The 144,179-nt window shown below is 44.3% G+C and overlaps 2 protein-coding genes across 5 annotated transcripts; both read right to left on the reverse strand.

The window, feature by feature from the left end:
- Positions 1 to 13,096: 13,096 nt before the first annotated feature.
- LOC135553040 (tsukushi-like) lies at positions 13,097 to 22,947 on the reverse strand. Of its 3 annotated transcripts, none has more exons than XM_064985102.1 (2): positions 22,683 to 22,947; positions 13,097 to 16,092 (listed from the first exon to the last, which is right to left on the reverse strand). In XM_064985102.1, exons 1-2 carry the CDS (start codon positions 22,689 to 22,691, stop codon positions 15,037 to 15,039), a joined length of 1,065 nt encoding a protein of 354 aa, XP_064841174.1. In that variant the 5' UTR covers positions 22,692 to 22,947; the 3' UTR covers positions 13,097 to 15,036. The 3 variants fall into 3 exon arrangements, with proteins under 3 accessions (XP_064841174.1, XP_064841173.1, XP_064841175.1); XM_064985101.1 differs by lacking the exon at positions 22,683 to 22,947 and adding an exon at positions 22,301 to 22,422; XM_064985103.1 differs by lacking the exon at positions 22,683 to 22,947 and adding an exon at positions 17,174 to 18,559.
- Positions 22,948 to 25,147: 2,200 nt separating this feature from the next.
- LOC135553042 (serine/threonine-protein kinase ULK2-like) lies at positions 25,148 to 73,310 on the reverse strand. Of its 2 annotated transcripts, XM_064985104.1 has the most exons (26): positions 72,011 to 73,310; positions 62,987 to 63,079; positions 62,737 to 62,778; positions 51,050 to 51,082; positions 44,959 to 44,995; positions 43,277 to 43,450; positions 42,788 to 42,861; positions 42,557 to 42,658; positions 41,066 to 41,124; positions 40,872 to 40,954; positions 40,706 to 40,756; positions 40,475 to 40,563; positions 39,910 to 40,078; positions 39,564 to 39,618; positions 34,711 to 34,857; positions 32,360 to 32,508; positions 32,155 to 32,238; positions 30,915 to 31,162; positions 30,617 to 30,798; positions 30,422 to 30,531; positions 29,926 to 30,069; positions 29,248 to 29,462; positions 28,974 to 29,152; positions 28,629 to 28,747; positions 28,169 to 28,462; positions 25,148 to 27,747 (listed from the first exon to the last, which is right to left on the reverse strand). In XM_064985104.1, exons 1-26 carry the CDS (start codon positions 72,098 to 72,100, stop codon positions 27,683 to 27,685), a joined length of 3,087 nt encoding a protein of 1,028 aa, XP_064841176.1. In that variant the 5' UTR covers positions 72,101 to 73,310; the 3' UTR covers positions 25,148 to 27,682. The 2 variants fall into 2 exon arrangements, with proteins under 2 accessions (XP_064841176.1, XP_064841177.1); XM_064985105.1 differs by lacking the exon at positions 29,926 to 30,069.
- Positions 73,311 to 144,179: the final 70,869 nt, after the last annotated feature.

Raw genomic sequence — 144,179 nt, forward strand, 5'->3', positions numbered from 1 at the left:
AAATAGATACTGGGATGGGAAGAGATGATACGTTCGGTAAGAGATGTAGGAAAATAGATACAGGGATGGGAAGAGATGATGTGTTTGGTTAGAGATGTAGGAAAATAGGTACAGGGATGGGAAGAGATGATGTGTTTGGTTAGAGATGTAGGAAAATAGGTACAGGGATGGGAAGAGATGATACGTTCGGTAAGAGATGTAGGAAAATAGATACAGGGATGGGAAGAGATGATACGTTCGGTAAGAGATGTAGGAAAATAGATACAGGGATGGGAAGAGATGATACGTTTGGTTAGAGATGTAGGAAAATAGATACAGGGATGGGAAGAGATGATACGTTTGGTTAGAGATGTAGGAAAATAGATACAGGGATAGGAAGAGATGATACGTTTGGTAAGAGATGTAGGAAAATAGATACAGGGATGGGAAGAGATGATACGTTCGGTAAGAGATGTAGGAAAATAGATACAGGGATGGGAAGAGATGATGTATTTGGTTAGAGATGTAGGAAAATAGGTACAGGGATGGGAAGAGATGATACGTTTGGTTAGAGATGTAGGAAAATAGGTACAGGGATAGGAAGAGATGATACGTTTGGTTAGAGATGTAGGAAAATAGGTACAGGGATAGGAAGAGATGATACGTTTAGTAAGAGATGTAGGAAAATAGATACAGGGATGGGAAGAGATGATACGTTCGGTAAGAGATGTAGGAAAATAGATACAGGGATGGGAAGAGATGATGTGTTTGGTTAGAGATGTAGGAAAATAGGTACAGGGATGGGAAGAGATGATGTGTTTGGTTAGAGATGTAGGAAAATAGGTACAGGGATGGGAAGAGATGATACGTTTGGTAAGAGATGTAGGAAAATAGATACAGGGATGGGAAGAGATGATGTGTTTGGTTAGAGATGTAGGAAAATAGGTACAGGGATGGGAAGAGATGATGTGTTTGGTTAGAGATGTAGGAAAATAGATACAGGGATGGGAAGAGATGATGTGTTTGGTTAGAGATGTAGGAAAATAGATACAGGGATGGGAAGAGATGATGCGTTTGGTTAGAGATGTAGGAAAATAGATACAGGGATAGGAAGAGATGATACGTTTGGTAAGAGATGTAGGAAAATAGGTACAGGGATGGGAAGAGATGATGCGTTTGGTTAGAGATGTAGGAAAATAGATACAGGGATGGGAAGAGATGATACGTTCGGTAAGAGATGTAGGAAAATAGATACAGGGATGGGAAGAGATGATACGTTTGGTAAGAGATGTAGGAAAATAGATACAGGGATGGGAAGAGATGATACGTTTGGTTAGAGATGTAGGAAAATAGATACAGGGATGGGAAGAGATGATACGTTTGGTTAGAGATGTAGGAAAATAGATACAGGGATAGGAAGAGATGATACGTTTGGTAAGAGATGTAGGAAAATAGATACAGGGATGGGAAGAGATGATGCGTTTGGTTAGAGATGTAGGAAAATAGATACAGGGATGGGAAGAGATGATGTGTTTGGTTAGAGATGTAGGAAAATAGGTACAGGGATGGGAAGAGATGATGTGTTTGGTTAGAGATGTAGGAAAATAGATACAGGGATGGGAAGAGATGATACGTTTGGTAAGAGATGTAGGAAAATAGATACAGGGATGAGAAGAGATTGGAATTTATGGGACCACATTCTACACTGGGTGCTTTTTTGCAGGCGTTGTCATACTACCACATAGTTTGATCTTGGATCATCTAAGGTTATTGTGGTCAGGAAGTATACAACATAGATAGAGCACACTGCATAAAAGACTGCTTATAAATCACAAGTGCACACAAACCACCTACACAGCACCATGCCACAGTATTGAGTAAGCAGCCACAACTGCCAAAATACTCCCTCTTTGTCATCAATACTGCAACAGGGATGACTAGGCAGCTGAGTTGGCATAGCTCTGCCATTCTGTTGTAGGTATTGACTTTCCCAGCCCTCCCTGCTTGTTTTTACATGGACACATCCTTGTATTGCCATTGGCCAAACAGCAGTTCTAAGTTTACACCACAAGAGGGTGCTACGTCAACACGGTTTCCTGCAAGCTCACTCTGAATCAGAGGAGGCTGGTGGAAGGAGTTATAGGAGCACAGGCTCATTGTAATGGCTGGAATGGAATTAATCCAACACATCAAACACATGGAAACCGCATTCCATTCCAACCATTACAATGAGCTAGTCCTCCTATAACTCCTTCCACCAGCCTCCTCTGATATGAACGGTTGTTTACCATGAGCTCAGTCTGAATGGTGGTTCACTTTGAGCTCAGCCACCCAAACAAAAATGGGATACTCTGAGTAACATGAGTCACTCATTAAATGCTGTGCTTCTTCCAAGAAAAGCTCTACGTGTTAAGATGCAGCCACAGACCCACATACTGTGCATCTTAGCTCAACTATGGGAAAATTAACAACCCTATCAGTGCCAAACTGTAGCAGCTTATGTTGCTCAAATGTTTTAGTTCGTTCTGTCAACCCTTCCAAAAAGTATAAATCAAATCCATTGATAAAATCATGTATGTTAGAGTGAGCAAATAGAGATTAAATCTAGTAGTTATGTTCTTAGTACATGTTCTTGAGCTGAACTGATCAGAATGGTATCTATGATGCATCAGTGAGTCAGCATGAGGCTTCTGAGGTCCAGACAGGCTCCGAGACTCTCCAAGGTGGAGCAGTTGCGATCCAAGACTACCAACAAAAGTAGCGATGAAGCTCGTGAGTTTAAGGAACTTCATCTTTGGGCCGGACCATGTGGATGCAATTACAGAGCAGGTCCCTAGTCTTCTGGTTTCCTCGTTAGCTGCACCACTGATTCCTCTGAGACAAGCTCTGTTGTTGTCCGGTGGTATGTCCCTCTCCCCCGACTATAGCTAAGAAGATATAGGAAAATATCCATAAGGTCTCAAAATTATACAAAACCGGTCATGTTTCATATTGTTACCATCCTGATTCTGACTGATATTGGCCATTTACTGTCTGTCAGCGAACCCAATGCAGTGTGGAAATGTAACATGTAGCATGATATCATAATGAAACACCTAAAGAAAATAACTTAAAATGAAGAAACGAGTTGTGTTAATTAAGAAAACACCTCAGGCAGAGTAAAGACCCACAAATAGTTAACTGCATGGAGGTGCTCTATTGTGTCCTGCTGGAAGTAACTCCAGTCTTGGCACCTCTGATGGAAACCAGATGGGAGGAAAAGAGAGAGAGAGAAAGGCCATACAATCTCAGGATGTGTCCCTTTTCCTTAGGAAAAATCCCATCTCAAACCACCACTACTGAGAGTGATGCAAGCTCTTTAAACTTCACCCCCCTCCCCTCAAACAACACAGTTAGTGGAACTGATTATTTTGACAGTGAGTACGCCTCAGGCCTGCTAGATTAGATAGGGTTTGGAAGGAGGGTATGGCTGAGTGTGAGGAACTCCTAGACAACAAACCAACATCACAACCACATAATAACATAACTCGCTTGTGTCATCAATTTGTCGGAACTATTAAATCACCCCCTCTTAAAATAAAGTACATGTTTTGTTCATGTTTCTGTCGTCTATGTAGTTTAGTGTTTTCTATGTAACAATCTTTCACCACACATCAAGTTCCATATAAGTAATTAAATACCTGGGGTGGCAGGTAGCCTAGTGATTAGAGTGTTGGACCAGTAACCGAAACGTTCCTAGATTGAATCCCTGAGCTGACAAGGTAAAAATCTGTCGTTCTGCCCCTGAACAAGGCAGTTAATCCACTGTTCCTAGGCCATCATTGTAAATAAGAATTTGTTCTTAACTGACTTGCCTAGTTAAATAAATAAAAATATTTTTAAAAAATGATTTGAATAAAGTCTGCCGGATTACAAGTACAAACATTTATGCACTCACTACTTTAAGTCGCTCTGGATCAGCCTCCTGAGGTTGTAGAGGCGCTGTTGCACCTTCAGATCACTGTCTGTGCAGGTGGACCTGTCTGTGATGTGTACACCAAGGATGACTTTTTTTATAGACCAAGTCACTGGTGCTTCCTGCTTTAATTTTTGCTTGTAAGCAGGAATAAGGAAGATAGAATTATGATCCGTTTTGCCAAATGGAGGGCAAGGGAAAGCTTTGTACGTGTCTCTGTGTGTGGAGTAAAGGTTGTCTAGAGGTTTGTACGTGTCTCTGTGTGTGGAGTAAAGGTTGTCTAGAGGTTTGTACGTGTCTCTGTGTGTGGAGTAAAGGTTGTCTAGAGGTTTGTATGTGTTTCTGTGTGTGGAGTAAAGGTTGTCTAGAGGTTTGTACGTGTCTCTGTGTGTGGAGTAAAGGTGGTCTAGAGGTTTGTACGTGTCTCTGTGTGTGGAGTATAGGTGGTCTAGAGGTTTGTACGTGTCTCTGTGTGTGGAGTAAAGGTTGTCTAGAGGTTTGTACGCTTCTCTGTGTGTGGAGTAAAGGTTGTCTAGAGGTTTGTACGTGTCTCTGTGTGTGGAGTAAAGGTGGTCTAGAGGTTTGTACGTGTCTCTGTGTGTGGAGTAAAGGTGGTCTAGAGGTTTGTACGTGTCTCTGTGTGTGGAGTACAGGTGGTCTAGAGGTTTGTACGTGTCTCTGTGTGTGGAGTAAAGGTGGTCTAGAGGTTTGTACGTGTCTCTGTGTGTGGAGTAAAGGTGGTCTAGAGGTTTGTACGTGTCTCTGTGTGTGGAGTAAAGGTGGTCTAGAGGTTTGTACGTGTCTCTGTGTGTGGAGTACAGGTGGTCTAGAGGTTTGTACGTGTCTCTGTGTGTGGAGTAAAGGTGGTCTAGAGGTTTGTACGTGTCTCTGTGTGTGGAGTAAAGGTGATCTAGAGGTTTGTACGTGTCTCTGTGTGTGGAGTAAAGGTTGTCTAGAGGTTTGTATGTGTTTCTGTGTGTGGAGTAAAGGTTGTCTAGAGGTTTGTACGTGTCTCTGTGTGTGGAGTAAAGGTGGTCTAGAGGTTTGTACGTGTCTCTGTGTGTGGGGTAAAGGTTGTCTAGAGGTTTGTACGTGTCTCTGTGTGTGGTGTAAAGGTGGTCTAGAGGTTTGTACGTGTCTCTGTGTGTGGAGTAAAGGTGGTCTAGAGGTTTGTACGTGTCTCTGTGTGTGGAGTACAGGTGGTCTAGAGGTTTGTACGTGTCTCTGTGTGTGGAGTAAAGGTGGTCTAGAGGTTTGTACGTGTCTCTGTGTGTGGAGTAAAGGTGGTCTAGAGGTTTGTACGTGTCTCTGTGTGTGGAGTAAAGGTGGTCTAGAGGTTTGTACGTGTCTCTGTGTGTGGAGCAAAGGTGGTCTAGAGGTTTGTACGTGTCTCTGTGTGTGGAGTAAAGGTGGTCTAGAGGTTTGTACGTGTCTCTGTGTGTGGAGTAAAGGTGGTCTAGAGGTTTGTACGTGTCTCTGTGTGTGGAGTAAAGGTGGTCTAGAGGTTTGTACGTGTCTCTGTGTGTGGGGTAAAGGTGGTCTAGAGGTTTGTACGTGTCTCTGTGTGTGGGGTAAAGGTGGTCTAGAGGTTTGTACGTGTCTCTGTGTGTGGAGTAAAGGTGGTCTAGAGGTTTGTACGTGTCTCTGTGTGTGGAGTAAAGGTGGTCTAGAGGTTTGTACGTGTCTCTGTGTGTGGAGTAAAGGTGGTCTAGAGGTTTGTACGTGTCTCTGTGTGTGGAGTAAAGGTGGTCTAGAGGTTTGAACACATCTCTGTGTGTGGAGTAAAGGTGGTCTAGAATCTTTTTCCTCTAGTTGGACATTTAACATGCTGATAGAAATGAGGTAAAACTGATTTAGGTTTCCCTGCGTTAAAGTCCCCAGCCACAAGGAGTGCCGCCTCTGGATGAGCGTTTCCCTCTTTGCTGATGGTGGTATACAGCTCATTGAGTGCGGTTTTAGTGCCAGCATCGGTCTGTGGTGGTATGTAGACAGCTATGGAAAATAAAGATGAAAAGTCTAGGTCGATAGTGTGGCCTACAGCTTATCGTGAGATACTCTACCTCAGGCGAGCAAAACCCAGAGCCTTCCTTAGATATCGTGCACCAGCTGTTGTTCACATACAGTGGGGCAAAAAAGTATTGTCAGCCACCAATTGTGCAAGTTCTCCTACTTAAAAAGATGAGAGGCCTGTAATTTTCATCATAGGTACACTTCAACTATGACAGACAAAATGAGAAAAAAAATCCAGAAAATTACATTGTAGGATTTTTAATGAAGTTATTTACAAATTATGATGCCTGTTCGGACATCCTTTTCCTGTAGTCCACTGTCGGCTCCTTTGTCTTGATCACATTGAGAGAGAGGTTGTTGTCCTGGCATCACACTGCCAGGTCTTTAGACCTCCTCCCTATAGGCTGTCTCATCATTGTCAGTGATCAGATCACTGTTGTGTTGTCAGCAAACTTAATGATGGTGTTGGAGTCGTGCTTGGCCACGCAGTCATGGGTGAAAAGGGAGTACAGGAGAGGACTAAGCACGCATCCCTGAGGGGCCTAGTGTTAAGGATCAGTTTGGCATATGTGTTGTTCCCTACCCTTACCACCTGGGGGCGGCCCGTCAGGAAGTCCAGGATCCAGTTGCAGAGGGAGGTGTTTAGTTCCAGGGTCCTTAGCTTAGTGATGAGCTTTGTGGGCACTATGGTGTTGATCGCTGAGCTGTAGTCAATGAACAGTTAATTCTAATATGATGCTGACAGAGCCAATAGCTCTCTTTCCCATCAGGCCCAGCCCAGCCAGCTGGACAGGTCATGCTCTCTGGAGGCAGTTGGAAGGAAATTCTAACAGCAATGTTAAATGCTGTCCCTGAATAAGACCCATAGAGAAGAGCCATAAAAGAGACATTGTGAGTTGTACATGACATTTCTTTCCCCAAAATAGGGCTTTGACTTTTGACTTGAATTTAAGAGAGTATTACAGACATCTCATTCAGAGGAAAAGTGCATTATTTTAATACATTTACGTTATCAGTTCTGCTTTATCATGCATAAATACATTATTATTTGATCACAGGCAGTAATGATTCACCTGTGTGACAAACTCAAAGGGTCATGAGGAACATTCTAATTTGCCACTTTGCCCATGTTCAAAGTTGTAACACTACTGCCATCGTCTTGCAAATGGTAACATCCTGCATGAATTTGTTTCTTCAGAAATGCACTTTTTAAAAGTTTTTAGTGAACAGTAGGTCAAAACAGGTTGGTTACCATACCCAAACAGTCTACATACCAGCCTGTTTGTAAGTACCCGTTTGAAGGCTAGAGCTTAGTTTAGGCTGCTGATAGTGACTCTGCTTTCAGGTTTATAAAGAAAACCTTCAGTGAAGGGAGAATCGCTGGCTAAAACCTCTGACACATTCTTTGACGTTCTTTGCATGTTCGCCACAGTCACATCAATCAGAGATTATCGTGAACAGAATGTTAACAAAGTGGCGAGTCTCACTGGCTCACTTACTCAAATCAGAGGGATCTTCATAGGCTAGTGTACAATAGTTATTGTAGTACTTTTACTATAATGGCAAATCAAGTTTTAAATATATAAAGGAAGTGTCTGGCATGGGGATTTGTGGTTGAAATCCCTGTGAACTGCTCTTTAGCCTTTGGCTAAGAATTTGGAAGGCTAATTCTCATCTGCGTACTCTTATGCAAAACTATGTATAAAGGCCATACAAAACAAATAACCAAGATTGGATTGGAGGTATCTAACAATGTGAGCTGCATTCCAACATGCAGCACTGGTCTCCAGCCAATTTGATTTTGGAATAAAATATGATACATAATGTACATGTAGTGGCAGGTAGCCCAGCGGTTAGGAGCGATGGGCCAGTAACCGAAAGGTCGCTGGTTTGAATCCCCAAGCCGACTAGGTGAAAAATATGTTGATGTGCCCTTGAGCAAGGCACTTAATAATGATTGTTCCTGTAAGTTGCTCTGGATAAGTGTGTCTGAAGACTGGATACCATAGCCTACATTATATCTAATGTCACAGAAATTAACACCAGAAAGCAAAACACACAAGCCCAGTAAGTCTGTTGTAGTTGTCTGACACGACAATGGCACGTCCTCACAACCCGTAACATAGTGTGTCAGCTCCCTTTGTTGCCCTGCATAGAAGCCCTAAACATTGTGTTCATTCACCCACTGTTTCCCGCCAGGCAGCAAACAATATCAGGTTGGCCTGTGCTGTCTAAACAAACCCCAGCTTTATGAGGAAAGAAATATCCTTTTCCCTTGAACTGCGGCAATCCTCTAAGGCAAGACAAATCCTGCAGTTTACAGAGAACCATGAAGCAATAAGCTATGTGAGCTAAATGAATTAGCTGCTTCAATAACTCTCTGCTCTAGAGGATCTGTCCGTTTTAAGGTCAGATTGCATCTGTCTGATAGCGGTTCAAGCGAGCGTGGAGAAGTTAATAAAGACACCCTGGTCTTGCATGCCTGAACTAATTACACACCCCAAAAGCTCCTTCCCTTTGTAGTAATTACATCTCAGAGCCAAACCACTGTGGCACAGGAGCCCGTGGAGGACACAATTATTACCTCTCTGGCCTATTTCAATCAACCCAAATAACCAATAAGGATAATAAGAACCTTTACCTTATAAAAGTCTTATGAGCAAGTCAGATGTAGATGGAGATGTGCACACACCTGCTCGAGTGCTGGATCATTCCCACAGTCCATGAGAATAAGGTTTTTGCAGCTTGTTTGCCAATCCTCCTCCCCTCTATTTTACCTCCCCTCCCTTGTTATAGCTGTATTATTGTACAAAAGGTGATAAACAATCCTACATGAAATAGGGCAGTGTAACAATTTCCCCACAGGACCTGCTACAGTGGGTCATTTACTGACTGTTTAGGGTCATGTCTGAAGCCTTGAGCTGGCTGATTGTGTTTCTGATCGTATCGCTTTAGCTCTCTCACTGGAAACAGAAAACAACCCTTCATGGCTTACATGCCCCAATTTTCAACTCCAGCAGAGGTAATCATAAAAGGGCAAATGTATTCTTGTAGTTTCTTCTTCTACTGTACGTGTCATTGTAGTAGGGCTAAGAGATTCAAAAAGTGGGTCATCCATCAATACATGGGCTAAAGCGAAACAAAGAAGGCACTTCATGTGTGATTATTAATAGGCCAGCTCCTTGGATCTGATCTGCCCCTGGGTTTAACATCATCACATTTCCTATTCACATGACATTAGAGACGGAAGAGGAAGCGAGATCTCAATCACTCCTTTTTTCTGGTTCGTATACAGTCAATGAACTAAGCAGACCAGACCCAGCTGCTAATGCATTGGTGCCTATGGGAGAACCATCCCTTAAGCAGACGGGAATTGTGACAATTTTCTTTCAATCATAAACGGCCTGAGTTATCCACCATCTTTGTGGAATGCTTCTCTGTCTCTCTTGCTGAGATTCCCTAAAAACCTGCCACTTCGATACAGCTACCACCAGAAGTCACTTTTTCGCAGCAGGTTAGGAGAATTAGGTTAAGGTTATGAAAGGGTTGGCGAAAATGCTCTTCTAATCTGCGAGGAAAAGTCACTTCCAGTTGTAGCTGTATCGAAGTGGCAAGTTTTTGAGGAGTCCCCTCTCTTGTTGGCAATAGATGTACAGTAGGGCAAAAAAGTATTTAGTCAGCCACGAATTGTGCAAGTTCTCCCACTTAAAAAGATGGTAGGTACATAGGTACACTTCAACTATGACAGACAAAATGAGAAAAATAAATCCAGAAAATCACATTGTATGATTTTTAATGAATTTATTTGCAAATTGTGGTGGAAAATAAGTATTTGGTCACCTACAAACAAGCAAGATTTCTCGCTCTCACAGAACTGTAACTTCTTCTTTAAGAGGCTCCTCTGTCCTCCACTCGCTACCTGTATTAATGGCACCTGTTTGAACTTGTTATCAGTATAAAAGACACCTGTCCACAACCTTAAACAGTCACACTCCAAACTCCACTATGGCCAAGACCAAAGAGCTGTCAAAGGACACCAGGAACACAATTGAAGACCTGCACCAGGCTGGGAAGACTAAATCTGCAATAGGTAAGCAACTTGGTTTGAAAAAATCAACTGTGGGAGCAATTATTAGGAAATGGAAGTCATACAAGACCACTGATAATCTCCCTCGATCTGGGGCTCCACGCAAGATCTCACACCGTGGGGTCAAAATGATCACAAGAACGGTGAGCAAAACTCCCAGAACCACACGGGGGGACCTAGTGAATGACCTGCAGAGAGCTGGGACCAAAGTAACAAAGCCTGCCATCAGTAACACACTACGCCGCCAGGGACTCAAATCCTGCAGTGCCAGACGTGTTCCCATGCTTAAGCCAGTACATGTCCAGGCCCGTCTGAAGTTTGCTAGAGAGCATTTGGATGATCCAGAAGAAGATTGGGAGAATGTCGTATGGTCAGATGAAACCAACTTTTTGGTAAAAACTCAACTCGTCGTGTTTGGAGGACAAAGAATGCTGAGTTGCATCCAAAGTACACCATACCTACTGTGAAGCATGGGGGTGGAAACATCATGCTTTGGGGCTGTTTTTCTGCAAAGGGACCAGGACGACTGATCCGTGTAAAGGAAAGAATGAATGGGGCCATGTATCGTGAGATTTTGAGTGAAAACTCCTTCCATCAGCAAGGGCATTGAAGATGAAACGTGGCTGGGTCTTTCAGCATGACAATGATCCCAAACACACCGCCCGGGCAACGAAGGAGTGGCTTCGTAAGAAGCATTTCAAGGTCCTGGAGTGGTCTAGCAAGTCTCCAGATCTCAACCCCATAGAAAATCTTTGGAGGGAGTTGAGAGTCCGTGTTGCCCAGCAACAGCCCCAAAACATCACTGCTCTAGTGGAGATCTGCATGGAGGAATGGGCCAAAATTCCAGCAACAGTGTGTGAAAACCTTGTGAAGACTTACAGAAAACGTTCAACCTGTCATTGCCAACAAAGGGTATATAACAAAGTATTGAGATAAACTTTTGTTATTGACCAAATACTTATTTTCCACCATAATTTGCAAATAAATTCATTAAAATCCTACAATGTGATTTTCTGGATTTTTTTCTCTCATTTTGTCTGTCATAGTTGAAGTGTACCTATGATGAAAATTACAGGCCTCTCTCATCTTTTTAAGTGGGAGATCTTGCACAATTGGTGGCTGACTAAATACTTTTTTCCCCACGGTATAACTTCCTACTCTCAGGTGACCGGCCAATCAAAATCCTCATCCAGGCTGTATCACATCCGGCTGTGATTGGAAGTCCCAAAGGGCGGCGGACAATTGGCCCAGCGTCGTTCGGGTTAGGCCGTCATTGTAAATAAGAACTTGTTTTTAACTGAATTGCCTAGCTAAATAAAGATGAAATAAAAACCATGTGTTATAATCAGGCCATATCCAGGGGCAAAGAGATTCTGTAGATAACTGGGCTGTTGGTAAGGGTGCTGATGTGGTCTTTAAAAAATATTTTGCCAAAACATGACATTAGTTCAGTGCAATACAAATGCTAATATGATATATTGTATGTATGCAGATTGCTAAGTAGCTATCTGCTACAGTAGCTACTACTCTTAGACATCCAAGTTACAGTATGACCATTTTCTGTGAATTCCACATTATGTTACTCTATTTGTCAGATGAAGACACATTGTCATAAAAAGTGTAATGAAAATCTTCACATTTACTGGGAAGCATTGATTTTTCTCAGCCAGTGAATCCATAATGCATGGAGCAAATGGCCAGCTGTGTGTGTGTTCGTGTGTATCTTATATTTTAGAATCCATTATGAAGTGGCCTGGGGATGTTGAACATGTCTCCAGAGGGTTCAGTAAGCAAATCACTGCTGCATTAAAACACCCCAGCAGAGTTGAGCCTTTGGCTCACTGATCTGTGCTCTATTGGGCTACCCTGATACAGTAGCTCTGAGTGCTACCCTGATACAGTAGCTCTGAGTGTCATGACCCCTCATATACCTGAACCTTTTATATTGCCCTGGAGAGACATGTCGGTGTCTTTATATTTCAAAACCAAAGATAAAGTAACAACCAAGGCACTCAGCAAATTGAGTCACTGGATTACAACAAGTAAATAAATGGTAAAGAAAAGTTCAAGACTCCTTTGTGACTCTTTAATGACTAATTTATGCTAAGCTGATTAGTTGTATTTGGATTGCAATTGTTTTTTTTTGTAATTTAACACCGTTCAGGTTGATCCTGGCAGGCTGACCTGAGGGAGGTAGCTGTGATTGACAGCCCTACAACCACCCCGCCTCCAAATTCCTGCTCTCCAGGAGATGGACAAACGGCCCAGACATCTGGAACAGGTTTACTAAATGGGGCCATCCGCAGAGGGCCAAACTCTCAGAAAATCACATTTGCTCTTCTTCTCTCTCTCTCCCTCCTTGGTTGGCAAAAACATATCTAAAAGAGTATAAACTGAAGCAAAATCATAGCAAGCTTTTCCTACAAAGCCGTACTTTTCCAGAGCAGGGTGTTGTAATACAGGAGATGTAATCTGGAGTAAACCTTCTTTTGTGGAGTCAAACTTCTTTTGGCACTGTCATTGGCACACGGGTCTCTTAGAAATTCAAAAGGACTGTGCTTTGGCAACCACTGCAAGGAGCTGAGGGGATATCTGAATGCTCTCTGTGTCTTTAAGGAGGAGCACACAATGGAACACTCTCAGAGCACAGAGATCTGTGGAGTTACAGCCAGCCGCCATTACACAAAGTCAGGCCGTTCCCCTCCTTTCCCTCTCCCTTTCTCTTTCCCTCTCACAGACTTCATACATCAGTCCACAGGATCATGGTTCCCTGCCTGGAACTAGTGTCTCTGACTGCTTCTGTTTAAGGACCTCTCGAGACCACTCACTAGTGTGGGTGCGTTTACAGGGGGAGTTTCAAGTAAATACAGGAAGGATGTTAGGCAGCATGTGAAAGTAAATATAGTGCTGCGCTAGGCACTGAGGAAGACAGAAGTGCTATTGTTACAGGACACACCCTGTGAGTCAGTACAGCAGACAAAGTGAAATCACATGAATCCAGCTCTATGAAATACAGGGAATTCCGTGAAATTGTGAAACCCTCTTGGAGTGACAACAGTGTGGTGTGCGTTGAAACCCAGACAATTTATATATTTTCAAATACAGACACACCTAGTAATTGTGGAATGCCACAGGCTGTTGGGGACAGGGTAGTAAACAAAGATTAAAAATAATTAAAAGTTAATACATTCATGTAAAGTAAACAGATGTAAAATAGATGGATTATTCTCCACATCTATACAAAGTTATACACCGAATGTACAAAACATTAAGAACACTTGCTCTTTCCATGACAGACTGACCAGGTGAATCCAGGTGAACGCTATGATCCCTTACTGATGTACCTTGTCAAATCCACTTCTAATCAGTGAAGATGAAGGGGAGGAGACGGGATAAAGAAGGATTTTTAAGCCCTGAGACATGGATTGTGTACATGTGCCATTTAGAGGGTGAATGGGCAGAACAAAACATTTAACTGTCAAGAGCTGCACTGCTTCTGGGTTTTTCACGCTCAACAGTTTCCCATGTGTATCAGAATGGTCCACCACCCAAAGGACATTGAGCCAACTTGACATCTGTGGGAAGCATTGGTGTCAACATGGGCCAGCATCCCTGGGGAATGCTTTGGACACTTTGTAGTGTCCATGACCCGACGAATTGAGGCTGTTCTCAGGGGTGAAATTCAATATTAGGAAGGTGTTCTTAATGTTTTGTACACTAAGTGTATACACTATTGATGAAGAAATATAAAACATCTTTAAGCAGATGTTTAACATTCAAAACAGTTCAAGTGCAGTTATGTCTCTTTCCACCCATATTACACCACAGGAATAGCAACCAAGGCAGGTGTTCAAACATGCAGTTGTTGTTGCACAGAATATCTGAAGGATTTTGGCCAATGTAGATCCAAAGTTGATGCTGTAGAATAGCTGTGACATTTATAACATTTCAAAGTAGGGTGAATAATACAATGCATCAAATACATCACATATAGTGTTTCAGTTAAAACACACTTCTGTCAAGAGATAAGAAAATACAGGATGAAACATGTCTGTGTCTAAACTGCCTGAAGCCAATTTTATGTTTCGAAATAAATGGTCACGGTCATGGGAAACGGATTCAATAACAGAGCAGCGAAAATCCCCTAGGTGACGTTCAAGAATTTGTTTCTGCATTGATTTGTTCAGATCACATTTCAACCCGTTGTGTAACAGCTCTTTGAAACAGAACAGGCGATGTTGGCTTCTAGGTCTTAGGCCATGTAAACATGACTGAGGAAGATAGCAGGAGAATTTGTCCACAATAATATCTGATTGAAATGATAACTAGACATCCGAGGAGGGTGGTGGGAGGAGCTATAGGAGGACAGGCTCATTGTAATAGCTGGAATGGAATAAATGGAACATGGTCAAACATGTGCTTTCCATATGTTTGATGTGTTTGATAATATTCCATATTTTCAACGCCAGACATTACAATGAGCCTGTCCTCGCTCTGGATAAGAGCGTCTGCTAAATGACTTAAATGTAAATGTCCTCCTATAGCTCCTCCCACCAGCCTCCTATGCTAGACATACATAACTACATACTCTACATAAGATGTTTACCTTTTGGTCTGACATAAGAGTGGTCCTTGCACAGTAATGTGTATCTTTTTTTAGTTTCAGATCCTAAAATCTCCTTAAAAATTGGAAGAGGAAAAGCTAAATGGTTTGAAGATAACAAGCTAGTAATAGCATTGATGGATATTACTGTAATTGAAATACATGATTTATGCATAGCAAGCATGACATGATAGTGTATCAACAATGGATTGAAATAAATACCTCAGGCCTTTGGAATAAAAGCAAAACACAAATTTAATTTAAACAAAACTGTTCAAATAGTAATTATCATGTTTGGCGGCAATAACAAAAAGTGTTCTTTGCATATAGTGATATAAGGCACAGTTTTAGCACTAATGTGCTAGTTAGATGTCCATACTGAAGGCAATAATCCCAACAAAATCATGACACAATGCCTTTAACGTCACAGGTTAGCACCTCGTCATGTTTCTGTTCCTGTCCAAGCTGCCTGTGAAACTGGCCCTGCTTTTGAGCCCTCCAACAATGGATATTCTGGCCCAGGGTGATACTCTTGATGCTTGGCAAGTGACTTAGCATGTTATTTGGCAATGACGTTACTCCAGAGTTGGACAGATTGAGCTCCTGTAGAGACACAAGTCCACTGAACACAGCTGGGCTCAGTGCCTTTAGCTTGGCGTTGTTGGACAGGTCCAAGACCTGAAGGTTCTGAAGGCCTCTGAAACTGTTCGGCTGGATGTCAAAGAGCTCAGGAAGTGCACTGAGGGATAGGTGAACCAGGTCCTTGAGGTCCTCAAAGGCCCCCTCCTCAACGCGCAAGATAATGTTCCCATCCAGGCTTAGGTCCCTCAACGGGATGCCTTTGAGCTTAGGCACGGCCCTCAGCTGATTGGCTGCTAGAGTCAGGCTCTGGACATGTAGCAAGGGGCTCCTAGAGGAACTCCTGGAGACCACCGTCAGCTGGTTGTGGGACAGATCCACGTTGATTGGCTCTCCGTGACCTTTAGTGATGAACATGTCGAGGTCAAACTCCCGGAAGTGGTTGTGGCTGAGGTCAACCTCAGCCAGAGGGAGGCCAGAGAAGCAGCCCTCATCCAGGCCCTCCAGGGAGTTGTGGCTGAGGTCCAGAGACTCCAGGTAGCGCAGCCTGGACAGGGCCTTGGGGCTGACCATGGATATGCGATTGTTGCTGAGGTCCAGGCTGACCAAGGTGGTATAGCCAGGTCCAGAGAGCATAGTGTCGGTCAGCAGGGACATGGAGTTGGAGGACAAGTCCAGGTGGGCAGTGTCCAGGGGGATGGGGATGGGACTGGTGCCCACTCCCCTGCAATCCACCCTGGTCAGGCTGAAGCTGTCGAACAAGCCAAAGCTCTCCACCTCACAGTGGCAGCTTGGGTGGCAGTTCTTCACAGCTCTAGCCTGGCAGTGAACAGCCAGGAGCATCCACAGACTAACATACAGGGGGAACGCCATCGTGGGCTGTAGGGGACACAAATACAAAACAAAGATGTTACTTCTAATGTATGTTTGGGCTAAAAACAAATTCTATATTGTAGTGACTAGCAGATATCTGAGAAAAGGTCAATGGAGAGATACATGGACTACGTGACTAGTAGTCTAATGTCTTCCATTCTTTCAAATGAAAAGGAACAACTAATTGGATATTATTCTCAGTGACTCAAAATAAACAAATACAGTATATGGGTCATTAACAGCACTCTGCATCATCCAGTGAACAGAGCAACATCCTGATGAACTAGAGGAGATTGGGGCTCCATAGACACTACAGGGAGTAGAAAATATCTGTGAGTCACAATGATATGCACTCCATTACAGGGATACATTAAGGATAGAAATACATACAGCTAGCGTTAAACACATCATGCATAAATATAATCTCTACATACACATTAAATACGACAAATGTGGTAATGGCCATAAGTGACTCATTTATTTTTTATTTAGTACACACGTTAGCAGTATTCCTTCCCTCAAGCCGCTTCTATGAACAACGTAACAAAGATTACTCTCGGAACAGACAGTAAATGTAGTGTTAGAAAACTCAAATTTAGAGATTTTCCCTTTCAAAATGCCACTTGTTACCGGAAACACTTCAAGCTTTCCTTGCAACACACACCAACAGCCCTAATTTCTCTTTTCTTTGGGCTCCCAATGGATTTGACCTCATTTTCTTGATCAAAGAGCTCATTCCCACTTCCTTTTCTTAGTTTACAACACAAACTATTCATGGTTGTGAGGATGCAAAAGGAGACATAATCGCTCATGGTCCTTATAATATCTGTCTCATCTCTAAAGGTGCTTACACTGGGAAGAAGGAAATGTCATCAGGCTCCTCCAAGCAGACAGCTCTGTATTAAGATGTCTGAGACACCAGAAGCTACTCATTAGAAAGTTCACATTTACATTTTAAGTACTGTGTGTCAAATGGCACGCAGTATCAAAAATAACAATGGAATGTCAGACAAAACAGTTAACCTTGAAAACATGTAAATAAGTTTAATAACCAAGCAATAACTGAAACAGAACATGCTCTTCATACCTCTATTTTCTGTTGTCGCTAGTTTCCTGTTCGCTCCTCAGCGCTAGATATCTGACTGAGAAGAAGGCTGGAGGTTCACAGGACTTTTGTTCCCTAACCCACGTCCTTTGTGGAGGTAAATGATCTGCTCTTAAACTATTAGTGCACATGGCAGCAACACTGGCATAATGAGCAAAGCAGAGTACCCACACGCAACAAATGGAAATTGGGCAAAGGTTAAAAGGGGCAATCAGCAGTTTTACTTAGAAATGAATGATATGTACCCATTGAGTATTTAAAAGAACATAACTTGGAAATGCCTCAGGAGCTAAGTTCAACTGTTGTACCCCATCAGAACTCAAAATATAAGCTTGTTTTAATGCAATGTTTGTAAACAAAGTAAATGTAAACAAACACTGCATTGCCTAAAAACATGGGTAAAACTACCATTTTGATATCATGGATGGTCTGTCCTGACATCTATAGCTTAGTCTTTGAATTTGAGAGTGGTAAAAAAAATTCTAGCCCCATCCCAACCGCTTTTTACCGAAGCAGTGGTGGGGAGAATGCTTTGATATTGTTTAAACGGCTCATTGCTGCTTTAACAATTGTAGTTGTATAACAACTGAATAAGTGTTCATTGGTCAGGAGGTGTATACCCAAGCATGACCCAGCAGAAAAGCCATTGAAGGATTGATCATTAATTTGTGCAGTGGGCCAAAGTTAGGTACTGTATAGTCTGTGGAAGGTTATCACATCAAGCTTTCGTGCAGACAAATTACCCGCTAGTGGCCTCATGGGTGGAAGGTTATTACTTAGCCAAGATAATGCATCCACCTGACAGGTGTGGCATATCAAGAATCTGATTAAACAGCATGATCATTACATAGGTGCACCTTGTGCTGGGGACAAAAGTCCACTAAAATGTGCAGTTTAGTCATACAACAATGCCACAGATGTCTCAAGTTGAGGGAGTGTGCAATAGGCATGCTGACCGCAGGAGTTTCCACCAGAACTGTTGACAGATAATTGAATGTTAATTTCTCTACCATAAGCATACTACAATGTGGTTTTAGATAATTTGGCAATACGTCCAACCAGCCTCACAACATTTCCCAGTTATTCCATGGCCTGCATGTTTGGGATGCTCTGGAGCGTCGTGTACGACATCGTGGTCCAGTTCATGCCAATTTCCAATACAGCCATTGAAGAGGAGTGGGACAACATTCCACATGCCACAATCAACAGCATGATCAACTATGTGAAGGAGATGTGTCGTGCTGCATGAGGCAAATGGTGGTCACACCAGATACGGACTGATTTTCTGATCCATGCTCCTACCTTTTTTTAATAAGGTATCTGTGACCAACAGATGCATATCTGTATTCCCATTCATGTGAAATCCATAGATTAGGGCCTAATGAACATATTTCAATTAACTGATTGTTTTTATATGAACTGTAACTAAGTCAAATCTTTGAAAATGTTGCATTTATATTTTTGTTCAGTATATATAGTGTAATATTGGGATGCAAACTCAAAATTGAATACAGTACATACTATATTTGACATGGTACAGGTGTCTTCTTTTTTAAAAGGCTATAACCATGAGTGAGAGGTGTATACTTTTGTTTCAAATTAGATGTTTAAGACTACCAAGAAACACTGTGTGACCCTGATTTAGCCCACAGCAGCAAAATGTTTTAAGAGTTATCTGGTATGTTAATCCTAGATGGCCTGCAAAGGCTACAGAAGGTAATTATGTAACAGGGGATGTTGGATAATCAAAAAGGAAATGTGGAATAGTTTAGAATCAACATGAAGACTGATGTGGTAAGCTACCCAGAAACTCTGATATACTCAACTGGAGCTGCTCATGTTGTGTGGCGGTTGACTCAGTTTATTCTATTAAACTAAAAATAAAAAAAGATCGTACAGAATTTCAGTAACGTAGCAAAATATCATCCCGCATAGATCCATATTGGATTTCCATATATACTAAACCAAAATATTAACGCAACATTCAATAATTTAACCAATTTGACTAAGTTACAGTTCTTATAAGGAAATCAGTCAATTGAAATAAATTAATTAGGCCCTAATCTATGGATTTCACATGACTGGGTAGGGGAGCAGCCAATCAGAATGAGTTTTTCCCCACAAAAGGGCTTTATTACATACAGAAATACTCCTGTTTCATCAGCTGTCTGGGTGGATGGTCTCAGACCATCCCGCAGATGAAGAAGCCGGATGTGGAAGTCCTGGGCTGGTGTGGTTACACGTGGTCTGTGGTTGTGAGGCCGGTTGGACGTACTGCCAAATTCTCTAAAATGACGTTGGGGGCGGCTTATGGTAAGGAAATTAATATTCAAATCTCTGTCAACAGCTCTGGTGGAAATTGCTGCAGTCAGCATGCCAATTGCACGATCCCTCAAAACTTGAGACATCTGTGGCATTGTGTTGTGTGGCAAAACTGCACATTTTAGAGTTGCCTTTTGTTGTCCCCAGCACAGTGTGCATCTGTGTAATGATCATGCTGTTTAATTGAGTCTTTATTTAACTAGGCAAGTCAGTTACGAACAAATTATTCTTTACAATAACGGTCTACCGGGGAACAGTGGGTTAACTGCCTTGTTCAGGGGCAGAACAACATACTTTTACCTTGTCAGCTTGGAGATTCGATCCAGCAACCTTTCGGTTACTGGCCCAACACTAAGCAGCTTCTTGATATGCCACACATGTCAGGTGGATGGATTATTTTGGCAAAGGGGAAATCCTCACTAACAGGGATGTAAACAAATGTGTGCACAACATTTGAGAGAAATAAACTTTTTGTGCATATGGAACATTTCTTGGATATTTTGTTTCAGCTCATGAAACATGAGACCAACACTTTACATGTTGCGCTTACATTTATGTTCAGTATAAATAACTCAGCTTCCCCGTCTTGAGTTGAGCCACTCTGTCCTCAGTGTGTGAAAGAGAGAGAATGTGTTTTCTTTGGATTTGTTGACTCAAAGCTGGAGTCCCCCTACCATACAAGATCGGGCAGATAACCAAAATAAGTAGAAGATATCAAATGACAGTGAGTGAGTATTTCCCCATTAAACAAGATCAATAGATGTATTGTGCTTCTGCTTGCCACAAATCCAAGATAAGGTACGTGTCTTTCATAAGGTTTTGTTTTCACAATACTAGATGAACTTTTACTACTAATGTGTTTCCATTTTAATAAAAACAATTACTTCAACGGAATCATCCTCCCATCCCGCGTTTACAAGCCTGCATACTCCCCAGACACGGACTACACCCTGCCGCTATGACATGGCTTGTCCATATATGTATATATTCTTAATGTCATTCCTTACTTAGATGTGTGTGTATTGGGTATATGTTGTGAAATTGTTAGATATTACTGCACTGTCGGAGCTAGAAGCACAAGCATTTCGCTACACCCGCAATAACATCTGCTAAAATGTGTATGTGACCAATAAAATGTTATTTGAGTGACTTAATTAGAACACAGATGAGGGGGCAGTCTAAAGCCATGCAGTGGGAATCTGTGGCTAAAACTAAGTGCTCATTTAGTTCACAAGTCTAGTCTACTACATTGGTGCTAGCTAGTGTATTTTCCCTCTCTCTTCATTGTCCAAGTATGTTGTCCATGAATACATCTGCTGCTCTTTTACTGGGGATATTGAACTTCTCTACACCAGGTGTTCCTCTCATCCTTTCACCAATAAATTACAGCAAACAGTAAATGGCTGTTAGCCCAGACTTACAATCAGCACACTATAATTACTTGACAACTACGGCTGTCCGCACCTCAACTCTCCTCAGGGGAAATTGTAGGCCACAAACACATCTCACTTTTAGGATCTTGTCTTTCAACATGCTTATATCCTCAAAAGACACCATATACATTTCATCTGACTTCCCGTATTCTTTAACACTCACTGAGGTAATGCTAAGCTATGTGGAAACTGGGAATTAAGTTTTATTGAATTTTCGGGCTATTTTCCAGTGTAATTTGATGTCCTGGCATCTGAGGATGGTTTGAGCCTCGTTAGAATAGGTCAAAGTAGGCCTTTGCAATGTTGCTCATACCTGATCTCTGCAGCTCAGACAGGAGGTCTATCACCGTTCAGAAGCATTATCCATGTGATGGAGAGTACACTCCCAGAGAAAAAGGCTTCCAAAAGGGATATTTGGATGTCCTCATAGGAGAACCCTTTTTGGTTCAGATAGCACCTTTATTTCCCCAAGAGTGCATTTTACCAGCTAAATCCCAAAGTCAAAGCCTACAAACAATTTAATTAGGAGAGATTGTGTGGGCAAGCTAATCCATTTAAGCCAAATTAATGCATGACATTAAGAAGAGCCAGGTTTAATGTGAGCTTGAAGTAGTGCAGAAAACAGTATAGGCTAGTCTCATCAGGACAACAAGTAAGTCCTCAGTTTCCATAATTAATAGGATTGAACTATTGCACTGGCTATATTTCAGTGTTGTCACCGTAGGGTTAAACTTTACAAAGCATTTCAAGACTTAAAAAGTGATCTTCTCAAGATGAGTTCCATACCATCTGTTGTAAAGATCTAGCTAAATGACTCAATCCCAAATAAATGGAAACGATTGGCAAATATTTGATAATCTCAGACACTCATTTCATAATTTTCGATGTGTCTATTTTTTCCATTCATTTGGTATTGAGGAATACACAGTAGGGTGCATGGGTGGCATTGGGTGAGTCCCCCGTGGATGGTGGTCTCTGAGCCCTCAAGCTATGCAACAATGGGACGCCGGAATATCGCGTCCTGGCGTCATTGGACTATGATTTAGTTTAAAACATATTATATAGATACGGCATACGATTATCTCAATATTAAACCTATTTTGAGTCATGAAAACTTAGATTTAGAGTGAATTCTTCAAAAAGTAATAATCGTTAAGCCATGGCAATGTCTTGTTTGCATTCTTTAAATAAAGTCTGACTCAAAGCCCTGCGCATGCATTTCCATAGGCTGCCTAAAAAAACGGTATTTAAGCGCAATATGAACTGGCCTCGGTGAGTAAAACAAGGCTAGCAAATTGACTTCGTTTGCCGCTGGAGATCAACATTTCTGTAGCCGTGGCAAACCTCGCCTTACCTTGCAGCCTGCCGACTTTTCTGAGACCGTCAAACTCATCCGTGTGGTACCTGAGAAATGAATCATATCTCATATGTACCAGACTACTCCCAAGTCCCGCCACCCTCTTCTGTCAATTATCACTCGACTTGTCACATTTCCATGAAGCACATCACTCAACCAAGTTTGGCCTGTGAATAAGTATTCTTCACGGTTAAGTACATGATTACAAGTGTAATTAACTAATAGGCTATTATGTGCAAATTGTACCTATCAGGGGACCGCAGTTTTTCTGAGAAATCAGAAATATGATCTGACCTCCGTCGTTCCAAGGCTTGAAAAAAGTTTAAAATACCGTTGATAACAAGGACTATTCTAACTTGCTCACACATTTCTGACATACCTTTACCATCAAATAGGAATTTAGACCGTTAGCTCTCCTGGACAATCCAGTTTACTTCACCACGCCAAGGAATCTTGCAAGATTCAACCTCCGCTCCCATTTTTGTTAATCCCATATCATTGTGCGGTTCAGGCAAATTAGAGATTTCTTGCGGTTTTATATTAACTGTCAGTGCTGCAACTATCTATCCTGAGTTGAGGTCGAGACGAGACTCCCCAGACTTCTTCGTAGAGCACTGAAGTCCAGATAGGTTTCCGCCAGCATCACTTTGAAGTCGGACACGAAAGAGGCGCACTCTAGCGGCGAGACTGTTGTTACGGCGACCGACATGAAATTATTCTATTGTTACTTACAGATACTCTATGAATAATGTTATACAATAGAGCCCCACAGTGGAGGTGTCATAATACCCATAATACCTAGGGGTCAAAAAAGGAATTGTTCCAAATGTTTTTCTACCATTAATGTTTCCAAATGGGGATTTTAGAAACGCTTCAAATAACGGCTGGGTTTCGTGTATGCTTACCCCGATGTGACGTTTTGATAACCATGCAAGGTGAATTTTCTCAATATTTTTGGCTCCATTTACTCTCAGATCCGAAAAGTAGATGACATGCAAAACTACAAATCCCTGGAAGCTCCTGCACATCATCTCCAGCTGACACATTTTCTAACAGGTATTACTTAAATTAAAAACTTTCACAAGACAGTTCACAGAATTGTCCATTTAAAGAAATGTAGCCAATTTATTGATTACTCCATTTAGCTAACATTAGAGAGTTAAACTAGAGATGATCATCTATGCCTCGAATCGACAGTCTCGTCCAGATCATCTTGTCAAATGTAGTTCTCTATAATAGCCACATTAGCAGCTAATTAGTGTGTGTGTGTGTGTATTGAGAAATGTCACCTTGTCCTAGAGAGAGATTTACACGGTTATCAAAACATCATGCAGGGTAAGCCTACACGAAACACAGCCCTTATTTGAAGTGCTTTAAATCCCCTAGTAAAAAATTGTGGGAAAACGATTGGAACCATTTCCCCGATTGACCGCTAGGTTTTATGGGTATTATGACTCATACTGTGGTACTCTATAGGATGCCTGTTTTTACTCGGACAATGATGGGGTTCTACTTTAGGAAATATAGCCCTTTTGGCTAAAATAAATTGAGAATATTTTTTGGATACTTGCACACCTTAGGGAAAATGTGGCTGGTGATGAAAATGGAAAATAGGAAACCCCAAATAGATAGATACTGTAAGCTATCTAGATTCTAGAAACCCTCTATTATTAAGGGAATGCTCAACAGAATTTCACACTTATGTAGCCTTTAGCCTAAATCATAAAATAGCTTTTAGGAAATCTAAGTAATAAAAGGCTACATGTTTAGTTTGGGCAATGGCAAACGTCCCCAATAATGTAGACTAATGGATTCCATGCTTTTAGTTTTTTATATTTACTGCAGCCTCAATGTGGTGATGAAGGCCATCCATAGCAACTGACAAATGGTTGATGTAGACATAAACAGGGGCTCTGCTCTGGGTGGTAACAAAGCTTTAAGATGAAGCGAGAGGGATGGGAAGGCCAAGTGGGAGAAATTATGATCAACATCTGCTGCAGCATAATACTGGGCTCCCCGCTGTCCACCTGTGGGTTCTGGGCTACATTCATTGTTTTCACAGTATGATGACAGAGAGTGGGCCCCAACACACACACCTACAGACAGATGAAGAGGCAGGTATGAAAAACATTGAAGTTGAGAGAGAAAACATGTTTATTCAACTGTGGGCTTACCTTTTTTTCGCAGAAGTGGTCTTGTCAGCAGAATTTGGGAACCTGGCCACATCTATCCTCTAACTGTACTTGTTCAGGTCTGTAAAAATAAACAGCTGAAGGTGAGATTAGAAGGTTGCCACAAACAGTTTGCTGACTGTGTCCTCAGAAAACATTGGCAGTAACACAGTCCCAAAACAATATCCCTCCCGATCTGTCACTTTCTATTTGGCAGCGAATAGTGAAGTGGCTGGAAGAGTTAGAATAGTTCCATAGAGAACCGTGTGATTTTGGAATCCTGTTAATTTATTAGGCGATGTTCAGTGAATGAGCCCCTTGTGTAGCTAATTATGCTATCTGTGGTGAAAGTTTTGCTATCAGAATCTGTAGGGATGGGGATTGCTTGATTGTTAGACAGATGATAAAAAGTTTCTCCAGCTAAGGTATGGGGCTGGAGAAATGTAACCACACTGTATATAACCACCCTAACTATGGACTGATGGTCCATGAGATTGATATGGTTTGAAACGTACAGTATTTTGAAGCAGGAATTTGGCTCCATCTAGTGAATGTTAGAGTGAAAATGACTGCTCATTGGCTCAAATGGGGGTCCCACGAAGCTCGGCTTTTCTAGTGTTAATAAGGGACCCACAAATATTATTAGTATTTTCCATGAAATACAGACCATGCATGTAGTTCCAACTTTTCTTTTTAATTAACAAAGGCTGCATTTGTAAAGTTCCATAAAGAAAGATGCCCTTTAACTCACATCAAGTAACACATCAACATTTGTCATTGAAAAATAGGTGTTCGGAAATTCAGTTTCATTGTCATGGTTGGTTCAGGGGAGGGGGGCTTAACCATCACAAGGGTTGGTAACTTTGTATGTATTCAGCTAGAGTCTGAGGTGCAAATGACTGGGAGGGTGAATACATTCACTCTACGGGATATAACATGTGCTCAGTACCAATGGTTCGTCTCTGAAACAGTCCATCGTTAGTACTCCATTCTTCATAAACTACTGCTAGTGAGGGAGTGTGGCCTAAATCTACAGCGCTATAAATAGATGCATGGATTTGGTAAGTTCAGACAGTTTCTGACTATTGTTTTTATGTACTTCTCCCTCCATTCAGTGTGCAGAAAAGGCTTTTTGTGGTGCTGAGTGCTCACGAGCAAAGGGAGAGGGCACAAGAGCAAAAACTAAATAAACCACAGAAACTTGGATATGTCTAAAAAAGGAACAGTACATCATAGAAAGAGCTAGTGGCCACCAGTTGCAAGTTTACACATTTACACACTATTCACACTTGTACAATAGGAAATCAAAGGAGTCTGCCCACTTTTCAATTAGGCTTATGAGGCATTTTGTATACCTGACGTGTGCAGACTCACTAACATTACTGCATTGTAAGCACAGCGGCTGCGTGGGGAGAGAGCGGAGCAGACTTGAATGGATGCTAGGCAGTGCCTTTCTTTACTTCCAACACAGTAGATTTGATCTCTCCACACAGAATCCCCATCCGGTTTAGTATATGAACAGTCATAGTAGAAGAAGAGGTTGTGTGGAGATGTTTGGAGCAGCTGCCTTGTGATTGGCACATTCCTCTGTGCCAGGGACCTCTAGTGGGGATAGATTGACTTGAACCCGTGGCAGGCGTGGTTAAAAGTACATACAAATGTTTGTGCTCTTTGATCGAGAGGCTGGGCATCCAATGGCGTCGTCTTGCTCACTGACCCCCTAACGCTCTCACTGTGCTCTCTCACACACATTCACTCAGGAAAACAAAATCCCATGCACAACATACAAATATTTACACTTTTGCAAACATCAATTTACTTGGAAATTAGTTAGTTATTCATGTATGAACATAAAAAAAGCTTGTTTCTGTAATATTTAGCGAAAACTACTCAAGTAATTTGACTGTTTTCTCTTGATTCACCCAGGAGAGGGGCGTTCCCCCTTGGTTAACTGATCAGGAACCCCCCCTCCCCAAATGCCTAGGGGCATGTGCTGGTCAACACTAAAAGTTCCATGGGCAAAGAAAACATACATTTTAGTTTGTCTCTGTCACCCACAGGCTTCTTCTTGCCATACTATTCTAAAAGCCCACCAGTGGTGTGGGATGTGTAGAGACTGGACGTTTCTTACGACCCCTCACCCCATTTCCACGGCAACATTTAACAGTCAGAGTGTGCGAGCAGGTTGCGCAGCAATGAGAGGGAGAGCTGTGGCAGGGCAAGTGGTGTTGTGGGCTGAAGAGGGTGAGAGAACCCCCACCCCCATCCCTTTAACCAACCTGAGCTACAACTAACAGCCTTCACACTTCTCTTTCCTAACCTGTCAGGACAAAGTGTCCACCCCACTTTTCATAATAAAGTGCTTCAGCTAACAAATGAATAAAAAATATATATATATAATTACAAATTCTACATGGTTGTTTGCTCTTCAGGCTTCCTTCCCTGTGTATAAAACTGTGTGTTCTTGTTTGTACATGTTGTAAAATGTGTGTTTTGGCGTTTGAGTGTGTGTATTTGTTACAGGATTGGCTAGACTGACTGCCCTTAAATTGACTAATCTCATATACTCCTTCCTTCCACTTCAATACTAAAGACAATGTCAGACAGGCATCACAACAGCCTCCTCCTATTCCAAAACAATAAATAATCCCAACAGCAATACCAATACAGAGTAAAAACCTTTACATTATAATAACCTCTGTGATTTGCATTAAAAATATGTATTTTTCATGGGTGTATAAGTCTCTGGGCCCATGATAGATTGTCCTTATATCCATCTCTTTCTTCTAGTACAAAATGTAAAAATCCTGCAAGTCGGATACAAAAAGCTGGGTAGAGTTTGTGTGTCCCCGTCCCACTCTATTCGGTTGACAGACAGCACGCAAGAAGATGCCTGCGTCTTGTTCATGTCCTGTGAATGTCTCAGTTCCAGGATCATTTCATCATCTTTGGTAGTGAATGTGTGCATCATCTCTCACGCGCTTCATCGTTCAGTCTGCGATGCCAAAGAAGGTGTTACACTATCTGCCGTGTTGTTTCCTTCAACTCAGAAAAAGATCCAAACGGAAAGGTGCTTGGACTGCTACGTGAGGGAACATTGGGTTTCTGTGCTTGTCCTCAATGTTCTATTGTCAGGGTAGAGAGTGGTCCCTCTGGGCAGAGAAGGGGGACAGAGGTCACACTGCCCCTGATATGTGTGTGTGGTCTGCTACTCGTACAGTGTGACGGTGCAGTAGCAGAGGGCAGAGATTCTCCGGTCCACACTGGCCTTGTCTGTTGAGGAGACACAAACACACAGTCAGATCACAGTGACTGTAGCTGCTGTTCTGTCACAATGACCTGGCTACCATGCCACACACAGAGAAGCACAGTGCACTCTAAACCTCATCTGATTGAAGCCTCATCTGAAATAAGCTCAGAGCTGGACCAAGTGGTTCAAATAAGCCTGTGAGTGCTGATTAAAGATAAGAGGTCAAAGGGATTTTTCACAAGAGACTCTAGTTAACACACTTGACTGTCCATATTCATATCCACTACACCAGAGTCTCTGCTACAATGTGATAAGCTTGTCTGGTCTCTGACAGAGCCTGTTGGGGGAGCCTGGTTGTCAGATGGATTTGTGCTTTGGCCATAACAATGGCGTAGCAGAAACAGACGGGTCTTCAGTCTACAAGGACGGCACGTGGATACTTACACTTGGCCACATTTTGGATGTCTGCAGGGTCCTGGAGGATCTTGGACAGGCCATCTAGCAGCATGGCAGCCTTGTTGTAGCGGTAGGCTATGTCCTCCGTCTGCTGAAACATCTCATCCAGAGCTGCAGACTGCACCGTTTCCACAGCGTGGTTATAGATGAGTTTCTCTGCGGTCACGCTGTTGATCTCGTCCACAAAGCGCTGCTTGTCTGAGAAGAAGTGGTTCAGCTTGTCTGTGAGCCGCCGACACAGGGAGATGCAGCTCTTGTAACGCTCGTTCAGACTCTTCACCACTGAAGAAGGGGGTGAGGGAGGGGGAGAGAAAGTTAGTTATGCTCAAATAAAAATAAATTATATCTAAGTATTATATATGTATATTTTAAGTGTTTTAAGTTCGTATGCAGTTTATAAATACTATAGTGTAATGCCACTGTACCGGTCTGGGGACATTTGTCTTACCCTGCTTGACAGCGCTGGAAGGGTTGAGCTTGGCTGATTTGATCTGGGCCTTGGCCAGGTGGAGGGAGGAGGCTAGGAGCTGGGCGGCCTTCATGTACAGCACCAGCTGCTCCACCTGCCTGTAGAGGGTAGCACAGCACACATTACTAACCTATACGGCTTCCATGGCTTTTCTTTCTTAAAAACGTCATAATTGTCTTTTAAAACAATAATTTAAATTGTGATGAAACTGATGTTTTTGTGCCTCACTATGATGAAATGCTACAGGTCTGGGTCCAAACTAAAACCAGAATACTTTCAGTTAAACTGTGAACCCCATCCCCCCATTTTTAGTCTCTCCCTTACCCCCACTCCTTGCTGAGCTGGCTGATCTGGTCCACTACCACACTCTCCTGAGGGGGGTAGAGGGAGGCAGCCGATACGCCCAGGTCTGCCCCTCCTGCTCGCACCGCTGCGATCTCCAGCACACAGTCGGTGAAGGACAGCATCATCCGTAGGTGCATCAGAGTGTCTGTGTGCTCTCGCTGTAGTCACAAACACATGATACAGGTCAGATATTACATAAAGACATGTGCAAATAGAAATGCCACACAGACACACAAAGGGCCCTCTCTCCCACCTCCATGAGTGTTTCCTCAGGCAGCTCTGGGGCCTCAAAGGTGATGAATCCGTCCAGGCTGGTGGGAGAGGTACCGTAGGGGATATAGCGTAGGCTGCTGGGACCTGCGTCTGCACCCCCTGGGGGAGAGGCCCCGATGGCCATGCCCGGAGGAGAGCCCACGTACACCCGCCCACTGGTGGAGCACAGGGAGCCTGCCGAACTGTTGGAGCCCACTGAGAGAGAGAGAGAGAGAGAGAGAGAGAGAGAGAGAGAGAGAGAGAGAGAGAGAGCGCAAGGATAACTTTGTTGTTGATGTGTGTCAATATGTAGACCTATCACTTTGGCATAATTTGATTGCTCCTTTGATTGGCTGAATTTGAATAGAGAATTTCAGATGAACAAAATTACAACATTTTCCAGAACAAAGTTCAGCCCACTGAGACAGAGCATTATTGATAGTACCCACTAAGATGAACAGCACAAGGAGAGGGAAGGAGACTGCCCACTAAATTGCAGTTATGTATCTCAGGGCATTGGAACCACCACCACGGAGTCACTTCACTCCAGGTAGGAAACATTGAGTGGAGTCGTAGTAATTAGCGTTAGCAGGTTAGCTTGGAGGGTGTAGCTTTGAGAAGTGGGGTTTAGCAAGCGGTTAGCCTAGCAGTTAGCCGCTGATGCAGTGAGTGGTCTCACCTGAGGTGGTGCGCGGCCGGGTGCCCAAGTGGCTGCAGGTAGGGGGGGTGCTGCTGTTGGGGGGCGAGCCCACGGTGAAGAGAACGGTCCGGGGACTCGCCGCCCCACCCCGAGGCTGAGCCAGCCCAAACGGTCCTGCTGGTGCTAGGGAGGGAGGGAGGGGCAGTCATTCACACTAAGCCAATCAAGCTCTCTGTTACACAGGAAGGTCCTGTCAGAGCAGCCAATCCAAGCAGTTCATGCAGGGCGAGAATCCATAAAGCAGAAAGACTGGTGCGTGTTTGTATTTGTGTTGTTCTTTGGGACAACGGGTAAGTATTATCTACTAAACCATTGATGTCCAGGTCAGTTTACTAGCTAGCTTATTTCACAACTAATTTTCAGTCTCCAGCTCTTTTCTTATTAATGGTAAAAACATCTGTACCATTATTTATACCTTGGAGGATGAAACTAAGACAGTGTGTGTGTGTGTGTGTGTGTGTGTGTGTGTATTTACCTGTATCCATGGGCCGCTCTGTGTTGAGGCTGTCTGTGCTTCCCTGGTAGGGCTGTCCCCCTAGAGTGATTCTGACTGGCTGTTCAGACAGACGGCCAGTACTGACAGACCTGGGGAGAGAAACACATTGATGAGAGATATATTACCCACACAGAGAGAATGAGACAGAGAAAAAGACAACAGTGCACCGTTTACCTGCCAAATGTGGTCCTGCTGGCCTCAGGGGCAGACTGGCGTCCACTGGGGTAGGGGGTACAGTGGTGGGCACAGATGTCCCGTGCGTCCGCCAGGGTCTGAGTGGGTGTGGGACTGTCTGCCAGGGCCATCAGGTTACAGGACGCCTGCGTCTTAGGTATCTTAAATGGGGCTGAGATGGGCTGAACAGGGACATAGAGGTTAACAGTTACTGGTTGTGGTAAGTAGGACACACCGTAGCGAAACAGAATTAGGTTAATGATTAAAATATGCTAAAATGGTTATCAACTCAACCGACCTTGGTGGGGGAGCCAATGATTGTGGGCAGAGGTGACTTCGTCAGCCAATCAGAGGAGCGGGGGGAGGTGCCCAGGTTGCCAGGGCGACCCAGGTGAGGGGAGTGGCTGGGGGGGTAGTTGCAGGTGGAGGGCTGGATGGGGTCTGACAGCTGCTTGTGGAGTTTCTGTCTGGTGTGGTAGACCTCAGTCAGGGTGGGGGCACTCTGCAGGCGACCACCCAGTAACTGGGATGACGGCACTGGAGAACCTAAAAGAGACACACAGTCATTCATACAAGTCATTTTTTTATCACTTAATGTAAAAGTTTAAGTTTCACATTAATAATTGGTTTAGTGGCGATCATTAGTTACATTAGTGTTAGTATTAGTTACATTAGTGTTAGTATTAGTTACATTAGTGTTAGTATTAGTTACATTAGTGTTAGTATTAGTTACATTAGTGTTAGTATTAGTTACATTAGTGTTAGTATTAGTTACATTAGTGTTAGTATTAGTTACATTAGTGTTAGTTACATTAGTGTTAGTATTAGTTACATTAGTGTTAGTATTAGTTACATTAGTGTTAGTATAGTGTCAGTGGCGTTAGCACATAATGATCTAGAGAAGATTTAAAATTCACCACTAGATGGCTCTCCAGTCTTGAAATGTGTATTTTCCACTGTAAACCAAGTCAAAAATAGCAGCAGTAAAGGGCCACTAGGTTCCTGTTCTTATGAGCGTCTTGTTCATTCACAGGATTGCTGCTGAGAAGTTCAAAAAGACCCCTGAAAATTCTGTTTTTTTCTTTAGTAGTTCATCAAGTTTTCTAAAAGGAGACTAAGTACTAACTGTATCTGCACTGGTTTGCTCAAGGTAAGTCCCACCTATGTCACTGGATACTGGCCTCTTGACTCAGATAGTGACGTACTTGTGAAAACTGTGTGGATGGGTGGAACTCCCATACACACAACCTCCCTCCCAGAGCGTTAATGGAACACCTGTTACTCAAAAAAATAACCTGACTCATGGCATAAACATCCGCCTCGGGGAGGAGGGGAGAGAGGGAAGAACATGTAAACACTTCTGTAGCTGGCTTTGTCTCCTTAAAAAGTCATCCTGGGCTGTGTTTCCCCAGAGCATAATATTACTAAGATCATATTTAGTTTCAGTGGAATTAAGATGATTTTAGTGCCATGATGCTTTTGGTAAACCCAGCCTTGTTCTGTCTGTGTCTGTCTGTCTGCCGGTCTACTGAACTCACCTCCTGAGGAGCTGCGGCTGCGGGACTCGTGGCCCTGAGGGTGTCCACAGCAACAGTGACCCAGCTGCTCTGGGATGGTGCCCACTTAAAGAGAAACACAGACATATTAATGCAGTTTCAATGAGAAAGTTTCAATGTGAAAATAATTATTATGCCAGGAGTGTTGAATGATAAGAGACGGGGTCATGTTGGGGCATGTTCTTACCCAGAGGTGAGGGGGAGTATGGGCGGGAGCTGCCTATAGAGAGACGTCTGCCTGTCATCTGAGGGCTGCAGTCTGCAGAGCTGGGGGACCCAGAGCCAACCTTAGGGAAACCCATGGGACTGGTGTTGGACCGCCTCACTGTACCAGACCTGCATAGACCACAAGCACACACAATGGAGGTTTAGATATCACAAATATACAGAACATACATACCAAAAATGTTACACATTCATTGTTAGTCCACCAGAACCAACACCACCAAGCTTCATTACTTGTCTAACAGTTCATGAATACCCTTATTTTCAGCTTACAGCGAAGCTCTAGTTTCCAACTACTATCCTTCATGTTTATCATGAAATAACACTTGAATAACCTTTCTGAAACACCTGAAAACATTAACATTTAATAAACCTTTTGGCAATGAGCTTAGCTAGATTCCATTCCCTCAGCTCAGTGTCTAACGGTTGCCTTTTTCACTTGGTTCTAATTTAAACTTCCTGAGTTATTCAGCGACCGACAGTTTGCTGCCAAGACAACCCTGTCACGCTGAAAGCACAGGACTTCAAAACACAGCTGTTCGCCTATCCTCGCGAAAACTGTTGTACTGATAGCGAGTACTCTTCCACTCTTTCTCCTGCACTTCCTCTCTTGAGATGCATGGAGTTTAAAAAAAAGATGGCGAACAGAGAAAGCGTAGGCAGCAGCCGGGCACATATAGAAGCCAGTCTTCCCCTGAGATGTCTGCACACTGTCTTTCTGCTAGTCTGCTGTGCTAGCTGTCTGCACACTGTCTTTCTGCTAGTCTGCTGTGCTAGCTGTCTGCACACTGTCTTTCTGCTAGTCTGCTGTGCTAGCTGTCTGCACACTGTCTTTCTGCTAGTCTGCTGTGCTAGCTGTCTGCACACTGTCTTTCTGCTAGTCTGCTGTGCTAGCTGTCTGCACACTGTCTTTCTGCTAGTCTGCTGTGCTAGCTGTCTGCATTCATCTCTTCTTGTTAGCGCTAACTTGTTAACTAGCCCAGACACGGTCAAGGGACAGGGTAGTCGGTCTGTGACAGAGAGCTTAATCCTCCTTGGTGGACAAGGGCCAGCAGTTGGAGAGGCTGGCTACCCAGTACCCGCTGCCCAGGCTTTGGGGCCCTGTGGTGAGGGTAAGTAGGGGGTGTAGAGTTGAGGGTTCACTGTGGAGCTAGGCTACTCCAGTGCCGCATGTACATTGAGGATTTACCCCAGTAGCTTACCCAAAAGGCTCAGACTTTTCTGTTTCCATCTATGTGGGCCGGTACCCATGTCTCACTGGGACATGGCTCCCGGCGGGCCTGCTCTAACTTGGAGCCAAGGTACTGGGTACTTTTCAGCATTTACATAACACTGAACATTAACACATTCTTGCAAAGCAACAGTCTTGATTCTTCTCACCACCTCTAGTGTCACACTCCTGATGGAAACACAATAACACTCAAGCTCACATTAACATAAAACCCTGGCTGCCCACTGGTGTGGGGGTAAGTCTCAATGGAAAAACACCACAGGAACTTTATACTAATCCCTGTGGCAATGTTCTTATCTCCTCTCACAACAGTCAATAGAAGCACAACAATAAAACTAATTTGCCTCGAAAGGAGATTCGAAACCTTTTCGTATTCCCTCCCTTTCTATATATACCTAGAGGCGGCAGGGTAGCCTAGTGGTTAAGAGCGTTGGACTAGTAACCGAAAGGTTGCAAGTTCAAATCCCGAGCTGACAAGGTACAAATCTGTCATCCTGCCCCTGAACAGGCAGTTAACCCCTGTTCCTAGGCCCTCATTGAAAATAAGAATTTGTCCTTAACTAACTTGCCTAGTTAAATAAAAGGTATTTTCAGTTTAACATACATACATACATACATACATACATACATACATACATACATACATACATACATACATACATACATACATACATACATACATACATACATACATACATACATACATACATACATACATACATACATACATACATACATACATACATACATACATACATACATACATACATACATACATACATACATACATGAAACTGAATAATATATTTTTTTATATATATAGAAAATACCTTTTATTTAACTAGGCAAGTATAGTATATATAAAAAAAAAAAAGCACTTCCCTCCACCACAATACAACACACAAGCAATATCCACTGACTGAACTGATGAAACTTAATTGCCTGATGCAATAACTGACAGAGTTGAAGAGGAATTTTCCAAACCCAAAGGTTAGTCATCAGAGATCAAACAACAAGATAGACTAGTCTCAGGTGTACTTCAGGGAACCCCCCAGGAAAGTGGCACCTCCCCAGTCTCTTACCTGTGTGAGCCATAGAGCGTGGTGGTGGGGCTGTTGGAGAGGTTCTGTTTGATGCGCTGGTAGTTCCGCACCTGGGTGGGCACAGGGATGGGGGTAGTCTCTGCCCGGGGGGACACCATGGGGGTCTGTCCGGTGGTCTGCGGCTGCCTGGAGTGGTGAAGGGGGGAGAGCAGGAACATTAGCCAGTCTGTCTGCTAGTTCTGCACCATCTGTTCAGGAATGATGGCACCCATAGAAATTAATGTTTAAAAAAATACTTCAGTCCTTCTGAGACAGCATTTGTATAAATAGAACATGAAGACTGACTAGGTTTCTAGCTAGGCTATTATTTATTTTTTTACACATATGGCATTTTCAACTGAGGCTGGGGGAGGAACTAAACTTCAGTCCTGCAAGAAGAGGGCTGGCCCAACCCAGAGGGGGCAGGGCCATTGCACACATGCGCGCGCACACACACACACACACACACACACACACACACACACACACACACACACACACACACACACACACACGTCTGCCCAATCAGTGGGGAGCAGTCAGTGCTAAGAGGAGGAGTTATGGAAGAGAATGTGGTTTGAGAGCTCAGCCAATAGCACGTGCTAAACCCACCTCCTTTCTATCAGACAGAGGGACAGGAGGAAAGAAAGCCGGCCTCATTTACATGCCTTTGTTATTCCATTGGTCCAAAATGTTCCCTGAGCTAAAGTCATACACGGGTCAAACATAGGGGGTTGACTTGGGTTTAGAATGAAAAGGGGAAAAAGAGAGGAAGGGGAGGAGGAATATAAATGTTATAGAACAGGGCAGATGTAACAGTAGCAGCATTATGTAATAAGATGGTTAGCGGGGGAGGGTGTAGACCAGAGAAAGGGAATAGACCGAGGGATACACGTGAGGCACACGACCATCCATCTGTCCTGTACAGCAGCAACACACAGAGAGGGTTTTCTTTGTCTGCTTTCCACTCCGAGAAGCAAAGAAACACATTTTAACACAACACACATTGACAAAGCTTTTGGTAAGACATTTCTAGGTCCAACCAAAAGTAAAAAAGGGCCATAAAGGTTCATCAAAGTGGCATTTAAGAAAGTGGCATATCCATGGTTTATTCTATAACCTCAGTGCACTGTATTACCCATGCAGTCATTCAGTTTAACACATTCATTTCTCCCCAGAACAGGTTGTTAAAAGCTGATGTGTTCTAACAAACGAAGCTCATGGGGACACTGGAGCTACACACGATGCTCTCCCTAACAATAGGCAGTTTGTAGGTCAGTCATGACCATCTTCTTTGAGAGGAGAGAGGGAATCTGTTTGTCTTTACTGCATCTACCCAGAGGGGAATGGAAACACAGCACTGTCTTTTCCCTCTCCTCTGTGTGCACTCCCTCTGTCTCTCTAAATACTATTTTCTTTGTCTCTGCTCGTTGCCCTCTCCTCATTCATTTTGGGCAGCTGCTCTCTTTCTTTCTCCTTATCTCCCTTCCTCCCTTCTTTTCTCCATATTCATCCTTAGTAGTGGCTCTGTCTCTCTGCACTTCCCCCCCCTTGCATTCCCTGGCCCAGGGATCGATTAAGGACAGACAGAGCACAGGGGAAAAACAAGTGACTGTGGGAGGTAAGGGGAGCTGAGGTGATGTGAGCCGACTGAGGGGTGGGATCCTCCAGGAATAGAGAATGACTCTATTGGCACTCATACAGACTAGCTCCTCACCTCACAGCAGAAAGACAGGTCACAGAAGGACAGGCTGAGTGTTAACCACCCGGAAGCACAACCAGGGAACAAGGGAAAGAGAATGAAGAGAGGGGAGGCATGGCGGAAAGGGACAGGAAGAGAGAGAATTAAAGACGCAGTCCAGGATCTTAAGTACTTACAAATTCGTAACATATTGTACAAATTTCTATTCTTAACTTTGGAGGATCTCTTTAAGCGTCAGGGTGATAGGGAAAAGAGGGGGAAGAGAGAAACTATCACCCCAAAGATGAATATAGATAGATGGTGAGAAAGGAGGAAAGCAGCTTTATGATTGAGGAGAGAGTGACAGGGGGAAACAAGCAAGGAATAGACCATATGAGTGTGGATACAAGACAGGGAGAGAGAAACAGAGCATTAGAAAACAGTATTACTGGAGGCTATTTACAAAGAGAGAAACAAGGAGAGGAACAGGGGGAGCGAAAAGAAAAAGAGTGATAGATGAGGGTGGAGAGCCTTCTCATGCTGCAGGTTATTTACAGAGAGAGATAGTGTGGGGTCACAGGAGAGGAGGAAGTGACTTTGGGGAGGAGTGGTGTTTGTGTCTCTGCTCTGTGTGTATGAGACAGTCATTTGAGGTGCCGTGACATTTGCCCACAGCTATTTCCTGTGTGTAAGAGCTCTATTCTTATACCACATACCTGCCTAGTCTGAGTTGTTTAGGACACACAGTAGCCATTTATCTGAGACATCTACACAATATAAGCACAAATCAAATCGATTTTGACGTGAATATATTGCTCTCAGACACCAATATCATGTAGTTTATGACTAAGGGGTATAAAATTAACAAAACACAGCTGCTCTGCAGACTGACAGAGATGACACCAGTAGAGTTATACATTGAAATGTCCATGTGGAGTAGACAGAATGCACTTACTCATGCAGAGCCCGTTCACAGCTGACGGACACATGTCACTGCACACACACAAACCTGATATCTGGGGCTGAAATACCAGCATACAGACTGGCTCATATCTCCATCAGCTACTCAGTCTATTTCTAATCTTGGTCCTTGTCAACATCCACCACACATATTTATTATGTTTTGTGACAATCATTGTTAGATCTGTTAACATGCGATACATCGAATTGCACAAATACATTAAAAAAAAAAAAAAAAAAAACTTGCCCATTTCCTGAAATATCCCAGTTTAGGGACACAGGTCAAACAGACTGTTTATTAATCCTTTCTGAGCTTAAGTTACATTTCCATGACGCAACAAGTCAACAGTGAAAACATGATAGATTTCCAATGAGCATGGTGCAACACAGTCAAGCCCAGGGGAGTCAACAGAGAAACTAGGTCAGGTCATCCAGATATTGTGCTCCAAGGATAACCAGAGGAGGTGCAGGGACATGCTGTATGTTCCTTTCTGAAATGGTGGCCGGCCCAAATCAGACAATAGAACACTTCTTACACCCACACACCCACCCACCCACCCACACACACACACACAGTACCAGTCAAAAGTTTGGACACACCTACTCATTCAAGGGTTGATCTTTATTTTTACTATTTTCTACATTGTAGAATAATAGTGAAGACATCAAAACTATGAAATAACACATACGGCATCATGTAGTAACCAAACAACTGCTCAACGAATCAAAATATATTTGATATTTTTCAAAGTAGACACATTTTGCCTTGATTACACCTTTGCAAACACTTGGCATTCTCTCAACCAGCTTAATGAGGTAGTCACCTGGAATGCATTTCAATTAACAGAGGTGTCTTGTTAAAAGACATTTGTGGAATTTCTTTCCTTCATAATGCATTAGGGCCAATCAATTGTGTTGTGACAAGGTAGGGGTGGGTATACAGAAGACAGCCCTATTTGGTAAAAGACCGAGTCCATATTATGGCAAGAAAAGCTCAAATAAGTAAAGAGAAACGACAGTTCATCATTACTTTAAGACATGAAGGTCAGTCAATACAGAACATTTCAAGAACTTTGAATATTTCTTCAAGTGCAGATGCAAAAAACATCAAGCACTATGATGAAACTGGCTCTTATGAGGACTGCCACAGGAAAGGAAGACCCAGAGTTACCTCTTCTGCAGCGAATACGTTCATTTGAGTTACCGGCCTCAGAAACTGCAGCCCAAATAAATGCTTCACAGAGTTCACTAACAGACACATCTCAACATCTGTTCAGAGGAGACTGTGCGAAACAGGACTTCAAGGTCGAATTGCTGCAAAGAAACCAAAAGAAGAAAAAAAGAAGAAGACTTGCTTGGCCCAACAAACACGAGCAAAAGACATGAAACTGGTGGAAATCTGTCCGTTGGTCCAAATTTGAGATTTTTGGTTCCAACCGAAGTGTCTTTGTGAGATGCAGAGTACTGTAGGTGAACAGATGATTCCCGCATGTGTGGTTCCCACCGTGAAGCATGGAGGAGGTCTGATAGTGCTTTGCTGGTGACACTGTCAGTGATTTATTTACAATTCAAGGCATACTTCAAGGCACACTTAACCAGCATGGCTACCACAGCATTCTGCAGCGATACGCCATTCCATCCGGTTTCCGCTTAATGGGACTATCATTTCTTTTTCAACAGGACAATGACCCAACACACCTCCAGACTGTGTAAGGTCTATTTGACCAAGAAGGAGAGTGATGGAGTGCTGCATCAGATGACCTGGACTCCACAATCACCTGACCTCAACCCAATTGTGATGGTTTGGGATGAGTTGGACCGCCGAGTGAAGGAAAAGCAGCCAACAAGTGCTCAGCATATGTGGGAACTCCTTCAAGACTGTTGGAAAAGCATTCCAGGCGAAGCTGGTTAAGAGAATGCCAAGAGTGTGCAAAGCTGTCATCAAGGCAAAGGGTGGTGACATTGAAGATTCTCAAATATAAAATATATTTTGATTAGTTTAATACTTTTGGTTACTACATGATTCCATATGCGTTATATCATAGTTTTGATGTCTTCACTATAATTCGACAATGTAGAAAATAGTCAAAATAAAGAAAAGACCTTGAATGAAAAGGTGGGTCAAAACTTTTGACTGGTACTGTACATAAATACGCACACACACACTGGCTGAATCTATGCTAAGAGCTAAAGTTGATGACGTTACACTCACCCTCCACACCACTCTCCAGACGGCCGATGCCCCACTGCTCCCATTGGCTGGTCATCTGAGGAAGAGGGAAGTGAGCCAACCAGACAAGAGTATAAACCATGGCACATAAGTGAATGAACCTACTACCCATACTGCCACTCAAAATGTGTTTCTATTTGGTCAACTGTGTGTGTCAAGTGTGAGTAGATGTTCAGTGTGCGTTTTATAGCAGGTGCTTAGTCTAAGAGTGTACACGGGTGCACAATGTACATGTAGTGTTGTCAGTAGGCCTAATTAGTGTAATAAGGAGTAGCAAGTGTCCAGTGTGTGTGTGCATGTCTGCATGTGTGTGTTCCTGCAGACTCACAAGACTCTGTGGAGAGGTGTGGCACCAGGACAAAGTCGTCCGTGTCGCTTGAGGAGTTCTTGCTGCTGGTGCTTCCCCCAGACTCCTTAGACAGCTGCAGGTAGTTTGGAGGGCCCAGGGGGGGCGACGACAGACAGTCCTCAGGTAAGGTCTGCATGTCTGGGAGAGACTGAAGACGGGAAGGAGTATATGTGTGTTGTAGTGAGCAAAAGGTGTGTTTATGTTGGTGGGTGTGTGTGTGTGTGTGTGTGTGTGTGTGTGTGTGTGTGTGTGTTAGGAGGATAGGGCAAGAGAAAGAAATTGAGAGAGCGGGCTTGGGCTGTACAATTCAATTAGTGTCAGACTGGGCTATGTAGACTGCCAGAATAATGCAATCACAGTGGACAGAGAGAAAGAGTACATCCCTGGGAAACTCAGTTTGTCCATTTTCCCACTGAGCTACTGTACAAAGTCTAGATTGTTAAGCGCTGAGTACTGAGGTGTGGTGCTATGCCTTGAGGTACGGATAAACCCACTGGGTGTGGAATGCAACTATGAGGTGTCTAGGCAATCAGGATGAACTTACGGCAGGGGAGTTGTAGCGAACAGAGGGTGAGCTACCACATGTGATGTCGGTCACAGCGCTGGGGCAGTTGGGTACTGGAACAGGACATGCTGGAGAAAATAACATACAAATACACGTTTTCACACAAGACCTAAGTGCTCTCAACATCAATGCCACCTCACAATACAGCTCTGACACCACAACAGGTATTTCCTCGTTATTGGCAAAGGAAGTTCTCATCAATCTACTCACATTTTTTGATGGCAGACACTGGATCTAAGAAAGGATGACTGAAAAACGCATCTGAAACAACAAGACAGAAGTGTGAATCTTAGAGAAGTAATGTACAATTTATAGATAACAAACATTAAGTATTAAATCATTTATTTTCTAGAAGGGACGTGATGTCAGAACTGACCGAAGTCCATCCTGTCCTTCTGGTTCCTCTGCAGCAGGCCTAGCAACAGGTTGCAAAGGGAAGGAGACGTCTCCCTCGGGATGCTAAGTAATAGAGGAACAGACACACATTCTAGGTAAAAACATGATTTTCAGCCCAAAAGGCCTCGATCAGATAGTTAAATCATTTCTAAATCCTATCATCTGTTGACCTACATGGGTAGCAGCGACTTGTTCTTCTCATAGAACATCCTCAGGTCCTGAGGACTGTTGGCCTAAAGACAGACAGACAGAGAGAGAACAGAGTGACATGGGGTTTGTATACTACTTCTATAAACACACATCATGGGTGACATACTTCATATTTAATCTGTGGACACAGATCCACAGATGATGCAATCTCTATTGCACTCCACACTGCCCTTTCACACCTGGACAAAAGGAACACCTATGTGAGAATGCCCTCAAAGCTTATCACGAAGCTAAAGAACCTGGGACTAAACGCATCCCTTGGCAACTGGATTCTGGACTTCCTGATGGGCTGCCCCCAGGTAGTAAGGGTAAGTAACAACACAGCCGCCACTCTGATCCTCAACATGGGGGCCCCTCAGGGGTGCGTGCTCAGTCTCCTCCTGTACACCCTGTTCACTCACGACTACACGGCCAGGCACGACTCTAACACCAGTGGTAGACGTGATCACCAACAACGATGAGACAGCCTATGGGGAGAAGGTCAGAGACCTGACCGTGTGGTGCAAGGACAACAACCTCTCCCTCAAAGTGACCAAGACAAAGGAGATGATTGTGGACTACAGGAAAAGGAGGACAGAGCACCCTCCCATTAACTTCAACGGGGCTGTAGCGGAGCGGGTCGAGAGTTGAGTCCACATCACCAACAAATTAACATGGTTCAAGCACACCAAGACAGTCGTGAAGAGAGCACAACAAAACCTATTCCCCCTCAGCAGACTGAAAAGATTTGGCATGGGTCATAAGATCCTCAAAAGGTTTTACAGCTGCACCATCGAGAGCATCCTGAAGGGTTGCATCATTGCCTGGTATGGCAACTGCTCGGCCTCAAGGCACTACAGAGGGTAGTGCGTACGGCCCAGTACATCACCAGAGCCAAGCTTCCTGCTATCCACGATCTCTATACCAGGCGGTGTCAGAGGAAGGCCCTAACAATTGTCAAAGACTCCAGCAACCCTAGTCATAGACTGTTCTCTCTGCTACTGCACGGCAAGCGGTACCGAAGCGCCAAGTCTAGGTCCAAGAAGATTCTAAACAGCTTCTACCCCCAAGCCATAAGACTCCTGAACAGCTAATGGCTACCCATCCCTTCTACACTGCTACTACTCTTATTATCTATGCATAGTAACTTTAATAACTCTACCTACATGTACATATTACCTCAATAACCTCGACACCGGAGCCCCCGCACATTGACTCTGTAGTGGTACCCCCTGTATATAGCACTGCTATTGTTATTTACTGCTGCTCTTTAATTATTTGTTATTCTTATCTCTTACTTTTTTTTTTGGGGGGGGGGGGGGGGTGATATTTTCTAAAAACTGCATTGTTGGTTAAGGGCTTGCAAGTAAGGATTTCTCTGTAAAGAAATACCTGTTGTATTCCGCACATGTGACAAATACAATTTTATTTGATATTTCACACAGTTTAATGCTGCTCTCTCGCTCTCCATCCTACCTGGAAAGGGGGCTTCCCTACGAGACACTGGTAGACGACAGTTCCAATGCTCCACAGGTCTGCCTTGGAGTCATAGTTCTGAGACATGATCACTTCTGGGGCCTGGTTAGAGGACAGAGGTTAGAGGTCATGCTCTGAAAGGACCGTTCCAGCTGCAGGTTGCAGGAGAACAAGAGACTGCAGACATGACACCCTTACACACACAAAATCTAAACACACAGGCACACCTACCATGTACATGGGGGAGCCACACAGCGTGGCGGCCATCATGTTGCTCTGGAGGTATCGTGCGAAGCCAAAGTCAGCTGAAAGAGAGAAGGCCGTCAGTCTGTGTTATTAATAGCTACTATTGTCGGAGTGTCATGACTCCCATTACCAGGCCTCTCAGACGCTAGGAAATTGGGAACACAACACACAAGAGAGTCACCACACCTTGAGGGAATAGCACTGTGCAAACTAAATATAGCTGTAGGGTTCAAAACAACTAATCATGACCTTAGCTAGCTGTCATTGTGGTGCATCGTGATATATGACACTTGTGAGACAATAAGACAAATCATATGATGGCTATCAGTTCATGGATAGGCCATCTCTATATATACACAGTATTTATATCATAGAAACATTATGAAGAATTAAAGGGATAGTTGTCTTTTTGAAGTTTTAGCTTAGTTTTAACTGAGTGTGTGTTGTGTTTGAGGGGCTGGGTTGGTCAGTCACCTATTTTGATGCGGATGCCGTTGATGCTGGATCTCTTGCGGCTGGTGTAAGACAGCAGGATGTTCTGTGGTTTCAGGTCTCGGTGGATGATGCCTTTACTGTTGAGGATCCTCATTGCTGCTGATATCTGCTGGAGGAACACCCTCAGAGTGTCTTCTCTCAGTGTCCCCTTGGCTAGGGAGAGCAGAGAGGAGGGAAAAACCACTTACCCACAATCCTTCATTACACAGTAGAAATGTATTGGCACATAATGTATGATGACCAGGGATGTAGTGGTAGAAGACTACTACACCCACACTGGCTATCAGCAGATTTTATTCATACAAAACTACAATAGCCATAATGCACGGAAACTCTATAAAGGACATTATCCACCCACTATGCACTAGTCTTGAGGCCATAGAGACAACCTTTTACAACTATTTCACAGACTGGTGTGAGTGAAACATTAATCATTACACGTTCAGATTGAGATTTTAGTCATTTAACAGACATTCTTATCCAGAGCAACTTACAGTAGTGAGTACATCCATTTTCATACGTTCCCCCTGTGGGAAACGAAACCCACAACTCTGGCATTGCAAGCACCATGCTCAACCAACTGAGCCACATGGGACCCATACCAAACATTTGCCAGCAGTTATACACACTCAATACCTCCATCTCCCTAATGTATTGCATTAATTACAGATTGCCTCAGCTTACATTTAAGTGATTTCGATGCACCTATATCAATGAGAGAAATGCATTAAAACTACAGAGCTCCGTCACCACAACTGCACACAGAATCCAAGAGAAAGCAACACGTACAAATGGCTTATTCTGCAAGTAGTCTACATCTTCTATGCAAAAGCACAACCAATTAGAGTAGTAATTGTTTGAACATTAGCAGCCTAAGTAATAAAAGTATTAACAGTGAAGATTACTGTAGTTAGCATAAGAGGTCGGGCAAGTGGAGTGTGTCTGGTCCTGCATGTACTGGTTGCAGTGAAACAATGACATTAGCTAATCCAGTGAGCTGCTAGCTTAGAGGATTCCTGGGTCTCTAAAGAGTAAACCAAACCATTATGATCACAATGGATCTTGTGTCAATCTAACCATGCTTACACACATTAAATCAGGGCTTTAACAACACTCTCTAAAGTACAACAGTGACAACTTCTTCTAAACGCAGCAAAGTTGTGTAATTAATCAAATAACATGGTTGTGCGACAATTATACAATGAGGGTTTATAAAGGGAGAGCGAGAGAGAGAAATAGAGACCGCAACAGAAAGGGGGAGAGTGTGACAGTGCGTGCTAGTAGAGAGAGGTACAGACACTGTACCGTGCCTTGAGGTGATGTGAGAGCCAATAAAATCAACGATATACCATGCAGACCTCCACAAGCAGCATCCTATTAAGACGTTCAGTGCTTGGTGCTTTCTTGGGAAGCATTATGAGAGAGGAGTGACCTTTGAGACTCAGCTATGCTGACCTTGGTGCTAAAGAAGGAACCCATTGTGTCATATCACTGTGTTGGCTCCTACACACAACATTCCCTTGCATTGGGAACACACAACACACACACAGACAGACGGCAGATAGAGACGTACACAAAAGTACCCACACTCCTCTCCACCGCTAGTTATTCTGTTTTGATGAATAATACTCAGTGTCTGTTGAGATTAGTGTGATGCTTACCTTGCAGATAGTCAGCCAGATCGCCACCGTTGCAGTACTGTGGGGAGGAACAAGACAAACAAAACCATTCTATTAGCAGGCTGTGTAAGAACAACACAGATTAGCAGTATCAAGCTGTGTGTGTGTGTGTGTGTATGTGTGCAACCACAAAGCCCAGATAACGAAGGGTCTCATCAATTAAAATCTGATGAATGGCTGTGCTGTTATCAGTACGGACAATCTCTGTTAATCCTGGCATTAGTCAACACAGAGAGCAGGAAGGACAGAGTGTGAGGGAGAGTAGTCCAAGAAAAAGAATGGGAGAGTTAGAGAAAATGTGCAAGGGAGCAGGGGAGAGAAAAGTAGAGAAACAGAGGGGAGCTAAGGGTAGGCTAATTTATGCTAGCATCTACCCCGTCTGTCCACCATTTTCCAGTTTAGTTAGTTTAACCGTAACAGTAAAAGCCTTGGTTTCATGCATGTTAACATTAGAAGCCTCCTCCCTAAGTTTGTTTTATTCACTGCTTTAGCACACTCCGCCAACCCTGATGTCCTAGTCATGTCTGAATCCTGGCTTAGGAAGGCCACCAAAAATTCAGACATTTCCATCCCCAACTACAACATTTTCCACCAAGATAGAACTGCCAAAGGGGGTGGAAGTTGCAACCTACTGCAGAGATAGCCTGCAGAGTATCCTGGAAGGATATTGACCTCACTCCGTCAGTGAAAAGTGCTTTCCTCACCATCTTAAACAAGCATGCCCTATTCAAACAATGTAGAACAACTATAGTCCTTGGTTCACTCCAGAACTGACTGCCCTTGAACAGCACAAAAACATCCTGTGGCATACTGCATTAGCATCGAACAGTTCCAGCAATTTGCAACTTTTTAGGGAAGTTAAGAACCAATATACACAAACAGAAATAGCACAAACTACAAAATGTTCTGGGACACTGTCCATGGAGAAAAAGAGCACCTCCTCCCAGCTGCCCACTGCACTGAGGCTAGGAAACAGTCACCACCGATAAATATACGATAATTGAGAATTTCAATAAGTATTTTTCTACGGCTTGCCATGCTTCCCACCTGGCTACCCCTACCCCTGTCAACAGCTCTGCACCCCCCACTGCAACGTGCCCAAGCCTCCCCATTTCTCTACCCAAATCCTGATAGCTGATGTTCTTCTGAAAGAGCTTCAAAATCTGGACCCCTACAAATCAGCCGGGCTAGACAATCTGGACCCTCTCTTTTTAAAATTATCCACCGCAATTGTTGCAACCCTTATTACTAGCCTGTTACAACCTCTCTTTTGTATCGTCCAAGATCCCTAAAGACTGGAAAGTTGCCGCGGTCATCCCCCTCTTCAAAGGGTAAGACACTCTAGACCCAAACTGTTACAGACCTATATCCATCCTGCCCTTACTTTCTAAAGTCTTTGAAAGCCAAGTTAACAAACAGATCATCGACCATTTCGAATCCCACCGTACCATCTCCGCTATGCATTCTGGTTTCCGAGCTGATCATGGCTGCACCTCAGCTACGCTCAAGGTTCTAAACGATACCATAACCTCCATCGATAAAAAGACAATACTATGCAGCCGTATTCATTCATCGACCTGACCAAGGCTTTTGACTCTGTCAATCACCACATTCTTATTGGCGGACTCAACAGCCTGGGTTTCTCAAATGACTGCCTCGCCTGGTTCAGCAACTACTTCTCAGATAAGAGTTCAGTGTGTCAAATCGGAGGGCCTGTTGTCCGTACCTCTGGAAGTCTATGGAGGTGCCACATGGTTCAATTCTCAGGCCGACTCTTTTCTCTGAATACATCAATGATGTCGCTCATGCTGCTGGTGAGTCTCTGATCCACCTCTACACAGACGACACCATTCTGTATACTTCTGGCCCTTCTGTGGACACTGTGTTGACAAACCTCAAGACGAGCTTCAATGCCATGCAACTCTCTTCCGTGGCCTCCAACTGCTCTTAAATGCAAGTAAAACTAAATGCATGCTCTTCAACCGATCGCTGCCCGCACCCTCGTCTAGCATCAGTACTCTGGTTGGTTCTGACTTAGAATGTGTACTAGAGGTCGACCGATTATGATGTTTCAAAGCCGATACCGATTATTGGAGGATCAAAAAAAGCAGATACCGATTAATCGGACGATTTTTAAAATGTATTTGTAATAATGACAATTACAACAATACTGAATGAACACTTATTTAACTTAATATAATACATCAATAAAATCAATTTAGCCTCAAATAAATAATGAAACATGTTCAATTTGGTTTAAATAATGCAAAAACAAAGTGTTGGAGAAGAAAGTAAAAGTGCAATATGTGCCATGTAAGAAAGCTAACGTTTAAGTTCCTTGCTCAGAAAATGAGAACATATAAAAGCTGGTGGTTCCTTTTAACATGAGTCGTCAATATTCCCAGGTAAGAAGTTTTAGGTTGTAGTTATTATAGGACTATCTCTCTATACCATTTGTATTTCATATACCTTTGACTATTGGATGTTCTTATAGGCACTTTAGTATTGCCAGTGTAACAGTATAGCTTCCGTCCCTCTCCTCGCCCCTACCTGGGCTCGAACCAGGAACACATCGACAAAAGCCACCCTCGAAGCAGCATTAACCATGCAGAGCAAGGGGAAAAGCTACTTCAAGTCTCAGAGCGAGTGACGTTTGAAACGCTATTAGCGCGCACCACGCTAACTAGCTAGTCATTTCACATCGTTTACACCAGTCTAATCTCGGGAGTTGATGGGCTTGAAGTCATAAACAGCACAATACTTGAAGCACAGCAAAGAGCTGCTGGCAAAACGCACGAAAGTGCTGTTTGAATGAATGCTTACGAGCCTGCTGGTGCCTACCATCGCTCAGTCAGACTGCTCTATACAATCGTAGACTTAATTATAACATAATAACACACAGAAATACGAGCCTTAGGTCATTAATATGGTCGAATCTGGAAACTATCATCTCAAAAACAAGACATTTATTCTTTCAGTGAAATATGGAACCGTTCCGTATTTTATCTAATGGGTGGCATCCATAAGTCTAAATATTCCTGTTACATTGCACAACCTTCAATGTTATGTCATAATTACGTAAAATTCTGGCAAATTAGGCAGGCCAAACTGTTGCATATACCCTGACTCTGCGTGCAATGAAAGCAAGAGAAGTGACACAATTTCAACTGGTTAATATTGCCTGCTAACCTGGATTTCTTTTAGCTAAATATGCAGGTTTAAAAATATATACTTCTGTGTATTGATTTTAAGAAAGGCATTGATGTTTATGGTTAGGTACACGTTGGAGCAACGACAGTCCTTTTTCGCGAATACGCACCGCATCGATTATATTATATAGTAATATCATCAACCATGTGTAGTTAACTAGTGATTATGATTGATTTGTTGTTTAGAAGATAAGTTTAATGCTAGCTAGAAACTCACCGTGGCTTACTGCATTCGTTTAACAGGCAGGCTCCTTGTGGAGTGCAATGAGAGGCAGGTGGTTAGAGCGTTGGACAAGTTAACTGTAAGGTTGCAAGATTGAATCTGATAAAAAAAAATCTGTTGTTCGCCCCCTGCCCCCAAACTGACTTGCCTAGTTAAATAAAAATTAAATAAAAAGGTGTAAAAAAAAAGTAAATAATACTTTTTATAAAATCGGCCAAATCGGTGTTAAAAAAATACCGATTTCCAATTGTTATGAAAACTTGAAATAGGCCCTAATTAAAAATCGGCCATTCCAATTAATCGGTCGACCTGTAATTTGGACATCAAAACCTAGGTATATGTAGGTTAGACTAAACTCTCCTTCCAGACTCAAATTAAGCATCTCCAATCCAAAATTTAATCTAGAATCGGCTTCCAATTTTGTAACAAAGCATCCTTCACTCATGCTGCCAAACATACCCTCGTAAAATGGACTATCCTACCGACCCTTAACTTCGGTGATTAACAAAATAGCCTCCAACACTCTACTCAGCAAATTGGATGTAGTCTATCACAGTGCCATCCGTTTTGTCACCAAAGCCCCATATACTACCCACCACTGCGACCTGTATGCTCTCGTTGGCTGGCCCTCGCTTCATATTCATCGCCAAACCCACTGGCTCCAGGTCATCTATAAGTCTTTGCTAGGTAAAGCCCCGCCTTATCTCAGCTCACTGGTCACCATAGCAGCACCCACCCGTAGCACACGCTCCAGCAGGTATATTTCACTGGTCACCCCCAAAGCCAACTCCTCATTTGGCCACCTTTCCTTACAGTTCTCTGCTACCAGTGACTGGGACGAATTGCAAAAATCTGAAGCTGGAGACACATCTCCCTCGCTAACTTTAAGCATCAGCTGTCAGAGCAGCTTACCGATCATTGCTGTACATGGCCCATCCCACCCAACTACCTCATCCCAAAATTGTTTTTGTTTTTTTGATCCTTTGCAAGTATCTCTACTTGCATATTCATCTTCTGCACATCTTTAACGCCAGTGTTTAATTGCAAAATTGTAATTATTTTGCCACTATGGCTTATTTATTGCCTTACCTGCCTAATCTTACTACATTTGCACACACTGTATATAGACATTTCTATTTTGTTATTGACTGTACGTTTGTTTATCCCATGTGTAACTCTGTGTTGTTTGCATCGCACTGCTTTGCTTTATCTTGGTCAGGTTGCATTGTAAATGAGAACACCAATTAAATCCTGTTGGTTACCGAATCTTCCTCTGACCAAAGCATTAGTTTGATCTGGCCTTAAAGAGCTTCTGCCTTATCACAGTGACCGGTAGGATCTGACTCCAGTTCAGTTTATTACCACACCATGTTGTTTACCCTTTGAACAGGAAAATCAATTACAGCTCAGATCCTTATTGACATGAGACATGGGAAGATGGATGCTCTGTGTGTATGTCCATCCTTTTACTGCAAGCAGCAGAGGCATTGAGCAGGGTTTCAATAACACATTCTTAGGGGTCCTCCATAACCACAGAATTGTAGGGTAACAATATATGTCACTATTATGGGGGTGTCCACATTGATTGCTGTAAAGTTTGGGATGCCATGAATGGTTAAGGGCCCATAATTCTATTCTAGTGAATCTATCCGATTAAGTTCTATGTGAGGACAATCATTTGTGAGGTACACTGCACACACATGATGTTTGCTCAGCTAAAAAGGGCATTGTTTCCCTTAAAACAGTATTATTTTTTATGTGCTCCAACCGCTGCCAAAAGACTGGAGTGTGAGCCCTGCGCGCTGATTGCTTAATAAGTGACTGCTTAATAAGTCATCTGCTCCCTCCTCTAAACATTGCGTAAGACAAGCCTTTCTTACTAAGCCAAACAGGCAGTCTGGCAAACACCAGCCAGATTAGTATTCATGCTAGCCTAGTATTGATACCATCTATGCCCATCTCTCTTGGAGTGCTATAGCATTGATTAAGCAGCCTTTTATATATAAGACCAAGGTTGAATGGTGCTCAGAGGCTACAAAGCCAGATTTATGACTGTTTCTTCTCTTGTGCCAGGAGACCCTGCCTCCTTAATGTCAGCGTGGCTCTCAGAATAACAGCCCTGTGTACCACAACCATCTAGAACACCCCAGGCAGGCCACAGTAACAGGTACCAGGGTCCCAAGACACCTTGCACAGCCAGTTACCTTAACAACAGCTTGAATATGAGAAGGGCAGAATAAGTATTTCAGGGCTAAATATAAGACAAACAAACACAGTTTGCTCTTGGATAACAGTATTCCTCGAAAGCGGGGTGTGAGTGTACAGGTATGTTTTGAGGGCTACTTAAGGTGACAGACAGTTAGTTTTTTTCTTTCAGGCGGTTTGTGGAATTTGTGGCCTTGAGCAATGAGAGGGAGGGGAGAGAGAGAAAGAAGGGGAAGGAGAGAGGAGAGGCAGAGCGAGGACAGAAGCACACTGGGTTTGCAGCCTCTCATAGGACTGAGGAAATGACCATGGGCACATGGCGAGAGAGTGAGCAGTTAGAGAGAGGGGAGAGGTATCAACACAAAGATAGAGACCCTGGCAGCTTACTGGCAGCTCAGCAGAAGAGGTTGCATTCTGACAGTGTGACACCACCTACCTCCATGACCAGGAACACAGAGTTGGGAGTTTCCTGAATGAGAGAAGAGAAACAACATGGGTTAGAGTCATCTCTCTCACAACACCTGTCACATCCACTACTGTAGAGGACCAGCTTCGTCAAACAGACGGGCATGTATGTACAGATACAGACAGATATAGTCTACATACTGTATAGATGGATCATGTGTACAGTACAGAGAATAGGATTCCCTTGCCACCAAGCATGAACTGAAGCCCATAGCACATAACTGATCTGGATTAGATCCGTACAGTAGAGTAGCTGGCTCCAATCTACAGACCCATTGACACCCTCATCCTTCATCTCACACTGTGCGACTGACATGGGTTTAAGATCAAATTGGCACACCTCAAAGAAAAGGTGCCGTCCTTAGTGAACCCCTCACCTCAAAGCTGTGTCGTGCTACCGTCTACATTCTTGAAGGGAAAGGAATGGAGTTTATTACACAGCAGGGTCAAACTGAGATTGTTGGTGTGTGTGTGTGTGTCAGCTATTGGGTTCAAGGGAACTGGGCAATGTAAGAGATATAGGGGACACCTTGCCAACATGGTGATGGAGGAGCTAAGAAGACGCTGGACAGGAGCCAAGTAACACAAAATTAGGCCTCCAGGTTAAGCAAGCAAGCTCACATGTATTTGGAGGAGTGTGCGCGTGTGTGTGTGTGTGTGTGTGGTGTCAGGTTGAGGGTACTGCATCATGTGGCAGATCGAGCAGCTTGCCATGTGCATGAAGTTAACAACAACCATAAAAAAAACAACTGTCGTCACACATTTTCCAATCCCTTCAGCGCCATTCTAAGTAGGCTATCTATGATTAGATCCAGAAGTGTTTGTGACAAGACCATGCAAACCCCTTTCCATGATTGATTCTCAGTGAAGGAAATAGCCTGTCACATGAAAGGATTCTTTAATCTCTAACGAGTGTATGAGTTCAAAACAATTTAATGTCATTATTTTCTGTGTGCCATACTAACAAATCAAAGGGTCTCAGAAAATCAATTCCTTGACTACCAACAGCCATACTAGTCAGTTAGTGGACTGCATTACTCTGGTTCTAATTATCTCTCAGCCAAGGTCTCCAGTTGGAGAGCAAAAACCACTGCCTTCGCTCCGAAAACCAGCCATCCATTAATTCCACTTCAGCTTTTTCCTGTCAGCTGACCTGTCAGCCTGCACCAGGCTTATTGGCTGGGCCCCTTCCTCCCTGACCAATCCCATTGGCTCATGGCTGTGGATACTAGGAAAATGGATTTCAAGGATGTTGCTGTTGGGTTGTAGCAATGGGGGAGGGGAGACCCCACCACCATTATCTGCTCTGGTCGGTCGGTCGGTCGGTCGGTCGGTCGGTGTGTGTGGTGGCTGGTATTGGCCTGGGGACTAGCCATTTTCAGCCCTGTACTATACTGGTTGATGGGGGGATGGGGACTGGGAGAGGAAGAATAGGAGGAAAGGAAAGAAGGGAGTTGGCCAGGCTGTACACTGTCCTGGAGGAGGAGGGTAACATATGTGAGAGGAGGTACAAATACAGGACAGCCTCACCCCCTTTAATCTCCAGCCCACAGTAGGTTGAAAATGAACTGTCTATACCACCATAAAATCTATCCTACAATAGAGTCCAAAACCTCTTCCATGGTGCAAATCTAGACTAAGTGACACTGTATTTTCTAAGGCAGTGGTTGGTTACAGCTGTTATTATCAACATTTTTACCACAAGAGAAGAGACACCCAATGAGTCAGAATGTAATGTTACTCAAAACACTATCTGTTAAAGAATTGGACTTTGGATATATACAAAACCTGCCAACAGGGTATTCTACATAAACCTCCTTCCTCAAAAGGAATACGCCAAAACAAATACAGCAGCACAAACAATTCTGCTTCCTGCTATCTAACATCAGCAGCCCCACACGCACAGGCAGTCATATTCCACTTATAAAAGCATTTCACAATCCTTCTATTCCCATCCACTTGCTAGATGGAAAACCACAGTCACCAGGCGATCCAGCCAGAGTTATGCCACAAACAAGCTTTGATCGATGCTCTTCTAGGAAACACTGGAAGGGAGTGTACTACATCAGCTCGAAGAAATGTTGCTGTCTTGAGGAAAACTCAAAACATCCCCCAAGCATTTTCCACCGCTTCAGCCCTCCACCTCAGACATTTTTAGAATGCCAGCCACTCTAGAGCCGGGCCAAAACAACAACGTATTCTCAGTGTGTCGGTGGAGTCAGTCGTGCAGGAGCTTGTTGCGTCACACGATTGACTCCATGAGTGCTGGGCTACATAAGAATTAAGGGGGGGGGGGGTTCCATATGTGGACTGGAAATCCACCCGGAACGCATCTGTTACGCAAAGAGCATTCTGAGAACCAAGTATTTAGCCTAGTCTAATATAACTGCACGCTAGATACATAGCTGTGTCACACCCTATGACAGACACTGTGGTGATATGACGCATGCTATGATGATTATAACTTGAAACTGGCTGAACCCTTAGGGCAGCAGGGGACATACTGCTTTGTTAGTGGTGGCACGGGACCCGTTGGTGTTTTCATCACACATGTGCACAATAGACACACACACACACACACACACACAGGTGATCTAGTCACAGTGGAAGGGCACAGACTGTCCCCGTGGGAGAACCTAATGTCCTGCAAAGGCATCACATTGGATACAACCTGGCAATGTCTCTCTATGAAATCACCGTTTTAGGTCACGAGTATCCAGAAATTACGCCAACTAACAAGAGGTATCCAAGGAGAGGAGTATATAAAAGACAGTACTGTACAATAACGAATATCAAGAAAATATTGACTAATGAAATTAGATGCCTCTAGCACAACACTTCGTCCTTGCTTGGTGCATACAGAACCAAACATACATGTTTGTGTGTTATTTCTCCTCACTTAGGGAGAACAAAGCACAAACTGCAGTACTATAGTTTACCATCCCGTCAACTTTCCCCCACCTTTTCTTTAGATCTGAAAGGTATTACCGGTATCAAAGCCAAACGACCTAGGTGCTGTAAATGAGAATGTGTTCTCAGTCAACTTACCTGGTAAAATATGGGTTAAAGAAAAGAAATAAAAAACATTTTGGTAAAGTTCTGCCTAAGGCTTAGTATAAAACGTAGCCATAATGCTGAGGTGGCATTGGCACACACTATGCTCTTAAACTCTTGCTAGGCAGCGCACTGTTACCATCCTCCTCTAAACTTTGCAAGGCATCGAGCCCATCTATTGGCATAGCCCACCACTAAGCACACACTGTTTTCTTAACCACAATGGGATGGAACCAGAAATAATTAGTGGGAATAAGTATGACTGAATGATGAAAATACTGGAATGAAGTAGGCTAATGCATATGAAGGAAGGTATCAAAATGGTTGCTTACTGAAACTCCCAAAGTAATCCTTGAAATATATTTTAAGCAATAGCCTACCTGCGTGTGGTCAACTAGATGATAATTTCAGCACCATTTTGATTGGGACAGCGCCATCGCTCTGATTTGAGACAAGTGTGGGGGCTCATCTTGATAGATTCATCTATGTCAGACTGAACCTTCGTTTGGATATTGGTTAGGCTACAATTAGGCTAGGGAAATGTCATCTAAGTTGAGGTGAATGCTGCTCATCATCATCATCATCATCATCTTGTCTAGTTGGCTCATTTATTACAACATTTTGCCATCGTATCTAGTTTGCGAGTGGAGAGAAAACTAATCCACTTGTTAGGTGCTTAGTATCCTAGGCCTACTCCCATCCAAACATCTGCGACTTCACTGGCCAGTCTGATAATCAATCAATGGGATTTAGTGTCACTGAATCTTCATTACTATAGGCTATTTGGTTAATTGGTTTGTGGATGGGAAAATAAGGGGAGGTGGTTAGCTCATCTATTTGTTTACGCATCTATCACTGATCAGAAACATTTAGCATGCAATGATATTGCCTAAATCAAGAGTAGGCCTATTATTTTGCTCAATCGCGTATAGCCAACTCCAAAAGCCTACATAGGTTCTGAAATATGAACAGACTTGCATGCTTTTGAAAATAGGATTGATATTTTTTTAGCGGTATGATGAAGACCCTATACCTGTTCCCTAACAAAGTGTAGTGAGGGTAGGAAAGAGATGAAATGTGGATACAAATAGCATGGGCTTGAGCTCCATTTAAAAAAATAAAAAAAAGTTTTTAATATGACAGCGGTTCCACATGTTCCCATGATCTAAGCTGTGTGGGAAGAATATTTTATTTATTTATATTATATTTTTCTTAATATAAAATATATATGTCTGTGACTGATCGGGTAAGTGTGTCTTCAGTTTAACTGAACAAAATAACAAACTACTGATTTCATTTGGATGGCTCAGCCATGGCTGCACAGACCACTAACACTGGCCTAATTAAACTCAAATTAGCTATTCTATTCCTTAAAAAATAGATTTTATTAGTCTTATAATGTTTCTTAGGACCTGCCTAAACAAAATAATAAAGGATTTCCTTTTGATGGTGTATATTCTCATTGGATTTCTGAAAATAGATGCCCACCCAGATCTCCACACCACTACTACCACTCATCCCTGGCATGCGCACGGGAGGTATAAAGGCTATGCAGGCAAGACGGTAGTAAAAAGGGGCTTGTTTGTAAGGTGGTCTTAAACATTGCCCACTTTGTTTTACACACTAAATACCATAAAATCTTATGTAAAAGCAGTGTGTGTGTGTGGGAGAATTGAGTGTGCTGGGAGGGAGTTGCTAACTGCTACAGTCTGGAAAATGTTCTAAGCCATTTAACGGGCTGTAAAGAAAAGCCAGATGGAGGAGAGAGGGACAGGCAGTTAGTTTTCTAGGAAGACCGACAGGATTCCTGAAATCTCCCATGTGCGCCAAGAACAAGTTCTACTGCCCAGAGCCCACCCCTTATTTTATCAAGTCAGCCCCCCCCCCCCCCCCGTTTACCTCCCCTTCTTTCCACACACACACAGATACAGTGTTCTACCAGAGTTCAGAAGAGGTTTTGAAAGCTTCCACCACGGGACTGCCTCACGGACGCATGACTCTTCAACTTCATAATCAAACCCGCCTCCTACCCTGCCTCTTCTTTCTAGGGATGCACATGTTGGTCAATTTAACTGCTCACTAAATGACCCTCATTAACCAGTAAAAATAAATAATATTCCAAACAGTAACATGACGTGACCGACAGAAAATACTATCAGAGATGTGTATATAATGACGAGATGCTAATGTTTCCGCCCTAACAATGGTAATCGTCCCAAGGCGAGAAGGCAGACGACAAGCTTAGGCCCAAAATAACCATAGAAACCATAGAAACCCATTGGACTTATTTTGAAGAGATTTTGGTGAGAGTGAAACCTCTCGCATCACCTCTTCCTCTCTAAAACTATGCATGCATACAAGGACCGGACATTTTTCATTAAGAGCTTAATAGAACATGCAACAATATCAAGCCTATCTTCTTCCAGTCAAAAGACTGTAGCTTAGTATTCAACATGCAACTCCTGTAATGAAGCAGCTAATAAAGTGTCATTTTCAAACATTTACCAAAATGCATTATGGGGGAGACAGTTGTAAACAGCACACCTAATGCGAGCAGTTCCATATGTGACAGAGATGAACCTCTAATAGCAACTACTATGATGGGTTGCTAATATGACTAAGATTGTGCTTCTGGACAACGAAAGAAAGTTGATATGAAAACCAATACAGGAGGAGAGAAATGCTGATTAATGGCATGAGGAAGTCTTTATAAAATAATTGCCACCACGTTTCTATGGATGGATTTTCGCAAAGCTACTTTGAAGCAAGGTAAGATATGCCTCATTATTTGAAGTAAAGTAAACAATTACACTGCCTCAAGCTGACATTGCAAAGTGGTGGGTCACGTCTGATAGTCAACGGTCGACAGGCATCCATCCGAATGGCGAATGGGAGGCACGGTTTACCAGTTGAGATTAAGAAATAAAAATAGATCCTTTTTAATCTTGGCACCAAAGTTAACACGCGATTGCATTTAGCGTTTGTTATTTGTTGCACAATGACTGGGCTTACAAAAGCAGGTTTCACTCCAGTAGCCTGCAGTCTTTTTGAGGAGCTACTCTCTTGCTGACTGACAGGTTGTAGGTTATTCCGCTCCTCAAACTAGGCTCTGTATGCTGTGCGCGTGTGATACATTTTTATTTATGACGACAAACAAAAATAACGCAAATTAACCTGTAGACCTACTTCTTCCTATTTTCGTTGTGCCTCTTATTGATCAACCTCTCCCTCCCCAGTTTCATGTCTGGTGAATCAGTGTGGGCTGTACAGGCAAGTGTCAAAGATGCCAATTCAAGATAGTCTCAAATCCATTTCAATGCCTTATGGGTCTACCACTTACACACACTCTCTGCAGTGAACCTTTGATGAAATAGCAGGTATGTATCGAGCCATTGCTGTACAGTCTGAGCTGTGTCAGCCTGGAGAGAGACTCTGTGATTACTGTTCTCTGCATCACACTGCTGCCTCCCTCCCACTTAATGCTAATAGCTCCATAAGGAAGAGCAGGGACAGACGTAGCCTAGCTAGTGTTGCATAGGCCTGTTATTATGACATAAGCCTAATGAGCAGAACACCTCAGGATCAGAATAAGCTCTGAAACCTTCCCGTCACCCAGCCCTACTCCTATACTGGCTTTATAAACATGACTCCTTTCTGAAAACACTCTAATTAATGAGTTATATTGAGTCATTTATCAGAAGTTGGTTTTATTTCCACAGAGACTTCCAATACGTGCAGAAGGAGATAAAAACAATCGGAAATCTCACACACAGGGGTTCACAAAGAATGTGTGTGAAACTAGTCAGTGCATGGTTAGCGACCACATTCACACTAATGTGTCACTGAGGTATTAGCACACAGTGGTGTAGGCCAGAAGACCACGAATAGCAACAGTGTGATTGTGTGAGAGCACGCGTGTGTGTGTACTAATGATTGTCGTGTGTGTGTGTGTGTGTGTGTGTTAGTGATTGCTGTGTGTGTGTGTGCTGTGTGTTAGTGATTGCTGTGTGTGTGTTAGTGATTGCTGTGTGTGTGTGTGTGTGTGTGTGTGTGTTAGTGATTGCTGTGTGTGTGTGTGTGAGAGAGAGTGAGAGAGTGAGGAGGTCTCTGCATAGCCCTCATAGGGTATACTGTATACTACATAAATGATTGCTATCACAAGGTCTGTGATGTTTGTATCTATGGGCTATATGTTTTGCCAACATTTAGATCTAAAGGAGCCCTTACCGTGAAGCGGGCCTTTAAAGCAGCCTTCTCTAAATGAGGCACCACCTCACACTCTTACAAACACAGTGACAATCCTCCTACCCTCAACTAATGACTGTCGACTGTAAACAGACCACACTTGCTTAATTGGCCTTTCAGGGGTGTGGCATCGATAACCACTCGCGGCCCTCCACCTCAACTCAGACTGAAGAGTAGGAGTAAGGACAAGCTAATATCTAAGCCTATATATATCTGAATCCAGATGTCAGGTCTAGTTTTTGTTATTTTACAATTTGGACAAAAACATTATTTTTTTAATTCAGCAATACCAGGAATTCAGCCCAAAAATATATAAATTGCAGACATCCCAATTATTCCCACAAATAAAAAATACCTGTTCCAAAGTATTCCCACAAATAAATATGTGATCGTGTCTCAATTCAAATAAGGTATGAAATTGTTATTTTCAAATACAATCTCTTTTTGGGCTTAGTTGTGGTCAATTTGCAGTATCAAATAAATATAATTATGTTCTGCCCCCCCACACAAAAAAAATCAGCCTGTGGCTGAATCTAGTTGCCTACCCCCTTGCTAGGCCTTGCTAAATGTTAAAGCTACAATATTTAACGTTTTGGGCAACCATACCAAATTCACATAGAAATGTGAGTTATAGATCTGTCACTCAATAAAAGCTGTATAATCGGTTCTGTGTGTTCTATTTCTATGTTTCCTATTGTTGAGTTACATTTTGCGTCTTTTACTATTGGTTTTGAAAACCAGCTTCAAACAGTTGAAAATACATTATTTTTGGTTATTGAATTATTATTTTTACTGCGTTTGAGATGAAATGGTGGAGCGATTTATGCATAATGCACCTTTAACCGGGGCTCCATAAACATCCACAGGAATGAGGGCAAAGATGCATGAGCACCTGCTATCTTCTATTGGAAAGATAGGGTGGCAGCTGTCTTCGGTATTTGTCTCACAACAGCGACCTTGCCGACAATGGCAACTATTTTCCTTGTCAGTCAGAGGGAGGGGGGAGGGTGCCCCAATGCCCCCGCCAGGACAATGCTGTAACTCTGTCTGGTGGTTGTTGCACAAGCCCTATCATTTACAGCTCTCTGGGTAAACTGAGTGACCCGGTGCATGTAGTGCAAGCCAGAACAGCTGAAGAGGCTGGGCAGAGGCCCACACAGAGAGAGAGACAGAGAGACAGGAGGGAGAGAGAGAGAGAAGTAGGAGAAAAAAAAGGGAGGAAGGGAAAGAGGGAAGAATGACAGGGAGAGAGAAACCCAGCAGTCACAAAGCCAGGAGCCAGTGTTCTCCCACACTTCTCCATTACGGTCAGGCTGCACATTCAGATGGTCAGAGAGTTGAATAAACATCATAACACCAGACAGACATACAGAAAGGCCAAGATTGTAACTGGTGACTGGAGAGGGGGAGCCATGACCAGGGGAACAAAACAAAGGAGAGAAATGAGAGAGTGCAATAGAAAGAGAGACAGAGTGAAAAGAAACCCTAGAAAGAGAGAGAATGCTTGGAGGCCTAACACCCATCAATAACACTGCAACACTATCTTTGTCTCCCTCTAAAACGCCAAAGCTGCAGTCTCTCCTCTCTTCCCTTTCAGACGGCATCTCTAAGCCCCACTGCCTGTGTGCCAAAAGTGACAGCTGCAGAGGGGAGAGATGGCCCAGGGAGGGTACTGCCAATAGGGGGAGAGGAGAAGAGAGGGGAGAGATGGCCCAGGGAGGGTACTGCCAATAGGGGGAGAGGAGAAGAGAGGGGAGAGAAAGAGAGAGACTGACTAAGATACTACACACAAAGCCCAAACCTGTGTCTTCAATTATGGTTAGTGTTCTATGGCATTCCTACTCACTTCCAGGTAGAACTTGCCCGCTCCCCTAACCACATCCAGTATTTATACACAAAATTATGTGGACATTCCTTCAAATTAGTGGATTCGGTTATTTCAGCTACACCTGCTGACAGGTGTATACAAACGAGAATACAACAAATGCAATCTCCATAGCCAAACATTGGCAGTAGAATGGCCTTACTGAAGAGCTCAGCGACTCAACATGGCACTGTCATAGGATGCCACCTTCCCAACAAGTCTGTCAAATTTCTGCCCTGCTAGAGCTGCCACGGTCAACTGTAAGTGCTGTATTTTTTGAAGTGGAAACCTCTAGGCGCAACAACGACTCAGCCGATAAGTGGTAGGCCACACAAGCTCACAGAACGGGACTGCCGGGTGCTGAAGCAAGTAGCGCGTAAAAATCATCTGTCCTCGGTTGCAACACTCACTACAGAGTTTCAAACTGCCTCTGGAAACAACGTCAGCACAACAACTGTTCACCGGGAGCTTAACAAAATGGGTTTCCATGGCCGAGCAGCCACACACAAGCCTAACATCACCATGCGCAATGCCAAACGTGGCTGGAGTGGTGAAAAACTCATCACCATTTGACTCTGGAGCAGTGGAAACACATTCTCTGGAGTGATGAATCACACTTCACCATCTGGCAGTCCGACAAAGGAATCTGGGTTTGGAGAATGCTTGGGTTTGGAGAACTCTACCTGTAGAGTCGTGCCAACTGTAAAGTTTGGTGGAGGAGGAATAATGGACTGGGATTGTTTTTCCATGGGTCGGGCTCGGCCCCTTATTTTCAGTAAAAAGGGAAATCTTAACACAACAGTATACAATGACATTCTAGACGATTATGTGCTTCAAACTTTGTGGCAACAGTTTGGGGAAGGCCCTTTCCTGTTTCAGCATGACAATATAGAAATGATTTGTCGAGATCAGTGTGGAAGAACTTGACTGGCCTGCACAGAGCCCTGACCTCAACCCCATCAAATACCTTTGAGATTAATTGGAAACCTGGTCTGCGAGCCAGCCCTAATAGCCCAACATTAGTGCCCGACCTCACTAATGCTGTTGTTGCTGAATGGAAGCAAGTCCCCGCAGCAATATTCTAACATCTAGTGGAATGCATTCCCAGAAGAGTAGAGGCTGTTATGCAGCAAAGGAGGGGACCAACTCCATTTTAATGCCCATGACTTTTGAATGAGATGTTCAACGAGAACGTGTCCACATACTCTTGGTCAAGTAGTTATCTATGATCAGACTCCCTGACCCCCAATCATAACCTTAATCATAAGGGGTATGAAAAGATATTGGCACCTAGTGCCTGTATTAGTGGGTTTAACCTACTTCCATCCATTCACTATTGATAAGGGGATTTTCAAACACATTATACATCACACGCTACATTAGTATAATGAAAGGTCTGACTATAAGTGGTGATCACATCAGGGGTGCGGATAGAGGGATGAAGGCCGGATGGGTAGAGCAGCAGGGTCCCGTGGGAGGCTTACGTAAACAAAGAAAGTGCCTCACCATGTGGGCAGCGCTGCTTGATCATGACTTCAACAACTCTCTCTCTCTCTTTACAGCTCTTTCCATCTCTCCCTATTGGCTGGAACCCTACTGGAAAGGCTTTTTATAAATAGAGAACGCAGAGCGACTCATATGACTACCTGCTAACCTTGGAGTGAACAATAAAACCCACGCACACAGAGAGCTCTCGGACTGAGGGCTGAGCTAAGCTGATTTTCAAAAGGCTTTCCTGCTCTTTTATAGACAGCTCTCAGTGATTTCCATGGTGAACCAAAGCTACAGGTCCAGTAGTCACCATGAAGTAAGGTCATGGTGAGTTAGACTAAAACCTGACCTTTGGTGGCAGCCATTTTGTCACCCACCTTGAAGTGGATGACCCTGCCTCCTGATGTGTGCTGATTGACCACCAGCGGAGGTGATGGGCGTGATACTGGAGTAACCATGGCCAGTCATGTGGTGTCATGTGACTGAGAAGCTCCACCAGTCAATCAGTGGTCACAGCCTTGGACCACCAGTCAGAAGTCTTATCGGAGTTAATGGTTTACACATGAATGTCCACTAACATTACACACATACTTCTGCTCTGGTAATCTGCAGCCAGCTCCGCATGGACCGGGCAAACAGAGAAAAGGCCTACTCAGGAGCTTGGCAACTCATTATGTGTCTGTCTGTCTCACTGGTGATCTAGTGATTGTGAGTGTTCTGCTTGTGTACAGTTGCACTGCACTGCCCATGCACTGTCCCATTTGGCTGGTTATAATGAATAAAATAATTGGATTCTAGCCATGTAGGTCTAATTGAGCACTGTTGAAGAGAATGGCTAGTTGAATCGAAGAGCGGTCATCGTAAACAGAACCAGAGTGAACTGGAGGCTGTCAGCACACAGCTTTAGTAAAGTTAGGCTAACTCAAATGCAGTAGACACACCCAGTCTGCCTGCAATCAGCTGAGCTCGACCTTACTTCAATGGAAAACCAGATGAGGACTTACCTGGACATCGTAAAGTGCCACAATGTTCTCATGTTGAAGTTCCTGGGAAAAGTAATGAAGAACGAAGCACATTAGTGATGCATTAGCTACTGTACTGTTGACGTGACGACTGGCTTCTATTTACATTTATAACAAGGAAGTCAAGGCCTTTCAATCAAACCTGCTGACTGATGGCGGATCGATGTCAACTAATTCTTTAAATACGTTTCCAAGATAAATGACAAGCAATTAGGTTAAGCATACTACTCACCTTGAGGATTTTGATTTCCTTACCAAGCAGGATCTGGGACTTGGAGAGGTTCTTCTTGTTAATGCTCTTGACGGCCACCTCCCAGTCCGTCTTCTGCAGATGGAGCAAGGAGAGAAATAAAGAACAATTAGTTAAAATCCCTTTAGATGGGTTCAGTTCCCCCATCACTCACACGTGTGTGTAAAGCCTAGGCCAGCTGGCCTTTAATTGCTTGGTGTGCACTGTGCATCATTGTTTGTGAGAGAGATGCGGGGGAAGAGAGAACAACTTAGACATTAAATCAACACAACTTTCTCGGGTTTCAATCAGATAGGCCTCTGTGACACTGAATGACAAAACAGTCAAAACAATACTAGAACACTGAGTTATCATGCGAGGTAGCCCACTTCCACTAAAACCTGAGCGAGAGACCTTTTTTCTACTCAAGTTTAGAGACCGTTTCCATGCTTTCTTCATTCACATGAGCCCTTAGTGTGACGGAGTAGCTTATTAAAAAAAAAAAAAAAAAAATCACTATTCAAGCTCACATGACACAAAATGCTTGATTTTATTTGCCCTTGAGATACAGAGACACTGAGCTTGGACAATGACCACAACTAGCCTACATTATTAGGCTAGGTGGAATGGATGGTGCATCTTAAGACTTTCCGAGAGGAATTCTATGAATAAAAAGGCTGCTGCTTTCCAAACAAATCTAGGTTAATAGGAGAGGTTTTAATTCTGTGTTGCAATTGGATCTGCCACTAGACAGGGTTCTACTGGTAGTAGCACAGGGAGGCAGCACGTGACAGCATGCCCCAGCCAACCGTGACATATACCGAGGCAGTGCAGCAAACAGAAACTCTGTACAATAGAATCACCCCATCGGCCTATGGTGTAATGCTGAGCAGAGGGTGGTGGGTATTGTTTGCACCAAATCAAGTTAATGACCAGGCTCCTGCTATGACGACACAGAGACAGTCAGAGAGACTGAAGGGGAAAGTAAGCACTTTCCATTAGACTTTTTTTTATTAGTTAGATGTAAAATTGCACAACTAAGATCTCCTCTGCCAATTTCTTCAGTTATCTTAAATTATTTTGAGGAAGTGCATAATGGCTACGGTGCCTCATGGACTATTGCTGTTTTTTTTCTTGTTTTTCAAGTGAAGGTCTTTTAAAGGGAGTGAGCAACTATTAGGTGCCAGCCGAACAAAAACATGTGGAAGCCTTTAATGTCACCAACATAGGGATGGGCATCTCTCCCTTTCAAGGCGATTCGATACACATCTAGACACATGGGCTCCAATATGGGGAAAATATGTTTTAGTTTGAAATGATTTGTTGCGATTCGGTTTGACTAGAGAATTAATTGATGTCATTCAGTTTGATGTGATACGATGCACAAACATACATTTTCCATTCTAAATTAAAATCTTCTGCTGATGGAGCTCATGAGCTGGGCCTCTCTTAGCTGGATCTGTCTGAGCTGGGCCTCTCTTAGCTGGATCTGTCTGAGCTGGGCCTCTCTTAGCTGGATCTGTCTGAGCTGACTAAATCACTATCACCTACTAATTAACTTGTTGTTTTTGCAGATTCAAAGTTTGAGCTAGTAATACATCAATATTTATCATTTACACAAATTAGCTATGGCATTATCAACTTTACCCTTTATCTTAAAATGACCATATACACTGATTGTTTAAAGCAAAACTGCCAAAACTATTGTTGACGTTGAACCAGAACAATCCAAATAAATCTATTGTTAGCCCCTTTCAGCAGGTACAGCCCGATGAGGCTCCCGAGTGGCGCAACAGTCTAAGGCACTGCATCTCAGTGCTAGAGGCGTCACTACAGACCCTGATTCCAGGCTGTATCACAACCGGCCGTGATTGGGAGTCCCATAGGGCGGCACACAATTGGCCCAGCATCGTCCGAGTTTGGCCCGGGGTAGGCCGTCATTGTAGATAATAATTTGTGTTCAGGATTTGAACCCGCAACTTTTCAGCTACTGTCCCAACGCTCTTAACCACTAGGCTCTGCCGCCATGACTACACTGTGTAAGACAAACCCACAAAGAAAAGACAACAGGCAAACGCATATGCGATCTCAATAGTGACGGCATGGCTGCAGGACTTAGTGAATAGATCACAGGAGACAAAGAGACAGACAATAATGAATAAAGATGTTCATACATGCACCTGTAGTGAGTGATCTCACAGATGTGAGTGATCTCACTACAGATTCTACATTCTAAAATGCACTAGACCCTGTAAGACAAAATCCAGAATAGAAAAGACAATAGGCAAACACATACGATGTCCCAATGTCAAAATCTGGGATTTGCAAATGGCAGCCAGTGGGGCCACATGAAGGCCCTTGGATCAATTTCCAATTTCAATTTAGGAACTCATTTGGGGTCTCAACTATACTGTTGCAAGTTACAATACATCAGGTGCAATTTCTAAATGTGGATGTGCATTAGCATTTTCTCTTGTTATGTACAGTGTCTTCGGAAAGTATTCACACCCCTTGACATTTGCCACTCGAAATTGAGCTCAGGTCCATCCTGTTTCCATTGAACATCCTTGAGATGTTTCTATAACTTGACTGGAGTCCACCTGTGGTAAATTCAATTGATTGGACATGATTTGGAAAGGCACAAATGTCTGTATAAGAGCCCACAGCTGACACAGTGCATGTCAGAGCAAAAACCAAGCCATGAGGTCAAAGGAATTGTCCGCAGGATTGTGTCGATACACTGATCTGGGGAAGGGTACCAAAAAAGTTCTACAGCATTTAAAGGTCCCCAAGAACACAGTGGCTATTATTCTTAAATGGAAGAAGTTTGGAACCACCAAGACTCTTCCTAGAGCTGGCACCTGGCCAAACTGAGCAATCGGGGGCCTTGGTGAGGGAGGTTACCAAGAACCTGATGGCCACTCTGACAGAGCTCTAGAGTTCCTCTGTGGAGATGGTTGTCCTTCTGGAAGGTTCTCCCATCTCTGAAGCACTCCACCAATCAGGCCTTTATGGTAGAGTGGCCAGACGGAAGCCACTCCTCTGTAAAAGGCACATGACATCCCGCCTAAAGACTCTCAGACGATGAGAAACAAGATTCTCCGGTCTGATGAAACCAATAATGCCAAGTGTCACGTCTGGAGGAAACCTGGCACCATCCTGACGGTGAAGCATGGTGGTGGCAGCATCATGGTGTGGGGATGTTTTTCAGCGGCAGGGACTTTCAGACTAGTCAGGAGAGGCAAAGATGAACGGAGCAAAGTAAAGAGAGATCCTTGATAAAAACCTGCTCCAGAATGCTCAGGGCCTCAGACTGGGGTGAAGGTTCACCTTCCAACAGGACAACAATGGGGGATTGAAAGTGATGCAGACAATTACATTGATGGACACTACAATATTAAAGCTGATCTACCCCCCCAAGAAGACTCAATGCTGTAATCGCTGACAAAGGTGCTTCAACAAAGTACTGAGTAAAGGGTCTGAATACTTGTATAAATGTGATTTCAGTTTTTTAATTTGTCATAAATTTGCAAAAATGTCTAAAAACCTACTTTTGCTTTGTCATTATGGGGGGGGGGGGTTACGGATGCGGGTACACAGACCAGCGAGTAACTGTGGCCCCTCATGATGAGTTCAGATTATTTGGTGGTCCCCACCCCATAAAAGTTGCCCATCCCTGGTCTAAACAGTGACAGCAGGGCTAGTTCAAACTACAGTAGGATGCTTAAAAGATGAGGCAATTCATCAGCCCTGTTAAAAGTGGACCTGGCATCATGTGATTGGAATAATTATAACCCTGCATCGGCATGCCTTATATTTGTAGGATTATTTCCACCTAGGCTAGGAGATGGAGGACAGACAGAACGGGATGTTATTGGTGCTTGCATTTTAACCAGCTCAAGAACATCACTGGAAGGACATCAGGTCACATACCAGTACACTGGTAGTATACACAGCTTCAAATGTACACTAAATTTAGCTGCTATGTTCTGGTCACAGGCAAACGTTCTGGTCACAGGCAAACGCATAGGGCTAGGTACAGTATGAACATAAACTACACCCCAGCTCAGGCTCCTCAATAAGTATGAAATGTACAATACTATGATGTTACCATGACAACCCAGCTACAACCCAACAACCCAGCTATGACACTATACTGTAGGTGTCCCTATAACGCACGTGTCAAACATAAAGCCCGCATGCAGAACCCGGTCCATGACACATTTCTATCCGGCCCACTCAGTGATTTGGGGTTGTCAATTCATTTCGGCCCGCTTCCATACCGCCTGCGATGCGCTGCACTACAAGTCCCAGCAGGCACTGCCAATGTGCTGCATGCCAACCGGTAGTGCATTGTCACACACACACACCCCTTCATACACACCCCTTCTCCCAGACCCACACACACAAACCAGTGCGCTGAATCATCATGAATGCCACTGACCTAATCTTCTACCAGACCGAAAGTTTAAACTGTTGTAGGCTAAATGTCCATGCCAAGTGTTGGTTCTAACAGTTCATTGCTGTAGGACACAGAATTTTAACTTGGTTGTCAAAAAGTTACAAGATAAAGGATTCACACGCGGGTATAAGTTACTACTAAAGGAACAATAGGACACACAATGAGTATAAATGAGTCAACAGTTGAGTCATCTACTTTATGAAATTACAGCCTGATGCGCTTGCGTCAATGAATTGAAAGTCAATCGCGCTGCGTTCGTGTGTCCACAGTGGAGGGAAAGTGTACAGACACATGCCACAGTCCTAGCTAGGCTACTACACTGAACAAAAATATAAATGAAACATGCAACAATGTCAAAGATTTTACTGAGTTAGTTCATATAAGTAAATCAGTCAATTTAAATAAATTCATTAGGCCCTCATCTATGGATTTCACATAACTGGAAATACAGATATGAATTTGTTGGTCACAGATATCTTAAAAAAAGGTTGGGGTGTGGGATCAGAAAATGGGCCTCAGTATCTTGTCCATTCAAATTGTCATGAATAAAATCCAATTGTGTTCAATGTCCGTAGCTTATGCCTGCCCATACCATAACTCCACCATGGGGCACTCTGTTCACAAGGATGACATCAGCAAACCGCTCGCCCACACGATGCCATACACGCTGGTCTTAGACACTTCCGCAGGTGAAAATTATGTGGAGATCCTGGGCTGGCGTGGTTACACGTGGTCTGCAGTTGTGAGGCCGGTTGTAGGTACTGCTAAATTCTCAAAAAACGACATTGGAGGCAGTTTATGGTTGTGAAATGAACATTCAATTCTCTGGCAACAGCTCTGGTGGACATTCCTGCAGTCAACATGCCAATTGCACGCTCCATCAACTTGAGACATCTGTGGTAGTGTTGTGCGACAAAACTGCACATTTTTGAGCTGCCTTTTATTGCCCCCAGCACAAGGTGCACCTTTGTAATGATCACACTGTTTAATTAGCTTCTTGATATGCCACACCTGTCAGGTGGTCACTAACAAGGATGTAAAAAAAAATGTGTGTACAGAATGAGAGAAATACTATTTTTGTGCCTATTGGAACATTTCTGGGGTCTTATTTCAGCTCATGAAACATGGTACCAACACTTTACATGTTACGTTAATATTTTTGTTCAGTGTTAAATGTTGCAGTCTGGCTTTGGTTTTTAAACGTTTGACAACTAATAACCAAAAAACAAAACCTGCTACAAAAACGCCATGCAGATGCAAAACATGAAGGCCTATTACAAAAACATTTGAGCAGTAGCCTAGGCTGGATACTCAACAAAGTAATACATTTTGAGTGCACCATACATCAATGTTGCATTCAACAGCACTGGTGATCCATGCAATGCAAAAAAAATTCTAAAAACATGTTTCAAGTTCAAATGTTACAACAACCTAGCAACATTTTTGTTATTTGGAGTTATTCAAAACTTTTTGATTAGGGTCACAGCATATTATGCACATCTGTAAGCATAGCAGCAAAGGCTGGACAAATGTTATTTACCACCAAAGCTCACTCTACCAACTCTATAAGGCCATAAGCAAAGAAGAAAAGGCTCACCCAGAAGTGGCGCTCCTAGTGGCTGGGGACTTTAATGCAGGCAAACTTAAATCAGTTTAACCAAATTTTTACAGCATGTCACATGTGCAACCAGGGAATTTTTAAAATCCTAGATCACCTTTACTCCATTCACAGAGATACATACATAGCTCCCCCACACCCTCCATTTGGCAAATCTGACCATAATTCTATCCTCCTGATTCCTGCTTAACAAGCAAAAACTCTAGCAGGAAGTAGCAGTGACTTGCTCAATATGGAAGTGGTCAGATGACGCAGATGCTACAGGACTGTTTTGCAAGCACAGAATGGAATATGTTCCGAGATTCATCCAATGGCATTGAGGAATACACCACCTCAGTCATCGGCTTCATCAATAAGTGCATCGATGACATCATGCATCGATGACGTCGTCCCACAATGGCTGTACGTACATATCCCAACCAGAAGCCATGGATTACAGGCAACATCTGCATCGAGCTATTGGCTAGAGCTGCCTCTTTCAAGGAGCGGGAGACTAATCCGGATGCTTACAAGAAATCCTGCTATGCCCTCAGATGAACCTTCAAACAAGCAAAGCGTCAATACAGGATTAAGATTAAATCCTACTACACTGTCTCTGATGTTCTTGGATGTTGCAGGGCTTGGAAACTATAAGCAGACTACAAAAAGAAACTCAGATGCGAGCTGCCCAGTGACGCGGGCCTACCAGATGAGCTAAAAGCCTTTTATGTTCACTTCGAGGCAAGCAACACTGAAGCATGCACGAGAGCACCAGCTGTTCTAAGTGACTGTGCGATAACACTCTCGGTAGTCAATGTGAATAAAACCTTTAAAACAGGTCAACATTCACAAAGCCGCTGGGCCAGACGGATTACCAGGACATGTACTCAAAGCATGTGCGGACCAACTGTCAGGTGTCTTCACTGACATTTTCAACCACTCCCTGACCGAGTCTATAATACCTACATCTTTCAAGCAGACCACCATAGTCCCTGTGCCCAAGGAAGCAAAGGTAACCTGCCGAAACGATGGCTGGTCATGGCTCACATCAACAGCATCCTCCCGGACACCTTAGACCCACTCCAATTCACATACCGCCCCAACAGATCCACAGATGACGCAATCTCAATTGCACTGCACACTGCCCTTTCTCACCTGGACAAAAGGAACCCCTATGTGAGAATGAGCTGTAGTCAGTGAACAGCGTTCAACACCATAGTGCCCACGAAGCTCATCACTAAACTAACAACTCTGGGACTAAACAGCTCCCTCTGCAAATGGATCCTGGACTTCCTGATGGGCTGCCCCCAGGTGGTAAGAGTAGGCAACAACAAGTCTGCCACGCTGATCCTTAACACTGGGGCCCCTCTGGGGTGTGTACTTCGTCCCCTCCTGTACTCCCTGGTCACCCACGACTGCGTGGCCAAACACGACTCCAACACCATCATTACGTTTGCTGACGACACAACAGTGGTAGGTAGGCCTGATCACCGACAACGAGACGGCCTATAGGGAGGTCAGAGAACTGGTATTGTGGTGCCAGGACAACAACCTCTCCCTCAATGTGAGCAAGACAAAGGAGCTGATCGTGGACTACAGGAAAAGGCAGGCCGAACAGGCCACCATTAACATCGACGGGGCTGTAGTGGAGCGGGTTGAGAGTTTCAAGTTCCTGGGTGTCCACATCACCAACAAACTATCATGGTCCAAACATACCAAGACAGTCGTGAAGAGGGCATGACAAAACCTTTTCCCCCTCAGGAGACTGAAAAGATTTGGCATGGGTCCCCTGATCCTCAAAAGGTTCTACAGCTGCACCATCGAGAGCATCCTGACCAGTTGCCTAAAGTCCACACTTGTATTCGGCGCATGTGACAAATAAAGTTTGATACTGCACAGTGGCAATAGGGTACCATGATGATATCATCCCTTTTATGTAAAATGTCTGGCCCGCAAATTCCTTGTGTTTTATCAATATGGTTTGTGTGTGAATTTGTGTTTGACACTCCTGTTATTGTATCCATATTGTCTTAATGTTGACATACCATTGGAGTAGCTACCTACTGTATTATGAATCTTTGCATACTGATGTTCTGCTCTCAGAATAAATTAATACAATACTGTACACTACACAGTGGCAATAGGGTAGCATGGTAACATAATCCCTGGATGCATCACACAGTGAGATAGGCTCAGAAATATGTAGCAGTCTCTACTCTCTGACCGTCCTTCAGCTGCACCTGGATCAACAGAACACTGTTTGGTCCACATCCCCATCATGGACAGTCACCACAGTCCTGTCAGTCAGTCAAGATGCTTTATCATCACTGTGAGTGTTTGGACAATCAAGCTAATAGGATGACTATCATCGCATTCCATTGTTGATATTAAAAAAAAGGATTACATTGAGATGTAGACTATTGCTCATATCATGACTGAAGATGGAGAAAGAAGACCTTAAGGAGGAAAAACAAGCAGACATGCTCCTTTTCCACCTTATCTAGGCTGGCTGGCTACGTCAGCGAGCTATTCACTGCTGTTTGAGTCATCCGTTTCATGAATGAACGGCTCGCATCTCTCTGCACCCAGTGCCAGACCATAACGCAAGATTGCACAACATCATCACATGATCGAGGCTTATGAAACACAATAACATGCATGATCAAACATGTATATAACATTGTTATATTTGAATATAGTGAAGACTATGAACGGATAGAATGGATTTAACTGCATTTTTTTTGCATCACTATCGTAACTAATATTTATGTCTAGTTAGTTGAAGGAAAACTAAACAAAATTATGCCATTATGCCATTTTATTTACTGCAGTGCAATGCCACTGACCTAGATTTATATAAAACGTCACTACTCTCACATAACATCATAGAGAAAAAAAGAGGAGGGAGGGTGCAAGCAAAGCAATGGGAAAGATGGAGATGCAGACCTTCTATGTTCCAGATAGTTACCTTTCTGTGCCTTCCTTTGAACACCACAGCGAAAGCCCCATGTCCCACCAAGTCCTTTCTGCTGTATTCAAAGTCTCCAACCGTCTCCATTGTCAAAGTAACTGTCCAATTTAGGTCAGGTGTCTTAAGGTTCTTTCTTCAGTGAGGCACGTTGAAGGATGCTCTCTTTTGATATCAGAACCCTGGTGCAACAATGTATCCACCTAAACCTTGCTTTAGCTGTCAAGCAAACTAGTGATTGTGGCGTTCACACAATACAAGTCAGTTTTACAAGGACAAGCGTGCATTCCAGTCCACCTTTGATATTGCCGGAGACTGCAAAACGAGCTAGTGTCAAAATATTTCCTGTCAGAAGCCAACTACAACAGATTCTGTAATGTTTGACGTTTAACTATTTCCACAATCAGACAATGCAGTCAGCTGTATGCATGGCTGGACACAATCCCAAGGTACACAATGTCAGTCCCTACTGCCAGCTGTCATTTTCTGACCCCAATTGCTAACCTTATACACTGGCTAGCTACCTAGAAATATGTGCATTTAGTTAGCTCAAAACTGCTTTGCTTGACATTCTACATGATGTCAAGTATTCTGGATAAATAGATTGCACGCTTCAAACACCCACATACACTTTTACTATATAACCAGAGAGTGACATGCTGTGACATACGTCATGTTGCCCATTGTTGCTGGCAAACAACCATGCTAACAGCATCTTATATACAGTAGCTAGTTAGCTTTAACGTTAGCTTCATGCTGCCTAAACAGAATATCAATTGAATTGACGGATCACAACTAGCAATGATCCGATTATCGCAGGTTATTGCAAGAACATCTAAAATACAGGCCCATATATTTTCCTGAAAAGCTATGAGATGCAACACTACTGAGTTTCAATAGAATTCGTGTCAGTCAGTTTACTGTCATACTAGTCCTCTGGTGAGATGTTCTATCCAGAAGACTTCTCTCTGCTTGGAAAACATTGACGTTCGTGCGATTCTCTTCAATGTTATCCAAATCGCATCTATTCAAATTCCTTGATTTTCATCATTGGTCATCAAATCTCAGTCACAGGGCGAAAATACTTGGGTCAGCAAGGACATGGCAACCGATTCAAATTCACATATACCGTACGACAAGTAAAACCATTGAATGTATGTCCCTTAATACAGTTAATCTGCTAAATTATGTTGGCTTCGTCTTTCCCCTTCCAATCACATTGGCCAGGTACAGCCTTGTCTACTGACAAATTTAACCTATGTCAATACATAACAAATGACGAAGTGAGTACTGTGACAAATCTTTTATTCCATATCCTTCCGCGGACTACATCAATGCGCAATATGCCCTCCGCGACGAAGGATAGTTCCACGATGTCGTAATATAGGTAATCTGGGATAACCCAGAACTAAAACCTCGTGTTGTAGTTTTGATTTGATTTGAATAAAAACATATGACACATTTCGTTGTTATTAATGAAGTAAAACATGCAATTACTTAGCTCGCTCAAAAATAACTTCAGTCACACTCATAAACAATGTGTATAAAAGTTTCCCCTACGCCTACTTAATTAATAGTTTATGTCTTTATTTTCTCTGGTAAATTTTACATACACAAAATAAAATAATTAAAATCTGTTCCCAAACATCTCTAGATTTAGTCAATGACAAAAAGCAAAACAATTCATTCTTACAATTGTACCATAGGTTTATACAAATGTAACCCCTGGCCTTTTTTGTTTTATTATTTTATTTTGTTTCAGAAGAATAAAATATAATTGTAGTGATGTCCTGTTTATTTGTTACTGTAATTTGAATAATACCAATATATATATATATATATATATATATATATATTTTTTTTTTTACTAAAGTCGTGTAATTGGTCATATGCTCGATGTACGTGGTCTGTCCATGAAATATTATAATTTAGGCTACACATTTTTGGTTGTTCATTTAACTTGTATGTATCTACCAGTATCGAGGTATGTTTGATTAAAAAAAACTGAAACTTTGCAATTGTTTGACTATGACACCCTTAAAATAAATGCCCCCTTCAGGTATTTCGGGGTGTTGCATGCTATCGGATAATAGCTTCTCATGCTTTCGCCAAAAAGCATTTTAAAAATCAGACTTGTTGGCTAGCTTTAATTGAGTACCCTGCATGTGTGTTTTAATGAAAGTTAGAATTTTAACGAGTGCTATTAGCATTTGGCATTGCGCATTTGCATTTCTTGTTGGCAAGGTGAGACCCTAGCGTGTGGGGTGGCTCTAAGAGGTTAAAATAAATGCCGCGTTCATATGCTAGTTGGAACTAGGAAACTCGAAAATATCCGACTTGCTGATTCGTTGAACGCGGCACGTGTATAACTACAACATAATAATTTCCAAGTGATTAGCTACTTCAAATTATTGGGATATATGAATGCAAGTATTAACCTACATCAGAGGTATTCAAATCTTACCTAGGTCCGGAGCCTGCTGGTTTTCTGAAAATTAATTGCACCCACCTGGTGTCACAGGTCTAAATCAGATCCTGATTAGAGAGGAACCATTCACAAAAGCAGTGGATCTGGTTTACAGGTCCAGAGTTGAGTTAATGGGCCTACAGTATCATTAACAAATATAGCCTATCGATTGTCATCCCAGTAATATGATAGCCCAATCTCACTATGTTTTGAAATTATATTTCAGAGCCCGAAACCCACGTACCCCAATGATGTATTGGTACCCCATTGCATGTTCAGCCCTATCTAGCGTTAGAGTAGTAGAGACAGTGATAGACTACCAGAGATTGACATTATGGTCAGGCCTCTATTTGTAGCTCAAGACTGATCCGTCATTCCTTTGCTTTGAATATGTTTCCCCCTACTGGATTTATTCAGGTATGACATATATCCATTGAATGTGTTTGAAAAATAAAAACAGCTGACTCCCTTGTCACTGAGTGTCCTGGATCCTTTATTAATTAATTAATTAATAAACCAAACAGACCTATAGTTTATTAGTGTGACTTGCTCTAGATATTGCACTTCTTATTCATGTGACTAGCTGTTTCTTCACAGAGATTCATTAGCATTTTACATTTGTTTATGCTAATTTGATTTCTGCACAGGAACGGACATCAACTTAACAGGAAAACGAAGACAGTAAGGCCATCAATGCAATTATATTCAATCAATTGGCCAATACATTAGTTGGATTACTTGCTCTTTGGGGACCGTTGTAATTACTTGGATAGCCCTTTGGTGATGGTGGAAAATATATATTGTTTTTATTTATTTTTTATTTCACCTTTATATAACCAGGCAGGCTAGTTGAGAACAAGTTCTAATTTACAATTGCAACCTGGCCAAGATAAAGCAAAGCAGTGAGACACAAACAACAACACAGAGTTACACATGGAACAAACAAACATACAGTCAATAATACAATAGAAGAAGTCTATATGCAATGTGTACAAATGAGGTAAGACAAGGGGGGTAAGGCAATAAATAGGTCATAGTGGTGAAATAATTACAATTTAGCAATTAAACACTGGAGTGGTAGATGTGCAGAAGATGAGTGCAAGTACAGATACTGGGTTGCGAAGGAGCAAAATAAAAAATAAAAATAACAGGATGGGGATGAGGTAGTTGGATGAGCTATTTACAGTTGAGCTATGTACAGGTGTAGTGATCTGTGAGCTGCTCTGACAGCTGGTGCTTATAGCTAGTGAGGGAGACATGAGTCTCCAGCTTCAGCGATTTTTGCAGTTCGTTCCAGTTATTGGTAGCAGAGAACGGGAAGGAAAGGCGACCGAAGGAGATGTTGGCAGATACCTGCTGATACCTGCTGGAGCGCGTGCTACGGGTGGGTGCTGCTATGGTGACCAGTGAGCTGAGATAAAGCAGGGCTTTACCTAGCAAAGACTTATAGATGACCTGGAGCCAGTGGGTTTGGCGATGAATATGAAACGAGGGCCAGCCAACGAGAGCATACAGGTCGCTGTGGTGGGTGGTATAAGGGACTTTGGTAACAAAACGGATGGCACTGTGAAAGACTGCTTCCAGTTTGCTGAGTAGAGTATTGGAAGCTATTTTGTAGATGACATCACCAAAGTCATGGATCGCTAGGATAGTCAGTTTTACTAGGGTAAGTTTGGCGGCGTGTGTGAAGGAGGCTTTGTTGCGAAATAGAAAGCAAAATCTAGATGTGATTATGGATTGGAGATGATGTCATAATGACTGTGTAAGTCTATGGAAGGGGGTGACAACCATGAGCCTCGTAGATTTAGTATTGGATTCCTTGTACCCAGACGAGGACGGAAGCTATCTGTTCTTCGGCTCCACCATGGTGCTACACTACAGAGTGCTGTTGAGGGATCTGCCGACCTTTTTGCAAAATAGCGTATTTTCATACATTTTTTGGTGACCTGTGATTGTATTTAGGATAGTTTATTTATAATTTTTATGAAATTCACTGAGGAGGATGGTCCTCCCTTTCCTCCTCTGAGGAGCCTCCACTGATATATACAGTGGGACAAAAAAAGTATTTAGTCAGCCACCAATTGTGCAAGTTCTCCCACTTAAAAAGATGAGAGAGGCCTCTAATTTTCATCATATGTACACTTCAACTATGACAGACAAAATGAGAAGAAAAAAATCCAGAAAATCACATTGTAGGATTTTTTATGAATTTATTAGCAAATTTTGGTGGAAAATAAGTATTCTCACTACTTACAATAGGCTGACAAGGTAAAATATCTGTCGTTCTTCCCCTGAGCAAGGCAGTTAACCTACTGTTAACCCAAGAGATGGGTTGAATGCGGAAGGCATTTAAATGTATTTAAATGTAGTTAAATGTATTCAGTTGAACAACTGACTAGGTATCCCCCTTGCCCATTCCTTTCCCGTTATATTTTACTCTTTTTAATGCAACCGCCAACAACAAGATGATTCAGGAGCCTGCTCTCAATGAGTGTAGATAGCCTGCTGCTGCCTGCTGCCGCTCTGCTAATTGTCAGATCGGGGGATGAGAGGAGCTAGGGGGCCCACGTGATTGGGTAACTGATTAATAAAAAATAAACTGAATAATAAATAATATAACAGGTTAATTGTGTGAGTCAGGGGCCTGGACCAAGCCTATACGGGGCCCAAGAGTGGAAAAAACAACAATAAAAACAATCACTTTTATTATTATCATTACTGTTCATTTTCTATCCAACCGCAGAGTGGGTTCCTCTCTCCATTGTACCAAAATACACCAGAGAGCATAATTTAGCCACAGAGGATCAATAGTTTTAAAAAAAAACAACAGCATGTGAATTACATTTTATCACAAGCACATACAGGTAACTGCCAGAATAAAGAAAATACCAACATAACGTGTCTTAAAAGGGTGTTGGGCCACCACGAGCTGCCAGAACAGCTTCAATGCACCTTGGCATAGAAAACATCCACCCGACATAACATTAACTTTGTATCCCTCATTTACTCAAGTGTTTCCTTTATTGTGGCAGTTACCGGTTTCCTAGCGCGCCAAATATACAGCTTGTTGTGTTGTGGCAATAGACATATAATCCATAGAACTTTTTTGCAAACCTCTTCCGTTTGAAATTTAGTGTTAAGCTCATGGGTACACTAGCAATGACTATATTGACTACATTTCTATGGTTTGGTTGTGGCTGTCTGTTTGCCTACTCAATTTTTTTGTTTTTCAAAGTAGCTCATTTTGAGATAGGCTATTTCCAAGAGGAGCGCATTGGCCTTCACCATCAGGAGTGATGGCTCCAACTTCATCATTTGGTGAGTCAGTGTGCCACTGTAAATTGTATTTAAAAATCAAAAACCTTTGGTCAAAAAATGATGCTGAAAAACTAATCCATGTTTTTGTCACTTCTAGATTAGACTACTGCAATGCTCTACTCTCCGGCTACCCAGATAAAGCACTAAATACATTTCAGTTAGTGCTAAATATGGCAACTTCACTAGAACCACATTTTTGTATCATATTACTCTAGTGCTAGCCTCTCTACACTGAATTCCTGTTAAGGCTAGGGCTGATTTCAAGGTTTTACTACAAACCTACGAAGCATTACATGGGCTTGCTTCTACCTATCTTTCCTATTTGGTCCTGCCGTATATACATACACGTACGCTACGTTCACAAGACGCAGGCCTCCTTACTGTCCCTAGAATTTCTAAGCAAACATCTAGAGGCCGGGCTTTCCCCTATAGAGCTCCATTTTTATGAAATGGTCTGCCTATCTATGTGAGAAATGCAGACTCGGTCTCGACCTTTAAGTCATTACTGAAGACTCATCTCTTCAGTAGGTCCTATGACTGAGTGTAGTTTGGCCCAGGGGGGCGAAGGTGAACGACAAGGCACTGGAGCGGCGAACCGCCCTTGCTGTCTCTGCCTGGCTGGCTCCCCTCTCTCCACTGGGATTCTCTGCCTCAAACCCTATTAAGGGCGCTGAGTACCTGGCTTACTACTGCTCTTCCATGCAGTCCCGAGGAGGGATGCGTCACTTGAGTGGGCTCGTGAATTGGAGGAGATCTTCGTGGGCTATACTCAGCCTTGTCTCAGGGCAGTAAGTTGATGGTCTGTTGATATCCCTCTAGTGGTGTTGGGACTGTGCTTTGGCAAAGTGGGTGGCGTTATATCCTGCCTGGTTCGCCCTGTTTTGGGGGGTATCGTCGGATGGGGCTACAGTGTCCCCCGACCCACCCCTGTCTCAGTCTCCAGTATCTTTATGTTGTTGTTGTTGTTGAAAACTGTTTATTCAGTTTTACACACATAATAAGGCAACACAATAAACAATATAAATAATATACTCAAGTAGAAAACAAAAAAATAAGAATAAAAAGAATGCATACGAATAAAACACACTGTACTTTAGACAAGTTAAACACACTGAGCAGACCGGTACAGAAATTAAATGGCAATCTGTAGTTAAGAGACGCGGGATAGGGGTGGAGAAATGCAACTACTCACAGAGGGTCATGGTCATAGACTGATAATCCGCTGGACCAAAATGTAAGTTTACAATGTTTTTTGTAGTTTGTTTTGTGTAAACAAAATAAGAACATGGTAAAACAAGCTCACAATTTAGTCTCTGACAGGGCAAGAGGAATAAGGCATCCACAAGCCACATTCAATTAGAATCAATAGGCACATCACCAACCTCAATGTCCTCACAAAGACCCACAAAGATATTATCCTCCAACCAGTAAGTCACATGGGTGTCAAATACAGACTTATTTTTGTTTTTATAAGAATGCCATCAGAGGGTGGACTGTTCAAAGAAAGACCAGAATGGAGCACAATCATTCAACAGTTTGTAGTTTCCACGTGTATTGAATTTGTTCTAATTTCAGAGAGCACAACCCATCTCCCAACCAATATTTTAAAAGATGGGGGTTCTCCAGTTTTGGAGTATTAGCCATCGAGCTAAAATAGTTGTATAAGCAACAGTGAGAGTCCAGTATCTATGCTGCAATAGTCTATGTGCCGGGGGGCTAGGGTCAGTCTGTTAAATCTGGTGTAATTCACCTGTCTTATCTGGTGTCCTGTGTGCTCACTCTAATTCTCTCTCTCCCTCCCCTCCTAGAGGACCTGAGCCCTAGGATTATGCCTCAGGACTACCTGGCCTGATGACTCCTGTCTGTCCCCAGTCCGCCTGGTCTTGCTGCTGCTCCAGTTCAGTTTCAACCTTTCAGCCTGTGGCTAGGAAACCCTGACCTGTTTACCGGACGTGTTACCTTGTCCTGGACATGGTGTTCATTTTCTCTCTCTCTCTCTCTCTCTCTCTCTCTCTCTCTCTCTCTCTCTCTCTCTCTCTCTCTCTCTCTCTCTCTCTCTCCCTCTCTCTCCCTCTCTCTCTCTCATATATATATATACTGTATATACTGCTGTCTCAACCTCCGAATGCTATGAAAAACTCTTGAGCTGTTGACCTGTTGTACCCTCTACAACCACTGATTATTATTTGACCCTGCTGGTCTATTAATGTTTGCTGTGTTTCTGTATAACACTTTGTGACATCTGCTGTTGTAAAAAAAAGGACTTTATAAATACATATGATTGATTGATTGATTGATTTGATCTCTCTTTACTTAGCTCCGTTCATCTTTACCTCGATCCTGACTATTCTCCCAGTACCTGCCTCTGAAAAATATCCCGCAGCATGATGCTGCCACCACCATGCTTCACTGTAGGAATGGTGCCCTGTTTCCTCCAGAAGGGACTCTTTGGCATTCAGGAGTGCTGCAGAGATGGTTGTCCTTCTGGAAGGTTCTCCCATCACCACAGAGGAACTCTGGATCTCTGTCGAAGTGACCATCGGGTTCTTGGTCACCACCCTGACCAAGGCCCTTCTCCCCCGATTTCTTAGTTTGGCCGGGCGGCCAGCTCTAGGAGGAGTCATGATGGTTCCAAACATCTTCCGTTTAAGAATGATGGAGGCCACTGTGTTCTTGGGGACCTTCAATGCTGCAGAAATGTTTTGGTACCCTTCCCCAGATCTGTGCCTTGATCAAATCCTGTCTCGGAGTTCTACAGACAATTCCTTCGAACTCGTGGCTTGGTTTTTGCTCTGACATGCATTATCAACTGTGGGACCTTAAACAGACAGCTGTGTGCCTTTCAAAATCCTGTCCAATCAATTGAATTTACCACTAGTGGACTCCAAATAAGAAACATCTCAAGGATGATCAATGGAAACAGGATGCACCTGAGCTCAATTTTGAGTCTCATAGCAAAGGGTCTGAATACTTGTGTAAATGTCTATTTTTTTCCATTTTAAAATTAGGCTGTAACATAACAAACTGTGGAAAAAGTGAAGGGCTCTGAATACTTTCTGAGTTATTGTTTAATAATCATTTTGAAATACTCCTATCATTCTAGTATTGTCACGTCTACTTCCGCTCCACCTCTACGGCGCTTGTCGTCGCCAGTTTACTTACTTTCTTTCATTGTCCAGTAGTCCAAGGCACAATCCTAGTCATATCTGCAACCCATGCTAGTTGTTGCATCTTTAGATCTCCCATTTTTCTACATTTATAAGAATATTTTCATCTCTTTCACACGAAACTGCTGGCATGTGCAGTGCACTTTTGACATTGGTGTTTTCCCGCTAATTGTAACGGCGTTCTTCGTTTGTCGCCAGAAAGTCGGACCGAAATGCAGCGTGTTGGTTACTCATGTCTTTAATGAAACAAATGACGATACATGAAATAACTTATAAATACAAAAACAACAAACGGAACGTGAAAAACCTATACAGCCTGTCTGGTGAACACTAACACAGAGACAGGAACAATCACCCACGAAATACAAAGTGAAACCCAGGCTACCTAAATACGGTTCCCAATCAGAGACAACGAGAATCACCTGACTCTGATTGAGAACCGCCTCAGGCAGCCAAGCCTATACAACACCCATACTCAGCCGCAATCCCAAATACTACAAACCCCAATACGAAAATACAATATATAAACCCATGTCACACCCTGGCCTAACCAAATATATAACGAAAACACAAAATACAATGACCAAGGCGTGACAGAACCCCCCCCTAAGGTGCGGACTCCCGGACGCACCTCAAAACCATAGGGATGGTCCGGGTGGGCGTCTGTCCATGGTGGCGGTTCCGGCTCGGGACGTGGACCCCACTCCATAAATGTCATAGTTCCTCCCCTTCGCGTCCTGGGATGATCCACCCTCGCCGCCGACCATGGCCTAATAGTCCTCACCCAGAACCCCACTGAACTGAGGAGCAGCTCGTGACTGAGGGGCAGCTCGGGACTGAGGCAGCTCGGGACTGATGGGAAGCTCGGGACTGAGGGGCAGCTCGGAACTGAGGGGCAGCTCGGGACTGAGAGAAAGCCCAGCACTGAGAGGAAGCCCAGTACTGAGAGGAAGCCCAGTACTGAGATGAAGCCCAGCCAGGCAGTTGAATCCGGCAGATCCTGGCTGACTGGCGGATCTGGAAGAGTCTGGTTGACTGGCGGATCTGGAAGAGTCTGGTTGACTGGCAGATCTGGAAGAATCTGGCTGACTGGCAGATCTGGAAGAGTCTGGTTGACTGGCAGATCTGGAAGAGTCTGGCTGACTGGCAGATCTGGAAGAGTCTGGCAGACTGGCAGATCTGGAAGAGTCTGGCTGACTGGCAGATCTGGAAGAGTCTGGCTGACTGGCAGATCTGGAAGAGTCTGGCTGACTGGCAGATCTGGAAGAGTCTGGTTGACTGGCAGATCCTGGCAGACTGACGGCTCTGGCTGCTTCATGCTGACTGACGGCTCTGGCTGCTCCATGCTGACTGGCGGCTCTGGCTGCTCCATGCAGATTGACAGCTCTGGCGGCTTCTTGCAGACTGACAGCTCTGACTGTTCCATGCAGACTAACAGCTTTGGCAGCTCCTTGCAGACCGGCAGCTCCTTGCAGACTGGCAGCTCCTTGCAGACTGGCAGCTCCATGCAGACTGGCAGCTCCATGCAGACTGGCAGCTCTAGCTGCTCCATGCAGACTGGCAGCTCTGGCTGCTCCATGCAAACTGGCAGCTCCTTGCACACTGACAGCTCAGGCTGCTCTGAACAGGCAGGAGGCTCCGGCAGCGCAGGAGAGAAGAAAGGCTCCGACAGCGCTGAATAGGCGGGAGACTCCGACAGCGCAGGAGAGGGAGAAAGCGCTGGCTGCGCTGAACAGGCGAGGCGCACTGAAGGCCTGGTGCTTGGTACTGGAACTGGTGATACTGGATCAAGGACACGCACAGGAAGCCTGGTGCAGGGAGCTGCCATCGGAGGACTGGTGTGTGAAGGTGGCACAGGATGGACTGGACCGTGAAGGTGTACTGGAGAGCCTGAGAGCAGGACTGGCACAGGACGTGCAAGGCTAGGTAGGTACACAGGAGGCCTAGTGCGTGAGGCTGGCACATTTTTCACCAGCCGACTAACACGCACCTCAGGACTAGTATGGAGCGCTGACCCAGGTGCCATTAAATCCCCGACACGCTCCGTCGGACGAATCTTGTACCTAAAGCACCAAACTAGCAACTCCCTCATTACTCTCTCCTCCAATTTCCCAATTAACTCCTTCACAGTCTCTGCTTCGCTCACCTCCAACACCGGTTCTGGTCTCCTCCTTGGCTCCTCACGATAAACAGGGAGAGTTGGCTCAGGTCTGTCTCCTGACTCAGCCACTCTCCCTCTGAGCCCCCCCCAAGAAATTTTTGGGGCTGATTTTCGGGTTTCGCTCTGCGCCGCCGTGTCTTTCTTTTCGACTCCATTCTCCTATAGCCCTCTTCGCACTGCTCCAGCAAATCCCAGGCGGGCTCCGGCACTCTCTCTGGGTCGGCCGCCCACCTGTCTATTTCTTCCCACGTCGTATACTCCAAGCCTCTGCGGTACATAACGTCCTCCCTTCGCTGCTCCAGCTGCCTGTTAACACGCTGCTCGGTCCGTGTGTGGTGGGTGATTCTGTAACGACGTTCTTCGTTTGTCGAAAGAGAGTCGGACCGAAATGCAGTGTGTTGGTTACTCATGTCTTTAATGAAAAAAATGACGATACATGAAATAACTTATAAATACAAAAACAACAAACGGAACGTGAAAAACCTATACAGCCTGTTTTTTTTCTATAAAAATTAATTTATTATCATCAATACAACTCATTCTTTACAACTCATAATTTACATACATACTCAAATAATGGTATTTTTAATTAAACTAATTAAACTAAACATAAACCCCAAACAAAACCTCAGGGGAGCATCTTCCCTCCCCGTCACCCAACAAAATACCTTCCCCTATCTCCCTGTCCCTAATCTATCCTCTTACAAATCTAAATGACACCCAGCCCTAAACCCCCCTTCCACCTCTCCCGAGCAGCATGCTGCCCCCACTTCCTCTCCTCCCTCTTCATCCTACCCCTCAAATCTCCTTCCACTCTCCTCACTATCCCTTCCACCCCCCAATCTCTCCCTGTCTTCTCCATGTTCAGCCTTGCTTCCCACAGCCCCCGTTTAAAGAGACTAATGAGAAGCCAGAGAAGAAACCTGTCCCTATCCGTCCCTCTCGCTCTCCCTACACCCCTCTCTAACCTGGCCCACGTCAATACAAAATCCCCCTTTACCAAACCTAACAACACCCGTGCCCTAGCCCATACTACTCCAGCAAAGGCACAGTCCCAAAAGACATGGCGCACAGTCTCCTCCCTGCCACAAGAAGATCTTGGACAGGTGGGGGATTGCACTAAACTATACCGGTACAAGATGGAACGTACCGGCAAACACTTATGAAGGCTCAACCAATTCAGGTCCTTGAGCCTGTTGTCCAGACCCTTCACCTGCACTCCCTCCCAGACCACTTCCGAGATGCCTACTACAGGCACCGGACTCTCTGCCTTTCTGACCTCCTCGTACAGGTGCCTATGATCTAAACCTACTCGAGCAACTTCAACCTCTGGGTGCGCACGCAGCCACTTGGCCGCATGACCAAAGTGCCACGGCAGCTGTTCCGCCCGAGGACCCATGTTAGACCACACCAATATGCTTCTCGCCTGATACGAGAAAAATACCCGCAGGAGGTAACCGGACGGGTGTATCACTGGCTGAGCAAGCTCCGTTAACAAGAAAGAAACAAAAATTGTGTCCAGCTTGAGGGGGAAATGTGGTACCGCCTACCTCCCTCCCCGATGGGACAGATCATGCGTGCCCTGGCGACCCACTCATATACCTGCCACTCCACATAAACTGAAACACAAGCTTCACTAGAGGCCTTCTCAGACAAGCCGGCAATGGGTAGATGTATGCCAAATACAAAAGCGACGGCAACACATCCACCTTTAGGACCAGGACTTTGCCCATAAAAGACAAATACCTAGCTTTCCACATTGCTAGCTTCCTCTGTACCACTGCAATACGCATGTTCCAGTTTAGCGTCGCTGAGCCGGAGGTCTCAAAATGGACCCCGAGAATCCTCAGGGCCCCCTCACAGAGAGATAACCCCCCAGGCACATCCGTTCTACCGCGCCATCTTCCGAAAAACTTGACGGAACTGCTCCCGACGGTCAAGTGAAATCCCCAAAGATGGCAAGGGACCTTGTCAGGCACGAGTCCTTGCACAACAACAAGGAAGTGTCGTCGGCGTACTGCGTCATCTTAACACGCAGTCCACCACTTCCAGGGATCAGCAGACCTTCCACCCCTGTGTCTGCCCTAATGGCAGCCCCCAGAGGCTCCATGTACAGAACGAAGAGGAGAGCCGAGAGTGGGCACCCCTGTCTGACCCCAGACGAGAGGTCAAAAACGTCACCCAAGTGACTATTTACACTAACTCGGCACCCCGCTCCGACATATAATGTACGAATCCATCCTATAAACTTCTCCCCAAATCCTAATCGACCTAACACTCTGAATAAAAAGGATCTATTCACGCGATCAAAGGCTTTCGCCTGATCTAGCGCTGCTACCATAAAAGGCAGTCCTCTATCTTCAACCCAAGCGATGGAGTCCCTGATTAACTGTAGGTTCCATCTAATAAAGCGTCCCTCTACCCCGCACGTCTGATCCTCATGAACGACGTAGGGAAGGGCTGTGCGCAACCGGTCTGCTAAAACCTTTGCAAGTAGCTTGTAATCTACACACAGCATGGTCAACGGCCGCCAGTTGCCAAGGTCAGTTACTTCCCCCTTCTTATATAAAAGTGACAGCACACCAACAGCCATTGATCCCCCCGGGACCCCCGTCTCAAGGATGGCCTTCAAGACTTCGAGGACCACTGGTCCAAGTACACCCCAAAACTTGAGATAAAACTCAGCCGGCAGCCCATCCATCTCAGGCACCTTCCCTTTTCCCATCCTCCTAAGAGCGCTCTCAACCTCTTCTAATGAAATCTGGGCCTCCATCACTTCTCTAATGTCCTCCGGCAACCGCCTGGACAAGTGTTCTAAAAACACATTTCCCTGCTCTACATCTATTTCCCTTTCCTTAAATAAACCTTGGAAATGATCAGTTGTCACCCTGACCATATCCTCTGGTTCTCTAACTATACTACCATTTTCTTCCCTAACACCATGCATTACCTTCCTACTCTGTCTTGCCCTAACCAACTTAAAGAACATAGCAGAACAAGTCTCATTATGTTCTAGAAAGCTGCTATGCGCACGCTCCAGGAAAGCTCGAGCCTTCCGCTCCTGCAACTCCCTGAGCTGCGCCTTTAGGGTTGAGGATCTCTCCCAGTCAAACGACCCGCCGAGGTTGCCTGCCTCGTATTCGAGTTCAATTAACCTTTGGATACGATCCACCTCCCTCCTCTCCTCCCTTTTTTTCCTCTTGCAATACCCTATTATAAAAGCCCTAATCCTCACCTTAACTAATTCCCACCACTCTAACACCCCTCGCACATGGACCGGAGACCCTCAAGCCTCCTAAAGAAAACATAAAACCCGTCAACAAAAGCCTGCTCCTCCAGCACATCCCGATCTAGCTTCCAGTACCCCTTACCAAAGAGGCAGACTGGCGACCCCACCTGCAGGAGCACCCCGTCGTGATCCGAAAAGAAAACAGGCAACAGCCGCCCAGACAACTTTCCCAAAGACCTGGGTACAAAAATATAATCGAGCCTCCGCTCAACCCCCCTGGAGTTACGTCATGTAGGACCGTCCATTTTCGGAGTAGTGTGCATACCACCATCTACCAGACCATTGCAAGCCATTAGCCTAGCAATGGCGCCTGCACTGTTATCCCCCCTCTTCCTAAATCTGTATTAAAATCCCCCCCTATCACTAATTTCCTATTTGTGACACACAGGGGCGTCAGACAGTCCACCATCTCCTTCGTGTCTGCCACCACCTGTGGCCCATACACCACCACTAATCTAAATTTACAATCCCTTATCGTGACATCCACCCCTAAAACCCTCCCCTGCATTACCACAAAAGAATCCTCCACTTTTACCTCCCTGTGCCCACACAAAATCCCTACCCCCGATGAGTGCACCCCCCCTACACCCCAAACCAACTCCCCCTTGTCCCACTCCCTCTTAAATCTACTAACATCCCCTCCATCCCTCAGGTGAACCTCCTGTAAAAAACAAAAATCAAACCCCCCCACACCCTCCAAATAACTAAAAACCACCCTCTTCTTAACAATATCTCTTAAACCCCTTACATTTAAACTAACAAAAGTAAAATTAGACTCCATGAAAAAAATAAAACATGTAATACACTCAAATTCTAAACTCAGACAGAAAAAAAAACAGGAGACTCACCCGATACTCCCCTGCTCCATATCTACCGGTGAGAACACCATCCATAATCCCGACATCCCCCCCTCTTCCTCCATCACACCATCCCAGGATGCAGGAATAGTGTTTGGCTTCGGGGTGCCCTGCACCCTGGGTTTACCCCCACAATCCTCCCCCTCCCCAGTGTTGCAGCTGGTTTGGAAAAAAATTGGGGAGGCTGAGTCCCCAAACAAAAAACTCCCCACCTCCTCCTGTACCCAGTCCTGAGTCTTGTTAGGTGTGTCCCCACCCAAATGAAGTTGAGAGTCTTGGGAAACCAGCATCAACCCAGAGGTTTCTCCCACCCCCATCACTCTCTTGGCCATCCCCTCCCCCTCACTGTCGGCCAATCGCACCCTCCTCTTCATTCTCTTCTTTGGTGATGGCAGCAGTGGAGAGATACCACCGCCCCACCCCGCCAGCTCCTCCACCATACCCCTCATCTCTTCCACCATGTCACTTTCCCCCCAGTCCACTTGCTCTTCCACCGTCTTCTTCTCCACCACTCCTCCCTTGCTTTCTTCTCTCTCATGCTCCTCCACTCGGTTGCCTTCTTCCACCGCTTTTCCTGGTTCTCCTACTCCCGTGCCTTCCGTTTCCTTCTCTCTTCCATCCGCCGCTTCTTGCTCCTCTTCCTTCCTTGTGGCCTTCCCCTCTGAACTTGTATTCTTGTCATGAGGCGTGTTTCCTTCCCCTCCTCTTCTTCCCCCATCCCCCGCTCCTGCTCCCCCCCAGCCGCAGACGCATGTCTTAGGCTTGTCACAATCCCTCGCCTCGTGATCCTCAGATCCACAAAATCTGCATTTTCTCATGCTGCACGAGGCGAAAATGTGTCCATAGGCCATACAGCGCCTGCAAAATGGGGCCTGACGTGCATAAAACAATGTCCCCCTGTCAGCCCCAAGGGAGAACATAGCAGGAGGATGAAGGTAGCCACCATGTCCCTTTGGGTCCTCCCTGAGGAGGGCCTGGAAACCTCTCCTCCCATTCCAAAACCCAAGGGAGTCTTTGAGGTGCCTAGCTGAGGAAACATTATCCATGTATCTCCCCAGAAAAGCCCTCACCTCTTCATCCTTAATGTAAGGGTTGTAAATGTTAACAGTTACAACCCTAAAGTTATTCTTCGCCAGACTTGATATTTCGTAGTGGCACATCGGCCTCTCACCTCCCACTGCTCTTGCCCTTCTCAGGATATCATCATGTTTTTCTTCCGTATATAGCGCAACGTTGTATGCTCCCTCCAACGAGTTGCCTTGGAAACAAAACACGTCCTTCACCGTCAGCTTTAGAATCCCCATCAATATAATCCTTCCAAAAGATTCTCGTCCTAAAGGCTCCAACTCCTTTTCCTTCCAAGCAAAACGAATCGTGTTAGCCAGCCCAATCCCAGGGACCGACCGTGATGATGTATTTAGCACCATCTCCGCAAGGAGAATGGCGCTCGTACTCTTCTTCTTCCAATACAAGAAAAAAAGAAAATCCAAAAGTGACCGAGTCGTGACAGTTAGTCTCATTCCAAGCGTCGTAAATTGTTGGTTATCTGCACGAATCCAGTCTTCACTATGAGTCATCCATACATCAATTGTCTTAAATAATTTATTCATTACTAACTAAGTAATTCACAGAAATGCATAACCAAACAAACAAAGGTAAATGTAATGATAGGAGGATGTGCCCTAGTGGGCTGAACCGGCATGGCGGCTTGTTAGACAAAGGGGAAATGGGGGTGTCGACTAAGAAGTCACTACAGAGTTAATTATAACAATTAAAATGCTAATCCTTTACACATGAATGCTCACTCATTCGGGAACAATTGCAATCAATATATATATTTACACTCAGTGTGTCATCTTGATCGCTGGTGAAAAGTTTGTGTCTTTCGTAGAATTGTCCGTCTCTCTCCCTCCCTCTCTCTGTCTTGGTTAGAGGGGATAGTTCAAAGTGACATTCGTTATAGAATGGATGTTTCGGCGGTTCTCGGTCTTCACATTCAATGATACCGAATTCCTAGCTGCAGACTAGTAATTAATATCAAAGACTTGTTCTCATTCTGTCGGTATCGATAGTCTAAGAGTTTAATCACGTGGCATGGTTAAAATATTCTACAACCTTTGTCCCCCTCCTAATGGAGAAAAACATGGTCTCCTGATAATTTCTCAAAGTTGGGTTTTATTCGGAATGGCAGAAGAGAGCTGTCCCAGGATGTCTGACCCTAACTGGGCTCAGGGGCCGTCCTCTGATTTAGTTCAAATCCAATTCCCTTTTTGAGTTTTCCTTCATTAAACAGTCCCAAATCACATTGTAAAATTGTGTAAACAGTATCAAACTCACTCATTCATCTTATACAACAATTAGATGTAAACCTTATATCTGGGGCTATTAATATAAACTGCGTTATGGTAATGTCGCTACAGCGTCTCCCATGAGCTTCCCAAGTTGTGACAAACGGACCAGTTCGTAGCTGGATTCTTCACCGATCTTTTACACCTTCCCCGGAACATGAAATTTGTTCGTACCTCAAGTTCTGTGAGGTGGAAGGATTTCCTTTGTCTCCATGAAAAACTACTCTCTATAACTGTGTGTCCATGAGATCTTCTCAGGAATTTACAACCTCTGACCACTGCAGCCTAGTTGAAGGAGGCAAGGGGGAGGCAGGGAGAGGGGGATGGGCTTGCTATACCCAAAAAGGCCAACGTCATGACATCTGTATACATATGTGCATGCATTTAGTTTAAAGGGATATTTTACAAAAACCCTTTGAGTAAATATTTGTAATCAAGTGCATATAATTTGCCTCATCATCACAGTTTTTGCTGTATACTTAAAGTGCTCTATCTTCAAAATGTGACTGCTGACATGGAAAACATGCTGGGATCATATTAAATGGACTAGTAAACAAAATACTAAAAGATAGTTTTTGAGTAAAATATAAATGTAAGTTATATTTTCATCTTGGCCTTTAAGAGATTACGGTAGGCTCACTATTGGCAAAGAAAGCAGGAATAAATAATCTCTCCATCATTTACTCACTTGTGTGGGTTGTTGTTGACACAAAACCTGTCCTTAGATTTTTTTTTAAGTACACAAGGAGACTTGTGTAGTTGTGTCGACAGATCCACTATTCCAAATATGCAGACTCTGGGACAGTTGTGGAATGATAGATCCCAAATTCATACAACCAGTACATCAACAAAAACTTTAATTAGCAATGAGGGTGATGCAACAGATCTGAACATCTAGCTTAAAATGTTGATAAGCTATTATTCTTCACATTTTAAGCGCAGAAATGCGCACATGTCAGTATGCTACACAGGAATGTTCTTTCCTTAATGCAATTAGTGTCACGCCTTGGTCATTGTATTTTGTGTTTTCGTTATATATTTGGTTAGGCCAGGGTGTGACATGGGTTTATATAGTGTATTTTCGTATTGGGGTTTGTAGTATTTGGGATTGCGGCTGAGTAGGGGTGTTGTATAGGCTTGGCTGCCTGAGGCGGTTCTCAATCAGAGTCAGGTGATTCTCGTTGTCTCTGATTGAGAACCGTATTTAGGTAGCCTGGGTTTCACTTTGTATTTCGTGGGTGATTGTTCCTGTCTCTGTGTTAGTGTTCACCAGACAGGCTGTATAGGTTTTTCACGTTCCGTTTGTTGTTTTTGTTTTTTCATGTATCGTCGTTTGTTCAATTAATAAATATGAGTAACCAACACGCTGCATTTCGGTCTGACTCTCTTTCAACAAACGAAGAACGTTGTTACAGAATCACCCACCACACACGGACCCGAGCAGCGTGTCAACAGGCAGGAGCAGCCCAAAAAGAAGCTGTGTATTAAGGATTTCTGGACATGGGAGGAAATCCTTGACGGGAGAGGACCCTGGGCTAAACCAGGGGAGTGTAGCCGCCCAAAGGTGCAGCAGGCGAAGAGGAAACAGGAGCAGCCCAAAGAGGAGTACAGTATGGTTTATATGACGTGGGAAGAAATAGACAGGTGGGCGGCCGACCCAGAGAGAGTGCCGGAGCCCGCCTGGGATTCGCTGGAGCAGTGCGAAGAGGGCTATAGGAGAATGGAGTCGAAAAAAAAGACACGGCGGCGCAGAGCGAAGCCCCAAAAATTTCTTGGGGGGAAGCTCAGAGGGGGAGTGGCTGAGTCAGGAGACAGACCTGAGCCAACTCTCCCTGTTTATCGTGAAGAGCCAAGGAGGAGACCAGAACCGGTGTTGGAGGTGAGCGAAGCAGAGACTGTGAAGGAGTTAATGGGAAATTGGAGGAGAAAGTGATGAGGGAGTTGCTAGTTGGGTGCTTTAGGTACAATATTCGTCCGACGGAGCGTGTCGGGATTTAATGGCACCTGGGTCAGCGCTCCATACTAGTCCTGAGGTGCGTGTTAGTCGGCTGGTGAAAAATGTGCCAGCCTCACGCACTAGGCCTCCTGTGTACCTACCTAGCCTTGCACGTCCTGTGCCAGTCCTGCTCTCAGGCTCCCAGTACACCTTCACGGTCCAGTCCATCCTGTGCCACCTTCACACACCAGTCCTCCGATGGTAGCTCCCCGCACCAGGCTTCCTGTGCGTGTCCTCGGCCCAATACCACCAGTGCCAGCACCACGCATCAGGCCTTCAGTGCGCCTCGCCTGTTCAGCGCAGCCAGCGCTTTCTCCCTCTCCTGCGCTGTCGGAGTCTCCCGCCTGTTCAGCGTTTTTAGAGCCTTCCTCCTCTACAGCGCTGCCGGAGCCTCCTGCCTGTTTGGAGCAGCTAGAGCTGCCAGTCTGCATGGAGCAGCCAGAGCTGCCAGTCTGCATAGAGCAGCTAGAGCTGCCAGTCTGCATGGGGCAGCCAGAGCTGTCAGTCTGCTTGGAGCAGCCAGAGTTGCCAGTCTGCATGGAGCAGCCAGAGCTGCCAGTCTGCATGGAGCAGCTAGAGCTGCCAGTCTGCATGGGGCAGCCAGAGCTGTCAGTCTGCTTGGAGCAGCCAGAGCTGCCAGTCTGCATGGAGCAGCCAGAGCTGCCAGTCTGCATGGAGCAGCTAGAGCTGCCAGTCTGCATAGAGCAGCTAGAGCTGCCAGTCTGCATGGGGCAGCCAGAGCTGTCAGTCTGCTTGGAGCAGCCAGAGTTGCCAGTCTGCATGGAGCAGCCAGAGCTGCCAGTCTGCATGGAGCAGCTAGAGCTGCCAGTCTGCATGGGGCAGCCAGAGCTGTCAGTCTGCTTGGAGCAGCCAGAGCTGCCAGTCTGCATGGAGCAGCCAGAGCTGCCAGTCTGCATGGAGCAGCTAGAGCTGCCAGTCTGCATGGGGCAGCCAGAACTGTCAGTCTGCTTGGAGCAGCCAGAGCCGTCAGTCAGCCAGACTCTTCCAGTTCTGCCAGTCAGCCAGACTCTTCCAGATCTGCCAGTCAGCCAGACTCTTCCAAATCTGCCAGTCAGTCAGACTCTTCCAGATCTGCCAGTCAGCCAGACTCTTCCAGATCTGCCAGTCAGCCAGACTCTTCCAGATCTGCCAGTCAGCCAGATTCTTCCAGATCTGCCAGTCAGCCAGACTCTTCCAGATCTGCCAGTCAGCCAGACTCTTCCAGATCTGCCAGTCAGCCAGACTCTTCCAGATCTGCCATTCAGCCAGACTCTTCCAGATCTGCCATTCAGCCAGACTCTTCCAGATCTGCCAGTCAGCCAGACTCTTCCAGATCTGCCAGTCAGCCAGACTCTTCCAGATCTGCTATTCAGCCAGACTCTTTCAGATCTGCCAGTCAGCCAGAATCTTCCAGATCTGCTATTCAGCCAGACTCTTCCAGATCTGCCAGTCAACCAGACTCTTCCAGATCTGCCAGTCAACCAGACTCTTCCAGATCCGCCAGTCAGCCAGGATCCGCCAGTCAGCCAGGATCTGCCAGATCTGCTAGTCAGCCAGGATTCGCCAGTCTTCCAGGATCTGCCAGTCAGCCAGGATCCGCCAGTCAGCCAGGATCTGCCAGATCTGCTAGTCAGCCAGGATCCGCCAGTCGGCCAGGATCTGCCAGTCAGCCAGGATCCGCCAGCCAGGATCCGCCAGTCAGCCAGGATCCACCAGTCAGCCAGGATCCGCCAGTCATCCAGGATCTGCCAGATCTGATAGTCAGCCAGGATCTGCCGGATTCAACTGCCTGGCTGGGCTTCATCTCAGTACTGGGCTTCTTCTCAGTACTGGGCTTCTTCTCAGTACTGGGCTGCCTCTCAGTGCTGGGCTGCCCCTCAGTCCCGAGCTGCCCCTCAGTCCCGAGCTGCCCCTCAGTCCCGAACTGCCTCAGTCCCGAGCTGCCCCTCAGTCACGAGCTGCTCCTCAGTTCAGTGGGGTTCTGGGTGAGGACTATTCGGCCATGGTCGGCGGCGAGGGTAGATTATCCCAGGACGCGAAGGGGAGGAACTATGACATTTATGGAGTGGGGTCCACGTCCCGAGCCGGAACCGCCACCATGGACAGACGCCCACCCGGACCCTCCCTATGGTTTTGAGGTGCGTTCGGGAGTCCACACCTCAGGGGGGGGGTTCTGTCACGCCTTTGTCTTAGTATTTTGTGTTTCAGTTAATTAGTTGGTCAGGCCAGGGTGTGACATGGGTTTATTGTTTGTTGTAATTCTTAGTGGGGTTTTTTAGTTATTGGGATTGTAGCTGATTAGGGGTGTGTGTTACATAGGTTTGGCTGCCTGAGGCGGTTCTCAATCAGAGTCAGGTGATTCTCGTTGTCTCTGATTGGGAACCGTATTTAGGTAGCCTGGGTTTCACTTTGTATTTCGTGGGTGATTGTTCCTGTCTCTGTGTTAGTGTTCACCAGACAGGCTGTATAGGTTTTTCACGTTCCATTTGTTGTTTTTGTTTTTTCATGTATCGTCGTTTGTTCAATTAATAAACATGAGTAACCAACACGCTGCATTTCGGTCCGACTCTCTTTCGACAAACGAAGAACGTTGTTACACTAACGTGAGGTAAAGTAAATAATTGATTAATTTGAAGACTAATTGATCAGATAAAATATCTGAAAAGTTATTTTAGGAAATGATAACTATGTAATCTGAATATTTTTCCTTGGTGCCCTGATTTCATAGTTAATTAGTTACGTGATTAATCAGTTGATCGCATAGTAACTCATTTCAGAGAATCTTTGACAAAAACTATCAGTCTTCAGTTAATGATAGTAAAGACATGACACAGATTAGTTGGTATTAGGACATACAAAACCATCCTTGACACTTTTCTAAAGCTGGGTTTGTTTATTCCTACGGTCTTGCTGACTGACCAAATATGTGTGTGCCAGTTCTGCATTGAGACAGACCACAAAGATCACCACACTGTTCCTCTATGGGAAGAGAAGAATGCTCAGCTGGGGAAGCCATAGGCAGAAGAGCAGCATCTGATCCAGAATCTGATCCAGGAGCGACTGCAGAAGATTCAAGAGATGAAACACAGTAGATCTCAGAAAGTAATACACAGAGAGATAGAACGCAAAAACCATGGAACCCTTCACTGAACAAGTGCGCAGATTTTTAGAAATGCCAGACTTACTACATGGAGGTGGACTAGGTACCGGAGTGCCAAGTCTAGGTCCAAAAGGCTTCTTCTACCCCCAAGTCATAAGACTCCTGAACATCTAATCAAATTGCTACCTGGACTATTTACATTGTCCCCACCCCATCTGCCATTTTTACGCTGCTGCTACTCTCTGTTTATTATCCATGCATAGTCATTTTACCTTACCTAAATTACCTCGACTAACCGGTGCCCCCGCACATTGACTCTGTATCGGTAGGGTTATTTTATTGTTACTCCTTAACTACTTCCACCTTCTCCAGAGCTCTGCATCCCTCTGTAGCTTTCCTCCCACCATGGACTAAATCAGTATTTACACTAAGCTCTGTGTAGGAAACCTGAGGAGAACTCTGTATCAGCTGGAGGAGGCTCTGAGAACCATGGCTACATAAGTCATTGTGTGATTCTGAGCAACAGAGGATGCATCAGTATGCAGTGGATGTGACTCTGGACCCTGATACAGCAAACTGCAAACTACCTGTCTGAGAATGGGAAACAAGTAAGGCTTGGTGATATAAAACAGGATCTTCCTGACAAACCAGCAAGGTTTGATACTACTTGCTTTTATGTCCTGGGAAAGGAGGGTTTCTCTTCAGGGAGATTCCACTATGAGTGGGAGGTTAAGGGGAAGACTGACGAGTCTATATTTATTTTATTTACATTTATTTAACAAGGCAAGTCAGATAAGAACAAATTCTTACTTTCAATGACGGCCTGGGAACAGTGGGTTCGGTTAACTGTAATATGAAGGCCAGAGTCCATCAACAGGAAGGGGAAGATTACATTGAGCCCTGGGAATTGATTCTGGATTCTGTCACTGAGGAATGGAGATGAGTACAGAACTGGTGCGTCCATGTTTCTCCCTGAGAGAGAAGTCACAGAAGGTGGGAGTGTTTGTGAATTATGAAGAGGGTCAGGTCTCCTTCTGTGATGTGGAGTCCAGGTCTTTCATTGACTACACTTTCACTGAGAAACTCTATCCATACTTCTGCCCTGGTAAACGTAGTGGAAATTCTGCCCCTCTGATCATCTCTACTATCGTTGAAATTGAACTTTTTTCAGGTCAGCTGATAGTCATTCCTTATTGGGGTTGTCCAAAGAGTGAACATTCCCAGTAACTTTGTAAATTTACCAGTAATCAAGAATCTGGGGATTTCTCAATAAAATGTAAGATAAAGAAAAAGGATAAAAATATAAAGGCTCTGGAATTTTGGTTACTGACCCAACACTCTTAACCGGTCGGCTACCTGACGCCCTTGTGTTAAAAATACAATCTCTAAACTGTCAACCTAAATATAACCTATCAATCTAGTGAATACAGTTGCTGATGATTTCAACACGGAAAAAACTTTATATTGTTAAACTTTCTTTCTCTTTTATATATCTTTGTGGTTATTTCGGGGGGCCGAACTGATGTCAGTTGACTGCGTCAATAGTTAAATTGTTGCAGAGTTGCTTTAAATGCCATCATTGTTGAAAATATTTTTTGTTTAATGAAAAAGGCCATTTTCTCCTGAACCATATGGTCTGTCCACTAGACTATTTAAATTTGACTCTGGTTTCATGATGATCTTTTAGACTGGCTCAAGGGAACACCTTACAGATACAGGTATTGCCCTTCAGAGTTTCTGTATTCTGTACAAAACCCTGGGAATCTGTGCACTGAGTCTTCTATTCACATTCACTACTATCACACTCTGCATCTGTCATACAGATGTAGGATCTTAATTCGAGCCAGTTTTCTACAGCAGGAAAATAACCCTGCAGAAATATTTGAATTATTATGTGTATTATAATTAATGAACATTATTGTAGGGGTTGATGCATTTTTCGTAAAGGACAATCTAATCTGAAATGTGGAAGTGGAAACCGCAAACTTCCGAAACCTTTTTAAACCTCAAAAACACTACATATTTTAAATTAAGATTCTACATCTGTAATTGGAGTATTCTCACTGAGGTAATATTTAATAATACTAATGATAGTTATTCTACTGTACACGATTTACGGAGATAATGTCGTCAGAGTGCATGATTTATCTAATGCAACAAAGTTAAAACACATCACATGTTCAATATTTAATATTTGTGGCCCATGTTGGAACTACCACATTTTTGGTTGGCGGAGACAGCATATTCCAAGCATGCCAGACTGAGCGGACAGACGGTATTTAATGATGAATGGATATCAAATGGATATCTGTCGTTGAATGATATCCATCAAATGAATGTCAAATACATGCCCACTGCTTTGAAGTCTCTTAAAACAGTAAGTGGTACAAACAGTTCATACGTGACCTCACCAGCCCCCATCCCTTTATTACTTGCACACTATACATCAAAGAGTATCAATACTGTCCATGGTGCTGAATCTCTGATGGCCTCAATTGGCGCCCAGCCTCCATAAGCGCTATTTGCTTGTTTGTTTACTTATACCGTTCCTAATATGAAACACACACGCACACACACCATCCCCTGATTCCTGGTGTCTAAAGAGATGTTGGCCTACAGCATAGAATGGCATATTATAAATCAAATTTAATAGGATCTCTGTGGCCTACAGTGGGTTATCAATCCTGCATGCACCTTTGTGTAAGTGACCCATCTTTCCATCTGTCCTCCTCAACTGTTGCCTAGAAACCAGCAGTGGATTAGAGTTGGAACATGGATGATACAGTAGATCATCACATTCAGATACACCCAACCCCCGGGATACAACCATAACTGTTCTCCCCAAGGTGGCAGGACTTTGCCTTATAGGTTACCATCTTGTACTGCTCTTATGTCTCAGTGTCTCAGAAAGCAAGATGCATCCTGTTACACTTTTGATCCGTCCCTTTGTGTTGAGGACAAAGAGCCTTAAGGCCCGCATCATTCCCGATCACCCGCCACCTGGTTTGATAATAAAATGCTGCAGGATTAGGTGGGAAACGAGAAGCCGTTATTATGGTGATCCTCACACTCAGTGATGTAATAGCACCTTGAAAATGGGCACGTAATCTGGGGATTAGCCACATTAACATGCTTGAAGTAAAGTAAACCTAATTTCCATAAAGCCACCCAACAACCGCTGTTTCAGAGGTGGCAGTTAGCCAATGTCTGCTGCTGCTCACATTATGTCATATAGGCCTATAATGCTGAACAGTGGAGGCTGCTGAGTTGAGGAGGGCTCATAATAACACCCGGAATGGTATCAAACACATCAAACACGTTGTTGATACCATCCCATTGACTCGATTCCAGCCATTGTTATGAGCCGTCCTCCCCTCAGCAGCCTCCACCGGTGTGGAGGTGTAGGTATTGGTTAGGATGAGCATTTGGTTGATTTATCACACGTACAGTCAACCTTGTTGAGTTATGTGGAGATTCAATTCAGTGATTTCAGAGTACTGTTGCTTCTTCCTAGTGTAGCAGGTGGTGCCAATATGACTGTGTGCTTTCTTATGGTTAGGTGACTCCTTTCCAAGATGGCAACAGTGGAGAAGCATGTGTAGATCTTGGGCTCTATCCCTAACCTGAACTCTCAGTTACATCATTAAGTTTAGTCCCTATTCAGCACCATGGCTAGCTCCCTCCCCTCCACAGACTACAGACTACAGACCACAGACCAACCTTACAATAGAGGCCTTGAGACCATACGACAGAGCCAAAGCTTATACAGCTGAAGTCGGAAGTTTACATACACCTTAACCAAATACATTTAAACTCCGTTTTTCACAATTCCTGACATTTAAACTTCCCTGTCAATTAGGTCAATTTGGATCATGTCATGACGTTGGCCTGGGGGGAGGTTTATGACAGTCATAAATACCTCTTCTCCCCTTTTTCCTCTCTCTACCCTACTGATGTTACATTTGCAAACCCCTTTGGTTAACATAGAGATTCTGGGAACATCAGAAGGTGGGGGGAAATGAACAATATTCTGGTAATCCGACCAATTGAACATATGCTGTGGTACTTAATGAATATGATGTCAGTTCGGTTGTCATCTGAGACATTCTCATCAATGATAAGATGACAAACCCTACAGTGGAAAGTCTACACATCAGAGTTATCGGATTCACATGGAATTGTTGTTTAAATGTTTGAATATGAAATTATTCGTGATGGGATGAAATGTGATTTTAGCTTCTAAAATGTGAGATTTGGGTTTTCATAAAATAGGGCTCAATCAGTGGCCCGCCTGCTCAATCAGTGGCCTTTTCAAACACTCCCTTCCTATATAAGCCCTTGACGACAATATAACCTCCTGTTCCGAGGATGTGGGGATGACGGTCAGATGTCAGAATGGTTCAAATAATAACTACAGAATGAAGCCAACATCAGCGTGAGCTTTGGTTGTGAATGGTATGAACTTTGAACTCTTATTCACTACAGAAGTGATACCTCCTAGCCGTTGAGATAGCAACAGCCGCTGCAAACTAGGGTTAGGAAGGAACAGACAGAGTATCCTCTCTATCACACAACGACGTTACTTCAACGTATCCAATTGACAACTAGAGACATTCTTCATAGGACAAAGGACTCGGTCGGACAACACGGCCTTCCATCACCAACCTACTGAAGCGCAGCTCAGAGAAAATATTTATTGCATTTTCCTTTTCCAAATGGGCGGTAATTTAGAATGCAAAAGATACTGTATTTACGATAGCACAGCTTTGTCCTTTGTTCCTCAGTCTTCCCACTCTTTCACTCAAACCCAGCCCCTTTTCTTTTGTGTAACCAGTTGTCATATCTGTTCCACCCGCTAGGGACTTTTTCCTTTATGATGTCATTTGTAATCAAGTTATGATTTAAATATGTGTATGTGTAATTCTGTGTGATTAGTTAGGTATTTAGTAAATAAATAATTAAACCCAATTTTGCATTGCTGATTCAACTTGTTAGCCAGGGTTCATGCAGATACATGTAGATACTTTTGTACCTGTTTCCTCCAGCATCTTCACAAGGTCCGTTGCTCTTGTTCTGGGATTGAATTGGAGTTTTCGCACCAAAGTATGTTCATCTCTAGGAGACAGACGCGACTCCTTCCTGAGCGGTATGACGTCTGCGTGGTCCCATGGTGTTTATACTTGCTTAGGATGAACCAGACTTGGATGGATGAACCAGACTTTTGGAGGATGAACCAAACTTGTGGAGGTCTACAATTTGTTTTCTGAGGTCTTGGCTGATTTCTTTTGATTTTCCCATGTTGTCAAGCAAAGAGGCACTGAGTTGGAAGGTAGGCCTTGAAATACATCCACAGCCATGACATCATTTTCTGGAATTTTCCAAGATGTTTAAAGGCAGAGTCAACTTAGTGTATGTAAACTTCTGACCCACTGGAATTGTGATACAGTGAATTATAAGTGAAATAATCTGTCTGTAAACAATTATTGGAGAAATGACTTGTGTCCTGCACAAAGTAGACGTCCTACCCAACTTGCCAAAACTATAGTTTGTTAACAAGAAATTTGTGGAGTGGTTGAAAAACAAGTTTTAATGACTACAACCTAAGTGTATGTAAACTTCTGACTTCAACTGTAGCTATGTGTGAAGAAAGTGAATGCATTGCCAATATGACATCTCCCACTGGGCACACACTGGTTGAATCAACGTTGTTTCCATGTCATTTAAATGAAATTACGTTGAACAACATCGAATTGACGTCTTTTCTCAGTGGGCTGTTAACAATTCAGTGAAACATTCTTGGCCACTCCCTCATTCTACATGAGATGGTCTTGTGTAATTACTCTTAATTTGATCTGGGAAAATATTCAAACTCAGTGAGACAGAAAGAATCCCACAGTCTATCAAAGGCAATCACATTGTCTTTTTCTCACTCACATATCACTCCCTCTAACTTTGTGTGTGTGTGTGTGCGTGCGTGATGTGTGTGTGCGTGTGGGTGTGAGTCTCTGAGTGCTTGGCTGTCAGTCTGACTGTGGTTAAAATAGAGGGTTTCTTCAGACTGAAGTTGCTCCTACTGTATACTTGGCAACAGAGTGGGTAGCCCTACTGAACACAACAGGCGTATGAAGTGACATGTGGAGGAGAAATCAATTTGTTGCACTCTAGTAATAAAGATGTGTATTCTGTAAGAGTGGATTATACTCAACACGCAAGAATAGGGAGGGATTTTATTGAAGTCCAAAACCTCAGACATGCACATTTTTGGTGACTAGTTTATTAGCTAGTGAGGTGTGTTATAGCAGGGCTAGCACAAAAATGTGTGCTCCAAGGTGTCCCCTACGAATGACTATAGAAATACTGGTTTACACAGTAATGGTACCCATGTTAGTTTGCAGTTGTGCAGTACTTCTATTTGACCACATGATGGCAGTGGGACTCAGCTGCTCACAGTAACGTCAATGCTTCTTTCTTTGTTCTGCCAATTTTGTGCTATTCAGTTTTTTCCTATAATGCCTATTAAAGAAAAAGCTAACACATTCTGGGGTTAAAATAAATAGCCTTTCACAGTTCATTTAATTGACTTTTTTGGTACATAATCAAGGTAATTCCGTCTAACGCAAACAAGAATAGCACTGCTTGTGAGATTGGTTGCTAAATAAAGCAAGCACTGTCTGACAAACTACTGCTTTAGTCCAACAACTATGACACCTGTTTTCATGAACATTTGTATAACGTTGTCAGTAGCACTTCATTTAACGGTGCCATTTCCTCTATTTCCTGGTAGGAATTTATGTGGTAACAACGGGTACATTCGGCTAATTCAAAGAAATACAATTGTAACTACCTGGTAGGGAACAAGTGCATGTTTTGACGAATTCAAAGAAATAAAAAAGTAATTAATAAGTTATTATTATGTAATACATTTTCACCATGTGTTCGTGTTATCTATATTTATTTTCTTCATCTTGCTACTGTGTATTGAGTGGAAATTGAGGTCTTAGCTGGACTTTGGTCCCCTTCTCAAGGTATCTTCTTAATTATCCTGTCCCCACCCCTGTCTGGTGTATGTGTGTGTTTGTGTGTTTGTGTGCCTGGTCTGTCCGAGGTGCTGCTGTCCTCACCCCCTGCAGGTGTGGTGGGTTACCCCACGCTGATGTGTTTAATTGTATACAAGTCCCATGACTCACTGGCGACTGTCCCTCCCCCGCTGTGCCAAGGAGGACAAGGGCGACACAGGGCCCAGACGTGCTTGGCTGCGTATAGTTTCATACTTTTGATCAATATTACCTTCTCTCTTGTCCAAATGAATGAGAAAAGGTCCCACCCACAGCCAAAATATGCTTATTTTAGGAAACATTCTATCCATCCCCCACTCCTTCAGCCCAGGCCAGCTGAACTGTCTCTCTAGGCAGTGGGGTGGATATTTTTATTTATTTATAATAATTGTGGAGTGAAGCTGGCTGGCTATGGCCTGCCCCTTCTTCTTCCCCTCATCCTCCATCTCTTCCTCTTTCCCTCCCTTCCTCTCTCTCCAGCGTTCTCTCTCTTCCTCCCTCCCTCCGTCGTCCTCACCCATCTGGGCTGGTAAATAAGGCAGGGTGTGTGAGAATCTCATTACCGCGACACAAAGCAGCATTTCCTCTGAGGATTCAGTATGTGTGTGTGTGTATCAGGGTGTGCCATGTGTGTGTGTGTCATGTGTGTTGTCTGTGTGCCGTGTGTGCCGTGTGTGCGTCTGTGCCGTGTGTGTGCCGTGTGTTTGTTAGCCAGGTTCAATCACCACTCGGCTGATGGGGAGGGAGGGAGAGGCAGCTGGGGCCTCCCTTGCCCAGGCCTTCAATTTCCCTCCCAGTCCAGCCACTGGAGTGTGTAATTACTATGGGGGGGCTGGCATGGAGGTGTGATTCCTTTTCCTGGTAACACCACCCCCTCCACACACCCCACCATTCCTCCCTCTACCCTCCATACAGGCACCCCCTTCCACCCCCCAAGTCACACACTGAGCACCCATGATCTCCAACTGAGACCTCCATGACACACTCTTCCATGCATGCACACACACACACACACACACACACACACACACACACACACACACACACACACACACACACACACACACACACACACACACACACACACACACACACACACACACACACACAGTCTTCTGTTCATACACTAATACCCTTCCTAGTTACAGTATATTGGTGTGTATTCACTTGTACAGTGTACTCTGCAGTATGCTGGCGCCAATTCCTTTGTTGGCACCATTTAGCATTTTCACACTGTCGTCTTGCTGTATGACACTTCTCACAGGTACAGTGTGCAGAGGAGAAGGGTCTAAAAGGTCACTGCAGCTATGGTCTGAGGAAACTGGTTGATAGGATACAAACCTATTATATTGACAGGTTATGTTTGTTTGATGTATATGGCTGTTCCTTTGTAAAACTCCAACCAAATGTAATGCACCATAAAATGTGTTTTCTGAGATCTCCCTGCAAGACCCATAAATGAGAAAATAAAGGACGCTCGCTCGTGAGTCACTCACCATACACACACAAACACTTACATATATGTACACACATACACTTCCCTATATGGACTGCATAGATCTAACCAACCCTTGTCTATAATGTTGGCTATACATGCAATTCATCATGAAGCCAGCCCTCTCTGTCTTTCTCTCACTCTCTCTCACACACACTCTCTCTCTCACACACTCCCTCTCACACACACACTCCCTCCAACACACACACTCTCTCTCACACTCTGCCTCTCTCTCATTCTCATTCTCTCTCTAATGTATGTGTCTGTGTGTGTGTGTGTGTGTGTGTGTGTGTGTGTGTGTGTGTGTGTGCGGGGGGGGTTGTGGCTGTGTGACAGAGGCTGGCTCTTTGAGGATTCTGTGGCACTTGCCTGCATTCCTCTTTGAAGCGGTTTGATGACCGCACAGGGCACTCCACCGCAGGAGGCAGTGGAGGGGTGTGCTGCATGGCTGTCATTTGTATACAGCTGTTTCTTTCATCTAGTCCTGCCTGCCCCCCACCCCACCCCACACCCTTCCCTTCCCTCCTGTCTCCCTCCACTAAACACAGATTCTGGCCTTTCTAGAGTTCTGTGCTAGTCATGAGAAATGATAATAATGTGGACTGACTGCTGCTTTGCTGGATGGAGGATCTAGAAATAAAAGTGACAGCTATAGATCTAGAAGGAAATAGAATGGCCATGATCAGTTCAAAATGCATCAATAAATCCATCTTCATCATACTGCATAGGCCACCTAAAACAAATATCAATGAATGTCCCGTACACCAGAGTTCTGTGCTCACCTGTCTGGTGGCTGGTCCTGTCTCAGAGAGACAGGCTGAGACATGGGCCAACTGGGGGCTGACAGGGTCCACCTGGGGCATCTCTGTGTTACACCACACCACACACTCCTGTTGACATGGCCCAGATACTAACGCTAACGCTACACAGGTGCTCCGCGAGCCAGTGTTAATTGCTGCTAATTGATGTAGCGGCGCATATGTGGTTTCTGTGTGTATTCTAATGAGAGGAAGGAGGTTTGGAGGTGCTGTATGCCAGCATGGCAGACAAGTCATGACAGTACACTACTGTACGTGACAATAGATGTTACTAGTTTTGGTACCAAACATAGAAATTGACAACTTCACAGGGATATCAGCATTGTCTCCATGATCAGAACATCTCAAATCTAACTGTCAGAATCTAACTGAATAATTGAAACTCCCTTCTCACTGTATTTCTGTTATGTATTGTGTACCATGATACCTTGACAAGAGGCAATAGTTTCTACCACAACTAGTTAGAGGACAAGAACAGCTAGACAAAGTGATACTAGTCTCTCTCTCTCTCTCTTTTTCTCTCTTTTTCTCTCTCGCTCTCTCTCTCTATCTCTCCTTCTCTCTCTCTCTCTCTCTCTCTCTCTCTCTCTCTCTACCTCTCATTCTTTCTCTCTCTCTCTCTCTCTCTCTCTCTCTCTCTCTCTCTCTCTCTCTCTCTCTCTCTCTGTCTCTGTCTCTGTCTCTGTCTCTGTCTCTGTCTCTGTCTCTCTGGCTCTGTTCCACAGAACAAAAACTTTGAAATAATTACTCTTTTTGATTGTAATTCTGCCTCAAAGAAAATATGCTTGATTTCCACTGTGAATTATTCTAGCCTTAGTGGCTGATTTATCAAAAAAGGAGGGTTGCATTTGTAATAAAGCAGAATAAATTATTTCTTGGTGTTAATATTGGATATTTGATTGAAAAGGATACAGGAGCATTGTAAAATTGTCCAGTAAGTTATTGTGTTGCAGCCAGGCTTGCTATTCTGAGGCGGGCGGGCGGGCTCAGAGGATATTGACAGATAATGGCTTTTCTCTTTGCTAAAGATTGGTAATTACAGAGCTCTTATTGTCATTACCAGCCCATTTTCATTGTTCTGTGTTGAATGAGGAGACTTGATTTCCTTGGACTTTCTTATTTTTGCTACGTATATGTTTGTGTGCATGTGGGTGGACATGGTGTGTGGGTGTGTTTGTGTGCGTGGACATAGTGCGAGTGGGTGTGTTTGTATGCGTGGGTGTGTTTGTGAGCGTGTGGGTGTTTGTGTGCATGGGTGGACATGGTGCGAGTGGGTGTGTTTGTGTGCGTGTTGGTGGGTGGACATGGTGCGTGGGTGTGTTTGTGAGCGTGTGGGTGTTTGTGTGCATGGGTGGACATGGTGCGAGTGGGTGTGTTTGTGTGCGTGTTGGTGGGTGGACATGGTGCGTGGGTGTGTTTGTGAGCGTGTGGGTGTTTGTGTGCGTGTGGCCGGACGTGGTGCGTGGGTGCGTTTGTGAGCGTGTGGGTGGACATTGTGCGAGTGGGTGTGTTTGTGTGCGTGTGGGTGGACGTTGGTGCGTCGGTGTGTTTGTCTGCGTGTGGGTGGGTGGATATGGTGCGTGGGTGTGTTTGTGAGCGTGGGTGGACATGGTGCGTGGGTGTGTTTGTGTGCGTGGGTGGACATGGTGTGTGGGTGTGTTTGTGTGCATGTGTGGACATGGTGTGTTGGTGTGTTTGTGTGCGTGTGGGTGAGTGGACATGGTGCGTGGGTGTGTTTGTGTGCGTGGGTGGACATGGTGTGTGGGTGTGTTTGTGTGCGTGTGGGTGGGTGGACATGGTGCGTGGGTGTGTTTGTGTGCGTGTGGGTGGACATGGTGCATGGGTGTGTTTGTGTGCGTGTGGGTGGACGTGGTGCGTCGGTGTGTTTGTGTGCGTGTGGGTGGGTGGACATGGTGCGTGGGTGTGTTTGTGTGCGTGGGTGGACATGGTGCGTGGGTGTGTTTGTGTGCGTGTTGGTGGGTGAACATGGTGCGTTGGTGTGTTTGTGTGCGTGGGTGGACATGGTCCGTGGGTGTGTTTGTGTGCGTGTGGGTGGGTGGACATGGTGCGTGGGTGTGTTTGTGTGCGTGTGGGTGGACATGGTGCGTGGGTGTGTTTGTGTGCGTGTGGGTGTGGGTGGGTGGGTGGGTGGACATGGTGCGTGGGTGTGTTTGTGTGGGTGGGTGGGTGGACACTGTGCATCGGTGTATTCGTGTGCGTGGGTGGACATGGTGCGAGTGGGTATGTTTGTGTGCGTGGGTGGACATGGTGCGTGGATTTGTTTGTGTGCGTGGGTGGACATGGTGCGTGGATTTGTTTGTGTGCGTGGGTGGACATGGTGCGTGGATTTGTTTGTGTGCGTGGGTGGACATGGTGCGTGGATTTGTTTGTGTGCGTGGGTGGACATGGTGCGTGGATTTGTTTGTGTGCGTGGGTGGACATGGTGCGTGGATTTGTTTGTGTGCGTGGGTGGACATGGTGCGTGGATTTGTTTGTGTGCGTGGGTGGACATGGTGCGTGGATTTGTTTGTGTGCGTGGGTTGACATGGTGCGTGGGTGTGTTTGTGTGTTGTACATCACAACACGACATGTCAGTGTCCATCTCATTTTACCAGCTAGTTAGTGACAGTGGGAGACACTACTGTTTAGAGCAGTTTTGTTTGGTGTGTAATAATGTATATGGTCCTCCACACCTTGGAAGTGTAGATACATATTTACCATGTCAATAAACCACTTTGAATAGAATTTAATTGCCTGAGAGAGAGGGGGAGAGAGAGCAAGACAGGGTTAGAGAGGGAGAGAGAGAGCAAGACAGAGTGAGAGAGGGAGAGAGAGAGCAAGACAGAATGAGAGAGGGAGAGAGAGAGCAAGACAGAGTGAGAGAGACCTATGGAGAGAACATTAATTGTCCATGACTCTGTGACTGTGTCCTCCCCTGTTTGCCTGCCACTAGCCAATCAATAGTTAACGTACTCTGATTATAGAGGGAACACCCCCTCTCTTAAAGAGGCATTGTACACAACATCAATCAATAAGGCCACTGAAAGGCAGCTCTCCATGGGTGCTCTATGAGTCAGTATGGGAAAACATGTATTTACGTGACTGCTAGCGACACAAACAAAACCACAATTAACGTAAACACAAATCACTGTTTTATGTTGTGACGTAAATGTTTAGTCTGGTTACATGTGGAGCTAATTTGAATTACCATAGATTTTCAGCTTGCATCTTTCCTATAGTACAGTACATAAAATGTTATTTATGACTATGGTAGTATTATGTAGTAAATGTAGGATGACTATGGTAGTATTGTGTAGTAAATGTAGGATGACTATGGCAGTACTGTGTAGTAAATGTAGAATGACTACGGTAGTATTATGTAGTAAATGTAGGATGACTATGGTAGTATTGTGTAGTAAATGTAGGATGACTATGGTAGTATTGTGTAGTAAATGTAGGATGACTATGGTAGTATTGTGTAGTAAATGTAGGATGACTATGGTAGTATTGTGTAGTAAATGTAGGATGACTATGGTAGTATTGTCTAGTAAATGTAGGATGACTAAAGTAGTATCGTGTAGTAAATGTAGGATGCCTATGGTAGTATTGTGTAGTAAATGTAGGATGACTATGGTAGTATTGTGTAGTAAATGTAGGATGACTATGGTAGTATTGTGTAGTAAATGTAGGATAATTATGGTATTATTGTGTAGTAAATGTAGGATGACTATGGTAGTATTGTGTAGTAAATGTAGGATGACTATGGTCGTATTGTGACAGAACTGTGGAGGTCATCTGAAGGTCTGAGAGTTCTGTGAATCCTCTTCTGTCCTCTTTGACCTGCGACCGGTATTTCTGTCTCAAGCTCCTGTCTTTCCATTACGGCCCCCAAACACCTGCCTCCCCATCTGCCTGCCTCCTGCCTAACTCTCTGCATATACTAAATCGAAAACGATGAGGGTCGAATCTAAACCTAAATGATGAAGGCTTTTGCACTTTGTTCTCCCCCTAAAATTGCTTTCCCCACAATTTCCAACACTCTGCAATTTAACCCATTTGGGAAGGGAAATTTACCATTGCTAAATGTTTCATTTCCCTTTTGGTAGATTTGAGGAAGTATGGTTCAATTTCCGACATCTCAAATTCATAATGCTTCCTGAATAAGAAATAATAGCAAAAAAAATGAGCTACATTATGTTATGTATTCCAATGTTCTTTGGAAATGCTTTTTGGGTTCAAGAACGGAGGCAAAGTAAAGCTAAGACTTAGGGGATGGGAGGAGCGGTGTAGCTGACCCTGACCCTTCATCTTTGACCTTTGATCTTGCTGTCATAAAGCCTGGGGGCCTGTGGGGGCCCCCACTTGGTGAACCCCATAAAGTATGGCAACGTTGAGAGAGAGAGGGGGCAGAGAGGACTGACTCTACTCTCCAAAATGTTCTTCTCTTTGCCATGCAGGGTTCTTTGCGTATGGCAAAGGGTGCAGACACTGAGTTAAGAGGATTAGTGACTTGAAAAAGGTAGCCGTCATTTAATTGAAGGCTTACAGGCTGCAGCAGAAAAGATGAGCAGTCAAAGTGAAGGTAACCCAGCCCAGAACATACTGAAGAGACCACATTTGCCAAAGTCCATGTTTCCCTCCTCTCCTCTCGCCTCGCCTCGCCTCCTCTTCTTCCTTAGTAGCAGCACATCATGCTTTATCGCCAGGCCCCAGCTTCTTAAAAGACGTTTACACATTTCACAATTTTAATCTCTTCCGCTGGTGAAAAAGGTGCCTTCAACTCGATTTATTCAAATGCTGTGATCTCTGGGGCTGCCTAGGCTGATTCCCTCCCAGTGTAGCTGGGACATGTTGGAGGTTTATGTTACATGAGCAACTAACTCTGCTGCCTGTAGAACACTTTGATTATGATTATGTGGCAGTGCGCTGTTGTATATTTCTAGGCAGGGTAAAGCAGACTTAGACCTCTCTGAGCCACAACATGCTTTGTCTGGTGGTCAACTCTCCGATGCGTGCACTTGTGAGACATCTCGGGCTCTATTTGATGTCTGTGTCCGGCGCTGTGGAAGCCAGAGAGGTTGTAAACTCCTCCTTAAGTGCACTGCTCGCCGGATAAAATGGGCCACTCAGACGAGTGGAAGAGGTGGAAGTCAAATATGATAATGGGAAAATTGTAAGTTGCTGGGCGGCTGCGCTCGGCAGGGTGTGTGGTGAGAGGAGCAGTGGCGTGAAGGAGAGAGAGAGAGAGCTGGAACACCAAGGCCTCACGAGACAGCCCAGCCTTTTTGGGTTCCTTTGTGAAAATTAGGATCATATCGCTATGAGTGACTGCCGGACCGTTGGTGAAAGAGGTGGGATCAGATGGAGGTAAGGCAGGTAAAGGATGACCTAATCTGTCCCCTAATAACCTGCTTCACACCCACCGCCTGCCTGATTCAGCAGAAGTATGGTCTGGCTGATAACAGGAGGAGAGGAGGAGAGGGGAGGAGAGGCCCTAGCAACCCTCATTATCTGACACTCTGAGGCTGATTGGCCCTGTTAGACTCTGAACTACTAGCGGTCGCTGGCTTGTAGGGGGACCCTCTAACTCTTCCTCTCAATCCCACTCAGTCTCTTTCTCTTTCTCTCTCACCCTGTTGCACTCAACTGAGACATCACACATACACACTTCCAAATATACACCGCATGCACGCACGCACGCACTCACGCAGACACACACACACACACACACACACACACACACACACACACACACACACACACACACACACACACACACACCAAAAACATTTATTTCTGTCATCCAGCACTATAAACAAATACAAAACAATGTGTACATAAACAAAAGCAGAATGCTGTTGATGTGAATACATATGCAGTAAGTACAATGCTGTTGATGTGAATACATATTCAGTAAGCACAATGCTGTTGATGTGAATACATATGCAGTAAGTACAATGCTGTTGATGTGAATACATATTCAGTAAGCACAATGCTGTTGACGTGAATACATATTCAGTAAGCACAATGCTGTTGACGTGAATACATATTCAGTAAGCACAATGCTGTTGACGTGAATACATATTCAGTAAGCACAATGCTGTTGACGTGAATACATAGTCAGTAAGCACAATGCTGTTGACGTGAATACATATTCAGTAAGCACAATGCTGTTGACGTGAATACATAGTCAGGAAGCACAATTCTGTTGACGTGAATACATATTCAGTAAGCACAATGCTGTTGACGTGAATACATATTCAGTAAGCACAATGCTGTTGACGTGAATACATAGTCAGTAAGCACAATTCTGTTGACGTGAATACATATTCAGTAAGCACAATGCTGTTGACGTGAATACATATTCAGTAAGCACAATGCTGTTGACGTGAATACATAGTCAGTAAGCACAATGCTGTTGACATGAATACATAGTCAGTAAGCACAATTCTGTTGACGTGAATACATATTCAGTAAGCACAATGCTGTTGACGTGAATACATATTCAGTAAGCACAATGCTGTTGACGTGAATACATATTCAGTAAGCACAATGCTGTTGACGTGAATACATATTCAGTAAGCACAATGCTGTTGACGTGAATACATAGTGAGTAAGCACAATGCTGTTGACGTGAATACATATGCAGTGAGCCACTCTGTCCCAATATAGGTATCTCAAGGCGGTCTTTGATTTTATTTCCACTCACACTGACTTGACAGTATTTCTCTGAGAAAGTCACTGCTTCCACTGTCTCACGGTATCAACTATTAGACAACAACTTAGGTTGCACGTCTTGTTACTCATGTAATACTACTATTGAAATTGAAATTGTGCAGTTTGCACCAAAGGGTTTATTCATAACAGTACTGCAAGGCACTTCCAATTCTTTCTAAATGGCATTCATAAGTCTATGTACAAGGTGTATGTGTGTATGAGCCCTTCAACCGCCTTTCCACTCCTCTCACATCCCTGAATGTGGCCAGAAGACAACAAGGCTTCATGTTTTCCTTAAATGCTGGGATTAGTGCCTCCAGCATCATTTGATTAGACAAGGCATGGCCTTGATTGCACCCAGTCCTATTTGTTTCCTGGCCCTAGGAGGTAATCACCCCCGTTATGTGTCTCCTCCTCCTCCTCCTACTGTATTTTTCAGGTGTTCCTGTCTCACGCAGGAGAATGTGCCTTGGCCCAGTCTTCCATTGGCTTGGCTCCCTGTCTCCCTCCCCCATCACTGCTGAATGAAATCCTATTAAATGATCCTTCACTCTCTCATAGTTGCTTTGTTTTTCTGTTTAAAGAGACCCTGGCTGTGTGTGGTGCCGAGGAGAAGAGAGGAGGAGAGGAAAGTGGATTATGAGTCACTCACTGCCAAACAGGGGAGTAGGGGGTAGGAGGGAGGAGAGAGAGTGGGGATGGGTGTTTGCGTGAGGCACTGATGCATGGCATGGCACCACCAACACACGTTCATTTCTACGCACAAACATAATCACAAATGTATGCATAAGCACACATAAATACACACAAAAAACACAAGTTTGTATAGAGACACACAAACAGTATAGCACACATGCACGCACGTACGCACGCACGCACGCACGCACGCACACACACACACACACACACACACACACACACACACACACACACACACACACACACACACACACACACACACACACACACACACACACACACACACACACACACACACACACAGGCACACTTGGACGAATTGTAAATACAAATTGCTGGGTGCAGTGCCGTAAAACTACAGCCGGCCCTCCAGTAATGAAAATTGCAGTGTAGCCGTTGGCTATGGCTCTGCCAAATCAGAACGCTACAAGTGATGCTGCCAATAGTGCCTGGGTGGCCTGTTGTAGGTTTGTATGTCTATGGGAGCTCAACTGCAGCTTTACTGATATGATGCACAATCATTGAACTAGCCCAATCAGCAAGTCTCTGTACCTAACATACCATTGTCTAGGGGCTAGGCCCCCCAATGACCTTTGACAGACAGCAGCCATACTCCCTCATCTCAGATCACTTTACAGCCACCTTTTGTACACATGTTTTATTCATCCCACAGGTGATTTCTCCTCTAGGTGGTCAGTGGCTGATTACCAGCTTCTATTTACTGTCATTTACTCTAAACACTATGAGGCCAGTCCCGGAGGCAGATGAATCCTAATGAATCCTAATCCTTTCTCAGAGACTTCTTCCAAGCCGCCGGTCTGCAAATCAAATCAAATGTTTTTCGTCACATACACAGTTTACAGCAGGTATAAAAGGTGCAGCGAAATGGTTGTGTGATAGCAACATTCTAGTACAATAATCAATATCAAGAAAAAAAATTCAAATGATAATAAGTAGTGGAAGAGGTAGTATAGTAGTATCCTGATATATACACAGTAGGATATACAGCATAGATAATGAATGTGCTACGTCAAGAATGACTGTATTTACAAATACATTGTGGGTAGTATATTCAAATCAAATCAAATATTATTTGTCACATGCACCGAATACAGCAGGTGTAGTAGACCTTACCGCCAAACGCTTACTTACAAGCCTTTAACCAACAATGCAGATTCTTTTTTTTTTAAGTACCAACTTTTTTTAATAATAGTAAACTAAAATAAACATTTAAAAAAATAATAATAACAATAACGAGGCTATTTACAGGGGGTACCGGTACAGAATCAATGTGCGGAGGTAAAGGTTAGTCGAGGTAAATTGAGGTATTATGTACATGTAGGTAGGGATAAAGTGACTATGCATAGATAATAAACAGCAAGTAGCAGCAGCGTAAAAAAGGGTGTCAATACAAATAGTCCCGGTAACCATTCAATTAACTGTTTAGCAGTCTAATGGCTTGAGGATAGAAGCTGTTTTGGAGCCTTTTGGAGCTAGACTTGGTGCTCTGGTACCACTCTCTCTGCGATAGCAGAGAGAACAATCTATGACTAGGGTGGCTAGAGTCTTTGACAATTTTTAGGGCCTTCTTCTGACACCACCTGCTATAAATGTCCTGGAGGGAAGGAAGCTTGGCCCCAGTGATGTACTGGACCGTACACATTATCCTCTGTAGCACCTTGCCGTCGGATGCCGAGCAGTTGCCATACCAAGCGGTGATGCAACCAGTCAGGATGCTCTCAATAGTGCAGCTGTAGAACTTTTTGAGGATCTGAGGACCCATGCCAAATCTTTTCAGTCTCCTGAGGGGAGCGGGCGTTGTCATGTCCTCTTCACGACTGTCTTGGTGTGTTTGGACCATGATAGTTTGCTAGTGATGTGGACGCCAAGGAACTTGAAGCTCTCAACCCGCTCCACTACAGACCGTTAATGTGAATGGGGGCATGCTCGGCCCCCCCTTTTCCTGTAGTCCACAATCAGCTATTTTGTCTTGCTCGTGTTGAGGGAAAGGCTGTTGTCCTGGTACCACACTGTCAGGTCTCTGACCTCCTTCCTGTAGGCTGTCTCATTGTCGGTGATCAGGCATACCACCGTTTGTGTCGTCGGCAGACTTAATGATGGTGTTGGAGCTGTGAGTGGTCATGCAGTTGTGGGTGAACATGGAGAACAGGAAGGTCTAAGCATGTACCCCTGAGGGGCCCCTGTGATGAGGATCAGCACGGCAGATGTGTTTTTGCCTACCATCACCACCTGGGGGAGGCCCATCAGGATGTCCAGGATCCAGTTGAGTGCAATGGAGATTGCGTCATCTGTGGAACTGGCGGTATACAAATTATAGTGGGTCTAGGGTTTCTGGGATGATGATGTTGATGTGAGCCATGACCAGCCTTTCAAAGCACTTCATGGCTACAGACCTCAGTGCTACGGGGCAGTAGTCAGGTTACCTTGGCTTTCTTGGGCACAGAGACTATGCTGGTCTGCTTGAAACACGTCGTTATTACAGACTCGGTCAGGGAGAGGTTGAAAATGTCAGTGAAGACACTTGCCAGTTGGTCAGCGCATTCTCTGAGTACGTGTCCTGGTAATCCGTCTGGCCCTACGGCCTTGGGAATGTTGATTTGCTTATAGGTCTTACTCACATCGGCTACGGAGAGCATGATCACACAGTCACCCGGAACAGCTGTTGCTCTCATTCACGGTTCAGTGTTGCTTGCCTCGAAGCGAGCATAGAAGGCATTTAGCTCATCTGGTAGGTTACGTAACTGGGCAGCTCGAGCCTGGGTTTCCCTTTGTAATAGTTTGCAAGCCCTGCCACATCTGACGAGTGTCAGAGCCGGTGCAGTAGGATTCAATATCAGTCCTGTATTGGTTGCGCAGTTGAATAAATAGCATAGAACAGCAGCGTTGACTGTGTGTTTGTGTGTACATGTGTGCTTGTGTGTGTTTGTTTATGGATGATTGTGTGCATGTGTGATTGTGTGTAAGGGTTGGATGTGTGGAGAGTCAGTACAAATAGTCTCTAAGGTGCACACTGTACAGTATTTACAGTTGCTAATTGACTCACAGTGCATTCACCATTAAGGGCTCACCAAGTACCAGGCACCCAATTTCCCAGGCTTGCTGGATAGTTAGCGGTGTCATTAGGCTAGGTCTCTCCCAGATTGTTCTCCAATCTCCTGCCTAGCGGGGAGCCTCGTCTGGATAATTCCAGGGCATCATCAGGATTGTTTTCATAACATTGATCAGATTAGTGCTCAGTGGGAGCCTCTTGCTCGGGCACACAGGGCTAAAATAGACCCCCTCCAACCTGTCCCTCCACCTTGCCCCTACACTGCACGTTTTTACAAACAACGTTTACTTGAAATGAGCATATTTGCAAGTTGTTTTTTGAAGAACAGACATGAAAGTCTCTGACTGACATCAATGCTGAATTTCACCAATCTATTTCTCCCTCTCTACCTTCCTCTTGCTGCCTCTCTATCCTCACCCCTCCTTCTCCCACCCTTCTTGTTCTCCTCCATGCTGTATGTCTGCTGTCTCCTTCAGAGTGCTGATTTGCATCTGAAACAACTTTGGATCGATTCTCTGTTCTCTCCATCACACACGAGAGGCATCTGGCTGAAATAACAGTGGTGTGGCGTGTTTGTATAGACCAGTCTCTCTACGTGTCCAGAGTACTCAGAAAACTCAATGCACAACCATCATTTAGGTCTGTGCAGAAAAAACAGTGAGGATGAGTACACTGGAGAGCCATGACATGGTTTTATACAGTATCCCTTGCATGGAGAATCCAATGTGCCATTTCATGTTCATTCATTTATGTTCATTATGTTCTTAAAACGTAATCTTCAGCAAAAAGCAAATCAGATGTGAAAATGTAAAATGTCAAAAATGCATTGAAGTGTCTCATATAATCTTGTGCATAGTCAATTGACGCATGCAGGGTATTTAAGATGTTATATTTGCGGTGGGTTGAGGTCTTAGGTGTGTAGAGAGACTTCAGCGTCCCCTCTAGATGACATCATCACATGTTGTTCCCTGTCTGTCCCCCGTCTGTCCCTGCGGCATGCTGTGAGTGTTCTCATGTCTGTTCTAGCCAGGCCAGGCCGAGCCATGGCTCCTCCAAAGCTGCCTGCCTCATTACCGTAATGAACTTTTTAATTACTTTCACCCACTCTGAGAAAAAACGGCACCCATTAAGAGGATGTAATTGCCTTTTATATCATTTACTTAGCCCAGGCCACTAACTGGCAGCCATTTTCCATCTCAATAAACTCTGTATCTTTCAAGCAGTTAATCTCGTTCCCTTTTTCTTCACATTCAGACACAGCTAAAGTAGTTGTCCGACGAAGGGAGTTGGACTGAATATTGGGCCTATGACAGTCTTTAAGTTCTAGGCTGGAGATGTTACTCGCTGGCTGGCCTATTTGGATTGTCGTGGACTATTTGCAGATGTAACTGACTTGCATTTATTTGTAATTGCCGCAAACAAATATCAAATGGTATAAAAGTAACTTGTATCAAAATTAATAAAAGTTATTTTCAATCTGCTCCTTATTTTTATAAACCCACTGGTATTTAAAACTTAACAATGTAATTTCGAATCCATTAATGCATAAGTGTTTCATTACATTGCTAATATATAGTTTTGTTACCTTAATATTCATATTTAATTGTACATAGTTATTATAGGGCTTGTTTGTTCTCTATTAAACACAGTTATAGTCACTGCTCTGTAATAATGCATATACATGAAACGGCTTGTAAATTACTTTTTGTAAATTGCTTTTACAAACTCTAAATTAGTATTTTATAACTTGTCTTATTGGCTTATTTCCATAATCATTAGTAGCCATGAACAAGAAGTAGTCCCAACCCATAGACGATTGAGATTACAACCATAAACTCATACACAGGGATGGAGAATTAAAATGACATCTACTTCTTTTTTAAACATGTTTTATAATTATTTCACACAACCTGGCAAGTAGCCTTAGTAGTGAATAGAGACATATGGGGAGGATTTCAGTCCTTCTCTATTTAGAGTTGCCAGACAGCATTAAACAGGGATCCAGTTGAAAACACATTGTATTCACTCTCCTTAATTAACACTTATACCAGTGTAGATGTGAGGCAAGCTCGTTCTTGCCTCCGGATAATGGGGAGCATTTTCAGTGGTTGGGTTTGTGGACAACAATGCCTGTTTTTAATTCAAAGACAGGTGATATTTGGAAGGCTGCTGTTTTTGCCCCTGAAACTTAGAGCTGGGAGGATGAGAGGGAGGGGAGGTTTTGTCTGCATTGTTGCAGTAGTGTGAAAATAAATATATACATTAAAAATTATATATATATATAATGTGTGTGTGTGTGTGTGTGCGTGTGCGTGTGCGTGTGCGTGTGCGTGTGTGTGTGTGTGTGTGTGTGTGTGTGTGTGTGTGTGAAACAGTGGTGAAGCGAAAACAAACCCCTGTGCTGTGGCTGAAAGACACAGTCATTCAATCATGTTTTAATATGTGTAGCCTGCTAGAGAATACTGGGAATGTTGAATGGAGAGAGAGATTCATTTCTTCGACAACACCATTCAAAACACATTTCATTCAAAACAAAGTGATTCCTTCTCATTTCCTTTACATTGTTTGCCTGCTCACATCCAGCTAGCCCCTTTTGACTGTGAGCACATCTCAACTGAAGCAAAAATTACAACTTGATGGAAGTGGCTCATTTACAGTGTGCAGTTCCTCATTGTGTCCAACAGGTGTCCCTCTTTTTCTTCAGAAATCCATTGCAAAACTGTTTCTTGTTAGGCTGTGTGTGTGTGTGTGTGTGTGTGTGTGTGTGTGTGTGTGTGTGTGTGTGTGTGTGTGTGTGTGTGTGTGTGTGTGTGTGTGTGTGTGTGTGTGTGTGTGTGTGTGTGTGTGTGTGCGTGTGTGTGTCCGCAGCTAACTCCGAACTCCCAGCTTGTCCCCTCAGTCTTTCCATATCCTGGCCCCTTAATTCAAACGGGAGGATTTGGGGGTTGCATTTCGATCTGCACATAAAAACACATCACTAACTACCTGTCTGGTGTGCTAGGACAATCTCATGTGCTTTTGTTTAAATCTACCCACTGATGCAAGGGCTTCTCATTTCCTTGGAAATTGCCAGCCAGGCCGAGAGCACAGGAGTATTTTAGTGTTGGGGTGTAACATGGAGATCTTTGGAAGGGACTTGAGCTGTATGTTGATGTGAGAAAGTGTGTGTGTATTCTCTCTCTGATGGTGATTGCTGCAGCCCCTATCTGGCCACCTCTAGGCAGCCACACAGAGTGGTATTTATTGTAATGTATTCCATACGGATGGCTTTGACCCACAGGGAAGTAATGTGAGATTGAGCGCGCTGCCGTTTTATGACCGTCATTAACATTAACCCCAGAAAGCGAGAGTTGAAGGCGGAGGGTTAATCCCATGCTCTTTAATGGATCCCAGCATTCTCAGTAAATAACAGCCTATCTTGGGCCAGTCCATTGGGAAATACCAAATCCAAAACAATATAGCTGTGAAAATGGTTTGCCTGAAACAATGCACACAGACCAGGGTATTGAGATAGCTTTGTTATGCATGTGTGGTTTCGTATGTGAAGTCCACTGCCGCTGTATGCTATATAATGCGTAGTAAATATGTTAACGATAGGTCAGCTTGTTAGCCTGGCAGAGAGCAATACAGATCCAATCTCATTCTACCCCTGGGCAATGACTGTCATTGTCATGAGCAGGACATTCCCGACACTGTACGTGCTGGATAGGGGAAGCACTGTTCAATCTAGACTCTGCTCTATTTCTGTCCCATTAAGTATTTACTTCAGTAGTGGCCCACCCTCCTCCTGTAGAGTGACAGGGTAGGCAGGCTTTTGTTCCAGCCCCTCTCTAACACACCTGCATCTATTACTCTTTAAGACCACGATGAGCTGAATCAGGTGTGTTAGAGCAGGGCTGAAACAAAAGCCTGCATATCCACTCTCCTGGAGGAGGGTTGGCCACCCCTGTTCTACTGTATTACAGCTTCATCTCCAGCATCGTGACATGCAGTGCACTACAGTACATTATATTGGCCTGGCTGAAAGGATGCAGTGCGTTTTCCCCATCATCCCACAGACCCCTTCCATGATAAGAGCTCGCTGGTGACTCCCCCCTGATGCAGTATTATAGACTGAGACATGAGTAAATGCACCCAGCTCATTGGGAAGCTGCCTGGGACTGAGAAAGAGAGAGTTACAGCTTGTATAGGGCTGCTCTCCTCTACTCCCCACTGCCGGATCCCTGCTGGATAGTTTTTAAATTATGCTCACAGACAGACAGACAGGGAGGCCCAACCAGGCAGTCCCAGTCACCATGCCCACCTGGTCCATGGAACCAGGATAGACAGGACAGGGGAAGAAGAGAGGGCTGGTTGCAGGGTGGAGGGTTGTGCATTCTCATTTCTCCACAGTGGATTTATGGAAGGAGGGGAGGGGGGTTATGTGGAACACTGCCACAGAGAATGGCTTCCAGTGTGGCTTTGGCAGAATCAGACTGTGTCCTATACTCTCTCATGTTAGCTGGAGATTGTTTCTCTTCCTCTTCCTCTGCTATTCTCTTTCTCTCTCTACATCTCTCCAGTTCGACAATTTTCTAATTGCCTTCAATCACTCCTTTTTATGCCTTTTCTATGATAGCTGTCTGTTACTGTTGCATAAAAATCCACATTATAGAGCCAACATTCAAATCACATTCAAAATAGCAGACAGACACCTAGAATTAAGTAGGCTCATGATTCTTTCCAGGGTTGAAGAAGAGCTGCTCTAATATCGCCATTTTTCCTAAAACGTAAAGTCCAGTAGTGAGGGAGATTTAGGATGTTGTGCTATAAGTGTCTCTCTGCAGAGCTAGCCTGGCAGTGTCATTGTTCAGGAATAGAGGGAGCTAGGGTGGAGAGAGAGAGAGAGAGGCACATCACAAAGCACAAAGCATATTACTGTAGGAGAGGCTTGCAGACAGCATCACAAAATTCACAGTACTCTTTTCTCTCATCTTTCTCTCTTCACCATTCTCTCTCTTCTCATTCTGCCTTTCTCTCCTTTCTCTCTCTGTGTGTCCCCTCCTTTCTCGCTGTGTGTCCCCTCCTCTCTCTCTCTGTGTCCCCTCCTCTCTCTGTGTGTGTGCCCTCCTCTCTCTCTCTGCTTTCTTTTTCTCCTTCCACCTCTTTCAAATGCACATACAAGAACATCCATACAAGTGTACACACCACAGGCACACTGGCAGGGATAGGTGGACAGCCTTGCTACCAGGCACATCTGTACTCACAAACTGAGAGCCCTGTCTCTCTCTCTCTCTCTCTCTCTCTCTCTCTCTCTCTCTCTCTCTCTCTCTCTCTCTCTCTCTCTCTCTCTCTCTCTCTCTCTCTCTCTCTCTCTATTTCTCTTCCTCTCTCTCCATCCTTTCCTCCTTTCCACCCTCCTTCCCTCCTTTCCTCACTCTTTCTCTCCCTCCCTTCCTCTCTCATCTCTCTCTTTCCCTCGCAAAGGAAATTGAAATAATGATAATGTGTCCTTCTGACTGCATCAAAATATTGCCACTTCAAAAAAAAGCCGGGAGGCATGAAATGCAAATGGGAATGTGTAGCAGATGGATTGAGGTGCCTTCTTAAAGAGAGGAAGGGGAGGGGGTGCAGCCTTTGGGGTGACAGTGGGGGGATACTATGGGGGGACAGGGGTGGAATGGAGGGGTATGGGATTGGGTTTGTGTGAGAAGTCATTCGCAGGTTGTTTCTGTTTTCCCAACTCACATGTAATAATGGCTAGATTTATCATCGCTGATGTCGGGCTTTTTGTTTTGCCATCACACGAGTCTGAGTGGGCTCTCTCTCACACGGACACACACACACTTACTTTAAGGACATATCGGGGTCAGCCCGCGCCATATGGAGGCAGGCGCAATTAGTCGCTAACCAGCATGTTGTTTTGACTGCAGTTGTGTCACAGTTCAGTTCCAGTTGGGTTGCTAGCTGCCCCCCTACAGGGTGCCTCTGTCTGGACTCAGAGCCCGTCTGTGCAGGTGGACATGTGGCTGCGAAGTCACTCCTCCTACCCCATAAACACTCTCTTCTTGTCCATCTCGCCAGCCCGATACAGACACTGGAGCAAATCGATCGGTTCTGCCAACTGAGTGGGTATGTGCCTGTCATTCAGAGCACTGGCTGTGTGTAGAGAGAGAGAGAGAGAGAGAGAGAGAGAGAGAGAGAGAGAGAGAGAGAGAGAGAGAGAGAGAGAGAGAGAGAGAGAGAGAGAGAGAGAGAGAGAGAGAGAGAGAGAGAGAGAGAGAGAGAGAGAGAGAGAGAGAGAGAGAGAGGTAAAGGGGGATGGAGAAATAGAGAGGGAAAGGGGGAAATAGAAAAATCTAGAAATGAGGGGAGGTTGTCTAGTTATTGTGAGTGGGTTATGGATAGGATAGTCAGCCAGCAGCATTGTAACTTTTTGTCAGCCGGATATATATATATATAGGAAAATGCCATGGCCTCCTCAGAACAATATAGCTCTATGTTTGTAAATGCCACCTGAGACCGGACGTGAAGAGGACCTCTAAACATTTCCATTTCCATGTCCATTCATAGTGTTTGCTTGGAAAATATTGAGATATGTCTTCTCAAACAGGCACAATTCCCACCTGCTTTCATTATTATAATACAGCACATTGCGCCATGTATTAATATTCAATATATGACACTGCTTGATGAGACCCCAAATTAGGTAAATAGTGGCATATTTGAATTTGGGTGAAATGTGTGCTTGGAATTGCATATGCATTTGCAGATATTTAAACGTCTGTCCACATAGGATACTAAAGAAAGCATGGTCCTGCATTGAACAAAAGCCAACTACAAATACATTATTTTGAGTGAAATATTTGCTCAGAATTTTATATGCATTTGCAATCATTCCCATGACTATTTATTTGCATATGATACTGCTTTAAAGTGTGTTATTTGTATTAGGCTTTGGCACGGTACAGTGTGTAATTGTGAAGGTGTGTGACTGTGATATCGATGCAGAGGGTTTGATGTGGTTGTAAGTGTACAGTTAAACAGCACCGTGAACCAGCGAAGCGTCAGCGGAGGGGTGTCATATATTAAATGGGAGGCAGCCAGAGACAAATTATGGCCATGTCTTTGTGTTGTTCTTGTCTCTCTCTCACACTCTTGGCATTATATATTTTCACAGCTCAGTGAATCCACCCCACACACTCTCTCTCTTCCTCTGTCTCTCCTCACTCACTGGTACGTGCTTGGTGCTCTCCCTCTCTCCCTCTCTCCCTCTCTGTTATTTTTTCTCCCTCTCTCTCTCTCTCTCTCCCTCTGTTATTTTTTCTCCCTCTCTCTCTCTCTCTGTTGCTCTCTCTCTCCTTTTCTCCCTCTCTCTCTCTCTCTCTCCCTCTGTTATTTTTTCTCCCTCTCTCTCTCTCTCTGTTGCTCTCTCTCTCCTTTTCTCCCTCTCTCTCTCTCTCTCTCCCTCTGTTATTTTTTCTCCCTCTCTCTCTCTCTCTGTTGCTCTCTCTCTCCTTTTCTCCCTCTCTCTCTCTCCCTCTGTTATTTTTTCTCCCTCTCTCTCTCTCTCTGTTGCTCTCTCTCCTTTTCTCCCTCTCTCTCTCTCTCTCTCTCCCTCTGTTATTTTTTCTCCCTCTCTCTCTCTCTCTGTTGCTCTCTCTCCTTTTCTCCCTCTCTCTCTCTCTCCCTCTGTTATTTTTTCTCCCTCTCTCTCTCTCTGTTGCTCTCTCTCTCCTTTTCTCCCTCTCTCCCTCTCTCCCTCTGTTATTTTTTCTCCCTCTCTCTCTCTGTTGCTCCTTCTCTCCCTTTCTCCCTCTCTCTCTCTCTCTCTGTTGCTCTCTCTCTCATTTTCTCCCTCTCGGGTCATGTTGTATTAGCTCTAGTAGATATAATAGGAGTGAAGGCGTGAGGTTGTTATTTGCATAGAAATAGCATGATGCCCCAGGCAGCATGGGAGAAGGACACAGAGATCATTTGTCTCAAATTTTAATGGAAACTTTTGCTGAGACAGAGATTTTTTCCCTCTCTCCCTCTCCTCCTCAACCCTTCATCCCTCCTCCCCTTCCTCCTCCACCCCCTCCTCCTCCACCCACATCTCTCCTTCTAGTCTCCACCCCTCCCCATACTCTCGTTTCCCTCTCCGTGAATTAGTGTGGCTCGATTTGAAATTAGATGACATCTCAAATCGCTGCGTGAACCACCACCTCTCACTAACATGTACATTTCAATTGACTTTTTTTATAGAGGCCGGTGTGGATGTGTGCTGTTGGAAAAAGATGTTTCTGTAGCACTGATACCGGTTCATAGTGTGTCTCTGACACAGCCACAGTCAGGGCCAGTCAGACTTTACACATTTTCACATGTATTGCATTCACAATATGAATAAACACACTGCAGCACTAACACTATCCCTTCACTCCCCCCTCTCTTCCTTCCTACTCGGCTGCCCTTGGTCGGGTTGGTGTGACTTTCACCACTGTGCTGCTTGGCACTGCGTGGCGTGGTGCGGGGAGGGGATGGATGGCACCTGGTTGATACTGGGCTGGTGCTGGATTGGCGCTGGGTGTTTGAGTTCCCGCACTGCTGATGTAGTTGGACAGGGCGTGTGGCGCAGCGCCAGGGAATGTGTCAGCTCTACGTCTCTGACCCGCTGGCACAGACAGAGCCCACTGATGCTATCCAGCCCTGCTCCCCTGCCACACACACACACACACACACACACACACACACACACACACACACACACACACACACACACACACACACACACACACACACACACACACACACACACACACACACACACACACACACACACACATACCCTCTGACGGCACAATGGGAACAAGAAAAGGAAAGGTGATCCATAAAAATGAGTGGGTGTGTCGAAAGCGCTCTGCTATACGTTTTTTTTCCTTTTCTTACCACGCAACATCCACACATTGAGCTATCGTACCGCGAGGGTATGGACTTTTGAAGCCGGAGGATGAGCCTGAGTTGTATTTCACTCTTAGATTTCCACAAACAATTATACATTTTCAGTTATAAAACTGAAGATATTTTATTTTTTATTAAAAGTACTGATGATGGGTGTACTGTTGCTTCCAGCGTTTAATGTGTGTTCTTATAGTGACTGTCACCTTGATATTGGCTACTAGGTATCTACTTCCAATGCCGTTGCTGGACAGTACTGCTTGTCAAGCAGGAGAAAGGGCACTGTGTCCCTGTGTTGTTACCATTCATGCTGTCCCCATTGAATGTATGTATGTATCAAGGTCACATCTACATGGTTATCAATATGAGTTTATTGTGTAGGCTGCTATCATAGTTGAATAAAAATAATGGGAGGAAAAAAACACCACCAAAACATTGAGCGGCAATAAATCTGCCCAATTAGCTGATTCGCTTTCCATACATCCACTCCTTTCCATACACCCACTCCTTTCCATACACCCACTCCTTTCCATACACCCACTCCTTTCCATACACCCACTCCTTTCCATACACCCACTCCTTTCCATACACCCACTCCTTTCCATACACCCACTCCTTTCCATACATCCACTCCTTTCCATACACCCACTCCTTTCCATACATCCACTCCTTTCCATACATCCACTCCTTTCCATACATCCACTCCTTTCCATACACCCACTCCTTTTCATACACCCACTCCTTTTCATACACCCACTCCTTTCGATACATCCAGTCCTTTCCATACACCCACTCCTTTCCATACACCCACTCCTTTCCCATACACCCACTCCTTTCCATACACCCACTCCTTTTCATACACCCACTCCTTTCCATACATCCACTCCTTTCCATACATCCACTCCTTTCCATACATCCACTCCTTTCCATACACCCACTCCTTTCCATACATCCACTCCTTTCCATACACCCACTCCTTTCCATGCACCCACTCCTTTCCATACACCCACTCCTTTCCATACATCCACTCCTTTCCATACACCCACTCCTTTCCATGCACCCACTCCTTTCCATACACCCACTCCTTTCCATACATCCACTCCTTTCCATACACCCACTCCTTTCCATGCACCCACTCCTTTCCATACACCCACTCCTTTCCATACATCCTCTCCTTTCCATACACCCGCTCCTTTCAATACACCCGCTCCTTTCCATACACCCGCTCCTTTCCATACATCCGCTCCTTTCCATACATCCACTCCTTTCCATACACCCACTCCTTTCCATACACCCACTCCTTTCCATACATCCACTCCTTTCCATACACCCACTCCTTTCCATACACCCACTCACCCATATTCCAGGCACCATATTGGGCTGCAGCTCCTCATACTTACAATAGGGTAGCGGTGGTGGAAAAGTACCCAAATGTCATACTTGAGTAAAAGTAAAGATAACTTTTGTCACGCCCTTACCTTAGAGATCCTTTAAATGTCTCTATTTTGGTTGGTCAGGGCGTGAGTTGGGGTGGGTATTCTATGTTCTATGTTGTGTAGTTCTATGTTTTGGCCGGGTAAGGTTCTCAATCAGAGACAGCTGTCTGTCGTTGTCTTTGATTGAGAACCATACTTAGGCTGCCCTTTTTCCCACCTGTGGTTGTGGGAAGTTGACTTTGTTAATGGCACATAGCCTTTAGCTTCACGGTTTGTTTTGTAGTGTTTATTGTTTTGTTCGGTGTCTTTTCTAAATAAAATAATATGTACTCTCACCACGCTGCACCTTGGTCCAGTTCATTCAACGGCCGTGACAGAACTTCCCACCACAAACGGACCAAGCAGCGTGGTAAGGAGGAGCAGTGTGTTCAGGAGGACTGGAGATGGGAGGACATCCTAAATGGCAAAGGATCCTGGAATCCTGGAGATGGGAGGAGATCCTTGCGGTAAAGGCCTGCCTGCGGTGGGAGCAGCTAGGAGCACAGAGGATGGTGGAGGCAGCGAGAAAGTGGCCCAAGTTTACAAAGGGTCACGGCTGACACTAAAGACCGGGAGGCCACTCCCCAAAAAATTGGTCGGGGTGGGCACACGGGGAGTGTAGCAAGAGTCAGGATTCAGACCTGAGCCAACTCCCCGTGCTTACCGTGGCGAGCATGTAACTGGTCAGGCACCGTGCTATTGTTGTGATGCGCTTGGTGTCTCGGTTCAGTATTCACAGGCCGGTGTGCTCTATACAAGCGCCCTGCATCTGCCGGGTGGAAGCGGGCATCCAACCAGAACGGGTTGTGCTAGCTCTGCGCTCGAGACCGCTAGTGCGCCTCCATGGCCCAGTGTATCCGGTGCCTCGGCCAAGGAAGAAGCCTCCTGTATGTCTCCCCAGCCTGGTGAGTCCTGTGCCTGCTCCCAGAGCCAGGCCTCCTGTGTGTCTCTCCACTCCAGTGATGATCCATGGCACGAAGCCTCCAGGGATGATCCATGGCAAGAAGCGTCCAGTGATGATCCATTGCACGAAGCCTCCAGTGATGATACATTGCATGAAGCCTTCAGTGATGATCCATGGCAAGAAGCCTGCAGTGATGATCCATGGCAAGAAGCCTCCAGTGATGATCCATGGCCCGAAGCCTCCAGTGATGATGATCCATGGCCGAAGCCTCCAGTGATGATCCATGGCAGGAAGCCTCCAGTGATGATCCATGGCAAGAAGCCTCCAGTGAGGATCCATGGCACGAAGCTTCCAGTGACGGTCTCCAGTCCGGAGCCTCCAGAGACGGTCTCCAGTCCGGAGCCTCCAGAGACGGTCTCCAGACCGGAGCCTCCAACGACAGCCTCCAGTCCGGAGCCTCCAGCGACGGCATCCAGTCCGGAGCCTCCAGCGATGGCCTCCAGTCCGGGGGCCCCAGCGAGGGAGCCCAGTCCGGGGCCCGCTACGAGGGTCCCCAGTCTGGGGTCGACGAAGAGGTTCTCCACACTAGAGGTGCCACCTAAGTGGGGTGAGCCAGTGGTGGAGCGGGGTCTGCGTCCCGCATCTGAGCCGCCACCGCGGATAGATGCCCAAAAATACCCTCCCCTATAGGTTTAGGTTTTTCTGTTGGAGTCCACACCTTTGGGGGGGGATGGGGGTACTGTCACACCCTGACCTTAGAGATCCTTTTAATGTTTCTATTTTGGTTTGGTCGGGGCGTGAGTTGGGGTGGGTATTCTATGTTCTATAGTTCTATGTTTTGGCCATGTAGGGTTCTCAATCAGGGACAGCTGTCTATCGTTGTCTCTGATTGGGAACCATACTTAGGTGCCTTTTTTTCCCACCTGTCTTGGTGGGAAGTTGACTTTCTTTATGGCACTGAGCCTTAAGCTTCACGGTTTTGTTTATAGTGTGTATTGTTTTGCTCTGCGTCTTTTTCTCTATTAAAGAACGTGTACGCTCACCACGCTGCACCTTGGTCAACTGTGACAGAACTTCCCACCACCAAAGGACCAAGCAGCGTGGCCAGGAGAGGCAGCCCCATTAAAAAACATTTGGGGGGCGGCACACTGGACGGTCGGCAGAGCCGAGGATGGAACCAGAGCCAGAGCAGAGGATGGAACCAGAGCGCTTCCACAGCCCGGTGAGTCCTGCGCCGGCTCTAGGCACGGTTTCCCCAGTTCGCCAGGAGAACCCAGTGCGGCCTGTTCCAGCTCCCTGCATGTTCTGGGCTAAGTTGGGCATGCAGCCAAGAGGAGCAGTGCAAGTCCTAAGCACCAGAGCTCCAGTGCTCCCCCAGAGCCCGGTTAGACCTGTGCCTGTGCTCTGGAGGTGCCGGGCTAGAGTGGGAATTCAGCCTGTTAGAGTGGTGCCGAGGCTACGAACCAGATCTCCAGTGCTCCCCCACATCCCAGTGTATCCGGTGCCTCGGACAAGGAAGAAGCCTCCTGTATGTCTCCCCAGCATGGTGAGTCATCAAGTTTGCGGACGACACTACAGTGGTAGGCTTGATTACAAACAACACTGAGACGGCCTACAGGGCGGAGGTGAGGGCCCTCGGAGTGTGCAGTCAGGAAAATAACCTCACACTCAACGTCAACAAAACAAAGGACATGATTGTGGACTTCAGGAAACAGCAGAGGGAGCACCCCCCCCCCCCATCCACATCGACAGGACAGTTTTGGAGAGAGTAGTAAGTTTTAAGTTCCTCGGCATACACATCACGGACAAACTGAATTGGTCCACCCACACAGACAGCGTTGTGTAGGTGTCCTGGAGGGCAAACTACCTGCCCTCCAGGACACCTACACCACCCGATGTCACAGGAAGGCCAAAAAGATCATCAAGGACAACAACCACCCGAGCCACTGCCTGTTCACCCCGCTGTCATCCAGAAGGTGAGGTCAGTACAGGTGCATCAAAGCAGGGACCGAGAGACTGAAAAACAGCTTCTATCTCAAGACCATCAGACTGTTAAACAGCCACCACTAACAATGTGTGGCTGCTGCCAACATAGTGACTCAACTCCAACCACTTTAATAATGGAAATTGATGGAATTGATGTAAAAATGTATCACTAGCCAATTTAAACAATGCCACTTAATATCATGTTTACATACCTTACATTACTCATCTCATATGCATATGTATATACTGTACTCTATATCATCTACTGCATCGTGCCATTTTTATGTAATACATCTATCAGTAGCCACTTTAAACTATGCCACTTATGTGTATATACCATTCATTTGTAACGGCGTTCTTCTTTAGTTGAAAGAGAGTCGGACCGAAATGCAGCGTGTAAGTTACTCATGTTTATTTAGTGAAGACAAACGAACGAACTATACACGAATAACTCATAAATACAAAAATAACAAACAGAACGTGAAACCAATTACAGCCTGACTGGTGCAAACTACACAGAGACAGGAACAATCACCCACGAAATACAAGGCGAAAACCAGGCTACCTAAATACGGTTCCCAATCAGCGACAACGAGAATCACCTGACTCTGATTGAGAACCGCCTCAGGCAGCCAACCTATATAACACACACACACCCCTAATCAACTACAATCCCAAACACTACAAACCCCAATACGAAAATACAATACATAATAACCCCGTGTCACACCCTGGTCTGACTAACTAATAAACTAAAACACAAAATACTAAGACCAAGGCGTGACATCATTACTCATCTCATATGTATATACTGTACTCTATACCATCTACTGCATCTTGCCTATGCCGTTCTGTACCATCACTCATTCATATCTTTATGTACATATTATTTATCCCTTTACATTTGTGTGTATAAGGTAGTAGTTTTGGAATTGTTAGGTTAGATTACTCGTTGGTTATTACTGCATTGTCGGAACTAGAAGCACAAGCATTTCGCTACACTCGCATTAACATCTGCTAACCATGTGTATGTGACAAATACAATTTAATTTGATTTGATTTGGGGTGGGCATTTCTATGTGTTGTGTTTCTATGATTTTCTCTCTCTATGTTTTGGCCGTGTATGGTTCTCAATCAGGGACAGCTGTCTATCGTTGTCTCTGATTGGGAACCATACTTAGGTACCTTTTGGGAAGTTGACTTTCTTTATGGCACTTAGCCTTAAGCTTCACGGTTTTGTTTTGTAGTGTGTATTGTTTTGCTCGGCGTCTTTTTCTTCATTAAAGAACATGTACGCTGAACATGCTGCACCTTGTCCGCTCCTTTCATCAGCCGTGACAGACACCTTTAATAGAAAATGACTCAAGTAAAAGTGAAGGTCACCCAGTAAAATACTACTTGAGTAAAAGTCTAAAAGTTTTTCTTTTTAATATACTTAAGTATTCAAAGTAAATGTAGTTGCTAAAATATGCTTAAGTATCAAAAGTAAAAGTATAAATAATTTCAAATTCCTTAAATTAAGCAAAGCAGACGGAACCATTTTCTAGTTTAAATTTTTTGGGTGGATAGCCAGGATAGCCGCAGCCCGCTTCCAACAGTCAGACATAATTTACAAACTAAGCATGTGCTTAGTGAGTCCACGAGATCAGAGTCAGTAGGGACAATCAGGGATGTTGTCTTGATATGTGTGTGAATCAGACCATTTTACTGTCCTGCTGAACATTCAAAATAGTACTTTTGGGTGTCAGGGTAAATGTATGGAGTAAAAAGTACATCATATTCTTTAGGAATGTAGTCAAGTAAAAGTAACAGTCAAACATATAAATAGTAAAGTAGAATACAAATAACCCCAAAAATTACTTAAGTAGTACTTTAAAGTATTTTTACTTAAGTACTTTACACCCCTGTAGGAGCGCACCCCCTCACAGCTGCCTCAGAGCAGGGGGCCAGACCAGACTGAGAAGGGGGTACCCCGGCATCCCAACCCTGCCCTGCCTTGCTGACAGTTTACAGGGGTGTCCACAGCAAAACAGCATCACCCACAATCTTACCCCAGCCTCCCCCAGTCAGGGAAGCATTCACTTAATTAACAACAGGGTCAGTCATCTGAGCTGCTGGCCATCTGATTACCACCTGATTACAACCTGATTACCACCTGATTACCACCTGATTACCACCTGATTACAACCTGATTACCACCCGATTACCACCTGATTACCACCTGATTACCACCTGATTACAACCGGATTACCACCTGATTACCACCTGATTACCAGAGCAAATAGAAAGAGAAAAGAAAGGAGAGGGGGGTGCAGTGGAAGAGAAGAAAAAGAGAAGACTGCTATAATCTTTACATGACCCCCTGTGGAATATTAACCCACCTCTGGCGGAGTGGTGCTGGGGAGCCAAAAGGAGAGTAGTGTGTGTGTCTGTGGGTGTGCATTGTGTCCTGGGCCACTGTGTGTGTGCAGTGCTGTGCGTCTCCAGTCCAAGGTTACCGTGCTGCCTGCCTGGGGTCCTGGGTCGGCTTGACAGCTTTAGGTGCACGGCCGGCGCCATAACCCATGGTGGCCATAAATAAACAGAAATGATGGGTGAAGAGGTTAAAACAAAAGAGGGTGAGACGGTAAGACAGTGACACCGCCCCCTTTCCCTCCTCCTCCCTCCCTCGTCTTCTGGGGTGAACGGCATGATGGGAAGTGGGGTAAATGAGACATAAGGGTCAGAGGTCAGGGGTGTAGTGGGAGAAGCGAAAATGAGTTCAGTGGCCCCGGTACCATCCTTCATGCGATGCTCACACTTATGCACATGCACACACACACACACACACACACACACACACACACACACACACACACACACACACACACACACACACACACACACACACTGCATTATTTGTTTCCTTTGTGTCATCTCCACAGTGACATTAGAAGGTTCATGTTTGGGCCGGATGGCCCACAGCTCCCAGCGTGCAGGGTGTGTGTGTGTGTGTGTGTGTGTGTGTGTGTGTGTGTGCTTCCTGCCTAGTGAGAGGTAGCATGGTGAGAGGGTGTCAGCGCAGTCGCTAGTGCCCTGCATGAGAGAGGAGAGCGGAGGGCAGTGCCAGGGTAGTGGCAGGGAGCAGATGGTGGTGGCTGTGCAGGGGGCTGCAGGGGGCTGCAGAGCAGAGAGGCAGCAGTGGGTAGGGACACAGCGGGCATGCAGTGGGCATCGGTCTGAGAATAGGCAAAGGTCCGGGGCGGGGAGAGCTCAGAGAAGAAAATGCCCATTCAAAATCATAATACCAAATCCCCCAACATTCACTGCCTGTGTAGAATGAGAAAGAGTAGTTTGAGAAGAGAAGAGGTCGGTTTCTCCTCTCCTCTCCTCAGGCTGATCACACCACACCACAGTGCGGAGGAGAACGAGGGCCCAGAGGAGGCCTTTGTCACCTGATATGTCGATACTCAGGAGGGATGGCATGTCATCGGAGACCCCCTGGGGTGTTAGTACACACTGGAGGTTACAGAGGCCTCCCTTAGGGGAGAGGGATCCCCACATCCACGCAGGCCCACCCCCGGACCTTCTAGTGAAGGTGGCCTGACAGACTGCTCTTTAATACCCAATGGACAGTATCGACGTCTGCCAGGGCAGGAGTCCCTGTGGAGGCCTTTATTGATCCAGAGGTCCCTAGGACTCGGGACTTGGACTGCCCTGGTGACATAATCCTCGTCCCTGACCCATAATTAGCAGATTAAGAGAGCCATTACATGTCGGGCCAGATTGCAGGCTCACTAAGGGGACAACATTGAAACGACCGACCACTAACACGACTCTGTTGCTTATTCTTATCTTCTCAGCAGTGGAGAGAGGGATGAGGAGTAGAAGAGGAAGGCATACTGTAGACAGGAGGAAAGAAACAGAAGAGGGAACCATTGAAAACAGAAAGAGGCAACTGTGGGTGGTTTCTGGAGCATTATTCACAGTCTGTAACTTTGAGTTTCAAAAGACGAGGGGCCAACTACAGGGGCAAAGAATAATGGACACCAAAATGCACATCTTTCACCTTTGTTTCCTGTCTCTGTCACAAAGGAAAATCAGATGCCAACTCCATCCTTCTCTCTCATTTGACCTGACTGAAGTCGTGGTGAGAATTCTCTCGGGTGTTTTTGGAGCACTGCTCTGTGCTCAGCCCTGTACCCTGTGGTGTTGTGCTGAACCTTGGAGGATGGGGTCTCTGTGATTGATTAGCTGTGCTGGGAAGAGCATCGCTCCCCTACTGCCTGTGACATATGGAGCCCGCATGTCCGAGGCAGCTGTGTCGGCACAGTCGCAGAGTGTGTGTGTTTATGTCCAGTCCTGTCTCATGTGTATTTTGCAAAATCCTGCACAGAGCCTTCACTGTACGCTGCCACTTTAAGATGGAATCAGCAGTCAGGAAGGAGGAAAGGAAGGAAGATGACTCTTCCAGCTCTGTGTGAGAGCTCTCAATTGGCGCAGCAGTTTCACAGTGTTTGTAATTCTCGTTTATTTTCAGTGTGCTTAGTTTGTAAAGTTTGTATGTCTATCGGTGGTGTTAATCTGTTGGGGCCGCTCCTGTGAATAATCGCAACGATTAGTAGCAGCATTGTTGTGAAGCTTTGACAAACTAACCAACAAACCAACAAACCATCAGGTGTATTGGACAGACAGACAAGTTCAACTGCATTTCTGAAGTCCACAGCAAAGACGCCCCCCCCCTCTCTCACTCACATTTGACCTATCTCACTCCAGTGCTTTTTCACTGTGCATCATTTGATGTTCACTGTCACTGGACTATTATTGCCCTGCTGTTTTTTACATTTGTCTTCAAAGGAGTGCATTTTAGATGGTTTATTATTTTGGTTCATTGATTGGACTAGGTCTTTTTTTTGTGATATTATTGTGATTTGGCCAAGGAGACTTGGAACATTTTAACCTGTCTAGGACTGGAAGCCTGTTCCGCTAGCGGAACCCCTCGTCAACAGCAGCCAATGAAATTGCAGGGCGCCAAATTCAATCAACAGAAATCTCATAATTTAATTTTCTCAAACATACAAGTATTAGGCACCATTTTAAAGATAACATTCCCGTTAACTTCTTATGGTATAGGGGATGCTTGCGTCCAACTTGGACAAAAGCCAGGGAAAATGCAGCGTGGCAAATTCAAATAAAATGGATATAAAAATCTAACTTTCATTAAATCACACATGTAAGATACTATATTAAAGCTACACTCGTTGTGAATCCAGCCAACATGTCAGATTTTAAAAAGGCTTTATGGTGAAAGCATAAGAAGCTATTATCTGATGATAGCACAACAGTAAACAAAGAGGGTAGCATATTTCAATCCTGCAGGCGCTACACAAAACGCAGAAATAAAATATAAAACATGCCTTACCTTTGATGAGGTCCTTTTGTTGGCAGTCCAATATGTCACATAAACATCACAATTGGTCCTTTTGTTCGATTAATTCCGTCCCCATATAACCAAAATGTCAATTTATTTGGCGCGTTTGATCCAGAAAAAAAAACAGCTTCCAAATTACGTCACTACAAAATATTTCAAAAGTTGCCTGTAAACTTTGCCAAAACATTTCAAACTGCTTTGTTAATACAACTTTAGGTATTTTTAAACATTAAAAATCGATCAAATTGAAGACGGGTCTATCTGTGTTCAATACAGGGAGACAACAAACCAGGCTACTTTTCAAGTCTTGCGCAACTCTCAACAGTGTTACGCAGGTCCTAGATGGCCTTACTTCTTCATTGCACAAAGGAATAACCTCAACCAAATTCCAAAGACTGGTGACATCCAGTGGAAGCGGTAGGAACTGAAAACAAGTTCCTAAGAAATATCCTTTCCCAATGAGAACTCACTGAACAGACAGAGACCTCAAAAAAGAAAATCTGAACGGTTCGTCCTCTGGGTATTGCCTGCTACAGAAGTTATGTTATACTCACAAACATGATTCAATCAGTTTTAGAAACTTCAGAGTGTTTTCTATCCAAATCTACTAATAATATGCATATATTATATTCTTTGCATGAGTAGCAGGAAGTTGAAATTGGGCACGCTTAAGAAGTTAATACAACCACAGTGTCCTATTTCAAAAAAGATTTTCGGCGAAAGCAGAACATATCATTATGTTAGGTCAGCAACTAGTCACAGAAAGCATACAGCAATTTTCCAAGCAAAGAGAGGAGTCACAAAAAGCAGAAATATTGATCAAATTAATCACTAACCTTTGATATTCTTCATCAGATGACACTCCCGGGACAACATGGTACACAATACATGTATGTTTTGTTCGATCAAGTTCATATTTATATCCAAAAACCTCAGTTTACATTTGGCTTTGCCTCCAAAACATCCCGTGAATTTGCACACAGCCACATCAAATCACAGAAATACTCATAATAAACATTAATAAAAAGATACAAGTGTTATTCACAGATTTAAACATATACTTCTCCTTAATGCAACCGCTGTGTCAGATTTTAAAAAAACTTTACGGAAAAAAGCAAACCATACAATAATCTGAGTACGGCGCTCAGACGACATACACAACCAAAGAATATATCCGCCATGTTGGAGTCAACAAAAGTCAGAAATAGCATTAGAAATATTCACTTAGCTTTGATGATCTTTGATCAAAATGCAGTCCCAGGAATCCCAGTTCCACAATAAATGTTTGATTTGTTCCATAAAGTCCATAATTTATGTCAACATTCCTCATCTGTTACGGCGTTTAGTAAACAAATTGAAACTCACGAGGCGCGGGCAACTCCAGCGGAAAGTTATATTACCGGTCGTAGGAACAAATCAAACGATGTATAGAATCAATCTATAGGATGTTTTTATTCTAAATGTTCAATAATGTCCCAACCGGAGAATTAATTTGTCTGTAGAAAAGCAATGGTACAAGAGGTAACTTTCTCCTGACCGCGCGTCACAAGACCAGACCAGACCTCTGACTCATTCCCCTCTCATTCAGCCTCCCTTCACAGTAGAAGCCTGAAACAACGTTCTAAAGACTGTTGACATCTAGTGTAAGCCTTAGGAAGTGCAAGATGACCCATATCCCCCTGTATATTCAATAGGGGCTGAGTTGAAAACCTACAAACCTCAGATTTCCCACTTCCTGGTTGGATTTTTTTCTCAGGTTTTTGTCTGCCATATGAGTTCTGTTATACACACAGACATCTTTCAAACAGTTTTAGAAACTTCAGAGTTTTGTCTATCCAATACGATACTAATAATAATATGCATATATTAGCATTTGGGACTGAGTAGGAGGCAGTTTACTCTGGGCACGGTTTTCATCCAAATGTGAAAATGCTGCCACCTATCCATACGAAATTTTAAGGCCTTCTTTGTTTTTGCCTATTAACACACCCACCCACATATCCGTTCATACCTCCCCCATAGCCTCACTCCTACACTGGAGGGTAAGACAGAATATAGAAAATTCTCTAAGGTTTATGATAAGGGAATTTATATGTTTAAGGTAATGTAATATTTATGTAATATTTAGTCAAAGGGTTGATTGATAAGGTAATTGATATGTTGAAGGTAATGATTAAAGTATTCCACCCTGAAATGAATACGACTATATTCCAATAACACATGTGTGGGACAAGTAAAGGGGGAGAAATATGTGGAGAAATCAGAGGCTGGTAGACTACACATGATAACGCTGAAAAGCTGACAACAGGAGGGCCCTTCCAAGGCCTCTCTCATCTGGGGAGGAAGAGAACAGCGAGAAACTGCCAAGGCTGGTAGGAAAGGGATAACACTGTGTGTGTGTGTGTGTGTGTGTGTGTGTGTGTGTGTGTGTGTGTGTGTGTGTGTGTGTGTGTGTGTGTGTGTGTGTGTGTGTGTGTGTGTGTGTGTGTGTGTGTGTGTGTAGAGGGGGTTAAATGTTCAAATTTGAGCTCTCATGAATAAACTACAACGAACCATTTGCAGAATCTGAGTCTATTATTGTATAAGGTATTATTGGTTGGTTAACCTGTGCTGTAACTTGTGGTTATATGGTGTGTTTTATCCTTTCCCTCCAATGGCTATCTGGCCAACAGGCTACACTCTAGTCTCCACTGGCTATCTGGTAAACAGAATACACACTAGTCTCCACTGGCTATCTGGCCAACAGGCTACACTCTAGTCTCCACTGGCTATCTAGTCCACAGTCAACACTCTAGTCTCCACTGGCTATCTGGTAAACAGAATACACTCTAGTCTCCACTGGCTATCTGGTCAACAGGCTACACTCTAGTCTCTACTGGCTATCTAGTCAACAGTCAACACTCTAGTCTCTACTGGCTATCTGGTAAACAGAATACACTCTAGTCTCCACTGGCTATCTGGCCAAAAGGCTACACTCTAGTCTCTACTGGCTATCTAGACAACAGTCACCACTCTAGTCTCCACTGGCTATCTAGTCCACAGTCAACACTCTAGTCTCCACTGGCTATCTGGTCAACAGGCTACACTCTAGTCTCTACTGGTTATCTAGTCAACAGTCAACACTCTAGTCTCTACTGGCTATCTGGTAAACAGAATACACTCTAGTCTCCACTGGCTATCTGGTAAACAGGCGACACTCTAGTCTCCACTGGCTATTTGGCCAACAGGCTACATTCTAGTCTCCACTGGTAAACAGGCTACACTAGCCAGTCTGTTCTGCTGACGTGTTTCTAGTAGCAGTACTCTTTGTCTCCTACTCTTTTGATGTCAGCAGTGTAAATACCTGCCTGGCGCACCAACAAAAATCTTTATCTTTACCCCTCTCTAACAATACTGCTGCTGTGCGTGGAGGGTTGGGGGTTACGGTGGCTTTGACAGCCCTACCATCAGTGATGCTGTGCTCCGCAGGAGAGATGAGAATCGGCCTTGTGAATTGGTATCATCAAAGGTAGTCCTTTCTGTTATCAGAGGGGGAGGCCGTGGGGAGCAGGGAGGGTAATATACCTGTGATATGCCTGTTGGCCAGGTAGTATATTGTATAGCTCTTTGTGTGTTTGTAGACACAATGACACCAGTCCTGCCCAGTGGCAAACATTTTGGGTGGCAGGTATCCTAGTGGTTAGAGCGTTGGACTGCAACCAAAAGGTTGCAAGATCGAATCCCCGAGCTGACAAGGTAAAAAACATTTGTCATTCTGCCCCTGAGCAAGGCAATTAACCCACTGTTCCTAGGCTGTCATTGAAAATAAGAAATTGTTCTTAACTTCTCTAGGGTAGGGGGCAGAATTTTGGATGAAAAGCATGCCCAAATTCTACTCAGGCCCAGAAGATAGGATATGCATATAATTAGTAGATTTGGATAGAAAACACTCTAAAGTTTTCAAAACTGTTAAAATAATGTCTGTGAGTACAACATAACTGATTTGGTAGGTAAAAACCTGAGAACAATCCATTCAGGAAGTTGTTTTCTATTCAATGCCATTACAGTAGCCATTGACTTAGGCCTCATATTGCAGTTCCTATGCCTTCCACTAGATGTCAAACATATGAAGATCATCAAAGATAAGTGATTCATTTTATCTCTATTTCTGACTTGTGTCACTCTTCTACTTGGCTGGTTACTGTTTGTAATGATTTGTCTGCTGGGCTATGTTCTCAAATAATTGTAAGGTATGCTTTCGCCATAAATCATTTTTGAAATCTGACACCGTGGTTGGATTCACAAGGAGTTCATCTTTAAACCTATGTGAAATAGTTGTATCTTTTCTGAAATTTTATAATGAGTATTTCTGTATTTGAATTTGGTGCTCTGCAATCTCACTTGATGTTGTCCAGATGGGAGGCTAGCGTGCCACATACCCTAGAGAGGTTAACTGACTTGCCTAGTTAAATAAAGGTAAAATATATATTTTTGCCTAGGACCTACATTGACTGTACCTCCCCCAGATATTTGTGCACAGACACACATCCAGCCTTTTATCACAGAGGTCCTCCTCTAAGAGATCAAGCCAGGAAGTGAACGTGTACAGAATTTCATTTTCTGAACATTTTCAAATACTTTTTTGCTTATTTTCAGAGTGGAGAACTATATCTTAAAATATAGCAGAAATTGGCGTACAGTGCGTTTGGAAAGTATTCAGAACCTTTCCCCTTTTTTCACATGTTGTTACATTACAGCCGTATTCTAAATTTGATCAAATATTTTTTCCCCTCATCAATCTGCAAAAAATACCCCATAATGACAGGTTTTTAGACATTTCTACAAATGTATGAAAAAAAATAAAAACAGAAATACCTTATTTACATAAGTATTCAGACCCTTTGCTATGAGACTCGAAATTGAGCTCAGGTGCATCATGTTTCCATTGATCATCCTTGAGATGTTTCTACAACTTGATTGGAGTCCACCTGTGGTAAGGCACACACCTGTCTGCAAAAGGTCCCAGAGTTGACAGTGCATGTCAGTGCAAAATCAATTCCATGACGTCGAAGGAGGTCCTTAGAGCTCCGAGACAGGATTGTGACGAGGCACAGAGCTAGGGATCCAAAACATTTATACAGCATTGTAGGTCCCCAAGAACAATGGCCTCCATCATTCTTAAATGGAAGAAGTTTGGAACCACCAAGAACCACCAAATTGAGCAATCCTGGGAGACGGCCCTTGGTCAGGGAGGTGACCAAGAACCTGATGGCCACTCTGACAGAGTTCCAGAGTTCATTTGTGGAGATGGGAGAACCTTCCAGATGGACAACCATCTCTTCACCAATCCACCAATCAGGCATTTATGGTAGAGTGGCCAGACAGAAGCCACTTTTCAGTAAAAGGCACACAAACAGCCCACTTGGAGTTTGCCAAAAGGCACTTAAAGGACTCTCAGACCATGAGAAACAAAATTCTCTGGTCTGATGAAACCAAGATTGAACTCGTTGGCCTGAATGCCAAGCATCACATCTGGAGGAAACCTGGCACCATCCCTACGGTGAAGCATGATGGTGGCAGCATCATGCTGTGGGGATATTTTTCAGTGGCAGGGACTGGGAGACCTGTCAGGATCGAGAGCAAGATGAACAGAGAAAAGTGCAGAGAGATCCTTGATGAAAACCTGCTAGGTTCACCTTCCAACAGCACAACGACTGTAAGCACACAGCCAAGACAACGCAGGAGTTACTTTGGAAAAGTCTCTGAATGTCCTTGAGTGGCCCAACCTTTGGCAGCGATTACAGCCTCGAGTCTTCTTGGGTGTGACGGTACAAGCTTGGCACACCTGTATTTGGGGAGTTTTTCCCATTCTTCTCTGCAGCTCCTCTCATGCTCTGTTAGGTTGGACGCTCACCATCCAAGCTTGTAGCTTCATACCCTGTAATCGAGGCTGTAATCGCTGCCAAAGGTGCTTCAACAAAGTACTGAGTAAAGGGTCTGTGTACTTATGTAAATGGCATATTTTTGCTTTGTCATTATGTGGTATTGTGTGTAGATTGGTGAGAAAAAACCTAACAATTTAACCTGTTGAAACTCTGGGGGCGCTATATCATTTTTGGATAAAAAGACGTGCCCGTTTTAAGCGCAATATTTTTGTCACAAAAAGATGCTTGACTATGCATATAATTGGTAGCTTTGGAAAGAAAACACTCTGACGTGTCCAGAACTGCAAAGATATTTTCTGTGCGTGCCCTAGAACGTGAGCTACAGGCAAAACCAAGATGAAACGGCATCCAGGAAATGAGCAGGATTTTTGAGGCTCTGTTTTCCATTGTCTCCTTATATGGCTGTGAATGCGAGAGGAGTGAGTCAGCCCTTTCTGTCGTTTCCCCAAGGTGTCTGCAGCATTGTGACGTATTTGTAGGCATATCATTGGAAGATTGACCATAAGAGACCACATTTACCAGGTGTCCGCCCGGTGTCCTGCGCCGAAATTGGTGCGCAAAAGTCAGCTGCAAGTACTTTTCCACAGAATTCAGAGAAGAATGCAGGCTTCCACGAACGATATATCAATGAAGAGATATGTGAAAAAACACCTTGAGGATTGATTCCAAACAACGTTTCCCATGTTTCGGGCGGTATTATGGAGTTAATTCGGAAAAAGTTTGACGTTGTAGGTGACTGAATTTTCGGTTCGTTTCGGTAGCCAAATGTGATGTACAAAACGGAGCGATTTCTCCTACACACAGACGCTTTCAGGAAAAACTGCGCATTTGGTATGTAACTGAGAGTCTCCTCATTGAAAACATCTGAAGCTCTTCAAAGGTAAATGGTTTTATTTATTTGGTTATCTGGTTTTTGTGAAAATGTTGCATGCTAAATGCTACTCAAAATGCTAAGCTAGCTGGGCATACTCTTACACAAATTAGTGAATTGCTATGGTTCAAAAGCATATTTTGAAAATCTGAGATGACAGTGTTGTTAAGAAAAGGCTAAGCTTGAGAGTTGGCGCATTATTTTCATTTTATTTGCGATTTTCAGAAATCGTTAACGTTACATTATGCTAATGAGCTTCAGGCTATAACTGTATACAGGTTTTTTCATAGCCAAACGTGAACAAAACGGAGCGATTTGTCCTACACAAATATTTTTTTTTTGAAAAACTGCACATTTGCTATGTAACTGAGAGTCTCCTCATTGAAAACATCCGAAGCTCTTCAAAGGTAAATGATTTTATTTATTTGGTTATCTGGTTTTTGTGAAAATGTTGCATGCTAAATGCTACTCAAAATGCTAAGCTAGCTGGGCATACTCTTACACAAATTAGTGAATTGCTATGGTTCAAAAGCATATTTTGAAAATCTGAGATGACAGTGTTGTTAAGAAAAGGCTAAGCTTGAGAGTTGGCGCATTATTTTCATTTTATTTGCGATTTTCAGAAATCGTTAACGTTACATTATGCTAATGAGCTTCAGGCTATAACTGTATACAGGTTTTTTCATAGCCAAACGTGAACAAAACGGAGCGATTTGTCCTACACAAATATTTTTTTTTTGAAAAACTGCACATTTGCTATGTAACTGAGAGTCTCCTCATTGAAAACATCCGAAGCTCTTCAAAGGTAAATGATTTTATTTATTTGGTTATCTGGTTTTTGTGAAAATGTTGCGTGCTAAATGCTACTCAAAATGCTAAGCTAGCTTAGCATACTCTTACACAAATTAGTGAATTGCTATGGTTCAAAAGCATATTTTGAAAATCTGAGATGACAGTGTTGTTAAGAAAAGGCTAAGCTTGAGAGTTGGCGCATTATTTTCATTTTATTTGCGATTTTCAGAAATCGTTAACGTTGCGTTATGCTAATGAGCCTGAGGCTTTAGTCACGATCCCGGATCCGGGATGGGGAGTTTCAAGAAGTTAATCCATTTTAGAATAAGGCTGTAACGTAACAAAATGTAAAAAAAGATAAAGGGGTCTGAATACTTTCTGAATGTACTGTACATACAGAGATTCAGTGGCTTCACATCAATTTGTCTCTTTGAGATAAAAAAACAGTTAAGAAATACATTAACTCAGAGTCAGACTTAGTCTTATCATGCACCCTGAAGATATTGGTGAGACACATTGTCCTGTACACTGAATATATCGGTGAGACACATTGCCCTGGACACTGAAGGTATCGGTGAGACACATTGCCCTGGACACTGAATATATCGGTGAGACACATTGCACTGGACACTGAAGGTATCGGTGAGACACATTGCCCTGTACACTGAATATATCGGTGAGACACATTGCCCTGGACACTGAAGGTATCGGTGAGACACATTGCCCTGGACACTGAAGGTATCGGTGAGACACATTGCCCTGGACACTGAATATATCGGTGAGACACATTGCCCTGGACACTGAAGGTATCGGTGAGACACATTGTCCTGTACACTGAATATATCGGTGAGACACATTGCCCTGGACACTGAAGGTATCGGTGAGACACATTGCCCTGGACACTGAAGGTATCGGTGAGACACATTGTCCTGCACACTGAATATATCGGTGAGACACATTGCCCTGGACACTGAAGGTATCGGTGAGACACATTGCCCTGGACACTGAAGGTATCGGTGAGACACATTGTCCTGTACACTGAATATATCGGTGAGACACATTGCCCTGGACACTGAAGGTATCGGTGAGACACATTGCCCTGGACACTGAAGGTATCGGTGAGACACATTGCCCTGGACACTGAAGGTATCGGTGAGACACATTGTCCTGTACACTGAATATATCGGTGAGACACATTGCCCTGGACACTGAAGGTATCGGTGAGACACATTGCCCTGGACACTGAAGGTATCGGTGAGACACATTGCCCTGGACACTGAATATATCGGTGAGACACATTGCACTGGACACTGAAGGTATCGGTGAGACACATTGCCCTGGACACTGAAGCTATCGGTGAGACACATTGCCCTGGACACTGAATATATCGGTGAGACACATTGCCCTGGACACTGAAGGTATCGGTGAGACACATTGCCCTGGACACTGAAGGTATCGGTGAGACACATTGCCCTGGACACTGAAGGTATCGGTGAGACACATTGCCCTGGACACTGAAGGTATCGGTGAGACACATTGCCCTGGACACTGAAGGTATCGGTGAGACACATTGCCCTGGACACTGAACGTATCAGTGAGACACATTGCCCTGGACACTGATGCACACACACACGCACAACCAAAGCATGAACACCCTTACTGTAGGCTACTGGGTAAGTACTGAACATACTCTTCTCTCTCTCTCACACACCCACACGCACGCACGCACGCACACACACACACACACACACACACACACACACACACACACACACACACACACACACACACACACACACACACACACACACACACACACACACACACACACACAGCCTGTGTGATTTATGTTCTCTTTGGCTGGAGATGGTCTGGCCACATTAACAGCCTCTACAATCTACAGCGTTCAAATTAGAGTGGGAGTTTTCTGTGTTTTTAAAAGATCTATATTTTTATTTTTAATCACGTTTCTTTTTTATTTCAGGTCATCGTTATCCCTCTACATCACACATGCTTGCAGCAGCAACTTCTAAATGGCGTTACTTCACATTTTAATTTCGTGTAAGCCTACATGGTTAAAAGGGAGGGTGGAGGTAAAAAAAAATACATTAAAAAAAATACAAATGATTTGTGGAGATAAGTTCAAACTGGTGAGGTGAGGTGAAAAGTGAAAGTAATTCATCACGGGAGATAGCGGCCAGCAATATTCTTCATCATGACGGGGGCCTAGCCAGAATCACCCAGCATCGGCCAAGCAAGCCTGATGAAAGGATAAGGTCCAAATTGATAGTCATATTTTACAGTGGGTCACACAGGAACAGAGTGTTGAACATTGTAATTACAAGTTTGGTGGAGGAAAGAGAGAGAGAGAGAGGGAGTGAATGAGGGAGGGAAGGAAGAGAGAAGGAGTGGAGTCTTTGTCTAGCCCGAGCTGAGCGCTGACGCTTAATTGAATGGTAACCTCTGGAACTGTTGTGCTAACACTGCAGAGAGACAGAGAGAGAGAGAGAGAGAGAGAGAGGGTGGGAGAGATGGAGAGATGGAGGGAAGGGGGAGAGGGAAAGAGAAGTGCTGAGAGGGCCCTTTTGTGTGCTCGTCAGTCCCTGTCTCATCCACCAGACCACAGCGTGAGATAAAGCATCACACACACACGCACGCATGAGACACACACACACACACACACATACACACACTGGAACTCTCCAAACTCCACAATCAGCGAAATACATTCACACATTGTATAGTAAACATTGAATACACAGCTTGAAAATCCCAAAACATATACTGTGTATTCTCTATAAACTGTACAGTATGGCTACTGCAAACATCAAATATTTTCCTGGTTCATACACACCACATTTACCCTCGACAACTCTGTCCCTCTCTAACCCCTCACCGTTCTGCTTCACTGAGCTGCTTCTCTCTCTCTCTCTCTCTCTCTCTCTCTCTCTCTCTCTCTCTCTCTCTCTCTCTCTCTCTCTCTCTCTCCCTCCCTCCCCTCCTTTCTCTCCATCCCTCTCTCTCTCTGTCTCTCTCTCCCTCCCTCTCTCTCCCTCACTCTCTTTATCCCTTCCTCTCTCTCTGTCTCTCTCATTTAATTTGTCCCTCTCTCTCTCTCTGTCCCTCCCTCCCTATCTGTCTCTCATTTAATTTGTCCCTCTCTCCCTACATCTCCCCCTCTCTCTCTCTCTCTCTCTCCATCTGTCTCCCTCCCTCCCTTCCTCTCTCTCATTTCATTTGTCCCTCTATCTTATTTCTCGTTTTCATCCCAGCCCAACCAATTGCCTCATCATCAGCTCATCTTTTATTTTCATTTTCCCCTCCTCATCCCCGG

The sequence above is a fragment of the Oncorhynchus masou genome, chromosome 13, assembly GCF_036934945.1.
Source record: "Oncorhynchus masou masou isolate Uvic2021 chromosome 13, UVic_Omas_1.1, whole genome shotgun sequence".
In the NCBI taxonomy this organism is placed as follows: Eukaryota; Metazoa; Chordata; class Actinopteri; order Salmoniformes; family Salmonidae; genus Oncorhynchus; species Oncorhynchus masou.

Bases quoted from the DNA above. Each gene is read 5' to 3' on its own strand.
- LOC135553040 (XM_064985101.1), bottom strand. From the start codon at position 22,366: ATGATTCATTTCTCAGGTACCACACGGATGAGTTTGACGGTCTCAGAA. The intron at 16,093-22,300 runs GTAAGGCGAGGT...TGTCCCCTACAG, and splicing joins AAAAGTCGGCAGGCTGCAAG to CCCACGATGGCGTTCCCCCT.
- LOC135553042 (XM_064985104.1), bottom strand. From the start codon at position 72,100: ATGGAGACGGTTGGAGACTTTGAATACAGCAGAAAGGACTTGGTGGGA. The intron at 44,996-51,049 runs GTAGGTGGTGTC...TCCTCCCCACAG, and splicing joins CTGTGTTCCTGGTCATGGAG to TACTGCAACGGTGGCGATCT. The intron at 40,564-40,705 runs GTGAGTAGATTG...TATTTTCTCCAG, and splicing joins AGTGTCTGCCATCAAAAAAT to CATGTCCTGTTCCAGTACCC.